Source organism: Myotis daubentonii, chromosome 8, assembly GCF_963259705.1.
Source record: "Myotis daubentonii chromosome 8, mMyoDau2.1, whole genome shotgun sequence".
NCBI lineage: Eukaryota > Metazoa > Chordata > Mammalia > Chiroptera > Vespertilionidae > Myotis > Myotis daubentonii.
In genome coordinates, this window is record NC_081847.1 from 16,207,697 (window position 1) to 16,336,892 (window position 129,196).

General features: G+C 41.6%; 2 protein-coding genes across 3 annotated transcripts; one reads left to right on the top strand and one right to left on the bottom strand.

Moving 5' to 3' along the window:
• The first annotated feature begins 5,469 nt into the window (after positions 1-5,469).
• NKX2-4 (NK2 homeobox 4) lies at positions 5,470-7,844 on the top strand. The gene is made up of 2 exons (XM_059707546.1): positions 5,470-6,033; positions 6,242-7,844. Exons 1-2 carry the CDS (start codon positions 5,610-5,612, stop codon positions 6,874-6,876), a joined length of 1,059 nt encoding a protein of 352 aa, XP_059563529.1. The 5' UTR covers positions 5,470-5,609; the 3' UTR covers positions 6,877-7,844.
• Positions 7,845-13,297: 5,453 nt separating this feature from the next.
• Positions 13,298-106,756, bottom strand: XRN2 (5'-3' exoribonuclease 2). Of its 2 annotated transcripts, XM_059705403.1 has the most exons (30): positions 106,574-106,755; positions 82,100-82,227; positions 81,906-82,017; positions 79,536-79,647; positions 76,981-77,039; positions 76,815-76,904; positions 75,398-75,470; positions 75,208-75,258; positions 74,574-74,731; positions 68,392-68,466; positions 68,172-68,305; positions 68,017-68,074; positions 67,826-67,933; positions 64,012-64,056; positions 61,004-61,132; positions 56,944-57,062; positions 54,043-54,178; positions 52,424-52,531; positions 52,242-52,331; positions 51,367-51,439; positions 47,567-47,650; positions 46,571-46,668; positions 45,858-45,937; positions 44,590-44,646; positions 35,337-35,405; positions 35,110-35,241; positions 32,660-32,787; positions 21,125-21,188; positions 16,313-16,451; positions 13,298-13,844 (listed from the first exon to the last, which is right to left on the bottom strand). In XM_059705403.1, the coding sequence occupies exons 1-30, from the start codon at positions 106,646-106,648 to the stop codon at positions 13,779-13,781; spliced, it is 2,850 nt and encodes a 949-aa protein (XP_059561386.1). In that variant the 5' UTR covers positions 106,649-106,755; the 3' UTR covers positions 13,298-13,778. The 2 variants fall into 2 exon arrangements, with proteins under 2 accessions (XP_059561386.1, XP_059561387.1); XM_059705404.1 differs by lacking the exon at positions 67,826-67,933 and having other exon boundaries at positions 106,574-106,756.
• Between the last annotated feature and the right edge of the window lie 22,440 nt (positions 106,757-129,196).

Sequence of the window (129,196 nt, forward strand, 5' to 3'; positions counted from 1 at the left end):
CAATAAAGGACAGAATAGGTCAAATTATTCTCTAATCTTTTCATAGTTCTTTTGTAAAATATATTTTTATTGACTTCAGAGAGAGGAAGGGAGAGGGAGAGAGAGATAGAAACATCAATGATGAGAATCATTCATCTGCTGCCTCCTGCACTCCCCTATTGGGAATGGAGCCCGAAACCTGGGCATGTGCCCTGACCAGGAATTGAACTGTGACCTCCTGATTTATAAGTCAATGCTCAACCACTGAGCAATATCAGCTGGGCCATAGTTATTTCTTTTTACAGGTAAAAGTTTATTAATAAATGCAGCAAATAATCAATGTATCCAACTATCAAAAATTGGAGTTTCTCTTTTAAGTAAGAGAGATCAATAAATATAACCCAATTTCCTGATTCAGGTGTAAATACTGATACCTCCTTGATAATTACAAATTAATTTGTAAATATAAGGTGGTACATCTTTAATGGGAACTGTAGGAGAGAAAAAGACTTTACATTAAATTAACTGAACCTCTTAGATTTGGAAAAACTGAGAGCATATCAGAAACATTTTTAAAATATGTATTTTTTTAAAAGCTATATGATTCACTCTAATCAGGTATGTGTAGAGCAAGCATGTCAAATTGCATGTGGCCTGCCAGCTGTGAGTTTGACATGCTCGGTGTAGAGATACGGTAGAACTTTTAGAATGACTAGCTCCTCATACAAAATAATACATGAAAATATGGCTTTGCTTCTAATTTGAAGAATTTTTTTCTATAAAAGAGCCATTTAATGACATTCTAAAACATATAAAAACAATCAAAGACACTGCTCAATTAAAATGTCATTATATCCTAAAAAGTGTTAAACTCTGTGTCAGCAAGATGTACAAGTAAATTTGTTCAAAACATTGCCATTATTTTCCATGTCATGTAAAAATAATTTTAAAAACAAAAATTAAATTTCTAGTTCAAACTCACAATCCTAGGGTGAGAGAGTTGTAACATACTAGGAAATTTTAATAGTTTACACGACTGGTATAGCCTAATGTTATTCTCTGTGACTGTAAAAACTAGTATTACAGCTGGACCCTAGAAAGGGTGGGAGCCTTCTAGTTCTTGTTTTTTAGGAATCATTTAATTGAACTCATTATTATAATGACTTCAACAACAATAATGTCTTTGACACCTACCATTCATTCTCACATTGCATTAATAATCATGTTAATTTAAAATAATAACTGGTCAAATAAATTAATACACTATTTTCAACCTAAAATATCTGAATCTCAGAAAAGGATGAATCAAGAGTTTTTATAGGAGTTAAATTACAATAATTGCATTTTGTGATACAAATATGAAAGGATGACTGTGTCACATAGAAATAACAGAGTCATATAAATACACATGTAAAATTATCATAAAGAGATTCAAAAGTAATTGAAGTGAATGTTCAAACAAAAAGCCTTTAGGACTGAAAAGAACTAAGAACGAGATTTTAGACACTGGTGAAATTAGCAAAAATATTAAAAATAATTAATCTGTGTTTCATCTCTATTGCAATTTCATTTCCTCTTTAGAACCTTAAAATTTGGTACAAAACACCAGTACCCTGACATATTTCTTTATTCCTTCCCAAATGCACAGATGATAATTTAAAGCTACTTCAAAAAATGAAGATTTTGTTAATTAAATTACACAACTGTTTTAAACTAATTACATGTTTCAAGTTTCTCATTTCTAAAAGGTACTTATCTTCTTTAGTATCAAGCAGAAAGTTATATTTTCAAATACAGTTTGTCTTTATAAATAAATAAATTCATTACACATTAGAAATCTGTTTGCCACCCCAGAAAAACACTTCCCATTAAGTCCTCAGGCCCTTCTCTGAGCTTCGACAGCAAATCCCAACTCTAGGGAAGGCTCCTAGTGCAGAATTATTCTGCCAAATATCTTTGGCCCTAAGGTTAACTCACCCATCAGAAATTTTCAACAGATATCACATTTTTGTCATAAAGCCAAGAAATCCTACTGAATCTTTTTGTTCATGAAAATTTGCCGTATCTGCAGAGCCCATTTAGGTTTTCAGAGGTTAAGTGTGCTGTGTGAAATTGCAAAAACCTAAACTATAAAAAGGTACCAAACAATATAGAACATGTACACCTTGTGTGTAAAATGGTAGGTTTCCAGATGTACAGGACATCCCAGAAGAAACAGGTAACGGAGGTGCGGGTGCCTCTGAGGAGGGAGACTGGGAGGATGGAAGACAGGGTGGGAGGGACATCTCTTCTCACTGTATTCCCTTTGACAGCATTTGCTTTTTCTTCTGAGTGTTTTCTTTCCTTGTTTTTAAGAGGAAAGAAAACACTCCTTAGGAAGACATTTCCTATGGAATCCAATTTCGTCAGTAGTATTCGATAACCTACTGAGTATAAACTTCTATCCATAATTTCGGGAGATAATAATTTGATGAAACCCATTTGATGAAAAGCTTTGATGAAACATTAACTGGATTTAACTTGTCTATATGAATGTACACAGGCATCCTCCAAACCAGCGGTCACCAACCGGTGGTCCACAGATCACTGGTGGTCCGTGAGGTCCGAAAGGCTGGCGACCGCTGCTCCAGACTACATCTATTTTTGGAATCATCTGCACACATCCAAAAAGTCCAGCATGGAAGTATATAATTTCTGGAACAAGAAACAAATAATTGATAGGGAGAAATATTAAACATTGTGGATACCCCCTCCCCCGGAACTGCTCACCAGTGAAGGAGTACCATTTAGGGTGTAAGGTTCCCCAGCAGTCAGAAAGTGACTCTCTGCGGAGAGCCTCCAGATACGAAAGTGCTGTTTGATTTAAAGATGGGAACCTTTCAGATGTAATGTACCTGTAGCAGAGCCCATCGTGTTGAAAAACAAAGTAAGCAACAACTTGTGGTATGTTAGTACCACTTACGTGAGCCTCTATCCTGAAGTCCTATTAAAAAACAAAAGAAAACCAACAAAAAAGAACACAAAAAACTGCATGAGATAAAATGCATAGCCTGAAAACACAATAAATAACAATAGTCTGGGGGAGGGGACTGTAATTATAAACATGTTTTCAATTTGGATAACTAATCAACTTGAAGATTATGATCTCGGGTTTCATTTCTGAAACATGCTTGAACTTGAAAAATAAAATATACTGGTTTGCAAGAGATGTGTATATCCACAGATGATACAACCACCACTTTTACTCAGGTGTCTCTGAGGACAGTTTGAACTGACTGACTTTCTACTGCTTTTTATTTAAGCTAACACAAGTAAACAATACTGAATTAACCCAAAACTTAAAACTCAAACTACAGTTTTCAGGATCCCAGCAACCACTCAAATACACACCTAAATGCTTCTTTGTGTATCACTAATGGAAAAAAAAAAAAAAAAGTAGGCAATTCCAGCGCAGGCGAGAATGAAGAACTAGCCCCAAGTGTTTCAAGATCAGGAAAGACCTGTAAAAATAGCATCATGTTAAAGTTGAAGCCATACTCATCTTGCTAAGTCAATAATGGATGACTGCAAACAATTCATGTAATCTTGTGTTTTGTCCTTTTAGTATTTTAAAGTACTTCTCTTCACACTTGCCTTGTGGATACATTCTTCCCAGAGGTGACCATACTAGTCCCACCCCCAAACCCAAGAGCAGATTCTTTGAAGTACAAAGGAAGAATGAAACAATGATTAAAACAACAAAAACAAAATCTTGGAGGGCATTTCACCCAAAGGGCTGAAATGGCACAGGAAAAGGATTAGCTAACACTGTCCTGCCTTCAAGACTTGTACTGTTAGGTTATACTGAAGTGATTGGCGTACATATATCCTTTTCTTTTTTTTAAACAATAAAATCTTGCTTTAAAAAGCACTTTCCTTGTTCCTTTTCTTTCTCCTGCCCCAGTCTCCAGAAAAACTTAAAAATTGCAATGTCATTTTCCTTTTGTCATTATTTTTAACTGTAAGATTATCTTAAAACTTTAGTTGATGTGCAGTGCACACTTCTTTTGTCTTATCGTGTTCTGCATTTGATGGAGAGTTTACAATGTCTAAATTCTTTGCTATGCAGGTACATTTGCAAATGAAATGATGATAACGTGTTTGTTTTTAAAGAGAAACTACCATATTCACTTGATTTGTGCATCCATTTTATATTTTTTCCTCGAACAGGTTATATTTTCCCGACAATAAAAAAAAGACACATTATGAACAGTTAGAAATATTTGTACTTTGGGGTTTTTCCCCCCTCTTCTTTTTGATCATGGGAGTGATAGGAAAATAATCCCTAAGAATGAGAGAGGGAGAGAGGGAGGTTGGAAGAGAGAGGGGGGGGGAGAGGAGAGAGAGAGAGAGAGAGAGAGAGAGAGAGAGAGAGAGAGAGAGCGCGCAAGAGAGAAAGAGAGAGCAAGAGAGAGCGAGAGAGAAAGAGAGAGAGAAGAAGGGAGAGGGAGAGGAGAGAGAGAGAGAGGGAAAGAGAGAGAGAGAAGAGAGGAAGAGAAGAGAGGGGAGGGAGAGAGAGGGGGGTAGAGAGGGAGGGAGGGAGGGAGGGAGGGAGGGAGGGAGGGAGAGAGAGAGAGAGAGAGAGAGAGAGAGAGAGAGAGAGAGAGAGAAGGGAACTGCAGAAAGCTGTAAAGAACTTTACAGGTGCAAACTGAACTTGTAACATTTTAACAAATAAAAGTTACCCACTTTGCCTTAACCAACCTCAACCTCCATCCCCACCGAGTAAAAACAGGATACTTACAAGTTAGCATCTGAGTGTTTGAGAGTGTCTGTCTCTCTGTGTTTTCTCTCTTCTTTGGATTCGGATACTTGGAGCTAATTTAGAAGGGCCCGTTTGGTTGCCCACAGAATGATGCTGAAGGGTCAGGGGATGCATAAATTAGGAGCCCTACAATGGCAAAGGACGGTCATTGTACCTCTTCTCTTCGTGCGCTCTTATGCTGGAACCCAAGAGCTTCCCCCCCTCCCTTTTTTTAACACTTAAAGACGAGTAGATGATGTTGCGAGTGAGGGCGGCTTGGGGGGGGGGGGGTGCTGGAAAGGACGACGCGAGCCCTGCACGCCCCCACCCCAATTTAGCACCAAATCTCCCGTCCCCAAGTATACCGGACTCGGACTCGGCTACGAAGTCACTTTAGGGAATCAAGAGTCTGCACGGGCGAAGCTCGACGTCCTTCGCCTTCAGCCTGGACGCCGGCCTCGGGGTGTCTAATTCTGGTGCTGGGGGGCTGGGGTGACTGCCAGGGCAGAGGCGGGAGCACGCACAAAGCAAAGGGGGGGTGCTCTCGTCAAGAGACATCCAACTGCCCCCTTTCCCCTTTTTGCCTCGGTGATGGGGAAGGGGGAGAAGGGGCGAGAGAAAAAGATGCCAATGACCATTGTTTGCTCGTTGGGGCTGTTGCTCCGCCCCCCGAGTCTGTCGTCAACCTGGCGCGGGACTAAAACAAACCCCAGACCCGCAGCTCCGGGGGCTCGCGGCGCCTCCGACTGCTCCTCGCCGGCTCCGCGGCCGAGGTGGCGGCGACAGGCGGCCGCCGCATCCCGCCCGCGCCCGCCCCGGGGCCCCCTACCCGGCGGCCCGCCGAGCCATGTCGTTGAGCCCCAAGCAGACGACGCCCTTCTCCGTGTCCGACATCCTGAGCCCCATCGAGGAGACCTACAAGAAGTTCAGCGGCGCCATGGACGGCGCGCCGCCCGGCCTGGGGGCGCCCCTGGGGGCCGCGGCCGCCGCCTACCGCGCGCCGCCGGGCCCCCCCTCGCAGGGCCTGCAGCCGCACCCCATGGCCGGGCACAACGCGGCGGCGGCGGCGGCGGCAGCAGCGGCGGCGGCCGCCACCTACCACATGCCGGCGGGCGTCTCGCAGTTCCCGCCCGGCGCCGTGGGCGGCTACTGCAACGGCGGCCTGGGCGCCATGGGCGAGCTGCCCGCCTACGCCGACGGCATGCGGGGCGGCGCGGCCGCGGGGGCCGCCGGCTGGTACGGAGCCAACGCGGACCCGCGCTACTCGTCAAGTGAGTGGGGCCCGGAGCGCGGGACCGAGGACGGGCGGACGGCGCGGGCTCTCCCCGCCGCGGCGCGGGGCGCGTGGGGGCCGGTGTCCGGGCGCGCGGGGGGCCGCGGGTCCTGGGCTCCGGGCGCGGGACGTGGCGGGAGGGGACGGGCGGGGGGCGTGCAGCCGGCCTCGCGCTCACCCGGCTTCCCCTTCGGGGCCCTCCCCAGTTTCCAGGTTCATGGGGCCGTCGGCGGGCGTGAACGTGGCCGGCATGGGGCCGCTGGCGGGCATCGCGGACGCGGCCAAGTCGCTGGCGCCCTTGCACGCGGCGGCGGCGGCGGTGGCGCCGCGCAGGAAGCGCCGCGTGCTCTTCTCGCAGGCGCAGGTCTACGAGCTGGAGCGGCGCTTCAAGCAGCAGAAGTACCTGTCGGCGCCCGAGCGCGAGCACCTGGCCGGCATGATCCACCTGACGCCCACGCAGGTCAAGATCTGGTTCCAGAACCATCGCTACAAGATGAAGCGCCAGGCCAAGGACAAGGCGGCGCAGCAGCTGCAACAGGACGGCGGCCTGGCCCCGCCGCCGCCGCTGCCGCCGTCCCCGCGCCGCGTGGCCGTGCCCGTGCTGGTCAAGGACGGCAAGCCGTGCCAGAACGGGGCCCCGGGCCCGCCGACGCCCGGCCAGGCCGGCCCGCAGCCGCCCGCCCCGACGCCCGCGCCCGAACTGGAGGAGCTGTCGCCCAGCCCGCCCGCGCTGCACGGCCCCGGGGGCGGCCTGGCGGCCCTGGACGCGGCCGCGGGGGACTACGGCGGCGGCGGCGGCGGCGTGCTCGGGGCCAACCTGCTCTATGGCCGGACGTGGTGACCGCGCGGGCGCCCTGGGCGGGGTCCTGCCCGAGGCCTGCGGGCTTTGCAGGACGTGGCGAGGATGGATGGAGGAGACGTGCCCACGCGGGCTTCTGTGTCTGCGGCTACGGAAACGCACACACGGGTCACGGAGGGGGGCCGTCTCGGAACCGCTGCTGCGGGCGGGAGACAGCAGCAGCCCCAGGACCGAATGATGTGACATGCCAGGAGGTTCTGCGGTGGCGATCTCCTCCTTCCAGAAGTTCCAAATGATGCGAAAAGCTGGCTGAGTCCACACCCACCACATTCCTAGCCAAAGCTCTCTTGAGTTTTAAGTGTTGGAGACTTTGTTGGTGTTTGTAGTTCTAAAAATCAACCCAGCTTTAACAATGAATCTTTTTGAAAGTGGAATTTATCTTGGGAGATTAATTTTTGAAGAGCACCCCCTCCCCTTAAGTGCAATTTCATTAATGTTGGAAAGTAAATTGGTGGATCATGCACATAGAAACATTATTGCAGAGGAATTATTAAATGGAATAAAAGTAATCAAAATACTGCTTATATGGATTGACAGAGCTCTTTAAATTTAATGCTGATTTTAAAATGTTTTGATCATTATTTGGCAAATGAGTGTTTGCGTATTACCCTAAAACAAGGCCCCCTTCCCACCTCCAGCCATGCGGTTCATCGTGGAGGGCTATAAACTATTTTTTATATGGAATCTGGTCTCCCCAAATCAACTGATAAAATAAATACACTCATTCTTCTGTAGACATATTACTTACTCTTTCTAAGATATTTGCTTGTCTGATTTTGAATACCTTGATTAAATGCTAGGGAAAGCAAACACAATTGCTAAAATTGACATCAATTTATATTTCAAAGCATGCCAAGAAGAAGGAAGAGAGTAAGGTAATTTATTGAATTGTAGCCAGGATGTAAAGAATAAGTAACTAAAATTTGTATAATTTTTCCATCATATTAGAACTTAACAGGGGTTGCACACCGATTTTGTTGGTGTTTTATTGTACAAATGTATTTACTCTTTAATATGCCAATTTATATTTCCTATGTTCAATGGATATTTAAATATAACAAAAGAAACAAGTGCTTTCTTGTGAAAGTCAAGTGGTCATTTCTTTTTCGCTGAGTTATATAGGTTTTGTTTTGTTTTTTATAATAGTTGACATGATGTTACAATACATTTCAATAACGTATCATTGGAATAACGTGTTGGAGTAAAAATACTAAAAGAAAGCTAAAAAACCATGAACTTATAACATTAATGAAAATTAAAAGACATAACATGGATAAAGCATGATTTATAAATGATCGAAACAGTTACCAAGGAACCCAAATCTCTTCTACATGTGAAGAACTACCGTTTGAGGTTGAAACATTTTATTTCACTTCATTTTGTTTTCGTTTTATCTGAATGTGCAAAGTGAATCCTTAGGAAGGTGTTTTAGCAGTTAAACGTGCACTTTTTCTAAACTATATTTTGTATAGTAAGTAACAATAAACTCCAGATATTTTCACAGATGAAAAAAAAAATACTAAAGCAGCAAGGGAACCAGCCTTTATCAAGGGGCCGTGAATGCATTTTTGGAAAATGAGAATTAATTTTTAAAACATCTTACATAAAAATAAATAATTTAAACAAAAAATAGTATGAAATGGTGCAATATGCTTACAAAAAAATTCTCCCAATTTGGGTTTTTGCATGTTGATGGAATTGCCTTTCAAAATGTTAACTAAGCAAGCATAACTATTTCTGATGTGCTTTGATTCCCTCATAGTACCAGAATTCAAAAAATTTACTTCATTTCCATCGTTTTATATATATATATATATAAATGTATAGAAACAGCCCCAAATGCAACAGAAACAGTAGCTTATGGACTAAGGCAGTGGTTCTCAACCTTCTGGCCCTTTAAATACAGTTCCTCATGTTGTGACCCAACCATAAAATTGTTTTCGTTGCTACTTCATAACTGTAATGTTGCTACTGTTATGAATCGTAATGTAAATATCTGATATGCAGGCTGGTCTTAGGCGACCTCTGTGAAAGGGTCGTTCGACCGCCAAAGGGGTCGCGACCCACAGGTTGAGAACCGCTGCAATAAGGGCTCCAAGTAACATAACTTTAGAAAATAAATCTTCATGGACAGTTTTTTCCTTTATAATTTAGTTCTGGAACAAAGAATCCCTTAGACTAAGTGAACTCTGTATCAAAAGATCATTAAGAAGAAACAGCCTCTATACAATATTTTCTGAAAGTGTATTTGGTACAGGCATATCTTTTCCTTTCAGCGTTCTGTTAAGTAGGAAAGGACCCAAGCCACAGTAATTGCTGCAGAGGGCTTCACATTCTACACCCAAAAACTGCTGAGCTTATGTGTGTGTGCACATCCTGAAGTGAGGATAAGGCTTGATTCTTGAAACATGAAAATTAAAAAGCATGTTTACTCTAGAACTCCACATTCTGATTAATGCAAAACAAGAACTTTTTTCCTTTTGCAATTAGTGCTTTGCAGATCTTTTGTAAAAACCAGAACCGCCAGACTAGGTGAAACTCATTAACTGGAGAGGAGGATAAGTGTCTTCAGGACCAAGAGGGAAGGTCTGAGTGGAACAAAGCCCCTTGGAAGTTTAGCAGAGGCCACAGCCGAACTCAATTTCAGAAATGCTAGCTGCACATGGGACATTCTCCTAACTGTTTTGGGGGTTTTATGACAATCTAACTTATCTTTTCTAATTGAGACACAGGAATCAAAACCCAGAATCAAATTGCACGGAGGAACAACCGCAGGGATTGCAGGTACTTCTCTGTAATCTGTGTTGAGATGTAAATGCAAGTGTTATGTGTGTGAGAGTGTGTGCAGTGTTGAAGTGAACAGGAAGGGTGTTTTGTATATGGAAGGGTGGGGGTGTAACCCAGTTGTCTTCTATTTAAGGCTTTGCTTAGAACAAGTAATCAATCAGACTTTTATCAACTGATGTTGTGTTCAAACTCATTCTGCTGGCGACTGTTTACTTTCAGTTTAAAGCAAATCAGACTCAATCCTGCTCACTAAGGGCAGGCAGCTTCCAAACACTTGCTTTGTTAGCTTCGATGAATCCTGATGATTTAGAAAGACTTTTAGAATAAATTTGTGGACCACAATCACTTAAGAAACCAAAGATTGCATTTTTAGGTACGAATTTGTGCGTAAGAGAAATTTATGGTGGCAACATAAACTTCAGATCCAGTTCAAAGTGAGGATGATATTGCTCAACTGTGTAACACAATACTACCATGTGTAGATAAAAACCTGCATCTAAATTATTTCACTTCGATTTTTAAAAATACTGCCACTTGCTATGCCCAAAACCAACGAGACAGAAATCTAGGATAGATTTTATTAAGAAAATAAATAGCTTTTTACTGCTAGTGAGAACTGATGAGAAGACTCAAAAGACTATATTCTCGGGTCAGGAACTGGCTCTCCAGTATGTAGAGAGAACTGTGATTTCAAGATCACTTTGATTTCATTGTTTTTAAGTTAGGAGGCAATGAAAGCTTATGGGAGAGGTTTTGGGGGTTCGTTTGTTTTTTACTTGGAAGGTTTACCTGCCATTGAGTGAAAGGCGATTTTGTTTTAAATGCCATGCAACCTAGTTTCAGCAAGTGTTTGGGTGACTTCTCTAATACGACTTTAACCACTAATTTGCTTACCTCTAAGTTGTGCAAACTATTTTGCAGTAGTGAGTAGCTATATTTGATTTTCACACAAAAATCAAAGCGTGTTCTCTCTTGGCCTTATTTAATATGGTTTTGGGAAACAAGCAGCGCAAGCAAAGCGTTCAATTGAACCCTGAGTGGAGGGGAAATTCATCAAGAATGGGCTGCTTGTTATTCTATTAGTGTATTGACTTCTTTCCTGGTTAGAATTAGTAGAGCAGTCAATCACCAGGAACGGTCTGGCGGGACCTCCGCCCCAGGACCCTCCCTGGAGTGGGCAGGAAAGAAGCGTCCGACGAGCGCGATGGAGCCAGGCAGCCGCTCTGCCGGCTGGGAATAAGGAATCCTAGTGAATTCTCCGGAGAATGCACACAATTCGATTTTTAAGCACAGCTAAATTCGGTTATGTTCAGACTAAGAACTTAACACAGCAGCCTCGGAAGGGAGGACAATCTCCGCTCTTCCCTTTCAGGTTTCGGTGCATTCGTGCCGGCAGCTGAGATGAAACCGGTTAGATGGAGAAACTGCGGCGCTGAGTCCCGGAAGCCGAGAGGTGATGCTGCAATGTCCTGCTTGGGCCTGGTGGCGGCCGGGACACACGACCACCCCAAGGGTCGGAGATCTGAGCTTTCCGGCGCCCACCAGGCTCCCCGCCGGGCTCCCGGGGCTGCGGCGGGACGTCGGACCGGCGGGTCCGCGGAGGGAGGAATCGGAGCCAGGGCTTGGGGCACGCGCCCCACGTGCGCCGAGTCCGAGGGCTTCCCAGCCCGGCCGGGAGGGTGACCGGGCCCGCAAACCAGGACCTTATTTCTGAAGAGCCGCACCTCTGTTCCCACCGCACCAGGCTCACAGCTCCCGGCGCCACCGCCATCCCGCTGCGAAGTCGCCGTGCCCTGGTGGCGGTGCCCCGACCTCCAAAACATCCAACCGACAACGCGCACTTGGGACCTCCAGCCACACCCCCAGCGTGCTGCCACCCAACCCCCACCTTGTCCCGCGTCATCGAACTAAAGTTAACCTACCGGTCATTACACCCAATTTGCCTTTGTAACGCTAAATGGCAATTTAATAGTCATTTGTAGATGGCTTTGTACTTTAATGTGCATTACCTCATTTAATCTTGACGTAAAGGGAGGACCACTGCTCAGTAAGGGCCCTTAGCGCCACAATAAAGTCAGGCCCTTTCCAGGTTCTAAGGTCTTTAAGAATCTTTAAAGACTCTCAAAAACTTTGCCCTACTTAAAGGTAATATAATGGAGTACAGTTAATTATTTAAAATTGGTCTGTTAACTTTATTTACATCTGAATGTGGAGGGGAATTTTATGGCTTTAAACATTGCATTTAAGGTTCTCAAAAGCTTTCGCTTGTTGATGTAACGGGACATTTTCTGAAACACTCAAAGATGGGGACAAGCTGGGGAGAGATGGACGTGGAATAAGGAGAGAGGATGCCAGGGTGAAGGAATGGGGGAGGCTGAAAGTGATGGTTCAGCTATTGGCAGATGTCCTTCAGGACACTCCACCTATTAGGGGGAATCCAGCCTCAACTTTTCCATCAGGCTTTTTGCTTAGGCGTCTTCAAAAGGACACTATACATATTAATTTTAAAATTTAATTTGTTTTGAATAGTTACATATAATTGTGGAAAAGCCAAGTCCAAACGGAATTATTTTACAGACACACACGATAGCTTGAAACAATGCTAAACTAAACCAAAACTGAAGGTTGGAGAAAATACAGGTTCTGTAGAAGTGTGTGAGCTTTGGGTACCTATGAAGATATACACAATAAGACATTTATATAAGCTCCTTTGGAATACGCAATGCTTGATTTAAGTGGCTATATGTTTTTAATATCTGGAAGAGATATTTAATGGAAGGCATTACTATCATTTTAATGTATTGTGAAGGGAATACATAATGGTTGTGTTAATTCCCAGTTGAGAAACTTTGTCTCAACAGTAAAGGATCCTGCTCTATTCACCCATCACCAGCAATGAACCCAATAGCTTCAAAATACCTTCTTCTTTAAGATTAAGGTGAGATTTTTAACACATAGAATAAGATTAACAACTGTGCTTTAGTTGAACATTAAAGCAAAAATATCCTAAGTCAGCAGGTCAAAGAGAAATCTTATTTTACAACCTTAGGCTAGAATGGAAAGAAGGAAACACAGCAGCAAGAATCTTTAAATGTATTTGAATTTGTTGTGGCGATCAAATTAAAACGCATATGGAAGTGTTGTATGTAAACTCCAAGCATTAATTTAAGGAATTATAGTGTGCTTGGTAGCAAGGAAAAAAAATGAGTACAAATTGGAATCTATTAAGAAGTAACGCCAAAAAAATATGCTAAGGAGCATACACTATTTACCTATAAATTAAACTTCTCACTTTCCAACTTTTCTTAAAATTTTTAAAGTCCTTAAAATTGATACAGGAGTCTACATGAAATTTGTAAAATGTAAATAACTTATTCTCACAAAGATTTTATAGTTAGCAAAATCAGAAGCTGACAGACATACTAACATATGCGTTGGTTGGGTGGTCTTGCTGAACATATCATGTTAACATCTATTCTTAACTGATTTTCTTTTGACATCTAATTGGTAGAAATGAACTGTTTTCTGAAAAACTAATTTTAGAAAAACCAACATGCGTGGCCAAGATTTTCAAAGTTGAAATACTCTAAAAGAATAAGAACACAAGAAACCAGAATTTTAAAATTTTGTTTGTTTTTACTAAAGTCCAGAAATTTCCGTAAGACAAGTACATTAATGAAATGTTTCCAAAGAAATACCGAACAATATATATACTCTAATTGGCTGAGGGTTCCAGCTTAAGAGTTCATACCTAATTCTTGTGCATTAAAAATCAGCATGGATCTTAGATGATCTAGAATACACTGTGTTTTGAAATCCACAGCTGGTTTGATTTTTAACCATAATGAAAAACCAGTATTCCTATTCCATCAAAATGTTTTACAAGCAATAATAAATTCAGATCCACTGTATTATGCAACACACATCTTTGGAAAGCAACATAAAACAGTGAGATCAGATCAGTAGAAATATACAGTTAAAAGAAATACACAAAGTACTGCAGTTTTCTTAAAAACTACTACTTGAGAAAGAAATCTTTCCACAAATAGCATAAAATTGTAGAATGATGAAAGGATTTGGGAAAGCTTTACAAAAGCCTAATTCCAATTGTATCTTCCTGAGGGTGGTGGCAAAGGGTACTTCCTTCCTTCTCTGGGATATCCCTGAAAATAAGCAAAAGAAAGAGTTTATTTTCTGGATTAGCACCCCTGCAAAAAAATTAATTTTTCAGCTATATGGAAAAATATATCATAAAGAAGGTAAACATGTCTTAAAGGTCTATCACATAGAAGGTCTTCATTTATACCAAGCTAGTTGCAAAGTGGGACAACTAACCAAACAAGCCTTATCAAGCAATTTAAAAATTCCTTACAATCTACACAAATGAACTATACAGCGTTAAGTGTTTGTGTAAAACCCTTTAAGTTCTCAATCTTCCCTACCATCCCCAGCAGGCCATACTGTGGTCAGGTAGTAGATGTAAGCTTCATCTTTAGATAGATTTACACTAGGAAAGTCAATTTGCTTAACCAAGGTAAGAAGTCAGTTAAGGCCTAAATACCTATGAATTTTAGGGTGGTTTTGATTTTTTTTAAAGCTATAAATAGTAGAGCACTAAGTAACATATTAGGTTATTACATAATTACTAGGAACATTCCTAATATCTCCTAGGTATGTTTGTAAATAATATTTCTGTAGATCTTGGAAGACACACTGTAGGCTAAGGCCTTGTAGTCATCTAAATTTCACTATAATTTAATAGTGCTTCAAAAATTGTGGTTTTTTTTTTTAAATAAAAATCAGTGGGGAAGAGACTGAGAAAAAGGAGATACTAAAAGATTTATAAATTAACCAAGTGGTTTTGATCTCCTGTCAGGGGTAGGGAATGTCTGGCCCGAGGACTACATAGGGCTCGCAAAATCATTTGGCCTGGCCCTGCCAAGGCGTTAGGGGTGAGTTAAGTAAATGTTTGACCAAATATAGCAGGCTAGTTTTTAAGTTGATAATTCTGTCTGGCCTGAGAATGATGTTATAAATATCCAAATGGCCCTTGGCAGAAGAAAGGTTCCCCACCCCTGTCCTAAGTGAATAAAAATTCCACCTCCTGTAATAGCAGAGAGCTCCTTAAAAGGGAGATCTCCTCCTCGGAAGGAGGCAGGAAAGAAATGAACTGGGTTCAGAAGTTCCCAGCTTTGCTGTCAAACTGCAAGTGTTTAGGGTTTCAGTTTCTGACTGGGAAAATGAGGTGAGTGGACTAGACATTCTCTAAGAGGTCTTCTAGTTGTAAGTATGTCCCTGTTTCAATAATACTCATTATTTAGATTATCTAGTCTCAATCTATGATATGGTATTTACAGGTTTTCAAAGTAAAATTCTACAAACTGAGTCTAATAAGCTAATAAAATTCTCTCTAAAGACAATTAAGATGATTGTTTTCTTGTAAAGTGAACAGAGACACTAAGAAACAGTGTAAAAAAGACTTTTCTTAGCTATCAGAATAAGGGGACACATAGTAAGACCTTGAGTTATAAAATTAATATTCGAAGCACTGCAAAACGCCTGTAGGCAACACCAGGTAAGCAATTTGAAATCACTTTGCATCACCAAAGGTGCCAAACTCCACAAACCGCACACACTCTGAGCCACAACACTCTGATCCTGTTATCTGGCAAGAATTTCATGACAAAAAAAAGAAAAGAATTTGATGACAGAGCATGTAAATACTGGACAGGGTATCAAATGGCTAGGGGACAAATAAAATGAAGCTTACATCTACTAAAGGTATCTAGGAATTATTACACTCATTCAATGTATAGCTGTTTACATTTGGTAGAAAAATATGTGGAACATTTTTTTATGAAGGAGAGATTTTTTCCATGAGGAGAGAGAACAGATACATCAAGACATAAGACTTCTAAGATAAATATACAGTTGAAAAGATAGATTCCTGCTTTCATTTTTCTAGGAAATTATCATCTATTATGAGAGACTTAATTTGTAGTAAAACAAAAAGCAATATCCTTAAAGGATAAATAAGGTTTCTGGTAACTGACCACATTTGTGCTAACGGTCACTGATTGCTATGATTAAAAGAGCTTTTGCTCTGGAAAACTGTTCAGCATCTTCAAGGTATAATTTACTTAGTGAGGCAGATACTTGCCTAATATACATTTTTAATGAGGGACCCAAGTTCAGCTAAGCCAGCGGTTCTCAATCTGTGGATCGTGACCCCTTTCGGGGTCGAACAACCCTTTCACAGGGGTCGCCTAAGACCATCGGAAAACACATATTGAATATATAATTACATATTGTTTTTGTGATTAATCACTATGCTTTAATTATGTTCAATTGTAACAATGAAAATACATCCTGCATATCAGATATTTACATTACAATTCAGAATAGCAAAATTACAGTTATGAAGAAGCAACGAAAATAATTTTATGGTTGGGGGTCACCACAACATGAGGAACTGTATTAAAGGGTTGCGGCATTAGGAAGGTTGAGAACCACTGAGCTAAGCTAATCTATCAATATCTTATCCAGAAATGTTTTAAAGAAAATATGGAGCCCTGAGAGGCATGGCTAAGTACACAGTATGTTTTTCGTCCCACAGCCCACGCCATATCACCTGTCTCCCGCCACGATCATCGCGTCTGGGTGGATACCCGCCAGGCCCGGCTAGCATCTGGTATTGGTTTGGCTGAAAGCCTGCATTTTGGGTCTGGAGCATCCGGTTCCATGGCAGTAGAGGTTCAGCCCCAACACCTCTGTGGAAAAGCATCATGTGTGCATTACAAGTCAAGCATGTATCATTTTTGCAATCCAATTTTGCTGCACTTGTCATATGGGATATATGGTATCAAAGTGGCCTTTGTATCCCCCATATCCAGTATAGTCTAATGTTTCATAAAGTATCAGCATTTATTAAAGAGTGTTTAAAACTTAAGTGATTCAGAAAGGCCTGACTTTTAAAAAAATATTCTGTTCATTTACAATTGTGAAATTTCCTTTTTAGTCATGTAAAGATTTGGACCAAGATCTCCAAGTTGGCTACATTTAAGATGCTATCCAAAGAGTAAACATGTACAAGACAGGAGAATGAGGCTTTATTTTTAAAAATGTCCAGACTCATTCTTGGAGTCCATTCTTTCTAGTTAATTGCAGGTTGCAAATGAATTCTTACTGCTGAGTATTTTGAATCCAGGGTAGGGGACTTGGCTGTTTTTTCCCATCCATTATTCTGCTCAATATGTCAGAAGGTCTGATCGGGAGGAAACCTTTTCAAGTTCTATTGATGCAGCTCTCAATTGACCATGGTGACCTAGCAACATGAGCATTAATTGGCATGGGCTGACTGGCATTTGGTGTACAGTTTACATGGGAACACAAATTCAACAGCTTTTATAACCCAGTTTGCCGGCCCAGATTACTAGTCAAAAGAAATGTTTTAATTGTCTTCAAGTGCCTATTTTAACTTTGCAGATACAAAGCAACAGGTATGATGTATGAAATCATAATTTTAATTAATTCACAATGTAGCAAAGACATCTTTCCAAAGGCAATCACCATTTAAAACTTTCGCCTTGAGACATTTTCCTCAACTTCAATTTTATAGAAAAGCAAAATAAAAAATAAACAAAAGCAATATTCTCCAGTATATTTTAACATTAAGAAGCTTTGGGACCATTAAAGATGTTAGGAGGAATTACAATAAACTTTAAACTTGCTAAAGCACTGACAACCTGGAATAAGCTTCTAACTGTATCAGCATATGAATTTTACCTCCTGGGTCTTAGGGGAAAAGCCCAAAGTTGGGCTCATTGGATAATGCATTCTTCTCACAGCTATTCAAGCCTAAATCAATCCTCTCTACCCCCCAATCTCCTCCCTTCTCTTGGACTTGCCTTATTTTTTTTAAAACACCAAAGATGACTATTTTTGTGTGATAGCTTAAAGAACAGCTCTCTGAAGAACTCTAAAAAGGTCAATGCTATTCTTGACAGTTAGTGTTGAAACCAGGGCTCTTGCTGTAAGTGAATCCAAATAAAATAAATCTACTTTTCAGAAAGAATATGCATATATTCAGGGCCTTTAATTACTTTTTGGGTTCATTATGAACACAAATGTATTTTAGCAAGGATGCTTCATCTGTTTAGTAGTAATAGCTCCGTGTGCAGAGACAGGAATGGTCTCTTCTGGTCTCTGCAGGAGTGAGGGGGTAAGGTTTCTGCTGTGACCAAAGAGGCTCATCAAAACTGGGCCATTAATGCAAAACACACACACCAAAAATGCAACTCACACATTGTAGTAACCGAAATCAATTGTTCTTAGTTTTACAATGATAAAAATCACTCAACTGAGTTACAGGTAAATCTGTTAGTAAGAATCGCATAACATTATATAAATGTAATTTTATATTATTTTGTTTTAAAAATAGGTTAAGAACAAAGCACAGTTTAAAAACAAAGTTCTCCTTTTTGTTTGCGTTACTAATTAAAATGTTGACAAAGATAAGTTTTATAAAATAATTTAATTAAAATTAAACAGAATGAACAAGGTAAGAGGGGCACAGAGGCATGCATGTTCTTTGTTTTTGCCCTTTACTGGCAGAAAGGTTTTTATTTTCCACAAGCTTTATCATATTTCTATACTAATTATATTAATTGATAAATACAAACTGAAATTTGCCTTGGAAAATACATATTAAATATGAGATAGAAGTGTTGAGGCTAACATACTTTAACTTTTAAAAATTACTAGCTACTGACTGAGGCAACAATTTCACATCAGAGATGGCAACAATATTCTTAAGTACCTAATTACTGCTTTGCAAAGTAGCTGGCAATGTGAAGCAATGACTCCAATTTGGATGTTTTTAATTTATACAAATGGCAATCAGAGTTTTTAAAGCTTTTCCATGACTAAACTTAACACCCGTAAGTAAAAGACTAAATGGCCACTTTAAATATGGCTAGAAAAGACAAGCCTCCATTGGCAAGAACATAAATAATGGGGCGGAACTCAAGTGATGCAGAATGCTGGACATCTCTGCGTGTACCATTAGGTTGTTTTTGTGTGGGGAGGCAAGGGGTGTGTGTGTGTTCCTGTTGTATTTTTCAGTGAAATGAATATATGAATTATAAATACTATCTCAAAGTAGGAAATAATTTTAAAAAGTGGTTTAGAAAAATATGTACACTGAAAATTTTCTTTTCCATAGGGTTCACAAGCAAACATTCAAAATAGTGCAATGGAAAAGCACTGAACTAAGGATCAGTACCTTTTTAGTAAGAATTTCTACTGTTTACTACTTGTGACATCTTAGCAAAGTCAAAGTGACTATGAGTTTATACTTTCCCCTCTGTCTCCTAAGGTTGGAAGGATGAGAATGACAAGTGCTACCACAATGAGTGACAGACTGTATTTGCTAATAAGCTAATGAAGTTTTTAGGATGACTGAATCCAAACTCTCTTTATGAATAAATGATGTATTTCTTAAATGACCATGGTTTAAGACATAAAACAGAACTGTATTATGCTCATATCAAAGTTTTGTTTTAAGGCCTGGTTTTAAGTTTCTGACTAAAGCTAAACCAAAAATGCCCCATAAAACTTGTCCTTAATCTGCTGAGTTCACAAAGTTAGTAAGGATAATACCAATACTTGGCTAGGACAGAAAAAATAAAAAATATGACAGACACCAGGACAATGGTAATAACCTGAGGAAAATGTTTAATGTGTAGAAGAAAGAAAAGCTACTGGGAAAGGAAGTATGCCTCAGAAGTGGAAGGAGATCCTTTACATCCTTTGAAGCTCCTATGGCTTTACTGTAATATGCTCGGAGTAAGTATTCTGATGAGCTTTGTTCAAGTGAAAAATTTCTTAGTAAAGAACAGTACAGAAGGAAGACCTTAAGTAAGCCACTGAACTGTGTGCATTCATTCTTTTCCTCCTCTATAAAAATAACAGCATCGTTAAAGGGTTGCTAGGAGGAATAAATGAAGGCATGATTTTAAGAGCATGTTAGCACAGTGCTGACATTTTTGTAAGCAGATGATAAATGTTAGCAATTATTAATAATATGAGAAAGAGGAAAGAAACAAAGTTAGGAAACCAAGTCTTAAAATCAAACTTGACAAAAGTAATTCAGAAAGACAGTTATTTAAAAAGAGATCAGCTCTTATGTGCTACTATGTAATTTAGAAAAAATTTACCCTTTACTCATTTAATTTGTTTGGAAATGGTACAACTCTGAGGATACTGAAATAGTACATCCAATGTGCTTTGAGCAATTATATTAAAAACAAAACAAATACAGGTATTATCAGTTGTCTTAAATTTAAAATGCAGCTTGCAGTAAGTAGTTGATACTATTAGTAAACAATTGAATAACATGATTTATCTTTTTGAAGAAAATAATGAAGTATTAGAGTCTTTTAGTCTTTAGTTTTCTTAAAAGGGGTGTAGCATTTATAACCCTGTTCATAACAAAACACTTTTCATTTTAGATGTGAACAGATCAGACTGCTAAAACGCTAATGGAAAGGGAACCAAAACAGATTAGAATTAGGAAGGCAAAGAAGGAAGCCTTACTATGACAGAGCTTAATTCGTCTTAGCACTAACTGAGGCAGCACACCAGCATGAAATGATAAATTTTAAAACTGTCCTTTTAAAAATTATACTATAGCTGTTAATATAATTATCCTACAGCTGTTAATATAATTATTCATAACATGCCTAGTTGTCTTGTCATGTAGAGACCACCTGACTGAGAAGCACACAACTTATCAATGAAAAAACACATGTCAAACATCCCTTGTTATTAAACCATGTCACATTCTTCCTAGTCCATGGTACTTATTAGACTGCAGATCCCATAATCCTCTTCTGAGTCCCTTCTGCGTTTAATTCAGTTCAGTCTTAAGTAGTTAAAGAAACTGTTTTCAGTGGCAACTAATAACTACTGACCTACAGTGACACTGCCCTACAATAGGCTTGTCAGCCCTGAAAAAGTTGTACCAAAGAAGCTGATTAGGACTTCAAGAGGTTTGCAGCAAGAATCAATGGTTGGTCTGTACTGTGCTGCATTACCAGCTCAGAAATGATAAAAGTGGAACACCATTAGTTATGCCTCATTAAGCTGCACAACCCTTCTAAAAAGAAATTTGTTTAGCCTTACCAAAACCTAATACAATTTTAAGCTCTCTGAGTTGCATTTTCCAGGGCACCTCAAAAGCTTCAATAAAATAAAGTCCAAGGACCAAGAAAAGTAGGAAAGTATATAAACATGAGCCTTTTACTTCAATGTGTTAACCATCTATTTTCCTAAAGAACAGGCACAAGAGAAACTGTTTAGGGGAAGAAAGTATATTTCAAAACAGAAACCTCACATGTTGAAGCGAAAAAATATTTAAAAGTGATGTTTGCTTTACTATTACCTGTCAAATCTTTGCTGCTGGAAAAGGGGAGGAGGTCCTCGCCAGGAATCCTGGGGCCTCATATCTGAAAAATAAACAGGGAAGAGTTAAACAGTTTTTTGTGTTTTTGTTTTTTTTAAAAATAAGTAATCACTATTTAGCTACTCACATATTTTATAATTAACTCTTGCGAAAATCTGAGACAATATAAACTAAGTAAACTAGCATATTTACACAGACTGGAAATGTAAAAAGATATTAAACAGGGTCAGTAAATTCATTTTGTTATTTTTCCTTCAGTAACAAAACGCAGTTTTACTAACTTTGGTCATTAAATTCACACATTGCTCTCTCTTGCTATGTATGTGTGTATAAAGATATACATGTATGTTTTACATTTATATTTTAAATGCTATGGTAAAGGAATGGATTAGGTTTTCCCCCACAAATACAAATTTAATGTATAGTAACTTTACTAGAAATCCTGAAATTTGCCTTGTAAATGTGTAAACTGAAAAGGAACCCTGACTTACCTAGCTATCATAACATAGAGCGGAGAGCACACAATCTCTCTAGCATGGGCCAGAAATACTCGTTAATAAAGGGACCACCCACTTTTCCATTGTTTTCTGACAGTCAAACCTCTTTCCCTAACACCAATCTGAACTAGCAACATCTAGCTATAAGAAACAATTAAATGGCTACTCTCCTCAATATAAGTGGGATTAAAGGAACACTCCGTAACACTGGTCAGCAGGAGAGGTTAGTAGCTCAGTAGGTTGGTATCAACCAACCGCCACTCTGGTCTCCAGTCTTGCAGTCACCTCGGCACCCTTCAGCAGGGTCTGTGTGTGACCTAATTAAAACAGCTGGTTCCAGGAGTTGTCTAATGAGTTCACTTGTAAGGACAGTAACCTCCTCCAGACTCTTGAGACCCAAGGGCAACAAGGCTTACCGTAATGTATTCAGGCTCACAGTTTAATGGAAACACAAACTAGAAACATGCTTTTCAAAATTACTTTCTTGAAGGAAAGAAGAAATGAAATCTTATCTTTCTTTAGATTTAGAACCGCCACCCCAAATGCAATCTGGGTTTACTTAAAACAAAAACAGAAAGAAAGAAAAGTGAAATTGTGTTTTAAAAAGCCCCTGCAAAGGAGAATATGGAACGAAGTAAAGTACCTGGCTGCTCACAGTAATTCCAGTGTGAGACAACTGGCTATTTCTGCCCCGGGCTTCCTCCTACCTCAGCTCCCTGACAATGCTAGCCTGAAACAAGTGTCCTAAATGGACAAGCTACACCTGGGGGAGCAGCCGTGACAAGCAGCATCTGCAGCTCCATAACCTGCTGGCCCTAGGTCCACGGAGCCAAACCCACCATATGTCTCTCTTGGAAAGGAACGGAAAAGCCTACATCATCATTATTTCCAAGAAGAATCCTATTCTAACTGAAAGAGAGGTGGCATCTCCAGTTAATTTGAATTAAGTCCCTTTTGAATGTCTTAAAAACCAAACTAGTAGCAGTCAAACTGAGAAGCAATGCTGAGGAGGTTTCACAGTGGTCACTTTATATTCAAAACCTGAATGGGAACTCAGGAAGTTAATCACCACAGAACCCACACAAAACAGGGCAAGAAGGATCACTAGTCTAGGTCCAGAATAACTTCCAAGTCACTACTACAGACTGTACACTATGAGTAAATCATAATTAGAGAAGGTAAAACCTAGAAGACAACCATTATCTATGTGGTTTATTTCTAAGGAAAAACTCAAAACATATTTACCTTAACACATTATACACTTTTCAATGAGTTAACTATGTATGAGAAAGCAATTTATTGAAAATAAAATCAACATTTGGGCTATTTTTTCTGATAATTACTTTGTTAAACTTGAAGTCCTTTGGTCTATTCAAAATTGTACAAAAATTAGGTTAGTGAAAATTAGGAAGTATTTTTAGTGTGTTACATATATAAAATTAGCTGAAATAACAAAAGTCAAGAAGTACAGTGAATTTCATTCAGATTCCCGTCTAATGCTGTACTTCACATGTGCCAGAATCACTGTGGTTAGTGTGAAAACATGCCCCCTTTACCATTAAGACTTAATTCCTTGACTCTGGTTCCAGGGTGTTTCTTTATAAATGGTATTGCTAAAGAATACCATTCTGGTATTGTTGAGTGGTTAAATTGAGGTGATTAACATAATCTCTATGGTACTTACAGAAACTCCCATACAGGATCTCAATCACAAAAATTTAAAACTGAATGAAGATTAAAAAAAGCTTGTATATTTTTTCCTAGGAACAGTAGAAGTAGAGGGAATGTTACCACCATCAGAAAGACATAGTCATTAGATTCAAATATGCTACATGTTAGGTTAAGCACGCCAATATTTATAAGCGGAAGTGGAATATAAAGTTCATTAAGTATAAATGCTTTTTTTTTTTGAAAGGGGAAACCTTTTTTTTTTTAAAAAAAAATATTTTTATTGATTTCAGAGAGGACAGGAGAGAGATCAATGATGAGAGAGAATCCCTGATTGGCTGCCTCCTGCATACCCCACAAGGAGGATTGAGCCCACAACCTGGGCATGTGCCTTGACCGGGAATTGAACCATGAACTCCTGGTTCATAGGTCGATGCTCAACCGCTGAGCCATGCCAACCGGGTAAAAGAAGAAGCCTTTCAATAGTTTACCTATCTATCTATATAAAAGCCTTAAATGACCGTTACGACCGAACAACTGGTTGACCAGTCACTGTGACGCATACTGACCACCAGGGGACAGACGCTCAATGCAGGAACTGCCTCCTGGTGGTCAGTGAGCTCCCACAGCCAACCTCCTGCGGCCCCTCCCTCCCAGCTAGCCAATCTACTGTGGCCCTCCCCCCAATCCCCCCAGCTAACCTCCCATGGCCCCTTGCCGGCCAACCTCCTCGCGTCCCCCCTTCCCTCCCCCCCCCCCCCCCCACCAGCCAGCCCTCCAATAGGCCTCATTTGCTGGCCAGGCCAAGGGGACCCCACCCGTGCAATTCATGCACCAGGCCTCTAGTACACCTATAAGTGCCCAGAAATATGGCACAAATTCTCAGTCCATCACTTCTACCAGGTATGCCAGGTACTTCCCCCTCTATTTTGCTTTTATTATTTCTCACTTCCAGAACAATTTTGTTTTTCATATAAATAGATTCAGTACATGCAAGAAATATAGTTCTTTATTAAAACCTAAATATATTTTACAAGACTTTAAAAACTGTGTCACAGAATTATTAAAACATCTCTTGCTTCCAGTCCAAAAAATTAAAAAGAATCAAAGACAAACTTCAAGGCTACCTTTAAACAAATCTCCTCATGTGGTCCTGAGCAAAACATATACAACCCTTAAGTATTTATGAAGAAGAAACATTTCCTAGTCCGTAAGTAGTAAGTACAAGGTAAAAAAATTACTATCATTCATTTGCATAGCTCTATGAGAAAGATCCATTTGAGAGGGAGAGAAAAAAATTCTGAGATAGTGAATTGCACTTCAGAAATGTATAGGCGATAGAAGAAAAATGACAGTTAATTTTTCCTTTGGTCTTCAAAAACGTATCCCTTTTCTAGAGCTTCTAAGACCACACAAACCAAGACTTTGTCAATAACTCAAGTGGCAATTTACCTAATCAGCATGGCAATCGCAGAAAAATTCCATATTTACTGATTGCCCTAATCAAAAATCACATTTCAAATGGGGCTAATTGACAAGTTTACAGTCTGAAATTAAGAGAAGTGATATATTAGGTTCTTCGGGTTGTAGAAACAAAAATGCTCTATTCATACTTATTGAGTGCTCAGGGTTGCACTTCACTCCAAGAAATGATCAAAAACCGGACAATTACTCATCAGCCAAAAACTACACATCAAACACCAATCAAAGACCAATAGTAAAAAACACCTCCAGCAAACACTTGACAGAGTTGGCAGTACGACCAAATGGCCCTTCTTGTGTGTAATTAAAGAAAATACGACCAGCTTGCTTGGCTCAGGGGTTGAGAGTCAACCTATGAACCAGGAGGTCATGGTTCAATTCCCAGTCAGGGCACATGACCGGATGGTGGGGCTTGATCTCCAATAGGGAGCCTGTAGGAGGCAGCCAATCAATGACTCTCTAATCATTGATGTTTCTAATCTCTCTCTCCTCCCTTCCTCTCTGAAATCAATAAAAATATATATATTTAAAAGACAGCTATACTAAAAACATTTTACAAGACTGATAAAATGGTTTAAATGTTAATTTCACTAAAATTCTTTCTGACCAAATTTTAAAGTTCAAAATTATATAAAAAGAAATCAGACTTAATATTTTCATAGTACTTATTATATACCAGGTACTGCTTCAAGTGCTTAATAATGTAAACACAGTTATTGTGAATATTCTGTGAGATGGGTATTTTCTGCATCATTTAAGAAATGAGGCATGTACCTTGGATGCGGGAACATCCCCAGTAGAGAGTATGCAGGAGGCAGCTGATGGATGTTTCTCTCTCATCAATGTTTCTAACTCTCTATCCCTCTCCCTTCCTCTCTGTAAAAAAATCAATAAAATATATTAAAAAAAAAAAAAAGAAAAAGAAATGAGGAAACAGGATTACAGACAAAAACCTGCTTAAGATCACAGGCTATTAAGAGACAGAGTGAAAGCTACAGGATAAGTTCTCTTAAACACTCCCACTACACTATGCTACTCCAAGTTTCACACCCACTTGCTGGCTGAGATGCTTCTTCATGTTATTTTATTTCAGAAGGACCAAAGAAGAACCACCTCCTCAATCAGGAGGCTCAGAGGCTTAGGGGTTTTCAAGAAGACAGAATTAGGGATTTTAAAATTTTCAACGTTTTGAAAGTTTAAAATTAACATTATTACACACTAGAGGCCCAGTGCACAAAATTTGTGCACAGGTAGGGTCCCTATGAGCTGCCAGCCAGGGCCTCCCTTCCCTGGCTGCCAGCTGTGGACGTCCTTTGTTCCACGCTGTCCCTGGTGGTCAGCGCACATCATTGCGAGTGATTGAACTCCCAGTCAGTTGAACTACCGAGGGGACATTTTGCATATTAGGCTTTTATATATATAAATATCTAATGAAGACAGGAAGGGAAAATAAGTATACTTAACACATGTTTAACTACACTTTGGTAGTAAGCACCTTGACAAACAGGGATTCATAGGGAGAAAAAAAAAAGATCTTGGTTAAAATATTTGAAATCACTGCTCTTTTTAAAATGGTAACACTACCCTAGAAGATTGAGTATTCAACAAATCATAAATATAAGGGATCAGATAAAAATTAAAATAAGATAATGACAGAGAGGTATGGATGAAGAGATAGATGGACTGAAGGACAGATAGTTCTGTCTGCATAAATATGAAATCTAGAGGTCACAATAGACCATGAAAAAATATGCCAGAAAAGTCTTAAAGACAGTAAAGAAAACAAAAGTCAAATCATATGCTGAACTATGTATAAAGAGTATGGGGGGAGAAGGAGGGGAAGTCACAGAACATGGAATTTCCTTTCTTGAAAGCAGTCATTTTTCTGGGCATACCATTCAACTGTGACCATTTACTATCCAGCAATGACCATTCCAGATTAGGCCAATTATTTATCCAACACATCTCCTACAAAGGTTATCAGGGAATAATCTGTGTTATGTATTACATCCTTACCTTCTAGAAAGTTCAATCTCAAAACCCCAAGTTTTTCTAGGTTCTCTTATAAACGAGGACAATTAAAATTCATTGCTCTATCTAAATCTTTCTTGAACTACTTTTTAAAATATATTTTTATTGATTTCAGAGAGGACAGGAGAGAGATCAATGATGAGGGAGAATCCCTGATTGGCTGCCTCCTGCATGCCCCACAAGGAGGATCGAGCCCGCAACCTGGGCATGTGACTTGACCGGGAATTGAACCATGACCTCCTGGTTCATAGGTTGATGCTCAACTACTGAGCAACACTGGCCAGACATCTTTCTTGAACTTTTATATTTCTGGTTTATATGCAGATAATTCCCAATTTTCTCCCCACTCATCTTCACTCTTGAGCAAGTAATGGACACAAATTTAACTTCTAGCAGATGACTTTAACCTCTACAAAAATCAGATTCATCATATTTTTTTGTATTTCTTCATCCTCCTGGGTTTCCAAATTCTGTTAAAGGCCTCATTAGTCACTCAGCTATCCACAGTGCACACATGAGCGTCATTTGAAACTTCTCTCTCCCTCACTTATCACATTCAATTATCCAACCCTTCAGATTCCTTCTCCACTCTGAATCCACTTGGCCACAGACAACTTCTGACCTTCATTAATTATCTCTCCCTAATCAGAACCACCATCAAGTATCTTCCATAACCAATAGAACTGTGGTTCTAGAAAGGAGGTTTAACTGCACTCTTCTGCTTAAAATGATACTTTTTTTAAAAAATATATTTTATTGATTTTTTACAGAGAGGAAGGGAGAGAGATAGAGAGTTAGAAACATCCATGAGAGAGAAACATCGATCAGCCGCCTCCTGCACATCTCCCACTGGGGATATGCCCGCAGCCCAGGTACATGCCCTTGACCGGAATCGAACCTGGGACCCTTCAGTCCGCAGGCCGACGCTCTATCCACTGAGCCAAACCGGTTTCGGCTTAAAATGATACTTTAAATGCTCCTACAAATACAGAGAAAAACTTGCACACAAATTAATAAGAACATGCGATTTATGAAAGAAAAACTGATAAGTAAAAATGTGATCAAAGCAGCAATTTAAAAAAAAATCATGCTTTAAAATGAAGATATTCTTCCTTGCTTATCAAATTAGCAAGAACTATTAAAAAATGGTAACACCTGATATTGGTGGCAGTTAGGATATTAGAAATTGTCATCTATTGCTACAGGAAATATAAATGGGTATGCTCTTATCTGGAGATTAATGTGGTGATATTAACCAAAAGTTCAGAAATTCAACATAACTTTTCATCCAGCAATACTATTTGTATAGTTTACATTTAAGTAAAAAAAAACCCACAAAAAAACGTTAAAAATATTATTAGAAGCATATATGTTTAAAATTTAAGCAATATACTCCTAGATAACCCATCCTATCCAATAAAAGAGAAACATGGTAATTAGCCGTACCTCCGCTACCCTTCCCATTGGCTAATCAGGGCAATATGCAAATTAACTGCCAGCCAAGATGGTGGCCGGCAGCCAGGCAGCTGGAAGCGAACATGAGGCTTGCTTGCTTCAGTGACGGAGGACTCCAACGTTCCCCGCCTGCCGCTGCTTGCAGTTTGAAACATTGTTACAAATATAGAAGGTAAACGAAACTCCAGAAACCTGCTTTCAGCCAGCCGGGATCTCAGAGCTGGAGTTGAAACAGTGTTTCGATTATAGAACCCAAACAAACCAGATACCTGCTTTCAGCAGCTGGGGCCAAGCCTCAAAGCTAAAGCTGGCCCAGAATAATAATAATAAAAAAAGGAGCGGTTGGGAGCTTCAGTCACCCGCCAGCCTGAAAACAGCCCTCAGCCCCTCACCCAGACTGGCCAGGCACCCCAGTGGGGACCCCCACCCTGAAGGGTGTGTGACCAGCTGCAAACAGCCATCAGCCCCTCACCCAGGCTGGTCAGGCACCCAAGCAGGACCCCCAACCCTGATCCAGGACACCCTTCAGGGCAAACCAGCCGGCCCCCATCTGTGCACCAGGCCTCTATCCTATATAGTAAAAGGGTAATATGCCTCCCAGCACCGGGATCAGCGGAGCCACGAGGCCTCCCGGCACCGGGATCAGCGTGACAGGGGGCAGCACCCAAAACCCCTGATCGCCCTGTGGCTCTGTGTGTGACAGGGGGCGGGGCCACAACCTCCCTATCCGCCCTGCTCTGTTCGTGACAGGGGAAGGCACCCCAACCCCCTGATCGCCCTGCGGCTGTGTGTGTGACAGGGTGCGGCACCTCAACCCCCTGATCGGCCCTGCTCTGTGTGTGACAGGGTGCGGGGCCCCAACCACCCCCCTCACGGGCCCTGCTCTGTGTGTGAGAGGGTAGAGCCATAACCTCCCCATCGGCCCTACCCTGAATGTGACAGTGGCGGCGCTCCAAACCCCTGATCGGCCCTGCTCTGTGGGTGATAGAGGGGGGCGCCCCAACCCCCGCTCCCCCGGGCCCTGCTCTGTGTGTGACGGGGTAGAGCCATAACCTCCCCATCGGCCCTGCCCTGAGTATGACAGGGTGCAGGGCACCAACCCCGATCCACCCGGCTGTGTGTGTGACAGGGGGCAGTGCCCCAACTCCCCTATCGGCCCTACTCTGTGACAGGGGGGAGTTCCTCAACCCCCTGATCGGCCCTGCTCTGTGCGTGACAGGGTGGTGCCGCAACCTCCCCATTGACCATGCCTTGAGTGTGACAGGGAGCGGTGCCCCACCCCCCAATCGGCCCTACCCTGAGCGTGACTGAGGGTGGCATCGCAACCTCCCGATCCGCCCTGCTCTGTGCATGACAGGGGGTGGTGCCCCAACTCCCCAATCGGCCCTGCTCTGAGCCCGACCAGGGGCTGCACCTAGGGATTGGGCCTGCCCTCTGCCACCCGGGAGCAGGCCTAAGCCAGCAGGTCGTTATCTCCTGAGGGGTCCCAGACTGCGAGAGGGCACAGGCCAGGCTGAGGGACCCCTCCTCCCCCCCAAGTGCACAAATTTTTGTGCACCGGGCCTCGAGTCCTATATAATAAAAGGGTAATATGCAAATTGACCGAATGGCGGAACAACCGGTTGCTATGACACGCGCTGACCACCAGGGTGCAGATGCTCAACACAGGAGCTGCCCCCAGCCCCCAGCCGGCCAACCTCTCAGTCCTTCCCCCAGCAGCAGGCTCCAATTGCCCGATGGGGAATGGAAAATGGGGAACTAGAGCTGGGTGATGGCAGGGGACGTGGCCAGCAAGCGGGCGGGAACGGCTAACCTCTTGGTCTCACCCCCTGGCTGGAAGGCTCTGATCACCCGATGGCGAAAGAGGAACCGGGGGTGGGTGGTGGTGGACACGGGTGGCACCAGGCTAAGGGCCCCACCCCGCCAGTCGGGAATGGCCAACATCTCAGTCCCTCCCCCACAGCCGGCAGGCTCCAATACCCTGATGGCGAACGGGGAACAGGGGGTGGATGGTGGTGGGGGGCGGGGCTGGCTGCTGGCCGCCAGGGAAGATGGCCCTGATCGCAGGCCAGGCCTAGGGACTGTACCTGTGCAGAAATTTCATGTGCCAGGCCTCTAGTGTGTATATAATTCTGAAAGTGGAAATCAGGAATATTATGAACTGAATGACAAGAATATATGACACAAAATAAAAGGAATATGTATGACATGAAGCTAAAGTGAAATTCATAGCACTCAAGTGCATATATATTAGATATGAAAGACTGCAAATAAATTACATTAAGTTTCCATCTCCAAAAATCAGAAAAAGAATAGCAATTTAATTTCAAAGAAACTAGAAGTGAATAAGGAAGACAAAAGCAGAAATAAATAGAAAACCAACATACAATCGGGGGGGGGGGGGGGGAGGGGGAGGGAATGCCCACAAAGCTAAAAGTTAGTTCAATGAAAAAAAAAACACACAAAAAACGAAACCAACAATGTTAAATAGGCCCTCACACCACTATTCAAGAAGAAAAAAGGAACAGTACACATTACTAATACCAGGAATTGATTTTAAAGTCTATAGTCATTAAAAAGATATTAAGACTATAGCATGAGACAACAGAGGCAAGAAAATACAATGAGATAAAGACAGCCTCTTAAACGGTGGTGGAAATACTGGACAGACAGATGAAAAAAAACCAAAAAAAAAAAAAAAAACTAGACCATTTCCTTATACCTTATACAAAAATGAACACAAAATGGAGTAAAGACTTAAATATAAGACATGAAACCATAAAACTCCTAGAAGAAAACAAAGGCAGTAAACTTTCTGACATCAGTCTTAGCAATATTTTTTTGGATGTCTCCTCAGGCAAAGGCAACAAAAGCAAAAATAAACAAATGAGATAACATCAAACTAAAACGCTTTTACACAGTGAAGGAAACCATCAACAAAACTAAAAGGAGATCTACTGAATGAGAAATGAAATTTGCAAAAAATGATTTATCCTATAAGGGGTTAATACCCAAAATATATAAAGAACTCATCAATTTTACATCAAAAACCAAACAATAGACATTTCTTCAAAGAAGACATAGACATGGTCAACAGGCACATTAAAAGATGCTCAAATATGTGCTGGGGAATGGGAGCAGCCAGGGAGAGGTCAATGGGGGGAAAAGGAGACATATGTAATACTTTCAACAATAAAGAATTTAAATTAAAAAAATTAAAGATGCTCAAATCACAAATAGTCAGGGAAATGAAAATTAAAACTACAATGAGATATCACCTCACACCTGTCAGAATGAGATATCAAAAAGACAACAAATAGCAAGTGTTGATGAGGATGTGGAGAAAAGGGAATCATTGTGCACTGTTGGTGGGATTGCAAACTAGAATAGTCACTATGGAAAACAGTATGATGATTCTTCAAAATATTAAAAATAGAGCTACTGTATGACCCAGCAATTCCACTTCTGGGTATTTATCTGATTAAAATGAAAATAATTTGAATAGACATACGTACTCTTAAGTTCATTGTAACACTGTTTACAACAGCCAAGTTATAAAAGCAACTTAGGCCTGGCCAGTGTGGCTCAGAGGTTGATGATATCTGGTTAGGTAGCAAGCAGACAACCAGGAATGAAGAAGAAAGGGCTTCATGAAGAAAGTGGTTTTGAAAACGACACACGACTTAAGACTTTCTTGATAAGGCAGCACACAGCCAAGGAGCTCAAAAATAACATTAAATGGGAATACAATTTAAAATTAATGCAAAATTTATGAAGCCTAACATTTAACTATTTTGCCCCTATTCCACTGCAATCCAAATGCCATGTAATTATTTTCATGGTTACCATCTCTGAACCACTTCTGTCCTCAAAACAAGTTATAAGGGGTCAGGAAAAAACCAAAGTGTTCTCAGAACCACGGTATTAAAGGCATATTCCTACCAAAACAATGCCTAACTTCATATTTGGTGGTTCTGAGATACAATTTGTTCAAGAAAGGGACACGGGTTTCTTTCAATTAAGTGGTTGTTAATTACATATCTATTGCATGTGATGTAATTTGCCTCACTACTTGTATTAATAAACAGCAATGTATCCACATATCTTTTTGCATAAGCTCACTCAAAAGAAGATTTATACACGAAAATAAGAAATCCAACTCATACATTCAATTAACTATTTATATACAGTAAAAATATCTTAAGACTACATGAAGTATTCTCTTATAATCCTTCTAAATTGTATGTTTTTTGTATATTTTTAAGACCACTATTTCTGCATGGATACAATGAATCTTTTTTTTTAGCAATGAAGATTTAGCAACCAACCTTTGTGTAATATTCAATTTAGCATGTAAAATAACCAACTAGTAAAAACTTACTTGACATAAGTTTTGGAATCTGGGCTTGTCCTCTCAACAGCGGCCTGTATAAGTTTCCCTGATAATTTACAGGTGGTGGGGCAGCATTGCTGTAAATGCCAGTTCCTGAGCCTCTTGGCATAACATGGCTGTAAAAGAACCCACCCAACCAGAATAAAAAAATTATATCTAGAGATATCCATCACATCACAGCTGACACAAATTAAACAAGCGCTAGTTGCCATCTCTTTAAGATAAGATCTAATTACGATAACACAAATTTAAAAGATTATTAACCAAGTTCAAAATAGTAGCTGATATTAATGTGACAGCAGATGTTCATTTCCCCCACCAAGATTCTTAATGGATAATCATTTAAACATTTATTAATTACTGTAAGCAAAAATTAGTTTATTCTTTTTTTGCATTGTATTTCAATTGTGCTCTATCAGTGTACAGTTGTCTCTTCGTACTTGGGGGATTGGGACTAGGACCACTTGGGGACACCAAAATCCAAGGAGTCCCTTATATAAAATGGTCTAATATCTGTACATAACCTGTATTTCCATATAAGCTATACCAGGATATGCCTATGATCACTTCATTCACATGGACTCAGGTGTAGTACTTAACATGGGGCAAATTCAAAGTTTTGCTTGTGGAATTTTGGAAGCTTAACCCCCACAATATTTTTGATCCCAAGTTGGTTGAATCCATGAATATGAAACCTGTGGATACAGAGGGCCAACAGTATACACTACTCTATATCATGCTTTTTTCTTTTCCAATTTAATATATCAAACATTTCCCTATATCTTTCATAGTGTTCAGAACTGTAACATATATATCTGAACACATATATTCTGTGTATATATATATATATATATATATATATATATATATATCTACAGAATACTTTCCAATGTTCATGTCTCATATTTTACTAAACCATTCCTCTCATTTAGTACTAGCATTACAGATAACAAGGCTCTGGAGGTAATTAGGCATGTAACTTTATGCTCCTCTACAATTATTTTCTCAGGATAAATTCCAAAAATTAGAAACTTGTATCTAAGTTAAGAGCATCTTCAGAACTCAGTACTCTACTTAGAGGTACTACTATGTTGCTTTAGAAAACAGTTGAAATAATGCAAAAAGATATCTTAAGAATATTTTAGCCCAGCCAGCATGGCTCAGTGATTGAGCATCAACCTATGAACCAGGAGGTCATAGCTCAATTCCTGGTCAGGGCACATGCCTGGGTTGCAGGCCCAATCCCCCGTGTGGGACGTACAAAAAGCAGCCGATGAATGATTCCCTCTCATCATTGATGTTTCTATCTCTCGCTCCCCCTCCCTCCCTCTCTGAAATTTATAAAAATCTCTATTTAAAAAAAATAGTATTTTAAATTTGCATTTCTTCTATTATTAGGAATAAAGGCTTCTAAAACAATCAACCACAACAGCTAACATTTCCAGTGTTGAGATCTATTCTAAGCATTTGCTAAACATTAGCTTAATCCTCACTACAACTTTATAAAGTAGGTACAATTATTATTCCCATTTCACATATAGGTAAAGGCATAGACTGGTTCAGTAACTTGTAAAAAAATATTAAGTGGTAGAAAAAGCATTTGAGCCCAGACATTTAGGATCTGAAATCATGCTCTTAACCACTTACTATGCCACATTCACTGTGCCTTACTATTCATTGTATTAAGTACATGCTGATGGTAACCTAATGTCTAAATCGTATTTTCAATCTTAAGGTTTTCCAATGTATTGAAAATATCTATTTATGAATTATCATTAATTCATAAACAATAGCTCATTAATGTTTCCCCCAGCCTGTTGCTCTTTTTATCCCATCTTGTCACCTGTTATTGTTTTAAGGTCTCCCTCTCTATATGGAGTTCCCTCAGTAACTAGGAAAAAGAGAATTAAATAGCTCATAAGGGCACAGTATAAAAATCAGAAATTCACAGAAGAGGAAATACGTTACCAGTAGACATGTTAAGAGAGAATCTAACAGACAAAGAAATGAAAATTCAACAACAATGAGGCACTGCTGTTCAAATAATGGTTAAGCAAAAATCTAGGAAACTGGTGGCTTTGTGTATTCACGTCCTGCTTAACACTTTAAAGGGATTCTGTCATTAATTCAGCTAAAACTTTCTTAAAAACAAAAAGATTGTTTTATTCTCTTGAAATAACTATCAGAACAATAGCAAAATTTTAAAAGAGAAAACAGTGGAATTCTCAAACAACACATAAAGTAATACATAAACCAAAGAAAGAGCAGTGAATTTAAAAACAGAAGAAAAACAGGGAAGGATGAAAGTCATTAAAATATCTGCAAAAAAGTTGTACTGAATAGTCTCATAAAGTATCTGTGGCATAAATACTGACTTAGTGCTTTGTGGCTGGGTCAGAAAAAGCAAAATATACAAATGACAGAAGCCTAACACTCACCCCAAAGTCCTGAATGCTGCCTGATCCAGGTGGACAGGCCGCCGGTCCCGATTAAAGCCAAGCTGGGGCTTCCACTGCCGTCCATTGCTGGATTTTTCCCAGTCACCAGGTTTCAGTACCGGTGCTGGTTTTCTGACCATTTGAAAATACAAGAGTTACAGGGATAAACAATGTTCATAAAAAAACAAATCTAGATAGTTTATATTTTATAACTGCGTTGTTGTTACCTTGCTCCCGGAAGCATTACAGCTTTAAAAATGTAATCTTCGGCAAACTGTGGGTCTTTAAAATTAATACTAGAAAAGAACAATACACAATTTAGTGATTAGCCTGATTTAACCACCATATAAACTGAGATACTTCTCATGTTTAAACAGAATAACTAAAATTCATGTCTTCAAAAATTATTTTAGTCAATAGATATCTTCACCAAACTGTTGCTAATTCTTAGCCTTCATGTAACTTTCTGTGGGAAATTCTAGCTAACTGTGGGTGATCACAGATCTTTAGTAGACATGGCTTCAACTCAAAAAAACCTTCCATTTTGTTCAGTCCCTGGCAAAGACTCTCCCTCTAGCATTTTAAGGAAAATCAGGTCTTGTTGCAATAGGAAAAGATACGAACATCAATAGAAACAGCCTATATAATTAAAGGATAATATGCAAATCAACCAAACGGGGGAATGACCGGTCACTATGATGCGCACTGACCACCAGGGGCAAGACGCTCAACGCAGGAGCTGCCCCCTGGTGGTCAGTGCGATCCCACAGGGGGAGCAATGCTCAGCCAGAAGCCCTGAGCAGGGCTCACAGCTGGCAAGCACAGTGGCGATGGCGGGAGCCTCTCTCACCTCCACAGCAGTATTAGGATGTCCGACTGCCAGCTTAGGCCCGCTCCCCAGGGGGGGTGTCAGTTGGACATCCCCTGAGGGCTCCTGCACTGCCAGAGGGCGGCCAGGCTGAGGCCCTGCGCTCCTCTCCCCCACCCCCAGTGCACGAATGTCATGCACCGGGCCTCTGGTTTGTAAAATAAAAAAATACACACAAATATTTGGGGGGAGGGGGGTGGCAAGGAAAGGGGTGACACTAAGCTTTCCAGTTGAACCCTGTATTCTGTTCTACTAATGGGTGTTTTATAATGAAACAGTCACATTTGAAAATTATGCAAAGACTTTTATAAGGCTGTACAGTCCAACTTTGAGTATAATAAGCTGGGTCAAACTTCCTCTCTGAGTCCATTCAAAGGCTGGTAAGTATAATAGTTGTCCTTCTGACAAAGCAATGCCTCTCTGGGATCCTGGATGTGTGTCTGATTTATACTTAAGGATGCTTATAACAGTATTCATCAGGTGAAAAAACTGTAAAACTTAAAGTGCATGAATAATAGAAACTATGCTTCTTCCTAAAAATACTTAGTTGGTATTTTTAAACATTTTACTAATAGAATAATGACACGGGAAAATATATATTTACAAGGGACTAGACATATATTTAGCAAAGGGTCACCAGTGATATTCTCTGCATAATCAACCATCTCCTTTCTTTCTTTGTGTTTTTTAATATTTTCCAAAATTCCTCCAATGATTACAAATTACAGTTTAAAAGGTTTTAATCAATTGGTTGACATTTGGTTTACTGATTTATTGAATTAACACATTGTGGACTGATCACAAGAATTCTCGCTTCAAATTATACAGTGTTTTACAAAGTATCATACTTTAAGAAAATATTAGCTTGTAAAAACATGTAGTAAATAACTTCAAAATGCAATGGGTATTTAATTTTAAAGTGTTCCTTTAACATTTATGTAAAACGTTTTTTTGTACTCGTTCAATAGAAACTTATCTGGCCACTGGGTAAAAAGCTAGCAATAAAACTACTGGTCTGCAATAAAATATTTTTACTGATTTCAGAGAGGAAAGGAGAGGGAGAGATAAAAACATCAATGATGAGAGAGAATCACTGATTGGCTGCCTCCTGCACGCCCCCCACCTGGGGATTAAGCTTGCAACCCAGACATGTGCCCACGACTGGAATTGAACGTGGGACCCTTCAGTCTGCAGGCTGATGCTCCATCCACTGAGCCAAACAAGCTAGAGCACTGGTTGACATTTTTTTAAAAGTATATATTTCTTTATTGATTTCAGAGAGGAAGGGCGAGGGAGAGATAGAAACATCAGTGATAAGAATCATTGATTGGCTGCCTCCTGCACACCCCCTGCTGGGGATCAACCCCCCAACTCAGGCATGTGCCCTTGGCCGGAATCGAACCTGGGACCCTTCAGTCCACAGGCCGACGCTCCATCCACTGAGCCAAACCAGCTAGGGCACTGGTTGACATTTTATATAACTAATTTTTTTTCTCTTCAAATACTGGCACTTAAAATTATTAGGACCCACCTGGCCGGTGTGGGTCAGTGGTTGAGCATTGACCTGTGAACCAGGAGATCATGGTTGTATTTCCGGTCAGGACACATGCCTGGATTGTGGCTCAATCCCCAGTAGGAGGTGTGCAGGATGCAGCTGATTAATGGTTCTCTCTCATCATTCATGTTTCTATCCCTCTCTCCCTTTTTCTCTCTGAAACTAAAAAAAAAAAAATTAAAAAGTATTAAAAAATAATTAGGACCCATCTGTTATAAACTTTCCTTGCAGTACGATTTAATTATATTTTAAGTACACAAAAATAGTTTTGTTTATCATAAAAATGCCATGAGCTCAAGAACAGCTGGGCTTCATTTACTCTATCTGTTCCTCTTACAACTCACTTTTCACTAGTAACTAACTGTCTTTATCGCAAATGTTTTCTATTGGGCAAGGTGGCATAGGCAGGGCAAGTCAGAACAGGCAGTGTTAAAAGTTTAAGAGAGTGATAGAGAAAACAGTTAAGTATTTGGTCTCATTAGTGCTTTGCAAACACAAAGTAAAAAGAAAATTGGTAATAAGGCAAGATTTATAAGTAAAGTATCTCAAAGCAGTTATTTCTGTGTCAGCAGGACTTGTCAGCCCAAGCAACTTTCACAGTATCTCAAAGCAGTTATCTCTGTGTCAGCAGGACTTGTCAGCCCAAGCAACTTTTACATAGTCTCATGGTGGAAGTGGAGGTATAAACGCATTGAGCTTGCCTCTTCTTCTAATAAATAGCAAATGTCTAATTAGTTTTATAAGGAATAAAGTGAAAAAGGCAACAACCGGCTTGGAGTCAAAGCATGTGTGTGCACACATCTCCCCCACACAAGTCTTTGTGAGTGTGGGATAATAGCATGTGTGTAAGCGGGTAGAGTAAGGAGACCAAGGAAAACATCATCATCCAAAAGGTTATGGTGATAGGACGGCACAGGAAATAATGGAACAACGACATTGAAAGAGGTCCCAGGACCAAGGAGTAGTTCAGTTTAATTGGCACAGCCTTCTTAATAGGGATCTGGGAGAGAAGTAAGCCCTCAAAAATGATTTTGAGTGACTACAGCCTCAATTCTTCCAAGATACATAACTCGTATCATTCTAAAGGCACAGGACACAAACCGACTCATTACATGCAACAGAGGCTGTAAGTTCTCCGACTTAATTCTCAGATGGGACCCCAGTTGTGAAGGGCTGGATTGGAGTGCCAAAGTATGTGAACAGAGTGGGCAGTAAGACAGGATGGTTGAACTGGGATATTGTTGTGAAGGGCTTGTTCTGACTATGACGTGAAGCTACTTCAAGATGTCAGTAAGGAAGTAAACGCAATCAAAGATGCAATTCAGAAAGAACCAGCCAGCAGCAGTGTGTGAGAGCAGGGGGAAAGAACCAAAAGGAGCTTCAACATGTGCTTGAGGTGGGAATGTTGGGCAAGCAGGGCTGGAAATGAAATAAAGAGTACATTCAGGTGAGGGCTCAAGATGAAGATCTGCAGTCATGCACAAAAACAGCTGAGACTAAGAAAATGAAGGAGAGAGCCAAAGTAACAAGCTATCAGGGAGAAGAGATAATCCCAGGGCCACAGGGATAATCTCTTCAGAAGGACAATGGTTATGACAAGAGATTTAATAAGATAGCTGAAACTAATGCTTGGGAAAACAGATCCTTTTATCTGGCAAATATGTGCATATGTGCACTTTACTGTATGCCAATTATTCCTCAATAAAATTGTTTTTAAAATTCCTTTATTCATGCTCAATAAGGAGAAATATTTCCAAGCTAATAGGAAAACTATCTCCAAGATCTTCCTTAGCTCTTCTCATAATCGTACTTAACAGAATGATCTATATACTTAACATGGTACAAACCACTAGGAGACAGAAAAGGAATATCTGAAACTAAGCGTGGAGGTCCCTACTGAAGGGACAATGGACACTATTAATGATCTCAAAGAGTAAAGCATTCTTTTCCATTGGATCTTTGAGAACAGTTTGAAGACTTACTCTTTTCTAAAATGAGTTAACCTTTCACTTATTAAGAGATTTTAGTATTTTAATTTGTTTCCAAAAACATATCTAAGAATTGTTTTTAGAAATAACTAAATAACAAAAGAAGCTAGAGCACAACTCAACTGCACTTTTCCAATGTGATAATATAAGCCACAACTTGAATAAACCTCGTAAAGGCAGGAACCCATTAATCAAAAACCAGAGTAACTTTCATTTCATCCAAATTTTGGAAATTCCTGAGTTTTTCAGATTTATGTAATTCAAATTCTTATAGGTAGAGGATTAAAAATAATAAAAGTTACCTTATTTAATAAAATACAGAAATAAAAATACTGGAAATCATAAAGGGGAAACAATCCAGATCAGGCCTTGACAAATTTCCACCACCAGAAACAAAAGTGATTAATAATGGAGAATTTACCAGGGGAGGGAAAGCAGTAAAACCGAGATAAGACAGAAGCACTGTCAGGGAGGAAATGAGTTAACAGAACAGCTTAAGGACTCAGCAGGCTACTGAACTAAGAGATTTGTGCTTTGATTTATATTGTTTCATCTAATTCGCTAAACCGGAGAAGTATTTTTAACCATTTGTTCCAGGTGGGAAAATGCTGACATACCCAGTATAAGGTTCTATCCACCAGACCAGCTCTGACCCAGGAGTAGCATAATGGATCCCTTCCTTGGCAGATAACCTATTATTTTCATTACCTGTCTTCATAAACACAGCAAGGACAAATAAATATAAATTTAAAAGCTAAGTATGTTTGAAAGAAAACTGAACAGTGGTTTTACTTGTACCACAAGCAGCACTTTAAAACTATTTATAAGAAGAAAATACTGTAGTAGTGTAACCAAGTCTCAATGGAAAAGGAATAGAATGTACAACACCTTCTTCCAATTCAGTTCATTTTAAGAATTATCCTTAGAAAATTGTATTGTTTGAGAGTGTTAGCACACTTCACAAAGAAAGCAGAAAACTCAATATCAAGTTTAATTTTTCCTCTACCTTTTCCTTGTACATTCCCTAATTAATGCTAAATCAGCATACCGATGCAACCTGTTCTTTTTTTTTTCTTTTTTTTAAAAAATATATTTTATTGATTTTTTACAGAGAGGAAGGGAGAGAGAGAGTTAGAAACATCGACAAGAGAGAAACATCGATCAGCTGCCTCCTGCACATCTCCCACTGGGGAGGTGCCCGCAACCCAGGCACATGCCCTTGACCAGAATCGAACCTGGGACCCTTCAGTCCGCAAGCCGACGCTCTATCCACTGAGCCAAACCGGTTTTGGTGCAAACTGTTCTTATAGAGAAAATTTTATGATTCATACTAGAGGCCTGGTGCACAAAAATTCATGCACTCGTGGGGGTCCCTCAGCTCCTCCAACCACTGCTGGGCTCGCAGCTAACAGCCCAGCTTGTGGCTGAGTGGAGCTCCCCCTGTGGGAGTGCACTGACCACCAGGGTTTCAGTTCCTGTATTGAGCGTCTGCCCCCTGGTGGTCAGGTCGCATCATAGTGACCGGTCTTCCTACTCTAAGGGTCAATTTGCATATTACCCTTTTATTATATAGGATACTTAACATTTTAAAACACTTAAGTTTATATAGGACTTAAGACATCTTTTCTGACATTCTACCTGAAGAGGTTAAGCAGTTCAGTGTCCTATAAAGTACTACAAGCAGTGAAAGTTAAACCCTCCCAAGTGTTTCAACCATTAAGTTTGTTACTGATTGCATGTACTCTACTTCTTTCAGGCTTTGGATTTCAAACTATCTGCTTGCCAACTACAAGCCTTAAGATCATTACAGTAATCCTACATAATAAAAGGCTAATATGCAAATCGACCGAATGGTGGAACAAACGGTCATTACGATGTCCACTGACCACAGAGGAAGCACTACTCAGCCAGAAGCTGGGCTCATGGCTGGCGAGCGCAGCAGCAGTGGCAGGAGCCTCTCTCGCCTCCATGGCAGCACTAAGGATGTCCGAATGCCGGCTCAGGCCCGCTCCTAAGCTGTCAGTCTGACATCCCCCGAGGGCTCCCAGACTGCGAGAGGGTGCAGGCCAGGCTGAGGGACCCCCTCCGCCCCCCGCACCAAATGCATGAATTTTTAGTGGTTATAATAAAAAGAAACATCTTTACACACATTCACACTTTTTAAAAAAACCTCCCTGTTGATATAAAACGTTCTATACCTTGGCTGATCCATTCAAAGGTGAAAAGTTTGAGAAACACTCCTCTGAAAAAGTAACTTTGGGCTTCTTTTTTTTTAATCCTCGCCCAAGGATATGTTTTCATTGATTTTAGAGAGAGAGAGAGAAAGAGAGAGAAACATCCATCAGTAGCCTCCTGTATGCACCCCGCCTAGGGATCGAACCTGCAACCTAAGTGTGTGCCCTGACCAGGAATCGAACCAGCAACCTTTCGGTATACATAACAAAGTTCCAACCAACTGAACCATCTGGCCAGGGCAGTCTGGGCTCTTAGAAGACTTTGGTAAACACTGGTTCCAACACTATGAACAACTGAACTTTTACCTAAGTTTAGAACTGTGCTAAGATCTGACAATGCTAGTGATGAAAAGAATATACAAAGATTATATAAATTATAGATTACCTTTAAAAGAGAAGAAAAGTAATGGAGGGTAGGCTAGAAAAGGAAACAGCATTCCAAATAATGGAAAAAGGCACAGAGGTTGATGGGATACTGAAAGGACCAGCCTGGGTAAGGAGAAGGTGTCCTTAAGGAACTGTGGGGGTTCAGGCACAGAACTATAGCTTTGCCAAATGATGGCAGGCCTTGAAGAAGCAAGAGTGTAATTCTACCGGCACTACATCGTAACCAAAGTTTTCCAAAGGGCAGTAGTCTTCTAGACAAATAAGCTTTATGTCAAATGCCAAGAGATTCAGTGGGAAGGAAGTTGGAATCAAATAAACCAGCTGGGAGATTACTACAGTAATCCAGGAGAGAAGCACAAAACAGGCTCACCATGAAAAGGAAAAAATATTACAGAATAGTGGTGCAGATATAGGGAGTAATATAACATGAGAAGCTAAACTTATAAGCAGCTCCAAAGCCTGGGCAATGGGAAACAGGACGTCCAGGGACAGAAAGAACAAAGCAGCCAGGAGAACTGGTGAGGGGCAAAGGACAAAGAAGTTAGTTTGGAACATGAGTCTGAGGTAAACAAAGATGTGTGTGCATATATCTGTGTATCTACTCCAGAGGAATATAAAATTACACCAGGAAAATAACTTTTCTGTAATTTAAAATTATATGCAGGATTTATACATTTAAAGTTTACAAAGAATTACTCTAAAAATAAACTATGTCAAATTACAATGGTGGAGGAGAAAGATAGCTTAGTTCTATTCAAAATTAAGCTGCTAATAGGTTGAATGATTTATGAAATCAGAACTGGGGAAAAATCTTCTAGATTATAGTTAACCATATTCTCTATAGGTCCTTCTATGACTTTTGAGACACCTCAATAATCTCTATAGTATACTTTCTCAACACTAAAGATAAGACATAAAGTGATGGGAAGAACTCGCGTAAACGCACCTGAGTCTGAGATTTGTTTTATAAATTTAACACTCTTGTGAACACCAAATAATACCAAAGGCTCTTTCAGGATCAAAAACCACCAACCAACAACATCATCATACAAACAAAAACTCCAGGATCTGTCAATTTTGTAACGCTTCCCTTGGGCAATATCTCCATCCTAATTAGAAAGTTGAGTAGGAAGGCCCTTGAAAACATGCACAGAAATTGAGAAACACAAGCAAACACAGGACAATCCAAAGAGAGAGCTGATGGGATTAACTGGCCTGAAGCTCTGTGGCAAGCCAGAGACCCCAAGGGCTAACACAGTGTCCACACCGGATCTGTGGGGCCAGACTGCTTGTAATGGGTACAGGAACACAGTTACAATTCTAAAGTCCACCTTTAATAAAAGGGCCCAAAGACAGAGTCAGGACAAATTATGTGTATGTCTAAAGCAACTAATAATATGGAAGATTTTCCATATTCAATGGTTTTCTTTAAATAAAAGCCTTTCTAGCATGCTACCTAAATCCATTAAAGATAGGAAAATAAACATGCCTATACTTCACAATGAGAAATCTAAAATATTTCCTGAGAGAGAAATAGTAAGAATGAGTGGGAAAGGAAGATTTAAGAAGTTTTTACAAAATCCTTTAACTGCTAGGATGTGTTTGCTTTACTCTCGTCTAAAGACTGAAGAAAATGACAACATAAACCCTGCCATCAAGATTATTGATTATATATAATAACTAGAGGCCCAATGCACGAAATTCGTCCCAGGGCCTTGGCCCCAGCCCCCGCCCACCGCTGCTGTGGCCAGGGTGGGTGGGTGGGGGGCGGGGGCCTCTGCCGCCTCTGCCTCTGCCTCAGCCCCTGCTGCGGCTTTGTCTGGAAGGAAGGACGTCCAGACTAATTAGCATATTACGCTTTTATTACTACAGATTATAGAAATCATTAAGTTTGTAGATCTTTATTCTAAATAGTCATATTACACTTTACATTATTTTACTCAATAGAAAAATCCTGTCACCAAAGAAATAAGGTATAAATAAGTTTATAAATAAGCAGAAATTAAGAGTTTAAAATAAATTTTGATTGAAACCACCACAAATTCATCCTATCTCATCTTAATCAAAATAAAGTATACAATAGTTTTTAAAATTGTCTGTTATTTCAAAGCAAAGCAGTATGGGCCTCTGGTATACAGATCTTTGTTTTCTCGTATACAGCAAACTGCTCCTAGAAATTCCTACTTTCTATCCCCTCCCAATTGCTAATCCAGGGAGAATTAGAGGTTGTCAGGGGAAACTAGAAAGCAGAGAAACAAGCTTGTTAAATCAGTAACCTTAACAATGTATGTAATTTAAAGTCAAGAGGCTCTGCTCTGAAGCCTGCAACACAGGGACTTCTTCAGTCTCAAAGCATTGGTGGAATAATAGCTGCCATTTCCTTGTGAATCGGAAGTCTTCTTAAACTTATTTGCAAGTTCAAAATGCCATGAATTTTGGAAAACTTACCTGATTGCAGTGTTCTGTGTCAGATCCCGTAACATGGGAACAGGAGAACATACTACTCTAAGGAGAAACAAGAGAAAAAGCATCTATTTGTAAAGTGTAGCCTTTCAGATAAGTGGAAATAAGATGTTGCTATGTTTCTTAGGCTTTAAGAAAGAGAAATCATTAAAAAACACCAACAACTAAAATATAATAATTTATATCTTTAAAAAAGAAACCTATCTCCTTAGCTTGTAATCTCATCAACAGAAAACAATTATGGGCAAAGGGCTTATATCATAATTTGTAAAGAATATGTACAAACCAAAAGGGGGAATTGGGGAACAGAAAAATAAATAGAAAAAGAGAACAGGTATTTTATACATGAGGAAAACCAAATCTATGGCTTCATTCTCACTAATCAAAGAAATGAAACTGTAAACATAACAAGATGCCAAGAAGTATCCATCAGAGTGACAAAAATTAAGGTTGTGACAATTTCAAGGATTTTGCAAGAACACAGAGTAAAAAGATCTCTCACAAATTGCCTTTGAGATTATAAAACAATGTAATCACGTTAAAAGACCACCAAATATTATCTAGGAAAAAAATGAAGATACGTATACTCTATGACCAGCAAATTCTATTCCTTGAGCAGCAGTTCTCAAATTCTGATCCCAGGACCCCTTTACATTCTTAAAAACTGATGACCCTCAAACAGTTTTTATGTTGGTTATATCTGTCAATATTTATCTATTAAAAATTAAAACTAAGAAATTAAAAATTATTAATTTAAAGATACGAATAATACACCTATTACATTTAAGTTAAATAACATTTTTCATGAAAAACACCTATTTTACAAAGCAAATAAAAAATAAATTAGATCATTGTTTTTTAAATATCTATATTATAGCTGATTTCTCTTATATGCTTCTAATTCAATCTCTTAAGGTAACACACTACATGTAGCCTCTGGAAAATTCCAGTGCACATTCAAGAGAGAAAGAGAAACAATAGTAAATAACACCATAATGTCTCCGTATTATTGTGAAAATAGTTTTGACCTCGTGGCTCTCCTGAAAGGGTTTAAAGAACCCCTGGACTCCCTACACAAAGTGGCACAGCTATTATGTCAGAGCTGGGCTTTGACTCCAAGTCCTTTTTCGTCCAACAAGTTTTCTGTTGTTTCATTTTTCTATTTGTAGAAAATAACACATTCATGGAACAAGGTAAAAATTCTAACTAAACTTTGTCCCAGTCATACCAATTATACACAAATGAAAGCTTACTGATCTGGAAGAATGGCTTCTTCATCCAAAGAAAACTTTCCTTGAATCCCATGACATAATTCAGGTGGTACATCCACTGGCTGTGGAAAAATGCATTCCTGATTATATACCCCAAAAGAACGAAAAGCAGGAACTCAAACATGTACTTCTACACCAAAATCATAGTAGCATTATTCTTAAGACCCAAAAGATGGAAACAACTTAAGTTCTCATCAACAGATGAATAGATAAGCAGAACATCATGCATACATACAATGGATATTATTCGGCCATAAAAGGAGTAAAACTGTGACACATGCTACAACATGGATGAACCCTGAAAACGTGCTGTTAGACACAAAAGAGTTAGACACAAAAGAACAAATATAACTCCATTTATGTGAGGTACCAAGAATACGTAGGTAACATAGAGATAAAAAGTAAGAGAGGTTACCAGAGGCTGGGGAAGTGAAGAATGGGAAGGTGCTGTTTATTAATATTGTTTATGGGTGCAGAGTTTCTAATTGGAAAAATGAAAATGTTCTGAAAATGGATACTGGTGATGGTTGCACAATATTGTGTATGGTCTTAATGCCATAGAATTATACACTTAAGAATGGTTAAAATAGTAATTCTGTTTGTATTTTACCAAAATCTTAAAAATGCATTCCTGATTAATTAACCAAATAAATATACTGTCTAAAAACACTCCATGACTGAAAAAGAGACCATACCTCTGTGGAACCTATCTGGTATAGCTCTGAGATGAAGTCATGGAGTTGATGATGTTTCCCTACAAATAAGACATCACCTCCAAGACTGTTTCTTCTAGCTGGGGACAAAGTAAGAAAAGAATGAAGATTAAACAATTACATCTGCAAGAGCAATATTTATGAGAATGAAATAAGAAGCACCTATATTTAAAAAACTTAATTATAAGTTTATAAAAAATAATTTAAAAGCAATAAAACCTGCATGTGTGATCTCTAGAGAAAAAATACCAACTCTTTGGCAATAAGGTTTCAAATATCAATGACTATCAGAAAAAATTAGCACTAAGAGATATCTGAATATAGTATTATAAGATAAGGGACAAAGTTTCTTATTTACAAAGAACCCATATTTTTACTGTAAGAAATAAATATTCCCTGAGGAAACACAAATTATATCATGTAATAACAAGGGTATTCTAAGGAAGACTGATAGAGAAATTATTTCAATAGGTTTATTATACTGATACTAAATCAACTTTTCAGTAGAGCTCAGCTCTGCAATTTCCCAATACTTTTAACTGTCAGTAATATGACAAAATACCTCTTTTTGTACAAAATAACATTTTAAAGTTAGCACTCTGAGGGCAAATGCTTTTGTTTCAATCTAACCATTTAAGAAAAGTTATTGTTATTTGGGGGAGATGATAGGAAAAAAGGAGAGAAAGGAAATTAATAATACTCTTGCAACATACAAAGTTAAAGGATATTCTTAAAATGATGTTTTCTTATAAATTTAATATTTGTGACTTAAAATTTTTTATTTAATTATTATTCAATTTATGGATAATAAATTTTACAAAGCAAAGTTAACTTTTGTTAAAAAGAGGTAAAATAAATGATTTATGTCCCATTTATGGGAAACTTGACAAATGAAAAAAAGGGGTCAAATTTTATAAGAAAATGTAAAGTCTACATTACACAGACTCGGTGCTGACCAAGTGAAAGTATAATTCTTACTCTCTTCTGGAGTGAGGTCTGGGTATACCTCTTCAAGGGCAGCTCGCAGCCTGCGCTCATCCACAAATGGCAACAGAGCAACACCTGGGGAGACAAATGTACACCAGCCACCCGGGCTATTAGAATCACAGATTCACCAATAAACATTTCTAGTGGGGTGTCCCTGCTAATATCAAAACATTTAGAACTGAACTCTATTCGCCAAAATTAAGGTGTAAATACTTTCCACTTTGTGGTATAAGAAAAGATCCTTTATATTTTCCATCCTTAAAATGGCTCATATGAAAAACCACGTCTGCTAAACCTTAACTCTCTGATGATAAAATTTTTGAATTAAATGAACAAGAGGTCCCCTGGCTATCAGTCTATGTTCTAGCCTTACTTATACTAGGAAGTGCTTGGGCAAGCCAGTTAATCTCCCAAGGGTGTGAGCTTAGCCTTTCATTTTTCTAGGACAAGGTTTCTTCTTTTGTAAAAAAAAGAGATCATAACAACTAAAATACTCAGAAAGGCCCTAGCCGGTTTGGCTCAGTGGACGAAGCGGTGGCCTACAGACTGAAGGGTCCTAGGTTCGATATCGGTCAAGCACACATGCCTGGGTTGCAGGCTCGATCCCCAGTGAGGGACGTGCAGGAGGCAGTCAATCTGTGTTTCCCTCTCAAATGGATGTTTGTTTTTTTTCCTCTCTCCCTCTCCCTTGCACTCTCATTAAAAAAAGAAAAGTATTTTTGAAAACTTTTATGCATCAAAAGGACACTATCAACAGAGTGAAAAGACAACCCACAGAATGTAAGAAAATATATGCAAATCATGTAATAGATTAGTATCCAGAATATGTAAAGCATTCATATAACAAAAACCCAATTCAAAAATGGGCTAAAGACGTAAATGTTTTTCTAAAGAAGACATAGAAATAGCCAATAAGTACATGAAAACAATGCCCACTATCAATAATCATTAAGAAAATGAAAGTAAAAAACATAGTGTGATACCACTTCACACCAATTAGCATAGCAGTTATCAAAAAACCAGAACTAACAAGTGTTGGCAAGGATATGGAGAAATTGTAATCACTGTGCATTACTTTACTTTTCCTCTTGACAATTTATACTACAACTAGAGGCCCAGTGCACGAATTCGTGCACAAGTGGGGGGGGGGTCCCCTCGGCCTGACCAGTGATCAGGGCCCATCGGGGCTGGCCAGGAAGAGGGACCACGGGAGGTTGGCCGGCTGGGAGGAGAAGCTGCGGGAGGTTGGCTGGCCATGGGAGATTGGCTGTGGGAGCACACTGACCACTAGGGGGCAGCTCCTGCATTGAGTGTCTGCTCCCTGGTGGTCACTGTGGCATCATAGCTAACAGCCGGTAATCTGGTCGTAACAGTCGCTTAGGCTTTTATATATATAGACTAGAGGCCCGGTGCACAAAATTCATTCGGGTGGGGGGGGGAGGGTCGTCCCCTCAGCCCAGCCTGCACTCTCTCCAATCCGGGACCCCTCGGGGGACATCCCTCTCACTATCTAGGACCACTGGCTCCTAACTGCTCACCTAGCTGCCTGCCTGCCTGCCTGATTGCCCCTAACTGGCCCCCCTGCCAGCCTGGTTGCCTCTCACTGGCCTCCTCTGCCAGCCTGGTCGCCCCAACTGCCCCCCCCCGCTCGACGGCTTGGTTACCCCTCACACTCCCCCCTGCTGGCCTGGTCGCCCCCAACTGCCCCATCCCTCTGGCCTGGTTGCCCCTCACTGCCCCCTCTGCCGGCCTGGTCACCCCACACAGCCTGCTGTTCAGTCGTTTGGTTGTCCCTTACTAACCCCTCTGCCAGCCTGGTCGCCCCATGTAGCCTGCTGTTCAGTCGTTTGGTCGTCCCTTACTAACCCCCCCGGCCAGCTTTGTCGCCCCACTCAGCCTGTTCAGTTGTCCGTTTGGTTGTTTCGGATGTGATGACCCCTGGCTCTTTATATATATACTAGGGGCCCGGTGCACGAAATTCGTGCACTGGGTGTGCGGGGGGAGGGGGGAGTGTCCCTCAGCCCAGCCTGCCCCCTCTCACATACTGGGAGCCCTCAGGCGTTGACCCCCATCACCCTCCAATCACAGGATCTGCCCCTTGCCCAGGCCTGACGCCTCTGGCTGAGGCGTCCGGCCTGGGCAGCGGGGACCCGCAGCTACAGCGGCCCCGTGATCGTGGGCTTTGCTTTAGGCCCAGGCAAGGGACCCCTAGCTCCTGGGACTGCCAGCTTCGACTGTGCCCAGCTCCCATCGCTGGCTCCACCCCTACTTCCTGCTATCACTGGCCAGGGCGGAAAAGGCACCTGATTCTCCAATCATGGCTGGGGGGCAGGGCAAAGGCGGCCCCAGGGCCGCCTTTGCCCTGCCCCCCAGCTCTTAGCTCCCCACTGGGTTTCCGATCACTGTCAGTGGCAGGGGGCTTCTTCCTGCTTTCCCTTTCGCCTCCCTGCATTGTGCCTACATATACAAATTAACCGCCATCTTGTTGGCAGTTAACTGCCAATCTTAGTTGGCAGTTAACTGCCAATCTTAGTTGGCAGTTAATTTGCATATAGCCCTGATTAGCCAATGAAAAGGGTATCGTCGTACGCCAATTACCATTTTTCTCTTTTATTAGTATAGATAGATGTTCAGTCGTTTGGTCGTCCCTTACTAACACCCCCGGCCAGCTTTGCCGCCCCACTCAGCCTGTTCGGTCGTCCGTGTGGTTGTTTTGGATGTGACGGCCCCTGGCTCGTTATATATATAGATGATATAATCATCAAGTCACCTGCATGCTTATATATTTACTTATATTTAATAAACCCACATAAGGACTTATTTAAGACAAATATATTTACATATATTTTTACTTTACCCCCTCATATTCTCCTATCCTTCCTCTCCCTCCACAAAGCATCTTCAAAAACCATCTAATGCTGGGGGTCCCTCAGCACAACCTACACCCTCTCGCAGTCCGGGACCCCTTGGGGGATGTCTACATACCGGCTTAGGCCTGCTCCCCGGGGGACCGGGATAAGCTGGCAGTCAGACATCCCCCTGGCAGCCCTCGGGGGATGTCCAACTGACCGCTTAAGCCGCAGTTGGACATCCTTAGTGCTGCAGAGGAGGCAGGAGAGGCTCCTGCCACCACCACTGCGCTCGCAGCCGTCAGCTTGGCTTGTGGCTGAGCAGAGCTCCTCCTGTGGGAGCACACTGACCACCAGAGGGCAGCTCCTAGGTTGAGCGTCTGCCCCCTGGTGGTCAGTGCATGTCATAGTGACTGGTTGATCCAGGGTCAATTTGCATATTACCCTCTTATTATATAGGAGTCTTATAAATTATGTGAACAAAGGAATGAGAAATTAATATATAAGAAATAAATTTTAAGTAATGATTAATGCCAAGTATTTAACCAAATTGTTAATACATTTTTCAAATGTTTCAATGGCGTTCAAGTCAGTCTCCACAGATACTCTCTCTCAACAACCTAACAAGGTGTCAATGAGCTACTACTAACTGGAAGGAGCAAGTCCCAAGTCCAATAAATTAATCACAAAGGAGATGAAAGATAAGATGATTAATTGGGTATTTCAACCCAATTTACTGTTTATCAGAATGTTGCTATTAAAACTACCATTAATCATTGCTAATCCCAGGTTAAATGAAAAGACACTAAATTTTCACATATAATTCTTACAATATTTATCTTTCTTTTACAGTAATTCTTCCATTCTATAAATCATGTTTCTCACAGTTTTACCAAAAAGTTAAGATTATTTTAACAAAAAGAAATAATATCTAAATTTTACCTTGCCATGCATATTTCTTTCCATTCAAATCAATAGCAAAATCTTCAGGGTAAAAGTCAATTATACTGGAATCCTATATCAAGAAGAAAAGTAAAGATTCAAAACAAAAGTTACATGCTGCTGTTATATAGGAATTTGTTATAATTTTCATTCAAGTTATCAAGCCTGATGAGAAAATGAGGTTTCATTCCTTTCAAAAACCGTTAAGATATCAGGTGATTAATTCTAGGTCTAGTAAAACAAAATTAACAATATTTTTTTAAATGATGAAAAAAAAGCATTATTATAGAACTGTAAAGCTGACAACTGTGGACCCAAGACAGTGAGCGAAGAGTTTATTGACTGCAATAACTCCTCCTTCCCAGCTTGGTCTCATTCTTTTTAGCTAGCACACAAAACAAGCTCAGAGGTGATTTCAGGTAGGTCAGTCTTCTGAGCTCTTGTAGCCACCATAAAGGGCTGGAATAAGTCAAAACAGACTCAGAACAAAACAACTTGTCCTAAGTTCTACAGTGTGGTGAAGGCCTGGGTGCCTGGGGGGCAGTGGTGGAGGGTTCAATGGGGAAAAAAGGGGGACATCTGTAACACTTTCAACAATAAATATAAATTTAAAATAATGATGATAATAATAATAAAGTAATTTAAAAAATAATTTCTCCGAAACACAAGTCAATTTTATTTACTGAGTGGGGTACTGATGCCAAGGAAACAAGAGGTGGAAAAAGTAATGAAAAATATATAGTAGAACTCACATACTTTTACTTTGTTTCTATACTTTACTGTTTCAACTAAGATGCAAAACCAACTGTGACTAATATTAGTAAAACCTATGACAAAAACCCAGTTACCAACACACTCAAAATGCTAAGACTCACTGGATCACTCATGAGCTTTCGCCATGATGGAGGTAGAAAGTTACCACTTGCAGCTGGAAAAACTCCCATAAGTTGTTCCAGTGGTTTAAACTGCAAGAAAGAAAAAAGTTTCAGATAAGCTACACAATTTTTATCTAAGCCAAAATTCTATGAATTTAATGGCTCTAAATAATTAAGCTTACCGGTTTAGTGCCCTTCTCAAAATCAGAAGGCAAGTCCGCAATACCTTCAAAGTCTGAAGCAAATGGTGCATAATGGAACGGGTAATACCACTTCCAGGAAGCACAGCCCTCAAATCATTAATAACAAAACAAAAACAAAAATCTATGTTAATGATAGTCACAAATACAAACAAAAATTAGAATATTAACACACAACTTCTAGTATATATTCCATATATTAATTTTTCCCCACAAGTCCTAAAAGTTATTTTGATTAAATCTGAACTTTCTGCAAAGCATCTATAAATATTTAAAAGCCTATGCTAGTTGTCCCTCTGACCATTCGACCATTTGCTATGACATGCATAGACCACCAGGGAGCAGACACTCCAACTGGTAGGTTAGCTTGCTGTTGGGGTTCGGCCTATCGGGATTGGGCGAGACTGGCCAGACACGCCCTGGTCCCGTGGTCCCCCTCTGGCCTCTAAAATATTTCTTCTAATTAATTTCCTCTTAATGTGCATGAATACGTGCACCGGGCCTCTAGTCTTTAATAATGAATTAACACCAAAATTTGTATTTAGATACAATATGGTTATGATTTTTAGCCTTAGATGTGTTTCAAGGCATTTCTCTACAACTCTAGAGCTGCCATTATCAAATATAATGAAGAGCAGCTGCAGCTTACACTTACTTGAGCCTATTTGGGTGGGTAAGGAACATCACTGAAACAGAGGTTGAGAGTAAAACAGCCAAAAGTTTCATTTTACAATTCCCTATATTTTCATGTGACTTTCTCTTTACCATAAAAATACTTAAGTATACCCACTGAAAAGAAAACAAAAGCAAGTAATGAGGAGTCTTCCTGGTGTTTGACTCTGTGCCTAATAAATTAAAATCTTAACACTTTAAGAGCCCAGCCTGTTTTGTCTTTGAGATGGAAAGTATAGTGTCAGTCACCGGTGACTGACAGGGCATTTCACGTGTTAAAGGTAGGAGTAAAATATGAAATTAGAATATTTTATGATCAATACTATATTACTGTTTAGTGCATTAAATTACTTCCTACTTACCAACAAACTTCATCTACTCCCAGGTCACACCAAACTTAACTTGCTTCATTCTCAGAGTATCAAGCCATATATTATCTAACAGTATTATATCCCCTATGTTTACATAATCTCTCACCAGTCTGACATCTCAATTATTGAAGGTTTTCAGTCAGATGGAGATTACTCGAATTAGAATGCACTTCATGTAACATTACTACATTACATGGAGGCAATTATATCATGCAAATCCCTTTCAAATTCTTACTAGCATTTTCCAGTTTTCCTTTGTTCAATCATTTAGTGATTAGTAGTTATTCAGTTATTTTTTTAAAAAAAAACACACCAAACTTTAATCCCATGAAAGCCAAAGTATACTCTATCACACAATTTAATGCTAAAATCCTTTAATGAAACCCAAATTAGCTTTGTTTATATACTAACATTTAAGGAACTTTACAAACAAGTATTATTTAAGGTAATGAACTTCTAAATAGGAAACTTAAAAAAGGAAGAATGGGCTTAATTTCAGAATATATCTCAATAATATACACTATTATAATATTTTAGAGAAAAATATTCTTTTTGTACCTGGTAATAATATCGAAGAACCCAGCAGAGCCCTTCAACATAAGATTGTACAACTTTACGACGAAATTTCTCATCAGCCGCGTCAACATCAAATTTGTTCTTGTAGTACCGCTGCTTCCAACCAGCTTCCCATAGCCTACAAACCAGTCAAAGCCAGTTTACATCGACTAAATATACTTTCAGTAATTATCTACCAATTTATTGGCCAAATCAATGTATATTTAATATCCAGGTGAAACGTAAATGAGTTTAACAGTAATGCAGCACAACTTCACTTAGTTATTTCTAAAAAGTCCACTTTCCCAGGATTTATTATCAACTTAAAGATAGCTAAACATCAAAAACCAAACACAAACTAGTAATACCATTATAAAACTACATTTAAAAAAAGAACAACCATTTATTAAACTACTTTAATAACACCTGTTTGCTCAAATTTTCATACTGTTTTACATGTAGTTTTAGATTGTGGAACAATTCTAAAACTACATTTTAAATTCAAATACTGAAATTTTATATTGATCAAGTTCTGCAGTTTAAAATATATTTAAACTGTACCCAAACAGTCAAATTACTTTTTAGGAAATGACTAGCACTATTCATTTTTTAAAAGGCAAAAAGTGGTTTATAAAAACCATTTCTGGGAACCAAGCAGAAATTATATGTATACCTACTCTATCCTTGGGCCACCTTACCCCTTTCAGATAAAAGGTGCTGTTGGCTTAAGGTATGTATGTACGTTCTACTACCGAGAAGGAAGTCAATCGATTCACTAAATTATTGCTAATCACCAAAAAAAGTAATGTAAAAGCCCCTATTTTAACCCAAAGCATATGTTATTTTAAGTACTCATTTCTCATACTCTGAGAGATTTAAACTTTTTATTGAAGGAACACAAAAAAAGCCAAAAAAGCCCTAGCTGGTTTGGCTCAGTGGATAGAGCATCGACCTGTGGACTGAAGCGCTGGGTTCAATTCCAGTCAAGGGCACATGCCAATCAATGATTCTCTCTCATCATTGATGTTTCCATCTCTCTTTCCCCCTCTCTCTCTTCCTCTCTAAAATCAATAAAAACGTATTTTAAAAAAGCCCCCCCCCAAAAAAAAACTTTAAAAACACACACACACACACACACACACACACACACACACACACACACAAAACTACACCAGCACAGATCAAGAACATCAAAATGATTCTCCATTTAAGAGCTATTTGCTACCATGTACCAGATCTTACAAATTGCAGTTGTGTTTCAGAATACACCATATCAATTTTAAGTTCTCACACTCAAAGTATTCATAGAATATCAGTAGGAGAAATATCTACTATCCATAATGTGGATTACCATTATTTACAGGAAATATCAATGAAATAAATGCTAAAAACTCCAAACATTTCTTTTTGTTGTTATTAATCCTTACCGGAGGATATGTTTCCATTGATTTTTAGAGAGAGTGGGAGAGGGAGAGACAGAGAAACATTGATGTGAGAGAGACACATTGATTGGTTGCCTCCTGCATGCTCGGGAATCAAACGGTGGACCGCTCAGTGCGAGGGTCAATGCTCTATCCATTGAGCCAAACTGGCTAGGGCCAAACATTTCTTGATAGAAGCATTTCTACCTTGATTATCCTCAGCAACAGGATTAAACAATAAAGTTCTAAGTAAATCAAGTTAACTATTAAGCTGGTATTAAACATGATGGCTACACAGTAAAACAAAAAGCACTCTAAGAAGAAAGTCCAGAGTTATAGAATCAGAGAATAAAAACTCAGATCAGGTAAACGTTCCAGTACAAGTCACCCCAGATCTCAGAATCTAATATCAAAGAATATTAGACAAATGCAGTATCATACATGACACTTGTGAAGTTTCTTTTTTTAAAAATATACTTTATTGATTTTTTACAGAGAGGAAGGGAGAGAGATAGAGAGTCAGAAACATCGATGAGAGAGAAACATCGATCAGCTGCCTCCTGCACATCTCCTACTGGGGATATGCCCGCAACCCAGGTACATGCTCTTGACCGGAATCGAACCTGGGACCTTTCAGTTCGCAGGCCGATGCTCTATCCACTGAGCCAAACCGGTTTCGGCAAGTTTCTTATCATAAATACAAACATACCAATCATGTCCCATAAAAGCAGTATGAGCTGTGGACCACTATTGTTTGTTTAACTTTGAAATTTATCATTTTGCTAAATTCATAATGAGTTTCAATTATTGAGATTGTTGGTCTTTTATACTTGGAGCCTAGGCTGCAAACCTGGATTTAATTACACAGAGGCTGTTAAACTTACTATATAATGACCAAAAACTTCTGGATAAATTAAATAATCAAAGTTTCCTATTATAAATTTTAAACAGCTAAAGGGAAACTTCTCTGCCATGAAATATAATTGTGCACATGCAAGTTTGTGGTTTTAAAAAACATACATTTATTTCTTAACCAAATGTCGTTTGTGTATTTCATTTTGAGGAATACCTTTTCAAATGAGAAGATTAAAACAAACTATATTAAGGTATCCAAGTGTAACTGAACTTAGTAGGTTAAGCAGCTTGAAAATTTAATCTCAAACTGGTAACATTCAGATCACATAGTCAGAGCTAAACACCTCATGTCTAGCCGACCAAGTGCTTGGTCTCAGAGGGAAAAGTGGTTTGGAGGACGAAAACCTGCACGCATACTAATCTAGATACTTAGTTTTAACAGCAATAGTAGCTTATATATCTCTCCTGGAATTTACTGACTAGTTTAAACCTTCACATTAATTACTGTGGATAAAAAGATCACCGGCAAGCATCTGCAGGCACTGCTGCTCTAAGCTAAATAGCATTAATTATACCACATCTATTTCAGCAATTTGCTAACAAAATGCAACCAAAATAATATCTTCACCTGACATTATCCTCTGGCTCAGGTTCACTGTCACTGTCATCTGCTTTTCGCTTCATTCCTCCTAACGGAGATGGGGAACCATCAGAAGTGAAACTTGTATTAGGAGATACTGAAGGACTCTGCAGACAATTAGAGCATTACAGAGACAGGATTTAATTATTCACTTCACATAAGAAGTCACATCAAACTGTTACCACCATGTTTCATGATACCACTTTTCCTTTAAGTTGTCAAATAGATATGGTAAATATATTTAGAAAATACAAACACCAATCTTGGCCTACTTCACCTCCCCCCAAACAAGTAATATAGTACCAAGCTTCTTACGCTTACACCAAAAAACAAAAAAACCCTGAACATTCTTAGGATAAAAACTGCTTCAAAATAAAAATTTAATTTTATACACTTTTAAAATTCTAAGACGAATATTTTTTTCTTTGGTGGTCCCCTCATGCTATAAAGTTATGATCACATTCCACTGATTACATAACAAAGTTGTAAATGGAAAAAACATATATGTACATAAATTCATAACAAATAAATAACACATTAAAAAGTCAATACTAAAAAAAAAAAAGTCAATACTGGTGAGAATAAAGTTAAATAAAATGTTCTAACTAGTACAACCACTCTGAAAAGCAACCGTCTATAATAATAAAAGTGTAATATGCAAATCAACCGAAACAGGCTAACGACAGATGACCATCTGGACAACCTTCCGGTTGGAGTCGGGGCTGCGATGGTGGCCGAGGCTGTGAAGGCCTATTCTTGCATGAATGTCGTGCATTGGGCCTCTAGTTTAATAATAAGACTCTGTGAGGTAACTGTTAAATTATTTTATATATACTGTTTTAAAATTCAATGCACAAATAAAAATCTACTAGTCATCTTAGAAAAATGTAGATTTTATTTCAGAGTTAGATACCACTTTAAAGTATTATCAGTTTTATCTTCTTCTATACCTAACTCAATGAACACAGTAGCACCCTAAAGTTCTTAATATTTAATTTAAAAATTATAATCTTCTGCAACTTTACGTTGTGTGTTAAATGACCAAAAACATAAGTGGCAGAAAAGATTTCCATGGTAAAGGTATTCTTCTGTTATTCACAGTATACTAGATATTTCAAGTAAATTAAATTATTTTTAAAATGAGAACTGAGTCTCTCTCTTTTTTAATTTATTGATTTTAAAGTAGAGGAAGAAAGGTAGGGGGAGAGAGAGGAGAAAGGAAGAGGGGGGGTGAGGGAGAAAGAGAGGGAGGGAGAGAGGGAAAGAGAAAAGGAGAGAGAGATCAATTTGTTGTTCAATTTATTTATGCATTCATTGGTTGATTCTTGTATGTGCCCTGACCAGGAATTGAACCTGCAACCTTGGTGTATGGAGACAACGCTCCAATCAACTGAGCTACCCTGCCAGGACTAAGGAGGCTCTGTTAATACTATAAATAAAACCTTAGTATAAAGGCAGTTCATAAAATAGGCCAAGAAAAGTTACCACAAAGTACAATTATATTTCATAGAATATATAACACTTCCCTTTTTAAAATGTGTAATATCAATTTTATCATGATACTATATGGCCAATACTATAAAAAAAAATACACCAATAACAATAAATTCAGGAAGGAACTGTTGTACATGGAAAATGAGATGGGTATTTTTAGTCAGACAGATCTGAGTTTGAAATACCAAATCCAATCTTTACTGAATGTATGGCCCTGAGCAATTTATTTAACCTCTGTCAGCCTCTGCTTCAAATGGAGATGATAATGTTCTATCTCTTTACAGGTTATTGCAAGGATTAAATAAAACAATACATGTGAAAGACCAATAACATACTGCCTGCTGGCACCAAGTAGTTACCATTAATTAAGTTATCATTATTTTTTAAACCCAACACTAATCCATTTGGATCAAATTATGAGAATGATGTTCCTGTCAACTGTCTAAGTACAGAGTTGTTGTAAAAAGCAAACTTACCCAAATTGACAAACAACATTTAAACTCTATCTTTAGATAAAAATAATATACCTTCAAAAAAAAAAAGGTGCTTGTTCTTCTTTAATACTAAATCTCTGCTGCTCTCCTTTCTGCTCTAGCTCTACTAGTAAAAGTATTCTTTCCTACCCCTATAGCCAGTTTGGCTCAGTGGATAGAGCGTCAGCCTGCAGACTGAAGGGTCTCAGGTTCGATTCCAGTCAAGGGCACATGCCTGGGCTGTGGGCTCCATCCCCAGTAGGGGGCGTGCAGGAGGCAGCTGATCAATGATTCTCTCTCATCATTGATGTTTCTATCTCTCTCTCCATCTCCCTTCCTCTCTGAAATCAATAAAAATATATATATTTTAAAAAGTATTCTTTCCTAAACATACCAGATTCATACCACCTCAAATTTCTTTTGAAAAAGCTATTTTTGCAATCAAACTTACTAAACTGAAACTGGTCACAGATATAATGAAACCACACTTCTGAATGCAACATTTAAAAACATATTTACATAATATAAATAAAGCCATGAATAAAACCATATTTATGAGGAAACAAACCTATCTAATAGAACATTAACAAGGCAGACCATCAGTAGACACCAGTCAACTGAGACTAACATGCCCAAACATTTAGAAAAAATAAAACATAATCTTAAAGGCTCCCTTTAAATAAACTTCATGATTTTAAAGAAATTCCATAATTTCACTTCATAATTTTCTTAAACTTGGAACATTCAAGATGAAAATCCCTCCATGCAAAGACTCCAATAGAAACAATTGTGTCAAGAGGAATTAAGACAGGATCAAATAATCACCAATCTCTCCACTCCTATTTCCATGTCAGATATTAATCACTAATGGATCAAGTCCTGTAGAGTCTGAATATAGTTTTGGAATCCTTCTCGAAGCATCACAGCTGGCAAAGGTTAAATCTACTTGGCTGCCTGAGATTCAGAGAAAAATATTCTATCAGCCATATGTGATTGAGAATACTTGTCACTCTCAGTTCCTCTGAGGGTACTGTAGTCCCTTATAATCTTAAATAATGAACATCAGTTTTTTCTGTTTGACTCACGTGTCTCATTGCAATCCCTTTCACTGACCCTCCATATCCCATTCTGTTAATGGTGTAAGGAATAGGACAAGAAAAACAAAAATCAAACAACAAAATACACAACAGAAACCTAGCCTGCTTCTCTCAAGAGGTGCAAAATCTCAGTTCTCAAATTTCAAATGTAAGGTCCTTAAAACTTTGAGGTGTGAATTTATGGCAAGACAAATCCAATCAGTTTCCTGATATGGCAAACATTCTCCTCATAGGATTGCCCTGTAATAAGGGATTTGAGCATCAATACAATAACTATCAGAATAATGAAATCTAAACTTCCAAACTTAGGCTGTTTCCTTGGATATATCAAAGCAATGATTTACATACAATACCAAACCTTACATACTATCTTGCCTTCTCTATAACACACACTTTCTCTCATGCCTACTAGTCCAAAATAAGCAATAACTTTATCTGCCATCTGTGAATGTTGGTTGGTAGTCTGTTTCCTCACTCCTATTGCTGCCATGCCCATGTGCTCTGAGCCCATGGTCTGTTGCTACTATTACAGAGAGCTGAGTTGGAGAGTAAGAGTTTAGGCAGTAAAGAATATCTATAGTATTCGAAAAATTGAGGAATACTATTCTCCAAAATGACCCTGACGGATCCCTGGAAGGAAAGGGGAAATAGGCAGCAAAACCCACCCATCTCTCTTGCTCCAGCTATGAGACGTTTGCATGTCCAAGTGATGCTTCCAGCACCATCACCACCTAGTACCTTGGTCCCATTTAAATCACTGCAACCACTTAGCTATCTATACTTTATCCATTTTCTTTCTTTCATATTATTTAGATATTTTCATATTGATAAAAATAAACTTAACATAATTAAAAATATCTTAAGGTAAAAGAAATAGAAAAAACTATAAAACAACTCTAGGGTAAGTGATAAAATTTACACACAACTGCAAGGGACATGTGATAGTCACCACTCTTCAATGCCACATAAAAGTAGGTCACTTACAGAGTTATTCTGCATCCTCATTTCATAGGCTGCTTGTCTCGGATTATTGGCTACTTGAGAACCTGAATTTCTTGAACCCAAGGCATGAGGAGTCAATATTCCACCAGGAGTGAAAGCTGGTTGATCTCTCTAACATAAATGGAAATAAATGTAGAAATTAAAATTAAACGACAACACAGATGACAGGAAGAAAAGAGGGCAACAAAATAGAGTCCCCACTGTAAGCACTTAAAAAGTGAAAATGGATTTCCATTCACATTACATAGTTGTTGACACTTTGATCTGAGTGAAACTTACCCTATAAATAACAGTCGGCAATATTTAACAACTCTGAAAGTACAAATAACTCACTGTTCTGATATATACAGAGAATCTATCCCAGCTAATTAGGCTAATCTATTATGTTTACTTACAATTTCAGAACACATTCAAGACAAAATTCTAGGCAAATTAAGTATAACTAATAAGATAAAAAAACAAGTCAAGAGTTTGATTTATACTTAGAAATACAACTTTTATGTACTCTTCACTTTCCTAGAATTAATTCACTTTGCAATTAATTAGAGCTATGACTAAAGCTGTAAAAGTTAACAATCATGGCTGACTGATACAAGAGAGATTTTTTAAATAGACACTGACTGAAAGAAAATAATTATATAGAGGGTAGAAAATAAATATGCCCCTCCCATTCTAAGTGATTTGAACCTACTTGCAATATTAAACAACTCTACTTGTTTTCTTTTCTAAATTCCTAAAATTGCTCAATTCCAACAAAATCCTATCTAATAAAAGAGAAACATGGTAATTGGTGTACGCCCGCTACCCTTCCCATTGGCTAATCAGGGCAATATGCAAATTAACTGCCAGCCAAGATGGCGGCCGGCAGCCAGGCAGCTTGAAACTAACATGAGGCTTGCTTGCTTCAGTGACGGAGGACTCCAACGTTCCCCACCTGCCGCTGCAGGCCTCTGAGCTGCAACTCTAAGCAACTATGTAACAAATATAGAAGCTAAACAAAACCCCAGAAACCTGCTTTAGTCCGCCGGGCTTCAGCCAGCAGGATCACAATATTGTAAGCAAAGGCCAGAAACCTACTTTCAGCAGCGGAGGCCTAAGAGCTGGAGCCAAGCCTCAAAGCTAAAGCTGGCGCAGAATTAAAAAAAAGAAAAAGAAAAAAAGGAGCGGTTGGGAACTTCAGTCACCCCCAGCCTGAAAATAGCCCTCAGCCCCTCACCCAGACTGGCCAGGCACCCCAGTGGGGACCCCCACCCTGAAGGGGGTGTGACCAGCTGCAAACAGCCATCAGCCCCTCACTCAGGCTGGTCAGGCACCCCAGTGGGGACCCCCACCCTGATCCAGGACACCCTTCAGGGCAAACCAGCCGGCCCCCACCCGTGCACCAGGCCTCTATCCTATATAGTAAAAGGGTAATATGCCTCCCAGCACCGGGATCAGCGTGACAGGGGGCAGCGCCCAAACTCCCTGATCGCCCTGTGGCTCTGTGTGTGACAGGGGGCGGGGCCACAACCTCCCTATCCACCCTGCTCTGTTCGTGACAGGGGAAGGCGCCCCAACCCCCTGATCAGCCCTGCTCTGTGCCTGATAGGGGGGAGCTCCCCAACCCCCTGATCACCCTGCGGCTCTGTGTGTGACAGGGTGCGGCGCCCCAACCCCCCCCCCACACACACACAGGCCCTGCTCTGTGTGTGACGGGGTAGAGCCATAACCTCCCCATCGGCCCTGCCCTGAGTGTGAGAGTGGCGGCGCCCCAACCCCCGGATTGGCCCTGCTCTGTGTGTGACAGGGTACAGAGCCCCAACCCCCCTGATGGGCCCTGCTCTGTGAGTGACAGGGGACAGTGCCCCAACCCCCTGATTGGCCCTGCTCTGTGCGTGACAGGTGGCGCCGCAACCTCCCCATCAACCCTGCCTTGAGTGTGACAGGGGACGGTGCCCCAACCCCCCAACTGGCCCTACCCTGAGTGTGACTGAGGGTGGCATCAAAACCTCCCGATCGCCCTGCTCTGTGCATGGCAGGGCAGCGCCCCAACTCCCCAATCATCCCTGCTCTGAGCCAGACCAGGGGCTGCACCTAGGGATTGGGCCTGCCCTCTGCCACCCAGGAGCAGGCCTAAGCCAGCAGGTCGTTATCTCCTGAGGGGTCCCAGACTGCGAGAGGGCACAGGCCGGGCTGAGGGACCCCCCTCCCCCCCAAGTGCACAAATTTTTGTGCACCGGACCTCTAGTGTAATAATAAAAGGCAGTCCCTAAACTCCACGAGTTTAAAATCTAGTAAGGAAGATAAGAAAAACAAGAACTAAAGAAGTTAAGCATGCAATTAAGAAAACAAATATCACTGCAAGAAGCCCCAGAGTGAAAAGAACTGCTCCACCTAGTCTATGAGCAGAAGAAATAGAGACTTTGTAGAAAAGGTAAGATGTGAGGGAGTCATGAAGTAAAAAAATCCATTTGAAGGTACCAAATGAAGGCAATGATCTGAGTCTGGAGGTACATGGTGTATTAAGAAGGCAGAAGGGAAAAAGCTGGGCAGGTAGAATTAGACCAGATCATAGTGCACTCTGCATGCCAGACGAAGATTAAACTGTATTCTGAGGAAACTAAGGAGTTACTGGTGATTTCTGAGTACAGAAACAACAAAGTTTTGAGTGTCATGTTCTGGGAATACTAACCTGACAATGATGTAGACAAAATTTAACTTTCAAGAGGATACAAAAGGTTAACTGTTTTTATTACAAAAGCAATACCTGATTAGGATAAATGCCAACCACCCCCTCCTGCCCATCAATTGTATCCCTTCAGATGCTTGAAAAAGGACTTCTTTACTTTCAACCCCAGCATTCTTTCTCCATGTAAGAAGGCAGCTGGGGGAGCACTATGCCCCTACCCAACCCTTACTGGATAAGAAATAAAAAGCTATTGTAACAAACATTTTCCTTCCAAACTGTAAGTCATGCTATTGCCAATCTTATTATATTAATTAAAACTCACCTTCATTCTCTTTCTTTTTTCTTTCTGACGTCTTCTAAAACTGTCCTAAAAGTATAAAATCCACATATTCTGTCAAATAATTACACAAAAATGTAAGAGTTAAACATTACCAGGAATGATTTGAGAGACAATTAAAGTTTTTAAAGGAAGACCCCAGAAACCTAGGTACATAATTCAACTAGGTAATAGACTATATGTTTAAAGTGCTGCTTATCAGAACTTTAGATGGGTAGAGAGCATTCTATATTTAGGTACAATTTAATTTTCCTCTTAATTTTTTTCAGATGGTTTTTATATCATTCCAGGAAAGAATGAAAGACTCATGACAAAAACTACTGACTCTACCCTGGAGCGAACAGGCTACCAATGTGGAGAAGATACAAATAGAAAAACAAAGAATTCTTAAGCTGTAGTTGAAGTCAGTTAATAATCAAGATGTCAGTTTAAAAATATTGAGAAGACAATTTAATAGCGAGCCTCTGTTACCTAAAATGGGCTTGACAATTTCTAACTCTGTAACATATATGACACAGTGGGTAAAGAGAGAAGTGGGCTCTATGCAAACACCACCCACACCCCCGGACTCTCAAAAGTCAATTTAATTAAAGGAAGGACATTCAGATGTTCACACTGCTTTTTCTGGGCCAATTTTAACTCATAGGAAAGGGTCCAGACTGCATCATCAAGTTTTCAAAATGCAGCCGTGATTTCAACTGCATAGGGTTTGGGGTTGATGTTGCTTCCTCATCAGTTGCTCAGACCATTTTTCAATTGCTCAGACAAAAATAGGACTCAATCTTGATAGCTTTTTCCTCACACCTAGCATTTAACCCATTAGCCAATCCCATTGGTTCTATCTTCAAAATATGCAGAATCCAACTAGCTCTTGTAACCTCCACGACAACTATACTAGCTCCCTTGGACCTGACTTCCTGCTTCTATCTTTGCCTCCATACAATGAGTCTCAATATTACAGCTAGTGGCCCTTTGATAATCTTGTCACTTTTATACTCAAACCCCTCCAGAGTGAAAGCTAAAGTCCTTATAATGACCTGTAGGGTCCTGCCAGATCTGGCCTGCCATCACCTTTCTGATCTCTTCTCTGCTCCTGCCACAATGGCTCCTTGCAGTTTTGTGAACATCTGGGTATGCTTCTGCCGAGCCTTTCCACTGGCTATTCCCTCCATCTGAAATGCTCTTCCTGCAAATGTCTGCATAGTTTACTCCCTCCCATCCTTCAGGTCTTTATTCAAAGTCATCTGTGGGCATGGCACCCTCTAACCACCTTTTCTAGAATTGCAAACTACCTATCACCACCTTCCTAGCTATTTCCTCACCTGCTTTAATTTTCTTCATGGCACTTATCCCTAACACATTACACAATTTACTTAAGCTTTTGTGCTTATCATTCATCTCCCCCAGAAGAATGTCAGCACTGCAGGGTTAGAAATTTTTGTGTTTTTTTGTTTTGTTTGTTGTATCAGTTAACACTCGAATACTATCAGGCACATGGTAACACTTAATAAATATTTGCTGAATAATCAGACAATATTTGTAAGGTTAAAAGGTTAAAGGGCAAACCTCAAAGCTCATAAAACAAAAAGCATCACATTTACCTAATTGCTCAATTTAAATAAGAAATATTGATGCATGCTTCTTCTACTATCTGTTCTGCTAGTCAGTTAAATACCTATTTCTAAGAGTGGTAGTCACACCTATGCACAATAGGTCCATCTGGGTGCTATCAACTCCTTTGGAAATCTGTCAAAAGTGGACACACTTTCCAAAAAAATACATAGCACCATATACTTTTAAATGGAATTTCTGAGAGTTCATAAATTCCCCCCCCCCCATGCCCAACCATACTGATGGATATCATATGATGTCAATGACACCAAAAAGACCCAAGGTTTTAAAATGTCCTTTTTGTCAGGCTGCTGAAAACCATTATTAACTAAATCTGAAGCACTCTGGTATCTATCAAATCCCATATAACCTGCCCTAATGCTAAATATCACCAATATTTAACAGTGTAAAGTCTGCTAAAGCCACATAAAAAGACTGTTGTAACATGAAGCTTTTACACCAAGCAGTACACACCACATATAGTTTTTTCTTAAAACATAAATGGCAGTAGGTCAAGTGGAGCCACTATAATTGTTGAAGACTTATTTAACAATGGCTGTCCTGGTAGACATTTGGTATCCCAGACAAAGTTAGTTCTGTTATTTGAATTTTACATATGAAAATTTCTTGCCATCACAGAAGATTACCAAATACCAAAAGCTTTGGATTGCTTACAATCCACTCACTCTTTTACTTAAAATGGTACTCCAAATTCTAAAATAAGAGATCACTAGCTACAGTATACAAAATTGAAGAAAATATGAAATCTTGTCAGATACAACGACATGTTGTAATGTTAGGAGATCATGAAGCAATATAGCAATATTATGTTGCTATTTGCTTAAAATAGCCATATAACTTTTTATAAAATCAGTTTCCAAAAATATTTCCTTCACTCTTATTTGCTACTATTATCTGCTCATTTTACCCACTGCTTGCCTCCCTTGCCACTCCCCCACAACCCACTCAGCCTCCAAGCTGCTGCCCCTCTCCCACACTCACTCCCCAGGGCCTCTGAACCCCTGGCTGCAGACTAGGGGCCTGTGCATATCTGTCTCCTCTCTTCAGGTATTTCCTCCTATCTCTCTAGAACTGGCTCCTCTTTCTCCTTATATGCCCACATGTCTCGAGGTTTCTGTTGGAGGCACTTTCACTCCATACAAGCTCCCAGGGATTTCAAGTTCACACTCATGACTTGAAGTACCTCCTAGTCGCTAATGGTTCTCAAATCTCCTTTAAAAAAAACTTCTACTCTGAGCTTTACACATATCAATCAAATTGCTTTCTGGGCTTTTCTCCTTTCAGGTGTCCTGAATGCTTGAGGTATCACTCAAACTCAGTATTTCCAAAATGAAATTTGACTTCTACCTTGTCACCACCCTAACCTGCTCTACCCTCAGTACTTACTATGTCAGTAAATGGCACCAGCAAACTCAACTGTCCAGGTCAAAACCCCAAACTTCTCACCTAAGCCCTCCACACTATCAGATGTAATCAATTACTAAGAGCTTTGTTTCCCACTTTTAAAAAAATCTTTATTGTTGAAAATATTACATATGTGCCCTCATTTCCCCCACTGACCTCTTCTAGCCTGCCTCCACACACTTGGCCCCAGGCCTTCATCACCCTATGGTCTGTGTCAATGGGTTATGCATACAAGTTCTTTGGTTGATCTCTCCCCACCCACCTACCCACCCTCCCCACCTTATTTCTCTCTCTTTTAAGTTTAAATTTCTTACTCAAAGCTGCAACCCTCTGCCTTGGCTGATGCAATCCAAATCACACCCCCTACATTCTACTACCAGAGTACAAAGTTCCTAGCTCTTAACCTGTCTTCCAGAGCATAAATATTTCCTATAAACATGGCAGCTCAATCCCAGCATTCTTGTAGCCTTAGAACCCTCATTTAATATCCTACTGATTAGACAGGTGTTTAGATTTATAGCTTAAGAATATGAAGAGAAAAAAAATTACAATGCAACTCACAGTGTACAATATATATAATTCCACAAAGCAAGCATCAAAACCTTTATAAAATAATGAAAGCACTACCACTCATGATTACAGTGATATTCTATACACTATAATAATATAACAACGCACTCAAAGAGGTTAAAGTACAATCACAGGATCATCACAGCCTATTAGAGACAGGAGCAATTTAGCTACTGCAATAGAAACACTTTACCTCATCATCCTTTCTCTTTTTAAAAATGCTATCCTCAACTTCACCAACTGCTAACATGATCATCTGTACTCTTTGCAGATTGACATAACCACTTTCTGTTAGGTAACCCTGTAAGTAATAAAATACATGTAAAATGACCTTCTTATAAAAGCAAATACTTCTGTTTTAAAATTATTCAAGAGTAAACTTACCCCAGTTTTGTGTACCACATTTTTGTATATGTTGACCAAACGATCAATTGCACCTTCCCTGCCACCAGGAAACAAATATTATACATTAGGACTAGTATGCACTGTAAAGGCAAGGAGGCTAAAGCAAGTCTTAAAACCCACAAAAACACACATACCTAATTTCTAACGATGGCAGATGAGGAAGAAAGTCATTTCCCACAAAGAAGCACATGAAGACCCAGTCATCAATGCTCCTCTCAACATCAAATGTGAATGGAAGGCTGGCCATGGTGAGCTCTCTTTCCAAATACTACAACCAAAAAGGAACATTGGCATTAAAGCTATTAAAGGCACACTTCTCTTAGAGTACCAATTCCAATGATTATGACTACATACCTCACGAAGAACATTAAGACGAAGGAAGATAAACTCTCCCTCTGCGCAAGGAAGACTATCTGCAAGTTCATCGTGCTACAAGAAAGGGATCAAGGATTAAACATGTCCACTCTAAACTCTGTAAATTTTCAATCAAATAAATATGGCTTTTGTAAAAGCAGATGCATTTTAATACTCTATTTTTTAAAATAAAAAAAGAATTCACCATAACATCCTAAATAATAAAAGCGTAAAATGCAAATCGACCGAATGGTGAAATGACCGGTCACTATGATGTGCACTGACCACCAGGGGGCAGACGCTCAATGCAGGAGCTGCCCCCAGTGGTCAGTGCACTCCCACAAGGGAAGCACCGCTCAGCCAGAAGCCGGGCTCATGGCTGGCGAGCCCAATGGCAGTGGCGGGAGCCTCTCCCGCCTCCGCTGCAGGCAGGCGATAAGAAGAGGTCCCGGACTGTGAGAGCCCCGGATTGCAAGAGAGATGTCTGCCTGCTAGCTAAGCCAGCAGGCAGACATCCCCTGGGGTTCCCAGACTACGAGAGGGCACTGGCCGGGCTGAGGGACCCTCCCCGCCACCCCTGTGCATGAATCTTGTGCACCGGGCCTCTAGTTTTGAAAATAAAAATTACCCATGATCCCAGTCACACTTACACAAGGAGTAGCAAATGATTTTTTTGAAGGGGGACAGTAAATACTTTAGCTTATAGGGGTCATATATGGTCTCTTTCCCATATTGTTTTATGTTATATTTTTTTGTTGTTTACAACCCGTTAAATGTATAAAAATCACTCTTAGCTCATAGGCCAAATCTGCAATCCATTTAGGGCTGTAGTTTGCCAACTCCTTACCCACACACAACCAATATTAGCATTTTGATGTAAAGTCCTCTAGATCTTTCTCTGTAAACATATAGTATATTTCTTACCTACCTTTCTTCACTCAGCATGTCTTTTTTTTTTTTTTTTTAGTATATTTTTATTGATTTCAGAGAGGAAGGAAGAGGGGGAGAGAGAGAGAGACATCAATGATGAGAGAGACTCATTGATTGGCTGCCGCCTGCACGCCCCACACTGGGGACTGAGCCTGCAACCCAGGCATGTGCCCTTGACCGGAATCAAACCTGGAACCCTTCAGTCTGCAGGCCGATGCTCTATCCACTGAGCCAAACTGGGTAGGGCTCAGCATGTCTTTTTAAAAGGTTCCATATATTAAAACAAAAACCCCTTTAGAAGGGACTGGATATAATCAAGTAACCCAAAACATGTAGAAACTAGGAGTAACTTTAATATCTAAAACAAAAAGTTTAATATATTTGACTTGTAGTTCCTTTTAAGAAGCATAACCACTGAAAAAATAACTCTTACAAATAAACCATGTGTAATATGCATTACCTATAAGATCTAAGTCTCATGTAGATATGTTAGAAAAAGTGGAAATAATATAAGAGTATGTACATGCTCTTAAATGTTTATTTACTTAAAAACTTAAAATCTGATCATATAATTAGGTGGAGAAAAAGCATTTGACAAAACCCAGCATTCATTTATGATAAAAATTCTCAGCAAAGTGAGAATAGTGGGAACATATTTCAACATAATAAAGGCCACATATGATATACCCAAAGCCAACATCACACTCAACAGGAAAAAACTAAAGCCATTTCCCATACGATCAAGTTGTCCACTTCCACCACTTTTATTCAACATGAGAGGCCATATGCACGAAATTTGTGCAAGGCTGCCTCAGCCCTCACAGCCCTGGCTTCCTCTGGAAGGTTGTCTGGAAGGACGTCCAGACAGTCGTTCTGTTGTTCAGCCATTTGGCCAATTTGCATATTACACTTTTATTATTATAGATAGGTATTGGAAGTGCTGGCCACAGCAACCAAAACAACAAAAAAGTCATCCAAACTGAAACAAGAAAACTGTCATTACTTATGACATGACATAGAGAGAACACTAAAAATTCCACCAAAAAATTCCTCTTAAATAAATTCAATAAAATAGGATACAAAATTAATATTCAGAAATAATTGCATTTCTATCTATATATCTATATTAGAGGCCCGGTGCATGAATTCATGCATGGGTGGGGTCCTTTGGCCTGGCCAGCAATTGGGGCTGATTGCGGGGATCAGCCAGCCAGGGGAGGGACTGCAGGAGGTTGGCCAGCCTGGGGGAGGGACCACAGGAGGTTGGCCTGCCAGCTGGCGGGGTGTGGGGGGAGAAACCACAGGAGGTTGGCCGGCCGCGGGAGGTTGGCTGTGGGAGTGCACTGACCACTAGGGGGCAGCTCCTGTGTTGAGCGTCTGCCCCCTGGTGGTCAGTGAGCTCCCAAAGCGGGAATTCCACTCAGCTGACCAACGGGTGCCAGACGCTGGGCTCATGGCAGGCAAGCGCAGCTGTGGTGGCACGAGCCTCTCCCATGGACACTCCTCCTGCGCGCCCCTCCCTCCTCTGGCATCAGGACCAGCATCGGGATTGATTGGGCGCAAGCCCGCAGGCCGCTTCTCCATCATGGGCGCACCAGTATCGTCCTAGGACAGGCACGCGGAGACCACAGCAGAGCGGCAGTGAGCCTATCAAGCAGTGGCGGCAGCAGGTACAGCGGGGCCAGGATGAGGGGGTGTAGGACTGCCGGTTTCGGCTGATCCCCGCAGGCCAGACTGAGGGACCCCACCGGTGCATGAATCTGTGCACTGGGCCTCTAGTATGCCAACAATGAACTATCAGAAACAGAATTTGAGAAAACAATCCCATCCACAATTGCATCAAAAGAAAATTAAATACCAAAGAATATATTTAACCAAGGAGGTAAAAGACCTGTACTAAGAAAATTACAAGACACTAATGAAAGGGATTGAAGAAAATAAAAATAAATGGAAACATATGCTGTATTCATGAATAGGTAGAATTAACATTGTTAAAATGTCCATACTACAAAAAGCATCTACAGATTTAACACAATCCGTATAGAAATACCAACAGCATTTTTCACAGAACTAGAATAATCCTAAAATTTAACATGGAACCACAAAAAAGAAAAAAAAAAAAAACCCTAGAAACACACAAATAGCCACAACAATCGTGGGAAAGAAGAACAATGTTGGAGATAACATGCTACCTGATATCAAATTACACTAGAAGGCTACAGCAATCAAAACAACACTGTGCTGGCATAAAAAGACACGTAGATCAATGGAACAGAATAGAGTCCAGAAAAAGCTAAAGGAATAACCACCAAACCAGTATTACATGAGATGTTAAAGGATCTTCTTTATGAAGAAAAAAAAGATAAATAATATGAACAATAAAATGGCAGTAAGTACATAGCGATCAACAATTGAACCTAAAAAAACAAATAAACAAGCAGAACAGAAACAGACTCACAGATTCAGACAATGTTTTGACATTGCCAGACTGAGGGCGGGGGTGGGGGGAGGAGAAGGATGGGTAAAAAAGGTGGAGGGATTAAGAAGTTCAAATTGGTTGTTACAGAATAGTCATGAGGCTGTAAAATACGGCATAGGGAATATAGTCAATAATGTTCTAATAACTATGCATGGTCTCAGATGGGTATGAGATTTATCAGGATTAACACTTAGTAAGTTATATGATGTCTAAATCATTGGGTGTACCTCTGAAACTAATACAATAGTGTATGTCACCTGTAATTAAAAAATGAAAAAGTATTTAAAAAATAAAATAAAATAAAATAAAATAAATGGGCAAAGGACATGAATAGACACTTCTCAAAAGAGGACATAGAGATAACCAACAGACATATGAAATGATGTTAAATGTCACCAGAGTAATACAAATTAAAACCACAATGAGATTATCATCTCACACCTATCAGGATAGCTATCATCAATAAATCAACTAAGAACAAAAAACAAATATTGGCCAGGACGTGGAGAAAGGGAAACTTTCATGCAAAGTTTGCCGAATTGCAGATTGGTGCACCCACCATGGAAAGTACTCACAGTAAGGTGGCTCCTCAAAAAAATGAAAATAGCACTACTGCCTGGCCAATGTGGCTCAGTGATTGAGCACTGACCCATGAACCCAGAGGTCCCTAGTTTGATTCCTGGTCAGGGCACATGCCCGGGTTGCAGGCTCAATCCCCAGGGGAGGGGGGGGGGGGGGCGTAATGCAGGAAGTAGCTGATCGATGTTTCTATTTCCCTATCCTTCTCTCTTCCTCTCTCTCTAAAATCAATAAAACACACACACACATATATATATATTTTTAAATATATTTTTATTGACTTCTTTTTTTCTACAGAGAGGGAGAGGGATACAGAGTTATAAACATCGATAAGAAACATGGATCAGCCGCCTCCTGCACGCCCCCTACTGGGGATTGAGCCTGCAACCAAGGTACATGCCCTCAACCAGAATCAAACCTGGGACCTTTCAGTTCACAGCCCAAAGTTCTATCCACTGAACCAAACCAATCAGGGCTATATATATATTTTTTAAAGTAGAACTACCTTATGGCCCAGCAATTCCACTTCTGGGTATTTAGCTGAAGAAATCCAAAACACTAATTCAAAAAATACATGCACCAGTGTTCACTGCAGTATTATTTATAACTAGAGGCCCAGTGAACGAATTCATGCACCACTGGGGTCCCTTAGCCTGGCCTGCGGGATCAGGCTGAAACTAGCTCTCTGACATCCCCCAAGGGGTCCTGGATTGCAACAGGGCGCAGGCCAGGCCAAGGGACCCCACAGGTGCATGATTGGGGCCAGGGAGGAACTGCGGAAGGGCTTTAGGGTGTGTCCAGCCCATCTCACTCAGTCCCCATCGGCTGGACCCCAGCAGCAAGCTAACCTACCAGTCGGAGATCTGTTCCCTGGTGGTCAGTGCACGTCATAGCAAGCAGTTGAGCGGCCTTAGCATACTACGCTTTGATTGGTTTAACAGCTAAACGGCCAACCAGACACTTAGCATATTAGGCTTTTACTATATAGGATAGCCAAAATGTGGAAGCAACCAAGTGCCATTAATAGATAATTCAATAAAGTGCTACACATATGCAATACTTGGCCATAAAAAAAGAATAAAATCTTACCATTTTCAACAACATGGATGGACCTAGAGCAGTGGTTCTCAACCTTCTGGCCCTTTAAATACAGTTCCTCATGTTGTGACCCAACCATAAAATTATTTTCATTGCTACTTCATAACTGTAATGTTGCTACTGTTATGAATCGTAATGTAAATATCTGATATGCAGGATGGTCTTAGGTGACCCCTGTGAAAGGGTCGTTCGACCGCCAAAGGGGTCGCGACCCACAGGTTGAGAACCGCTGACCTAGAGGGTATTATGCTAGTGAAATGAATTAGACAGAGAAAGACAAATACCATATGATTTCACTTATATGTGGGATCTAAAGAACAAAATAAACAAACATAGATACAGAGGACAAACTGAGGGTTACCAGATGAAAGGGGGTTAGGGGGCTGAGTGAAAAGATCTAGAGATTAAGAAATACAAACTGGTAGTTAGAAAATAGGGGATGGAAAGTACAGAATAGGGTATACAGTCAATTATACCGTAATAACTATGTATGGTGCCAAGTGGGTAGTAGAATTATCTGGAGGATCAATTCATGAGTTATATAACTGCCTAACCACTATGCTGTACACCTGAAACTAAGATAAATATTGAATGTCAACTGTAATTAAAAAGTATAAAAAAAGATGTAAAAATATTTTTTAAATTCATTTTTATTGCTGAAAGTATTACAGATGCCGCCTTTTTCTCCCCCAATGACCCACACTGCCCCCCACCCCTCTGCCCAGGCCTTCCCCACACTATTGTCTACACCCATATGCTTATATGCATATAATTCTTTGGTTAATCTATCTCCCCCCAAACCAGCACACCTGCCTTCCCTGAGTATCATCAGTCTGTTCCACGCTTCTATGTCTCAAGAACTACTTAAATAAAGATCTTTAAAAGATACATCTCTGTGAGGGGTAACAGGTAGGAGGTAAAAAACTAATCAATCATAATCTCTATCCATCTTAAAAATGAGGCAACCTAAGTATATTTATTCTCATTGAATTGTACACTTAAATTGGTTAACATTTTATATTTTATTACAATAAAAATATGTATATTTTATTGAATAAAATTTAAAAATGAGGCAACTATCACTTCAAATTCTTACCTTTCCCTTCTTTTCTCTTGGCAAACCTTCACAGTCCTTGACCTCGTGTCCAAACTGATTACAAAGACCACAGGGTTTGGGTTTGTTTGGTTTGAATTCTTCTCTAATAATGGTAAAGTTGGGTTCGTGTGTAGCAAGGCCGAGCATGATGAGATCAGCTATCAATAACAACAACAAACTGAACAGTGAGCACTTTGAGAAGATCCTTACCATAATGAAAGGCACAGGACATCATCAAAAAAGTAAGACACCAGCACAAAGCAAAGCCCAAAGGGGCACACAAATAAATGGCAAAGCCAAAAAGCCTAACACTTCCTGGCAGTCCTCAGCCAACAAGATGTCCTCCAGATATACGTGGGCCTAGAATTCAGAATGCCACTCACAGTCAACACTTGGAAATTTTTCATTTTAAAGTTATGTGCAGCAATATTAAAGGTTTTGATGTAAAATATAAACATAGGTAAATTAATTACAGATTAAACAACTCAAAACTAATTCCACTCCCTCTCAAACATAAAATAAGCAAGGCATTTTAGAATTTCTAGGCACCAATGAGTAATCAACTATTATACACCAACCCATCAAGTTGCTTTGGTTTAATCCAAGAGAATCAAATCCCAAAAAGGAAACTTACCATCTGCTCCACATAGGCAATGATGAGTGTTTGGGTCATGGTTAGGCTGGGCTAAAGAGGGGAAAACATATATTTATATAAATACATTTTGTACCAGAGAAATGTCGTATTTTACAAAATGCTTTTCATATAATGGCTTATCTTTCTTTCTAATAAAACATGTAACAAAATATTTATAAATCAGTTTTACCTCTTTGTCTTCTAATGTAATCCATGATTTTATGTTCTCCTTCACCAGGAGCACTAGCATCTGATAAAATAACCTATAAAAAAAGTTAACACTTTCAGGTCATCCCTAATTTTCTAGAACAAAAATTAATCGAACTGAGTATCTTAAAAATAAATGGAAATAACTCATAAGATAGCATATTAATTGGAAATTTTTCTTAATAAAATGTGTGTGTGTGTAAACCATCCAAACTATTTCATTGATCAACTTATTACATGAAATAGCAAAAATGAAAATTTTGGGTCAAACTCAGTCATTAGTAAATCTGATCAGTTCTTAAGTTTTTACTACTCTCACCACTATCCAAAGACATAGCTCTGAACCATGTAAGTCCAGGGAGTAATCAATAAAAGATATCTATTAATACAATTTGCCATATCTAATTAATAGGGGGTAGGGGACTTGTAAATCTGAAATTTCATAAAAACTCATTTATATTTTACTTAAATACGTAAAAGAACAGAGACATCATTATTATTATTACTTCTTATTTTTTTATTTCTTGGTTAATCCTCACTTGAGGATATTTTTCCATTGATCTTTTAAAGAGAGTGGAAGAGAGAAGGAAAGAGAAAGAAACATCGATGTGAGAGAAACGCATCATTTGGTTGCCTCTTGCACCCACCTCAACCAGGACCCGGGCAGGGGAAGCCTGCAACCAAGGTACATGCCACTGACTGGAATCGAACCCGGGACCCTTTGGTCTGCAGGCCAACACTCTATATACTGAGCCAAACTGGCTAGTGCGACCACAGACATTATTTAAAGGCAGAGCCCACAACTTTAATCCTTGATGTAATTGTATTCTTTATTTTTAATTGATTTTTAAAAATAGGAAGGGAAAGAGGGAGGAAGAGGGAAAGAGCAAGAGAGAGAAAGAGAAACATTGATGTGAGAGAAACATGGATTGGTTGCTTCCCACATGCACCTAGATTGGGGATCAAACCTGCAACCTGGGCATGTGCCCTGAGCAGGAATCAAATTGGCAACTTTTCGGTGCATGGGATAGGTCTCAACTAACTGAGCCACAATGGCGAGGCCATAATTTGATTTTAATTCAAGAAATTTTCATTTAAAAATTACTTTCATGTATACACACACACACACACACACACACACACACATTTTTAAAATCATAAATCCCATTTTATGGCTTCATAGTGATAGGAAGAGGACAAAACTGACATTGAGAGAAAATTCAACTTTTTAAAACTGGGCCATGAAAGGCATCCCATTTCCAATAACCCTGAAAACACCTTTCCTCGGACAGTCAACTAGCATTTGTTGGGGGTGGGAGGACAAATAACATCAATCATACCAAAGTACAGCCTCAAATGATCACCCTAATCTTTCTAAAGAACCAAAATATGAAACTTACTGTCAAATTTTTCCACCCAGGGTCATTATTTAAACGATCAGCTATGTAATAGCGAAGACATTTAGCAAGATTGTCCATGAATTCAGTTCCCTAAAATGATAGAAGAAAATAAATTAACTGATCACTTAAGAGTCAGCAATAGCTAGCAAAGTATGCGATTACTTACTGGTGTAATACAGTTGCTATCAAATCTTTCTTTTATTTCCTCTGGAGGAAGAAAGCCACCTAAAGAAAAAGAGGCAATATTTTGTTCTCCCCATAAAAAGTGAGGTAAATTACTCAATATTAAGCCAGAACAACAATAGCAAAAAGTTCAAGAACAAAAGAAAGAGAAGTATTGTCACCTGAGGAACAATGTTTTCCCTTTGGGGAGGAAAATAAGATTCCTCCCCGAAATTTAAATTAAGCTTAAAATGACTGTCAAACAATATATAGTAAACAAAAGATACTATGTTGTTATATAAAAATATTAAAATGCTGATGTTCTTTCTAATGACCTCTGTAACAGCTCTCTCTCTCACATACTCTGACACATGGGGTTTGGAGTTTTAATTCTGATATATTCTTTAAATAAAGGTGCCTTAGTAAAACAAATTAAAATGCTGATTCTATCACAGCTTTATATAAGAAATAAAATTGTCAACTAGACATTAAAAAAAATCCCATTTTTCCTCTATATCACTGATTAGCTTCTTCATAATATCTTCAAGAAAGGAGACATGTCTAAAATCAAAGACAATCTGTTACAAATACAAACAAGTTTTAGAGTATTAATTAAAAGCTGCAGCCAAATAAATATATACCTGTATATTTCCTGCAAATCAAAATAACGTAAAAATTTATCATAGCTACAGGCCTGAGCTGACTACACTACGATATTTATTTTTTTAACTGCCAAGTACACTCTCTCCAGCCAATAAATTATGGCTTTCCTGGTTTAGCATACTGCCTTATGTAACAAAATAACAAACAAATGATCCTGCTACAACACTTCCCATCTCATACACAGGTGTCTTGGGAGAGAACCAGTCCCAGTGGACATCACATCAGCACTCCTGATCTTCTTCCTCTCTGAGACTTAGTCAACTCCTACCTATATTCCCATCAGGAATGTCAAGTCTTTGGGGGACTACAAAGATGACTGTCCTCCATTCTACTCACCCCTCAAATGGGAAAATCCTGGGTACCTCATTGCCTCAGCATCTGGTAATCAATCTATACTGAAAGTGTTTCTCCCAGGCTTCCTCATATAGACCCTCTGAGTTCTTAAGGGAAGCAGTAAGCAGGCCACCAAGACTAATGAGGAAAATATTTCCAGAAATGTAGCTTTCTAACAATCCCCAGAGGAAAAAGAAACACTCTTAATTTATTTCTATTTTATAGATGTATAAAAGTTAGCTGAAGCCTGGCCAATGTGGCTCAGTTGGTTGAATGTCGTTCCATGCACCGGAGGTCGCCAGTCCGATTCCTAGTCTGCCGGGGTCCAACCCCAGCGGGTCCAGGGGTCCCCAAAGGTGTGGACGGAGTCGGCGAAGAAGGAATGACATGGAGGCAGCATTCAGTTGATCAGCAGCCTAGCCAGGATCTCTAGCCCGGATCTCCAGAGAGGTTCTGCTCAGGATCTCCAGTCAGGTTCAGTCACCAGGTTCTAGTTAGGCTCTCCTGCCAATCTCCACAGTCAGGTTCAGTCCAGGATCCCCTGCCATGCTCTCTCGCCAGGCTTTGCCTCCAAGCTCCGAGGCCAGTCCCTGTCCAGGATCCTCCGGCATGCTCTCTCCAGTGAAGTTCTTCTCTCTCTAGAGAACGTTCTGTGTAGGTTCTGTGCCTAGGCTCTGTCTCTCTTGGTCCTGTCTTCCAAGCCCTGTGTTCTCAGTTCTGTCTCTTGCTGTCTTCTGAATTCTGTCTCATGAGTTCTGTGTTCTGAGTTCTGTCTCTCTCTGTCTTGTTACATCTGTATTTATACCAGTTGATTCAATCCTATCAATCTCTATTACAAAGGTTAGGGCGTTTCTTATCTCCATTCCAGGGAGAAAAGATTATGTAGTTTAAGCATGATTGTTCATAGTTAAAGGGATTAATTACCCGCCTGGCACTTAGTTGAGGGGTTTTATTCCCTCCCTAACTTCAGGGGAAAATCCCTACCTGGGGATTCAACCTTTCTAGGAGAGGTGACCTTGGTTAAAACACAGTGCCAAGAAGGTGAGCAAACATATTAAGAACAGTATTCCATATATGCCAGGTCCCTTGAAACAGCAAGGATGGACCGGCTCCCGGCACTAGTCAGGGCACATGCCCAGTTTGTGGGCTCAATTCCCAGTAGGAAGAGTGCAGGACGCAGCTGATTGATATTTCTCTCATCAGGGTTTCTCGGTTTCCCTCCCCCCACCCCCCTCTCTCTCACTCTGAAATCAATAACAACATGTATTTTTTTATAAAAAGTTAGCTGAAGAGCTGCATGTGCCCTGAAAGGCAATGAAATCAGAATTCCCTCCTTTTATTTCCAAGTTTCCCTTTAACTATAGTGTGGAAATGAACAAGCTTATTAATGGCAGTAAAGGGTTCCATGTACTACTTTTCTTCAAGAGTAAACATAAATCTTCCTTGCATATCCTGGGATCCTAATTAAATTAAAGCTCTGCCTACTCATAAGAAAACGCTGTCACCCCATCCCCTTCTCCATACATCTTATAAAGATCCAACTTCAAGGAGCATATTCTTTACCTTTTGCCAGTATTTCTTCCCTGACTCGCTGCTTCTCTACTGCTGCTTCCATTCCTTCTTTGGATGCTCTGAACCTCCTAGAACGCTGTTGATTCATTTTAGCACGTGGTGCCTGAAAAAATGTATTTCATATTCAAATAATACCATTCAAAATATTCACAACTAAATCTACATTATTTTGAATCAGTTGTTCTTGTAAAAGTAGTACACTAAGATGGAAAAGATAATATGTCTAACAATCCTATCTAATAAAGAGGGAAGATGCTAATTGACTCTCACGCTGTTGCAAAGGTGGCAGCACCCACAGCCAATAAGGAGGGAATATGCTAATTGACTGCCATGCCCTCAAAGATGGTGGCACCCACAGCCACAAGATGAAGTCCCCCAGTCCCCGCCGCCCCCCAGACTCCCAGGGCCGGCCGGAGGCTCAGGTAACCAGGGCCGACCGAGGCTTGTGCTGCTGGCAGTGGCAGCAGCAGAGGTGTGATGGGGGTGTCGCCTTGCCCTGATCGCCAGGTCACCTCTCACCCCTGAGGACTCCTGGACTGTGAGAGGAGGCAGGCTGGGCTGAGGGACTCCCCGCCCCCCCCCCCAGTGCATGAATTTTCATGCACCAGGCCTCTAGGCCTTCCATAACAGACAATAGACCTGAGAACTTAAAAGTTGGACCAAAAACCGAAAAGCTGAGCTCAAATGGATAAACATCCTATGAAGCCATAGCACTTAACCCTCAGCAGGACCCACAACCTAACATCGGTTTCACTGGGTTATGGTTTCTCCACAAGGAAAGCTCATTTTACTCAAAGACCCAGCCAGCAAACAAAGTAGTTTCTACAGAAGCAGAATCAGGGAGACCTTCCCTATGTCCAAACCTAAAAAGGATGGTCTCCAAATGGGATTCACAATGCCCCATAAGAGCAATAGGAAAAAAAAGAAAAAGAAAAAAGAAAGAAAACTACTTATTGGGTCTGTAAGACGCCATGGCACTTCTACTTTATATTTCCCAGAATGAGGTTCACAACGACTATCTGCAATAAGGTACAACAGTTAAAAAGGGAACAAGGTTTTAATCAAATGCAATTTAAATCACCAAATAAGCTTGAATGAAGTGAGCTGGAATGTAAGGTTTTAAATTACTGAACTGAGTTCTGGGGTTGGGACTCTGAAGTATCCTGTCCCTATCTAAAATAAGCTTTTTTATATTCTCTTTAAATAATTCCCGTTTCTGTAAAATGAGATCACCTAATTTCTTTCAAGTACCAAGTTCTATGATCTACATTTACCAAAAAAATCCTGCAGATATATGCATGCACATACACATACAAATAGCCACATGTTTTATACTTGATGTAGCAGTAAGGGCACACTAAAGTTAAAAATTTTCTTCAAGAAATTTAGCTGAATATGAATTGAAATATGCTCCAAATAAGACATATTCTTGTTCCTTTTATTCTTTACTCCACTTTAACTGTAACTTAACAAGATATCAGGCAGCTAAGATTTTTCAATGAGTAAATAGAACTTCACAGAACTTTCTGGATTTTCAAAATCATTGCATTATAGCCACTAGGATTACTAAATATAAAAGAAAAAAATCTATTTGCTCCTGGCTAAACAAATTTAGGGTAATGATTTACCTTAATTTTCCTTGAACCCTGCTATATAGTTTGCTAGTCATTTATAACCTAAGCTACTTGGTATTGTTATTAAGTTATTCCTCTCTTAAGTCATTTCAATAGCTACTTGCTGCCTATAGGATAAAATCCAAACTTCTGAATGTGGCAGGCAAGGTGAACTCAAGTCATTTGCTCTACTTCCCTTTCCAATCTAAAACACCTGCAGTCACCCATCAGTGTCAGTATGGTCAATAGCACGGAAGTGTGTTTACCTAGCACATCTGAGAAATCTGAAAGGTCCTCCTTCCCCATATCTGTCCAATCCATTCACCTCTACTGCCCACCAATATCCAATTATACTTTGCCCCTCAAGAAATGGGACAGAAGTCACCTCCTCTCTATCTCCTAACTTCCTGAGTAGCACTGACTCTCTCTTCCCTCAATACCCTGCATATGTTACTTAGTGCCTATAAAGCTCATTAATTAGTAACTAACCTCACTCATTTACTTATGTGTCTGTCCCGTTAGTGGAAAGCCCTTCAAAAGCAAAGGCAGTCATCAATATCCCCAGCAACTCACAGTACCTGGCACAAAACAGGCACAAAAAATGTGTGAATGAATGACTGAAGGATGAGACTTTTTCAAATTGACCAGAGTCAACATTTTTCATTATTTAGCTGACTTTCATTGTAGACATTGGGAACACAACAAAAGCAAAAATGAAGGAATCTAAGTTAATTTTTTTAGTACTCACCACTCCATCTATTGCCATGTAGAGAAGTCGTCGTGGTCTTACAATATTGAAAAGTCTGTCAATGTACTCAAAAATTGCAACCATCATTTCATCTTCGTTTTTTGGTGCTGGTCTATAATAACAAGCAAACAATGTAATATAATACAGTACTCCTCTGTAACTTGTGATATCAGTGACAAAAATGAGTTACATACTTGTCTTCAGGATGAGTACAGGGATGGATGATTCCATTCATGTCCAAATACAGATTATCAAACTCCACATCATTTGGATTAGGTTTACTGGCATCAACAGGAACCTTTACACCATTGCATTCTTTGGGCTATGAGGAAGTGATAATAGTAGTTTGTTTAAGTCTAAATCAATACATCCTAGGCTCAGTATGAACCTGTTTCACTTCTGAATTATATTATAAAATAAGTTCTTTTACTCCCTAGAACAGTGATGGTGAACCTTTTGAGCTCGGCGTGTCAGCATTTTGAAAAACCCTAACTTAACTCTGGTGCTGTGTCACATATAGAAATTTTTTGATATTTGCAACCATAGTAAAACAAAGAGATTTATATTTTTGATTATTTATTTTATATATTTAAATGCCATTTAACAAAGAAAAATCAACCAAAAAAATGAGTTCTCGTGTCACCTCTGACACACGTGTCATAGGTTCGCCATCACTGCCCTAGAACAAACTGAAGCAGATATTTCATCTATAGGAAATGATAGCTTCCAACACAACCAATTAATCTTAATTATGTGGGGGATATCTGTCAAATTCTCAACTCATTCAGTTGTCCAAGTGAGAAACCAGGGGAATCATCTTGGAAGTCTTTTCCCTCACCATCATCTCTAAATCCTGTCAATTTAATTTGAAAAATGCCTCTCTATCTCCTGTCATTCCTACTACCATTACCAACATCACCTAAAAGATCAGAACAGCCCTAGCTGGTTTGGCTCAGTGGACAGAGTGTCGACCTGCGGAATGAAGGGTCCCAGGTTCGATTCTGACCAAAGGCACATGCCTGGGTTGCAGGCTCGATCCCCAGTAGGGGGCGTGCAGGAGGCAGCTGATCAATGATTCTCATCACTGATGTTCCTAACTCTCTATCCCTCCCCCCTCCTCTCTAAAATCAATAAAAACATGTTAAAAAACAAAGAAAAATAAAATAATACTTTAACATTAAAGCCACTGAAATCCAATGAGTTATCTCTGTTACAGAATTTGCCAAGGAAAATGCCTTGGGTAGTAATAATTGGCTTTAAAATCTCAAAAAAAAAAAAAAAAAGATCAGAACAGTTTTTGTATGCACTGCTCCACCACTAGACTTTCCTATCGCCAGCCCACTCTTCTCTACCGTCAGTTTTCTTTCTAAAATCCAAATGTAGCTGTCTTAATCTTGCCTAATTATTCCAATGATTCCCGTAGCAGGAGCACACCAATGAGCCTGGACCCTTATTACTATCCTATCTTACCACAACATCAATTTGGCCCACCTTCTCTCTCTTCTAAGTTCTTGGAAAATGCTCTTTCATCTCTCAATGCCTTTGCACACTGCTTCTCCTTCTTCTTCTCTGCCAACACCCACTTCCTAAAATCTTATTAATTTTCCAGGGTCTAGACCAGTGGTTCTCAACCTTCTGGCCCTTTAAATACAGTTCCTCATGTTGTGACCCAACCATAAAATTATTTTCATTGCTACTTCATAACTGTAATGTTGCTACTGTTATGAATCGTAATGTAAACATCTGATATGCAGGATGGTCTTAGGCAACCCCTGTGAAAGGGTCGTTGGACTGCCAAAGGGGTCGCGACCCACAGGTTGAGAACCGCTGGTCTAGACTGAGATCAAATGTCACTCACCTTGTAACACTTTGTATACTTCTTCCCCAAAACTAACTGCTCCTCCTTCTGCAGTTCCTCATTATTGTTAATTCCCTTATAGCACTCCCATGGTTTTATAGTTAATCTGACATTCTAATCCAATCACACCGTGAGTTCTTCAAAAGGTAAGGACTGTGCCTTATTTACTACTAGAGGCACTGATATATTTTTGTAATGAACATTTCCTTTGCCCTTACCTTCCAGAGATTCAGCAAATGGTAAGAATATGAGATCAGACTTTTACTGTTCAGACTTTTACTGTTACTAATAGAAATCATTTAAAACAATAAGTTTTCCCTTACATATAAAGCATCATTTGTAATAGCAAAAAGAAAAAATGTGAACAATTTTAAAGCTCAACATATACATACTACATCCCGGATAGACCTCAGAAACACCCTGCTAAGTAAACGCTAGGCAAAAACTCCCATAAAAGATCCCATTTATGTAGTCCAGAAAACAAATCCAGAAACAGAAATAGACTGACTTCAATCTGAGGGCAAGTGAAGGGTGAGGGTGATAAGAAGTGACTGCAAATGGGTATATTTCTTTTGGAAGTGAAAAAAATGTTCTAAAATTAAATAATGGCAATTGTGTTCAACTCTCTATATACTAAAAAAACCCCCACTGAGTTTGATACTTTAAATAGGTGAACTTTATGATATATACATTATCTACACTAATAAAAGAGAAAAATGGTAATAGGCGTACAACACTACCCTTTTCATTGGCTAATCAGGGGTATATGCAAATTAACTGCCAACTAAGATTGACAGTTAACTGCCAACAAGATGGTGGCTAATTTGCATATGTAGGCACAATGCAGGGAGGCGAAAGGGAAAGCAGGAAGAAGCCCCCTGCCACTGACAGTGATCGGAAACCCAGGGGGGAGCTAAGAGCTGGGGGGCAGGACAAAGGCGGCCCTGGGGCCGCCTTTGCCATGCCCCCCAGCCATGATCAGAGAATGAGGCGCCTTTGCTGCCCTGGCCAGTGATAGCAGGAAGTAGGGGTGGAGCCAGCGATGGGAGCTGGGCATGGTTGAAGCTGGCAGTCCCAGGAGCTAGGGGTCCCTTGCCTGGGCCTAAAGCGAAGCCCACGATCGCGGGGCCGCTGCAGCTGCGGGTCCCCGCTGCCCGGGCCGGACGCCTAGGCCAGAGGGGTTAGGCCTGGGCAGGGGCGGAGCCTGCAACCGCGGGGAGCTGGGGGTCCCCTGCCCAGGCCTGACACCTCTGCCGGAGGCCTCAGGCCTGGTCAAGGGGCCGATCCGGTGATTGGTGATCGGAGGGTGATGAGGGTCAACTCCTCTGGCCGAGGCATCAGGCCTGGGCGGGGGGCTGAGCCGGGGATTGGGGGGATATGATGGTCCCCTTGCCCAGGCCTGAAGCCTGGGTCAGAGGCGTCAGGCTTGGGCGGGGGGTGGAGCAAGCGATCAGAGGGAGATGGGGGTCCCCTGCCCAGGCATGATTCCTGGGCCAGAGGCCTCAGGCCTGGGCGGGGGTCAGAGCCAGTGATCAGGGGGAGATGGGGGTCCCCTGTCCAAGCCAATCAGGCGATCGGAGGGTGATGGGGGTCTACGCCTCTGGCCGAGGCATCAGGCCTGGGCAAGGGGCAGAGCCAGCAATCAGAGGGGTCTGGGGGTCCCCTGCCCAGGCCTGATGCCTGAGCCAGAGGCATCAGGCCTGGGCTGGGGGCAGAACCAGTGATGGGGGGAAATGAGGGTCCCCTGCCCAGGCCTGACACCTTTGTCAGAGGCGTCGGGCCTGGGCAAGGGGCCGATCCTGCGATTGGAGGGTGATGGGGGTCAACGCCTGAGGGCTCCCAGTATGTGAGAGGGGGCAGGCTGGGGTGAGGGACACTCCCCCACACACACACCCAGTGCACGAATTTCGTGCACCGGGCCCCTAGTATCTCAATAAAGCTGCTGAAAAAATAAAGTCAATTTAATTAGCAAAAAAAGCCCATGTATTAATAAACTTTAGTTGATAATCACAACTATACTGCTGAGCCAAAAAAACAAGTTCCAGAAAAAAACAGATAGTATACCAAGTATAGAAAGTATAAAATAGACAAAACAGTATCAGCTATTGTTCAGGGATGACTACATAAGCGATGTAAGCACAGAGAAAAGCAAGGAATGAACACCAATGTCAGAACAATGGTTATCTTTGAGAAGGATACAAACAAAACTGGACTTCAATTTGTATTTATAATTGGAATTAAGGATATGAAAAAAGGATTTAAGGGCAGTCCAGGGAAGATGCTACCAGACAGTATTCTACACATACATGCTATGAATCACAAAAAAGGGGGCTTGATCTGAAGCAGTGAATGCAAGTATATGGTTGTCTAACCACTATGTGATACAGGGGAAACTAATACAAAATAAAACTGAATATGAATTATAATTAAAAAATAAAACTTAGGAGAAACCAAGATGGCGGCATAGGTAAACACCGGAAATTGCTGCCTCTCACAACAACTTCAAAAATACAACTAAAAGACAAAACGGACATCATCCAGAACCACAGGAAGGCTGGCTGAGTGGGAATTCTACAACTAGAAGGAAAGAGAAAAGCACACTGAGACTCAGAGGAGGTGCGGAAGTAAAGTACAGAGGTACGGAGGCGCACGTGGAAAGGGCTGTCAACTGAGGATATGGTTGTCTTTTTCAATCGGGAGGGAGTCTCAAGCTCCAGACTGCTCTGAACTCCAGTTCCGGGTGAGTCTCTGGGGAACCAGACTCATACTGGGAGAAACTGGGCTGTCTGGCATTGGTTGGAACTTGAGGGCGGCTTCCTCTCAGAGGTGCTTGCAGCGATTACCGGGACACTGAGATGTGGGGCCTCTTAGGGTAGGACTGAGGAGCCATAGCTGCTTGCTCCGCCCTGTTGATCCCCTGAGACTCCGAACCACCCATGCTCTGCGCAGAGGCTTTTGCATATGAAAGGCCTGGCCCTTTGCAATCTGAAAATTACCTAAGAAACTGCAGCTGGGTCAGAGAGACCCAGAACATCCAAAAGAAGGCCCAAGGCCCAACAGCAGCTTGCACTGCTTCACAGCTGGGCCTCATCTGGGCACCTCCAAACCCCAAACAAAGAAGAGGAATCTGCAGATCTCTCCATAGCTCCTACTGGGTAGCCTCAGACAGAGGCTAAATTAGCACCTCCTTAAAGATCCAAGAGCCAGTGTACCCAGTGGTCAGAGTGGGACCATCCAGATTACAACTCCTCAGATCCATAAGGGACACACTCAGGGGGCAGACTCAGTTAGCATCAAGCCCAACTGAAGCAAGTCTTCCCCAGAGGGGTGTCTCCAGCACAGAAGTTCTCCCACTGCAGACACAGCTGATTCTCACAGCCAATTGGCCTGGAGGTCAATTCCTCCCAGTGATACCTACAACAATCAAGGCTTAACTACAACAAGACTGTGTACAAAGCCCACAAGGGGGTGCACTGAGATTGTCCGCCTCAAGTAATTGGGGAGGCTGAGCCACTGGGCCCTATAGGACACCTAGCACAGAAAGCTACTCTATCAACACAGGGAAGCATAAAAAATGTAGAGACAAAGGAACAGGTCACAAATGACAGAAACGGAGGAAAGCAAACTACTGGATATCGAGTTCAAAATCACACTTTTAAGGTTTTTCAAGAATTTTCTAGAAACCGCCGATAAATTTAGTGAGACCCTCAAGAAATCTAGTGACACCCTCGAGGTTATGAAAAAGGACCAACTAGAAATTAAGCATACACTGACTGAAATAAAGAATATTATATAGAGATCCAACAGCAGACTACAGGATCGCAAGAATCAAGTCAAAGATTTGAAATACGAAGAAGTAAAAAACACCCAACCGGAAAAGCAAAATGAAAAGAGAATCCGAAAATACGAAGATAGTGTAAGGAGCCTCTGGGACAGCTTCAAGCGTACCAACATCCAAATTATAGGGGTGCCAGAAGAAGAGAGAGAGCAAGATACTGAAAACCTATTTGAAGAAATCATGACAGAAAACTTCCCCTACCTGGTTAAAGAAATAGACTTACAAGTCCAGGAAGCGCAGAGAACCCCAAACAAAAGGAATCCCAAGAGGACCACACCAAGACACATCATAATTATAATGCCAAGAGCAAAAGACAAAGAGAGAATCTTAAAAGCAGCAAGAGAAAAACAGTCAGTTACCTACAAGGGAGTACCCATACAATTGTCAGCTGACTTCTCAAAAGAAACTATGCAGGCCAGAAGGCAAGAAATATTCAAAGTGATGAATAGCAGGAACCTACAACCAAGATTACTTTATCCAGCAAAGCTATCATTCAGAATTGAAGGTCAGATAAAGAGCTTCACAGATAAGAAAAAGCTAAAAGAGTTCATCACCACCAAACCAGTATTATATGAAATGCTGAAAGGTGTCCTTTAAGAAGAGGAAGAAGAAGAAAAAGGTAAAGATACAAATACACATGTATCAACAAGTGAATCTAAAAATCAAGTGAATAAATAATCTGATGGAACAGAATAAACTGGTGAATAGAACAGAATCAGGGGCACAGAAAGGGAGTAGACTGACTATTCTCAGAGGGGAAAGGGGTGCGGGGGATACGGGAAGAGACTGGACAAAAACCGTACACCTATGGATGAGGAGGGGGGGGGGCGGGTAAGGGCAGAGGGTGTGGTGGGAACCAGTGGAGGGGAGCTACGGGGGGAAAAAAGAGGAACAACTATAATAATCTGAAAAAGATCAATAAAATATATTTTTTTAAAAAAAGAAATCAATATTTCAAACATTTTGCTGGTTTTCCTCTTATGGCTTCTTCTTTTTTGGCATCTTAAGGAGTTGTTCTTCCTGTTTTCTCCACTGTCTGATCATACACTCAGTGGGAGGAGGTTCAAATTGTCTCTCTGCAGCTCTAGTTCCATGCTCTTTTGCATAGCTGATTACATTCAGTTTGAATTTTGCAGAGTAAGACAATCGCTTACCGGTATTTACCTTTCTATTTTTTGACATCTTTATGGGCTCAGAACACTCTGGTCCCTGTTGCATCTGAGCACTCTCCACCTCCACCTCCAATTGCGGCATCAGCTGACGTTAGTAACAATAAGGCTCGTGATTGGAGGAAGCCTGCCCTAGGTGATACAGCTGGTCTCACCCTCAGGAGCTCTGCCTGCCACATCCTGCATCTTGAACTTTGCAGAGGAGACTCAGCAGAGGCCAAGCCTACAAGTTTGAACATTTTCAGGGAGTGTCAGTTACTAGACTCAGGGTAGGAGAGCTGATAGAAACTCCCAGTATCCAGCTGATCCCAATGGACTGCGTATGAGGATCTCCACCCAGCCAAGGGCAGGGAAATATTCTGAGACATTCTCAGAGGAGTAGTTCTGGGACAGGGAAACACACATACCACTTTCCTTGAAATCTGAACACCTCCCACTCACTGGAGATCCAGGGGTCTATACTTCCAATTCCACCTAGAGCCCTTTCAGAAAAAGATGTTGAGTGATTAGGATTGACAGGTGGCTGGCAGATGTAGGCAGACAGAGGGGGAGCCTGGGGAACCTGGAGAACTTTGGTGACCCATCCCTGGGCCCTACGGGGCTAACAAATCGACCTTTGAGTACAGTTTGACCCCTCCTTCACACAGCCAAGACCCACAGACTGTGGATCGCTTGAAGCTTCAAACATGTCACTGAGAGACAAAGGAGGACAGTTCCTGACAGTGGTTAGCATTTAAGTACCTCCCGGAAAATCCAGAATTGGCAGAACAGTCAGCTGCAGTCAACAGAAGAGCAGGCACTAAACTCTGCTGACAAATGCCACTTCACTTTTTAAAAAAAACTTTTTTCTTTATCTTCCTTATCTTCCTGCTTTATTGATTTACTGGAGGCCCAGTGCAGGAATTCATGCACGGGTGGGGGGGGGGGGGTCCCTTGGCCTGGCCAGCAATCGGGGCCTATCTAGACCGTTCAGGGCCACCTTGCCTAGTCCCGAACAGGGCCCACTGGGGCCAGTCGACCAGGGGTAGGTACCATGGGAGGTTGGCAGGCCACAGGAGGTTGGCTGTGGGAGCACACTGACCACTAGAGGGCAGCTCCTGTGTTGAGCGTCTGCCCCCTGGTGGTCAGTGCACGTCATAACAACCGGTTGTTCCACCGTTCTGTTGATTTGCATATTAGGGTTTTATTATATAGGACTAGGGGCCCGGTGCATGAAATTCGTGCACTGGGTGTGTGTGGGGGGGAGTGTCCCTCAGCCCAGCCTGCCCCCTCTCACATACTGGGAGCCCTCAGGCGTAGACCCCCATCACCCTCCGATCGCCTGATCGGCCCCTTGCCCAGGCCTGACGCCTCTGACAGAGGTGTCAGGCTTGGTCAGGGGACCCCCATCTCCCCCCGATCACTGGCTCTGGCCCCCGCCCAGGCCTGAAGCCTCTGGCCCAGGAATCATGCCTGGGCAGGGGACCCCCATCTCCCTCTGATCGCTTGCTCCACCCCCCGCCCAAGCCTGACGCCTCTGACCCAGGCTTCAGGCCTGGGCAAGGGGACCATCATATCCCCCCAATCCCCGGCTCAGCCCCCCGCCCAGGCCTGATGCCTCGGCCAGAGGAGTTGACCCTCATCACCCTCCGATCACCAATCACCGGATCGGCCCCTTGACCAGGCCTGAGGCCTCCGGCAGAGGTGTCAGGCCTGGGCAGGGGACCCCCAGCTCCCCGCGGTTGCAGGCTCCGCCCCTGCCCAGGCCTAACGCCTCTGGCCTAGGCGTCCGGCCCGGGCAGCGGGGACCCGCAGCTGCAGTGGCCCCGCGATCGTGGGCTCCGCTTTAGGCCCAGGCAAGGGACCCCTAGCTCCCGGGACTGCCAGCTTCGATCGTGTCCAGCTCCCATCGCTGGCTCCACCCCTACTTCCTGCTATCACTGGCTAGGGCGGCAAAGGCGCCTGATTCTCCGATCATGGCTGGGGGGCAGGGCAAAGGCGGCCCCAGGGCCGCCTTTGTCCTGCCCCCCAGCTCTTAGCTCCCCCCTGGGTTTCCGATCACTGTCAGTGGCAGGGGGCTTCTTCCTGCTTTCCCTTTCGCCTCCCTGCATTGTGCCTACATATGCAAATTAGCCGCCATCTTGTTGGCAGTTAACTGCCAATCTTAGTTGGCAGTTAACTGTCAATCATAGTTGGCAGTTAACTGCCAATCATAGTTGGCAGTTAATTTGCATATAGCCCTGATTAGCCAATGAAAAGGGTATCGTCGTACGCCAATTACCATTTTTCTCTTTTATTTATTAGGGTTTTATTATATAGGATAGTACTGGGAATCCTAGCACAGCAATCAGACAAGAAGAAATAAAAGGAATTCTAATTGGAAAGAAGGAAGTAAAACTGTCATTATTCGCAGATGACATGATATTGTACATAGAAAACCCTAAAAACTTCACCAAAAAACTACTAGATTTAATACATGAATTGGGCAATGTAGCAAGATACAAAATTAACACCCAGAAATCAATGCCATTTTTGTACACCAATAATGAACTCTCAGAAAAAGAAACTAAAGAATCCCATTTACCACTATAACAAAAAAATTAAGATACTTAGGGAATAAACTTAATAAAGGAGGTAAAAGACCTGTACTCAGAAACTACAGAACATTGGGGGGGAAAAAAAAAGACAAAAGATATAAACAAGTGGAAGAATGTACCGTATCCATGGATTGGTAGAATCAACATCACTGAAATGTCCATATTGCCCAAAGCCATCCACAGGTTAAATGCAATCCATATTAAAATACAATCAGCATATTTTACAGACCTAGACCAAATACACAAAAAATTTATATGGAACCAAAAAAGACCCCAAATAGCCGCAGCAATCTTTAGACAGAAGGAGGAATCACAATACTGGATATCAAGCAATACTACAAAGCTATTGTAATTAAAACAGCCTGGTACTGACACAAAAACAAGCATACAGATCAATGGGACAGAACAGAGAACCCAGAAATCAACCCACAAAATTGTGCTAAATTAATATTTGACAAAGGAGCCAAAGCATAGAAGATAATAAAGACTGTCTCTTGGGAGAAACTAAGATGGCGGCATAGATAAACACCGGGAAATTGTTGCCTCACACAACAATTGAAGAATGCCACAAGGGTCAGAGCAAACATCGTCCAGAACAACAGGAAGGCTGGCTGACTGTAATTTCTACAACTAGAAGAAAAGAGGGGCACGCTGAGAGCCAGAGGAGCTGCAGAGGTGAAGTGCAGAGGTACGGCGGCTCGCGCGCGCGCGCGGAAAGAGGGTGGCGCCTGAGGACGCGGCTGTCTTTTTGAATCACAAGCTCCCGACTGCTCTGAACTCCGGTTCCAGCGGGTCTCTGGGGACCCAGGGCTCATACGGGGAGAGGCTGATCTGTCAGGCGGCAGCGGGCGAACTTGAGGGCGGCTTTCCCTCAGAGGTGCTTGCAGCCGTTACCAGGACACTGAGACGCGCGACTCCGGGCGCGGAGAATCACCATAGCTGCTTTCACCGCCCTTTGACTCCCTGAGACCCCGCCCCACCCAGGCTGCGGCAGAGGCTTTTGCATGTGAATGTACCTAACTGCAGCTGAGCCAGGCAGACCCGGAACTTCCAAGAGAAGGCCCAAGGCCCCGCAGCGGCTTGCATTGCTTCACAGCTGAGCCTCTTCGTGGCTCCTGCTGTGTGGCCTCAGGCAGGGGCTGAATTAGCACCTCCTTAGATCCAGGAGCCACTCTACCCAGTGGTCAGAGGGGGACCATTCTCCCACTTCAGACACAGCTGATTCCCACAGCCAATTGGCCTGGAGGTCAATTCCTCCCAGTGATCCTACAACAACCAAGGCACCAAGAGTGCACCAAGAGTGTCTACCCCAGGTAACTGGGGAGGCTGAGCCACTGGGCCCTACAGGACACCTGGCGCGCAGGGCCACTCTATCAACACAGGGAAGCAGCCAAAATGCGGAGACAAAGAAAAAGGTCACAAATGGCAGAAACGGAGGAAAGCAAACGACTGGATATAGAGTTCAAGGCCACGTTTATAAGGTTTTTCAAGAATTTTATGGAAACCGCCGATAAATTTAATGAATCCCTCAAGGAGTATAGTGAGACCATGGAGGACATGAAAAAGGACCAACTAGAAATTAAGCATACACTGACTGAAATAAAGAATAATTTACAGAGATCCAACAGCAGACAAGAGGATCCCAAGAATCAAGTCAAAGATTTGAAATACAAAGAAACAAAAAAATACCCAACCGAAAAAGAAAAAAGAAAAGAGATTCAAAAAATATGAAGATAGTGTAAGGAACCTCTGGGACAACTTCAAGCGTACCAACATCCAAATTATAGGGGTACCAGAAGGAGAGAGAGGGCAAGATATTGAAAACCTTTTTGAAGAAATAATGACAGAAAACTTCCCCTACCTGGTGAAAGAAATGGACTTACAAGTCCAGGAAGCGCAGAGAACCCCAAACAAAAGGAATCCAAAGAGGACCACACCAAGACACATCATAATTAAAGTGCCAAGAGCAAAAGATAAAGAGAGAATCTTAAAAGCAGCAAGAGAAAGACAGTCAGTTACCTACAAGGGAGTACCCATTCGACTGTCAGCTGATTTCTCAACAGAAACCATGCAGGCCAGAAGAGAGTGGCAAGAAATATTCAAAGAGATGAATAGCAAGAACCTGCAACCAAGATTACTTTATCCAGCAAAGCTATCATTCAGAATGTAAGGTCAGATAAAGAGCTTCACGGATAAGAAAAAGCTAAAGGAGTTCATCACCACCAAACCAGCATTATATGAAATGCTGAAAGGTATTCTTTAAGAAGAGGAAGAAGAAAAAGGAACTCTTACCATTTGCCACAGCATGGATGGAACTGGAGAGCGGATAAATACCACAGGATCTCACTCATTTGTGGAATATAATGAACAACATAAACTGATGAACAAGGACTGATCCAGAGACGGAGAGGCATTGATTGGACTGTCGGGCCTTGGAGGGAAGGTAGGGGAGGGTGGGGGCAAGGTTGAAAGATCAACCAAAGGACTTATATGCAAGCATATAGGCCTAACCAATGGACACGGACAACGGGGGGGTGAGGGGAGGAGCGGGGGGGGGGGGGGTAGAGGGTACACATATGTAATATCTTAATCAATAAAAAATATTTAAAAAAAAAGACTGTCTCTTGAATAAATGGTGTTGGGATAATTAGAAGTACATGCAAAAAAAAAAAATGAAACTAGACCACCAACTTACACTGTACACAAAAATAAACTCAAAATGGATAAAAGACTTTAATGTAGGTTCTGAAACCATAAAAGAAGAAAATGTAGGCAGCAAAATATCAGACATCTCACGTAGCAGAATTTTCATGGATACAACACTTAGGGCAAGAGAAACAAAGGAAAGAAATAAACAAATGAGACTACATCAAAATAAAAAGCTTCTGCTAAATAGCAAAAGAAACCAGCATCAAAATGAAAAAGGAACCCAGTGTATAGGAGCACATATTTGCCAATCATGCATCTAATAAGGACTAATTTCCAAAATATATAAAGTACTCCTATAACTCAACAAAAGGAAGATAACCCAATTAAAAAACAGGCAAAGGATCTAAATAGACACTTCTCCAAAGCAGACGTAGTGCTGGCCAAGAGACATGAAAAAATGCTCAAAATCACTAATCAGAGAGATGCAAATGAAAATGACAATGAGGTACCACCTCACACCTGCCAGAATGGCTACCATCAATAAATCAACAAACAACAAGTTGCTGGTAAGGTTGTGGAGAAAAGGCAACCCTAAAACACTGCTGGTGGCAATGCAGACTGGTACAACCACTATGGAAAACAATATGGAGTTTCCTCAAAAAATTAAACATGAAACTGCCATTTAACCCAGTGATCCCCACTTCTAGAAATATATCCTACAAAGCCTGAAACGCCAGTCAGAAAGAAAATACTGGTATGTGCATAGCAGTGAAATTTACAATAGCTAAAATCTGGAAACAGCCCAAGTACCCAACAGTAGATGAATGGATAAAAAGTCTGTGGAACATTTACACAATTGAATACTATGCAGCTGTAAAAAAAGAAGGATCTCTTACCCTTTGACACAACATAGAGGGATCTGGAGAGTATCATGCTAATCGAAATAAGCCAGTCAGAGAAAGACAAATATCACATGATCTCACTTATATGTGGAATCTAAGGAACAAAAGAAACTGACAAACAAAACAGATCCAGAAACATGGAAGCATAGAACAGATTGAGGATTCTCAGGGGGTCGGGGGTGTTGGTGGGGGACTGGAAGAGATTAACCAAAGAACTTATATGCATATATGCATAAATCATGAACACAAACAATAGTAGGGTGAAGGCCTTGGGAGGTAGTGGGCAGGGATCAATGGGGGGGAAAAGGGGGACATCTATAATACTTTCAACAATAAAGATCAATTAGAATTAAAAAAAGAGGGAGCACTTATGTGGAGCAACTGGCCCTCAAATATATCTGGTGGGACCGTAAAATGTTCCAGCCACTTTGGAAAATAGTTTGGCAATCCTATCTAATAAAAGAGAAAAATGGTAATTGGCGTACGACAATACCCTTTTCATTGGCTAATCAGGGCTATATGCAAATTAACTGCCAACGAAGATTGGCAGTTAACTGCCAACTAAGATTGGCAGTTAACTGCCAACAAGATGGCGGTTAATTTGCATATGTAGGCACAATGCAGGGAGGCGAAAGGGAAAGCAGGAAGAAGCCCCCTGCCACTGACAGTGATCGGAAACCCAGGGGGGAGCTAAGAGCTAGGGGGCAGGGCAAAGGCGGCCCTGGGGCCGCCTTTGCCCTGCCCCCCAGCCATGATCGGAGAATCAGGTGCCTTTGCTGCCCTGGCCAGTGATAGCAGGAAGTAGGGGTGGAGCCAGCGATGGGAGCTGGACACGGTTGAAGCTGGCAGTCCCGGGAGCTAGGGGTCCCTTGCCTGGGCCTAAAGCGAAGCCCACGATCGCGGGGCCACTGCAGCTGCGGGTCCCCGCTGCCCGGGCCGGACGCCTAGGCCAGAGGCGTCAGGCCTGGGCAGGGGCGGAGCCTGCAACCGCGGGGAGCTGGGGGTCCCCTGCCCAGGCCTGACACCTCTGCCGGAGGCCTCAGGCCTGGTCAAGGGGCCGATCCAGTGATTGGTGATCAGAGGGTGATGAGGGTCAACTCCTCTGGCCGAGGCATCAGGCCTGGGCGGGGGGGTGGAGCCGGGGATTGGGGGGATATGATGGTCCCTTTGCCCAGGCCTGAAGCCTGGGTCAGAGGCGTCAGGCTTGGGCGGGGGGTGGAGCAAGCGATCAGAGGGAGATGGGGGTCCCCTGTCCAAGCCTGACACCTCTGGCGGAGGCGTCAGGCCTGGGCAAGGGGCCGATCAGGCGATCGGAGGGTGATGGGGGTCTACGCCTCTGGCCGAGGCATCAGGCCTGGGCTGGGGGCAGAACCAGTGATGGGGGGAAATGAGGGTCCCCTGCCCAGGCCTGATGCCTCTGTCAGAGGCGTCAGGCCTGGGCAAGGGGCCGATCCTGCGATTGGAGGGTGATGGGGGTCAATGCCTGAGGGCTCCCAGTATGTGAGAGGGGGCAGGTTGGGCTGAGGGACACACACACACACACACACACACACACACACACACACACACACCCAGTGCACGAATTTCGTGCACCAGGCCCCTAGTTCCTCAAATAATTAAACATAGAGTTACCATGTTATTCAGCAATTCCACTCCTAGGTATACCCAATTAAATGAAAACATGTCCACACACAAACTTGTACATAAAGGTAACAGCACTATTCATAATAGTCAAAAGGTAAAACAACCCAATACATACCCCATGAACACACAAATGGATGAACAAATCGTGGTATATCCATACAATGAAACATTATTTGGTCATTTAAAAAAATGAAATACTGATACAGGATACAACATAGATGTAACCTTGAAAACCTAATGTTTTCAAGTGAAAGAAGCCAGCCCCCCAAAACCATTCATATGGTTCCATTCATATGAAAATCAGAGAGAGAAAGTAGACTAGTTGTTACTTAGGGATAGAGGAAGTGGGGGCAGGGGATCGAGGAATGATAGCTTAAAAGGTACAGGTTTCTTTTTGAGATGATGAAAATGTTAAAAAATTGACTGTGGTGATGATTGTATACATTAGTGAATACATGGAAAAACAATGAATTACAGACTTTAAATGGATGAATTGTATAATATGTGAACCATATCTCAATAAAACTGCCTTAAAAATACAGTAGCCAGCTTAAAAAAAAAAGTCATATTGAAGAAAATAAAATGCAGGGTCCGGAACCAAACCACCCCCAATTCATTAGTATCCTCCCAGCCTTGAAAGCAGTGCCTGTCATTTAAAAAGGTTTCAGTGAAATAGGAGAGAGAAAAAAAAACATGGTAGGAAATCTGGATGTCACTACATGAAAACAGTGCAAAATTCTACACTATGCAATATTACCAAGAGTTAGATACAATAATATACCCACTTTTACCAGGCACTGTTGGAAGCCTTTCACTTGTACTGACTTAATCTACATAACGACCTATGTGGTACGTAGTACATATATAGTTGATTTTCATTATTCACAAATTCCAAATCTACAAATTCACCTACTCATTAAAATTTTCTGTAATCCAAGTCAATTATTTGTGGCTCTCCCAAGGTCATTTGTAAACATGAGCAGAGCTGTAAAAAAAACTGACTCCAAGAACACACACACACTACTAAGGTAACACTCTGCCTTAATTCAGCTTTCATACACAAATGACCAGAACATAGAGACAATAGGAAGTAGTGCAGTGTAATGCAGTAAGTTCCTGCTCTTCAGAGTTGAGGACAGCTTAAGTCATTTTCCCAAGATCAGAAAGCTAATGAATGGACTGTATGAGCTACGGATACAAAGGGAAAAAACTGATGGTTGAATGAGTACTTTTTAAGTACTGAAAAAAAGTCTGCAAAACCCCCCAAATATTTAAAAATTAGCACTTAAATAACTGATGTGCCAAAGAAGTCAAAGGGAGTATTAGAATGTATTTGTTACTGAATGAAAATACATGTCAATATTTGTGGCATGTTGCTGAAACAGTACCTATGAATCAGTTTATGGCAGTCCACACCTGTATCAGACAAGCAATGTACCAAAGCAATGACTTCCACTTTCAGCTTAAGAAACAAAGAGGAAAGATGCAAGCATAGAAATAAGTAATAAAAAATAACAGCAGAAATCAATGAAATAAAAACAGAAAAATAGAGAAAATCCATGAAACCAAAGCTACTTCTTTGAGATCACTCCAGACTAATAATGGAAAACAATATACATAACAAACAAGAGAGAAATGAAAAAATTAGTGTCAGGAGTAAGATAAGTGACATCCCTACATTTTTTACCCACATTAAAAGGATAAGAAGAAATACTATGACCTACTTTATATGTCAACAAATTTAACTACTTAGATGAAATGGACAAAATCTGTGTAGATATAAACTATAAAAGCTCATTCAAAAAGATACAGATAATCTGAATAGCTCTATGTCTACTAAAGGAATTGAATTTGTAGCTAAAACCTTCCCCCAAAACATAAGATCCAAATGGCCTCACTAGTGAATTCTACTAATATTTAAGGAAGAAATACTATCAATTCTACACAAATTCTTTCAGAAAACTTGAAGAGGGTATACACCTCGAAACTAAATCTGAGGCCAACAGTACTCGGACACCAAAACTAGACAAAGAAGTATCCTTTTTGAACATCAATGTAAAAATTCTCAAAGAAATTTTACCAAATTGAATCTAACACAATATAAAAAATAACACACAATGACCAAGTGGGATTTACCCAAGGAATGCAAGGTGAGTTTAACATTTTAAAATCTATGTAATTCATCATATTAAAAAAACTAAAAGCAGACCATCTGATGAACTAAAACTATAAAATATCTAAGAAAACATACAGAAATCTTGGTGATCTTGGCTTTGGTAAATATTTCTTAATACAACACAAAAAGCAGGACTATAAAAGAAAAAATAAATCAGACTTTATCAAAACTGAAAACTTCTGTTCTTTTTTGCATGACTAAGAAGTAAAAAGGCAAAACACAAATTGAGAGAAAATATTTGCAAAAGATATATAAATGTAAGAAACTCTACAACTCAATAAAACAACCCAACTTAAAAACAGGCAAAAGATCTGAATAGACACCTCACTCAAGAAGATACATGGAAGGCAAACAAGCACTGAAAAAATGCTTACCATAAGTTGTCACTATGGAAATGCTATTTAAAATCATACACTGGAATGGCTAAAACCAAAAAGACTAAGCACTAAGTGCTGGCAAAGAAGTGGAACAATTACACCTCTTAAACACTGCTTGTGGCAATGTAAATGGTACAACCACTTTGGAAAATAGCCTGGCAAGTTTTTTTAAATAATCACACACCTACCATGCAATTTAATTATTTAACTCTTAGGTATTTTCAACCTTTTTCATTTCATGGCACACATAAATTAATTACTAAATTTCTATGGCATACCAAGAAATATATTTTTTGCCAATCTGACAAAAAATAGGTATACTTTTGATTCATTCACACCAGACGGCTAATATTGTGTTGGCTGTTGTCATTTTCTTACTTGACAATTTAAGGCGGCGGTTCTCAACCTGTGGGTTGCAACCCCTTTGGCGGTCAAACGGCCCTTTCACAGGGGTCACCTAAGACCATCCTGCATATCAGATATTTACATTATGATTCATAACAGTAGCAACATTACAGTTATGAAGTAGCAACGAAAATAATTTTATGGTTGGGTCACAACATGAGGAACTGTATTGAAAGGGCCAGAAGGTTGAGAACCACTGATTTAAGGGAAAAGAGGTCAGTGCCCCTGACTAACTAGTCAGGAATTGCATGTTTTAAAAATTCTTATGGCACACCAGTATGCTGTGGCACACCAGCTGAAAATCACTGCCCTAAAGAAATGAAAGCATATGTACACACAAAAACTTGTACTCCAATAGTAAATAGCCCCAAACTGGAAAACAATCCAAATGTTCATCAATCTCGTGAATGAACATACAAAATGTGATATAGGTACAACATAGCATACTATTCAAAAATAGAAAGAAAAAACTATTGATACATGTAACAACATGGGTGAATTTCAATATAATTATTCCGAATCAAAGTGAATTGGGTTAAAAAAAGAGTAAATTTATGATTTCATTTATATAAAACTAGAGGCCCAGTGAGCAAAATTTGTGCGGGGGGTGGGGGGGTCCCTCAGCCCGGCCTGCACCCTCTCCAATCTGGAACCCCTTAGAAGATGTCTGACTGCCGGTTTAGGAGATGTCTCGCAATCCAGGACCACTGGCTCCCAACTGCTTGCCTGCCTGCCTGATCGCCCCTGACCACCTCTGCCTGCCAGTTTGATGCCCCTAACTGCTCCCCAGCTGGCCTGATCACCCCTAACTACCCTCCCCTGCCGGCCTGATTGCCCCTAACTGCCCTCTCCTGCTGGCCTGATTGCCCCAAACTGCCTCTGCCTCGGCCCCTGCCACCGTGGCTTTGTCCGGAAGGACGTCCAGAAAACGTCTGGTCTAATTAGAATATTACTCTTTTATTAGTATAGATTGTAGAAAATGAAAACTTATTTCTATAGAGTCAGAAATAAATCAGTGGTTGACTAAAGATAGGCAGCAGGGATGGGTGGTAGGGAGGTGCCAGAAGCGGTTCATCCTTGCTGCTTGACACAGTCGCTGCAGGGAAGAAACATCTGCACAGCATATGTTTCAAGGGACCTGGTGTATATGGCATACTGTTCTTAATATGTTTGCTCCCCTTCTTAGCGCTATGTGTTCTAACCAGGGTCACCTCTCTGAGAAAAGATGTTTCCCCAGGTGGGGATTTTTCCCTGGAGTTAGGAATTAACAGGACTAACGAAGGGAATAAATCAATAAAAACCCCTTAACTAAGTGCCAGGCGGGTAGTTAATCACCTTAACTATGAACAATCATGCTTAGGTTACATAATCTTTACTTAGGATAATCTCCTTCAGTTACTCCCTTGTAACTTAACAGAACAGTAGAGTAGTGGCCCTGGAATGGAGATAACACCTTTGGAATAGAATGGATAGGATTAAAATCAACAGAATTAGATGGAGATGGGATTTTTGGCAAAGGTCAGATAAGAAACTATGGAAATGAAACAAGGAACTGTAGGTTACCCAAAATATACCATGATGTGATTATAGAAGAATGCTTATAGGATCAAATGGTATAAATACAGATGTAATAGGAGAATAAAGAGAGAGCCTGGCTAGAGAACCTAGTCTCCGGGTCATTCTTTCTTCGCAGACTCCATCCACACCTTTGGGAACCCCTGGGCCTGCTGGGGCTGGACCCCAATAGGGAGGAATAACAGAGGCAGAAGGAAAGTTTTAGAAGTGATTGATGTTCATTCTCTTGATTATGGTAATGATTTTATGAATAACACATATCAAATATATTAAGTTGTATACTTTAAATATGTGCAGTTTGTGGTAGGTCAATTACCCTATCCTATCTAATAAAAGAGAAACATGGTAATTAGCCGTACCTCCGCTACCCTTCCCATTGGCTAATCAGGGTGATATTCAAATTAACTGCCAGCCAAGATGGCGGCTGGCAGCCAGGCAGCTGGAAGCGAACATGAGGCTTGCTTGCTTCAGTGACGGAGGACTCCAACGTTCCCCGCCTGCCGCTGCCGGCCTCTGAGCTTGCAGTTTGAAACACTGTTACAAATATAGAAGGTAAACAAAACTCCAGAAACCTGCTTTCAGCCAGCCGGTATCTCAGAGCTGGGGTTGAAACAGTGTTTCGATTATAGAACCCAAACAAACCAGATACCTGCTTTCAGCAGCCGAGGCCTCAGAGCTGGAGCCAAGACTCAAAGCCAAAGCTGGCCCAGAATAAAAAAAAAAGAAAAAAAGGAGCGGTTGGGAGCTTCAGTCACCTGCCAGCCTGAAAACAGCCCTCAGCCCCTCACCCAGACTGGCCAGGCACCCCAGTGGGGACCCCCACCCTGAAGGGGGTGTGACCAGCTGCAAACAGCCATCAGCCCCTCATCCAGGCTGGCCAGGCACCCAAGCGGGACCCCCACCCTAATCCAGGACACCCTTCAGGGCAAACCAGCCGGCCCCCACCCGTGCACCAGGCCTCTATCCTATATAGTAAAAGGGTAATATGCCTCCCAGCACCGGGATCAGCGTGACAGGGGCAGCGCCCAAACCCCCTGATCGCCCTGCGGCTCTGTGTGTGACAGGGGGCGGGGCCACAACCTCCCTATCCACCCTGCTCTGTTCGTGACAGGGGAAGGCGCCCCAACCCCCTGATCAGCCCTGCTCTGTGCCTGATAGGGGAGAGCTCCCCAACCCCGATCACCCTGTGGCTCTGTGTGTGGCAGGGTGCGGCACCCAAACCCCCCTCGGGCCCTGCTCTGTGTGTGACAGGGTGCGGCGCCCCAACCGCACCCCCCCCCTTGGGCCCTGCTCTGTGTGTGACGGGGTAGAGCCATAACCTCCCCATCGGCCCTGCCCTGAGTGTGACAGTGGCGGCGCCCCAAACCCCTGATCGGCCCTGCTCTGTGGATGATAGAGGGCGGCGCCCCAACCGGCCCCACAGGCCCTGCTCTGTGTGTAACGGGTTAGAGCCATAACCTCCCCATCAGCCCTGCCCTGAGTGTGACAGGGTGCGGCGCCCCAACCCCCTGATCGCCCTGCTGTGTGTGTGACAGGGGGCGGTGCCCCAACTCCCCTATCAGCCCTACTCTGTGAGTGACAGAGGGGAGCTCCTCAACCCCCTGATCAGCCCTGCTCTGTGCGTGACAGGGGGGAGCTCCCCAACCCCCTGATCGACCCTGCTCTGTGCGTGACAAGGTACGGAGCCCCAACCCCCCTGATGAGCCCTGCTCTGAGTGACAGGGGGCAGTGCCCCAACCCCCTGATTGGCCCTGCTCTGTGCGTGACAGGGGGTGGCGCCGCAACCTCCCCATCAACCCTGCCTTGAGTGTGACAGGGGACGGTGCCCAACCGCCCAATCGGCCCTACCCTGAGTGTGACTGAGGTGGCATCGCAACCTCCTGATCCGCCCTGCTCTGTGCATGACTGGGGACGGCGCCCCAACTCCCCAATCGTCCCTGCTCTGAGCCCGACCAGGGGCTGCACCTAGGGATTGGGCCTGCCCTCTGCCACCCGGGAGCAGGCCTAAGCCAGCAGGTCGTTATCTCCTGAGGGGTCCCAGACTGCGAGAGGGCACAGGCCGGGCTGAGGGACCCCCTCTCCCCCCCGAGTGCACAAATTTTTGTGCACTGGGCCTCTAGTATAATAATAAAACCCTAATATGCAAATTGACCAAACAGCAGAAAAACCAGCCGGTATGACACACACTGACCACCAGGGAGCAGATGCTCAACACAGGAGCTGCCCCCTGGTGGTCAGTGCACTCAGCCAGAAGCTGGGCTCATGACTGGCGAGCGCAGTGGCAGGAGCCTATCCCACCTCTGCGGCAGCGCTAAGGATGTTCAACTGCTGGCTTAGTGGGAACGGGCCTAAGACATCAGCTGGACATCCCCCGAGGGCTCCCAGCCTGCGCGAGGGTGCAGGCCGGGCTGAGGGACCCTCTCCCCGAGTGCACGAATTTCATGCACCAGGCCTCTAGTATACATAATAAAGAGTATTCCAACCCAGCCTGTGTGGTTCAGTGGTTGAGCACCCATCTATGAACCAGAAGGTCGAGGTTCGATTCCCAGCAGGAGCACATGCCCAGTTGTGGACACGATCCCCAGGGGTGGGGCATGTAGAAGGCAGCCGATCAATGATTCTCTTTCATCATTGATGTTTCTATCTATCTCTATCTCCCTTCCTCTCTGAAATCAATTTTTTTAAAAAAGAGTATTTCCTAGAACTGAAGAACACAAGTCGCTAAATTCAAGAGAGTCAACCAAGAACTAGCAGTAATAAAAAAATCTACATTTAAACACAAAATCATGAAAACTTACAATACCAAGAATAAAGATCTTTTAAAATTCAGAAAGGAAAAATAGATCAACTACAAAAGAATGAAACCAGAACATAGAAATTAAAAGCATGTTCTTCCTGGTTTTGACAATGGCTCAGACATGTATTAGACAAGTGAGCTTGAGCATATTATGTAACCCCTCCGTGTTTCAGTTTCTCATTATTATTATTACATAGTAGTAGTCATGTAGTCAAATTAATAAATTAACTTGTAAAGTGCCTAGAACAGTGCCTGGTAAGTGGTAAACATTACATAAGTAGTGTTAAATAAATAAACCAAATTAACATAAACTTCTCATTAACAATACTGGGTGACAACAGTTCAAAGAAAAATGCTTTCAAAGTTTTGAGGGAAACTAATTTTCACTCAAACTCTATGCCGAGCTAATGATCATTTGTGTGTACAAGGGTAGAATGGATTCAGAAAAGTCACATCCCACACAGATTTTCTTGAAGATTCAACTGAGAATAAAAAACAAAGACGAATTTAAGCCTGGAAAAATGATGATCAGAAAACAGTAACTCCAACTGAGGAAAGGAAGAAGCAACTTTCCAGGAAGTCTAAATAACCAAGTATGACAGAAATAAAGACCTCAAGAAGAAGTCTCTAAGAAGAAAGAGGATTTGAGAGACTATCTGATAAAATACAGTTTTGAGGGGGATACATGTCAAGAAGAAAAGAGAACGGCAATACCAAGAAAAAGACAAAAGTAGCTCAAGGAAAGAAACAGAATCACAGTACATAAGCTGAATTTGCACAATGACAGTAATCAACAATACTATTTTTCATTTTTCGTCGTTTAAAACAAGCCTATGGAGCCAAAGCTCTGGCAATTTAATATTGGATGCCAACAGGGCAACAGTACAGCTAGCAAGCTTTGGATGACTAGTATGGGTGACAGGGCTAGAAAAAGTAATACCTAACCTCAAAAAGTGAAAAAAATCAAGGGTTATTTTATATAGGAGGTAGAATAAAAAAATAAAAGCATATTACTTAAAAGTTATAAAGTTTACCAGTAATATGAATAAAAATGTCTTTTATGCCCAGCCGGTTTGGCTCAGCGGATAGAGCGTCGGCCTGCGGACTCAAGGGTCCCAAGTTCGATTCCGGTCAAGGGCATGTACCTTTGTTGCAGGCACATCCCCAGTGGGGAGTGTGCAGAAGGCAGCTAGCTGATAGATGTTTCTCTCTCATCGATGTTTCTAACTCTCTATCCCTCTCCCTTCCTCTCTGTAAAAAATCAATAAAATATATATATTTTTTTAAATGTCTTTTATTATTAGGAGGGTTGGGGGTGGAGGAAGGGGGGCTGCATAAGTGACCAAACCTCTTTGATCATAGCTAGAATTCAAGATAGATTCAAAACCAATACATCAGGTATAAGCATGACACAGTATTTAGAAATAAAACCAAAACACTTAGAAGTAGTTATCACTGCAGAGTAAAAATGCGATAACTTAAAGTTAATGAAGTTCGTTAAGTTTTAAAACAAAGGAAGCAGGCACTGAGTTGAACAGTTTCTTTTTGAGAAAAACTCAAGGAATACTGAGAATGCCATCAAAACAAGGCTTCCGGTTCCTCCTTGGTTAGGAGCTGAACAAAAATCAAGACCTCACCAACCTAAGGGGGGAGGAGGGGGAAATCAGGTCACAGTGACAGATGGCCACGTCCCTCAAAAAACGAAGGGGTAGGGGACATGATATGCCCCCCCCCAACCCATCCTTCCCAATCCACAAATGCTAATTAAGAGTACAAAATCGAACTCAGACGAAACCACGATAACAAGAAATACAAAACTCAAGAATAGACAAAAGTCTACACACGCACACATTAACTAGCAATAAAAGTGTAATGTTCAAGTGTTCTCAGGAATTATGGCAATGTCCACGAGCATGCTGTCCAGCAGGCGGGGCACCTAGAGGAAGGGACCCTCCTACCTTGCCCTAGACCAGCGGTTCTCAACCTGTGGGTCGCGACCCCTTTGGCGGTGGAACGACCCTTTCAAGGGGTCGCCTAAGACCATCCTGCATATCAGATATTTTACATTACGATTCATAACAGTAGCAACATTACTGTTATGAAGTAGCATAAACGAAAATAATGTTATGGTTGGGTCACAACATGAGGAACTGTATTTAAAGGGCCAGAAGGTTGAGAACCACTGCCCTAGACGCTCTCAGGTGCTGCTTTTACGGTAGGATCGACAAATGGTCGCTCACACTACAACACGTTTCAGGCTCCGCCAAGAAACAACAAAAAGCTCGCCGCCGGCGACTACTTTACACGGTAGTTAAAAGCTGGGATCAGCCAGCACATCCCTAACTAACTTCAGCGGACCGGCCCGACGTGGCCCAGCAGCCTCGGAGCCACTTCCGAAACCCAAACAGCGCGGGGCCGGGAGGAAACAAAGCCGTGGGCGGGGCCTTCCAGTCCCGGAAAAAGCGGGCAGGGGACGAGCCGCTCGCCGGCGGGTGCAGGCCACGCTCGGCCCCTCGACCAGTCCGGGCCGCTCGCCGGGAACCCCCACGGCGAGTGCCGGTGCCCCACCGCGTGTGGGGCCGCCACTGCCCGCGGGGCAGACGAGGCGGCGCGGACCCCGGGGGCAGGGTCTGGCCCGACGGCCGCGGCCTAGGCGCGCCAGGGCTCTCGGTTTTCCGCGGCGGTGGCCGGGCCCCCCTCACCTTCTCTTCTACGCAGTTGACGATGATGGACGGGTATTTGCGGCTGAGCCAGCGGAAGAACGCCGGGACTCCCATAACGGCGCCTGGCTGGAGGCGGCGGCGCAGCCCGTGGACGAACGTAACCCTTGAGACAGACAGGAGCGGCGGCCGCGGGCACGTGCACTTCCGCCCACGTGTTCACCGGCGACAGGAAGTGATGTCACGGGGCGCCGCGGGGGAAGCCGGGAAGACGGTTCGAGCGGGTGGGGAGGCTCCTGACCTGCCCGGGAGCTGTCGAGGCGGCTCGCTGCTTGTCCGAAGCGGGGTTCGGAGGCGGAGCGGGTGGTGAGGACCGCGCCGGCCTCGCTTGGCGCGCTCGCTCTTGGCGGCGCCATCCCCGGCGCCCGAGGTCGAGCACGCCATCGCCGCGGCTGCCCCAGCATCTCTCCTCCGCAGCCCTAGGGCTCCCCTGGGTGGTCAGCTGCGCGCTGCGAAGGCCTCTGGGAAGCGCTTCCTTGCAGGTTTGGGTACCATCTCAGCTCAGAGTCAAAGCATCGTTAAGTGTACTTCCTGGTTTTGTACGTACCTAACCTCAAAAAGTGATAAATCAAGGGGAACTTTATAAAGGAGGTGGAATACAAAACTAAAAGCATGTTACTTTAAGTTATAAAGTTTACTAAAAGAGTGTTTTTTAAGTATTTTGCACTAACGATGGGTAGTGTATGTAACTCACTTTAGGTATTAGATGGAATCTAGCGGGCATTTAGCATCTAATTCAACCTTCCGGCTGCATTTTTGAGTATAAAATAATTGCTGATGTCAATCGCCAGCATTTATTTGAGCGCTTACAACGTACAAGCATAGGCGAAGGGATTATCTCATGTAATGGTTACTTGAGCCCTCTGAGGGGGGCAGTTATCGTCTTCATGTAACATGAGAAAATCAAGATGTACCGGGGTTAAGTCACTGGCTTATTCACGCGGCTGTGGTTTGGTCCACGTCAAGATCATTTGATCCTGTCCTTGCACTAACAGTATATTTTTATCCTTTGTTTTCTGATGGCTTCCAGTACGTTTTTTTCAGGCTGTAAAGAGGGAGGTCTGGAAGAGGACGTATTTCTATCCATTTGCTGGAAGTCTGTCTCCCTGGAATCCCCTCTTGGCCTGATGACAAATCACATTCAATCCTACAGGCTCACCTCAGGAGGCCCCTATGGAAGTATTTCTCCGTGCTACCTGGCATGCAGTAGTCATCGCCCCCTCCTCTGTGCTCTAATGCCACTCTGTTCAAACTGCTGGTATGGAAATTAGAGAAATGGTTAGCCCATGTTTTACTAAAGGACAGCGAAAACTGTTACAGAGTATTATGTCTACGGTGAACTCCCTCATTTCTCCTGGAAACAGCCCCTGCTCATCAAGTATTTGGTCTCCCTGGGAGGTGCTGTGTTTTTATAGGAGCAGACACACCATAGACACTGGGTACAGGGATGGACAGCTGGGCACATTGGGCCATGAAGTCTCTGCCCCGCCTTTTGAATTTCAAAACTGTAATGAAGTTAAGGAAGCCCCTCCCAAGTAGTTGAAAGCTGAAAGATAAGAATGGATTTGGCCCTAGCTGGTGTGGCTCAGTGGATAAAGCGTCGGCCTGCGGACCTAACGGTCCCAGGTGCGATTCCGGTCAAGGGCATATGCCTGTTTTCAGGCTCGATCCCCAGTAGGGGGCGTGCAGGAGGCAGCCAATCAATGATTCTCTGTCATCATTGATGTTTCTCTCACTCTCCCTCTCTGAATCAATAAAAATATATTAAAAAAAAAAAAAAAAGAATGGAATTGTTGCCAGGCTGTAATTAGGGAAGCAGATTTAAATCCCTGGTTCAGTGGTTTCTGAGTACAGCTAAATCCCTCTTCCTACAAACCTGTCCAATTAACTCCATGAGCCAATAAATTCTCCTTTTGCCCTTAGCTATTTTGAGCTAAATTTCTATCCCTTGCAAAGGAAAAAGTAAAAACAAACAAAAAAACAGTAACAAAGTCTGAGGAGATGGGTGCTAAAATTGTTTTGCATAAAAAAGGTTAAACAAATTGGAATTTGGGGCACTCAGAAAAGGGGAGGGTGAAAGGTAGAAAGAAAAGGGAAATTGAAAGGTGGCAGGATTGATAAAGGCTAAATGTTGTGACACTTTCCCCAAACCAATGTTTCCAGAAGAGGCCAGGGGAGTTTTATAAGCATTGGAAATAAACAGGAATATTGAATGAACCAGGCTTTCAACTTCTGCAGGCTGGGTACCAGGAAGTTTTGATACATTTTTGCCTGGACCTCAAGGGGGCAAAGTAAGGCCCCAGCTGATATCTGGACTTTATTAATATGAAGAATAATATTAAATAATATAGACTGTAGAAACCAGCATGTTTGTAAACATTTATTTTAAAGCCCTGTTAATTGTAAGTATAGTGAACTTTAAAAAAATATTTGTCTACTATTTGCTCTCTGGATTACTAAATGCATCCTTGCTGTCAGTATCCTTATAAAATTCATTGTGAAGAACCTGATGTGTTTTAAATCATTGTGATGGTTAATTTTATGTGTCAACCTTACTGGGCTACAGAGTGCTCATATACTTGTTCAAATTTTTTCTGGGTGTTTGTACAGGGATGCTTTTATTTGGAATTAAAACGTTTTAATGAGTAAAGCAGGTTGTCCTCCATAGTGTATGTATGTGGGGTAGGAGGGTGGGAGGGTTGCTCACTCAGGCAGTTGAAGGCATGAATAGAACAAAGACAGACCTCTGAACAAGAAGGAATTCTGCCAGCAGATTGCCTTTGGATTCAAACTGCAACTCTTCCCTGAGTCTTCAGCCTGCCAGCCTACCCCATCAGATTTTGCATTAGCCAGCCTCCACAACTGCATGAGCTAATTCCTTAAAGTAAATCAGCCCCTCCCCCCACCTATCTATCTGTGTATTTGTATGTGTAATGTATATGTAAATACACACACATATAACCCATTGGTTCTGTTTCTCTGGAGGCCCCGGACTAATACTGGGCAAGATGTTTAACCTCTATAAACCTTAGTCTCTTCATCTTTAAAATGAGGATTACACCATTCACAGGATTTCTGTGAAGATTCAGTGATGCAACACTCAGAGCACAACTCAAAACATACTAAGCACCCAACAAATGTTAGCCGTTGAATGGTTATCTGTTGGGTTTCACACTGTTTGACTTGAGGAAACCCCATGATTTTAGTAGCATGTTCTACCTAAAAGGTTTTGGAACCTCATTTTTCCAGGCCCCACCTAGTGTTCACTTTCTAACATCAAGGCTGTCTCCATTCTCTGTTTCCTGCTCATTTCCACCTTACTGAGTTTATACAGCCAATTCAATTTCTACTCGTCCTTTCTTCCCCTCGTCTCCAAAAATCTCCCCCGGCACACAAGGCCAAACTTGGTTCCTACCCACTCATCTTCCACAGTACTCCCTGACTTACAATATAAGATATTACATCTTACATTATTTCCTATATTATTTGTGAACGTTCTCTTTCCTCTCATATACAGGCATGCCTTGTTTTATTGCTCTTCACTTTATAGCACTTCATAGATTTTGCATTTTTCAAATTGAAGGCAAGACCTTCCACCAGCAAAAAGGTGACAACTCGCTTTATTGTGGTGGTCTGGAACCAAACCCACAGTAGTATCTGCAAAGTATGCCTGTATCAATAAACCAGGCTTTGCTGCAGTAACAAGTAATGCCTGAAATCTCATTAGCCTACCATATGTGGAGTTGGGCTACTCTCCAGTGCTCTGCTCCATGTGGTGATTCAGGGATCCAGCTGCTTTCATCCTGTGGTTCTGCCAGCTCAACACCTGACCACCACAGTTGCTTCTGAAAAGGAAGACAGGAGAGGAGGGCTGTCTTAAGGTCTGAGCTTGGTGGTAGCTTACATTATTTCTACTCACATCCATTTGACCCAAACCCCAGTCACATGATCCCAACCCAACTGCAGAGGATATTAGGAAATATAGTCTTCCTGACTGCCCAGGATTAGCAAAAGGAAACAGGATTGGTGAACACATAGCATTATATCTGCCGCACTTCTTACATTGCAAATCAAAGTATTAAATACTAGAGGCCTGGTGCGTGAAATTTGTGCACGGGGTGAGGGGGTGTCCCTCAGCCCGGCCTGCACCCTCTCCAATCCAGGACCCCTCAGGGCATGTCTGACTGCCTTTCTAAATCCAGGACCACTGGCTCCTAACTGCTCGCCTGCCTGCCTGATTGCCCCTAACCACTTCTGTCTCGCCCCACATCCGGGACCCAGGATTCCCTCCTCCTGCTAGTTGCAGGCACCCGAGACCTGGGCTTCCCTCCCTCTGGCCAGCTGCAGGCACCTAGGACCCAGGCCGGCTTTGCCTGGGCCAGCCACAGGTGCAGGGGACTGTGGGTGGGCCGCAGCCACAGGCACCCGGGACCATGGGACAGGCAGCTTGTCCCTCTACTGGGCCGCAGGCATAGGCACAGTTGCTGGCGCCTAGGACCGCAGGGCGGGTGGCTTGTCCCTCTCCTGGACCGCAGCCAGGCTGGTCCCCATTACTCTCTCGCGAGCTCATTTGTGCCTGGCTGGTCCCCATACCTCTCTCCCCAGTGTTGAGTGTCTGAACCGTTAAGGTGTGACAGCAATTATGCATATTAGCTCATTATTATATAGGATATACATGGTCCACAGTCATTGAAACATTATGATGGGCACTATAAGCAAAATAAGTTATTGGCCTCAAAGAGCCTACCATCCATAGCAAGGACAAGATACAACCACAAAATATGAAATAATAAAATAAGTTACAATTTGACCAATAAAGTCTTACTACAGTGTATGATAAAATCCCAAATGAACTGCACAAATGATCATTGCTACAGACATTTAGAAAAGATAGAAATCTAGTCATCTAATGGGGTCTTCAGAGATAATAGGGAGGAAACAGAACAACACTGAGTCTCAAAATGTCAAATTTGATTGGAAATGAGAGTGGAAGGAACACTCCCTCTAGGGATGTTTGTTTATCATGTGGGAATCCATATTCTCAAATATTTTTATTGAATTGAATTCTTAAAGCGGTAGTTCTCAAAATATAGTCCAGAGACCCTTTCAGAGGGTCCATGAGGTCAAAACTTCTTTCATAATAATACCTGTATTAAGATGTGACTCACCCTCTTTACTCCCATTCCCCAAATGTGTTGTGGAAATTTTCAGAGGCTATGTGACATAGATAACTCAACAGATTGAATGTCAGAAGCAGGTGTGGCAATCCAGTTGTCTTTGATTAAGCCAGATATTGAATTTTAAAAATGTGGAACAATGCCAAACTTCTTATTGTTTTTAAGTTTGGGAAAATATTGTTATTTTCATAAAAGCATGTTAACATGGGTTTCTTGCTATTTTCAAGTGAACTAACCAATGAGTATTTTTAAATTTTTTCATATTTGACTTCTAACCTGATAATATGTTGATAATATCCACCTAGACAAAAGCTCCTTGAGGTACTCAATAATTTGTAAGAGTACAGCCCAGCTGGCATGGCTCAGTGGTGGAGCCTCGACCTATGAACCGGAAGGTTCCATCACAGTTCGATTCCCAGTTAGGGCACATGCCTGAGTTGTGGGCTCGATCCCCAGTGTGGGGTGTGGAGGAGGCAGCTGATCAATGATTCTCTCTCATCATTGATGTTTCTATCTCTTTTTCCCTCTCTCTTCCTCTCTGAAATCAATAAAGATATATATTTTTTAAAAAGAGTATAAAGGAGTCCTAAGACCAAAAAATTTGAAACCTCTGTCTTAGACCGTAAAAACAGAAATGAAGTCTATAAGTTCCTGCTCTTATAACCCATCCAAAGCTGCGTTTTTAAATTTCTAGGATTTTGTCTCAATTGCTCCTTGCTACCTACAACAATCTGCAATCATTATAAGCAAGTGTAATTCACAGGTACAAATGAACATGACATTGGAGAGCAAATATATAAAACGCTTGTTTATATTCCATTTTATACTCAAGGAGCTTAAGAATGCAGCTCAGGCCCTGGCCTGTTTTGCTGAGTGGTTAGAGTGTTGGCCTGCAGACTGAAGGGTTGCGGGTTCAAACCCCGGTCAAGGGCAAGTACCTGATTTGCAGGGTTGTTCCTGGCCCAATTGGGGTGCATTCGGAGGCAACCAATCAGTGTGTCTCATATTGATGTTTCTCTCCTTCCCCCCTCCTCTCATCCTTCCGCTCTCTCTAAAAAATTAATGGAAATATCCTCAGGTGAGGATTAACAAAAAAGAAAAAAAAAGGAATGCAGCTCAGAAATGTAGGTAGAAGAAGGTAATACTGTACAGAAATGTAGGTATCTGAAAGATGCATTTTAAGGCCTCAATATGTACATAGAGCTGAATGTATTCAGAAAGATTTAACTCCAAACTTTCTCAGTCTATGTTACACCTCAAGTTAACAGAAGACATAATGTAATGTACCCCAGAGTGTGAAAGAAAGGAGACCTGTGGTCAAATAACTTAGGGAGCTCTGGGTTAAATTGAGCTAAACAGGCAGCATTTCTGTGGCCACACTAGGACCTCTTTGTGTGCCTCATTTCTATATTTGTCTAACCATAAAAACCTTTTTTTTTTTTTTTAGGGGGAGGGCAAGATATTTCATGTATCCTTCAGATACTTTGGGAAACAATGCTGTCTGTATATAAGTGTGGATAGGCCAAGCTTTGGCTATATGTACTTAGGTTTCAAAGAAAAGAATTTGCCCAAAACCACGAATCTAAATCCATGCTTGTTATTATATGAATTTAGATGGCAAATCCCAGGCTCTAAAATATAACCCCAAACAGTCAAAGCCACTAGAACATGATTTGCTTGTAAAGCAGGTACAGGAAGTCCTAGATCCAGTGCTAATGAAAGGCTCCTACAACAATTCATTCCCTAATATGACATATGAGAAAATCCTGGCAGATTCCTGTTTCAGGCCACAAGCTGTATTGTCTCCTAAAGCAAAAGACAGGAAGTTGACAGAGGAACATGTTTCAAAGAGTTGAAAAGGTAGTAATTCCCTTTCGGGACATAAACCGAGGATGGAAAAGACCTCATTTAAAGAATAATAAAGAGTAAAGAAGTGTTAAAGGACCTCAACCCTACAAGCTGATAAGCAGACCCAGACATTTATTTATAGTGATGTGAGTGACATTGATCTGCTTTTCATTAGAACATCTAATCCACTTGTCAAGGTGTATCTTACACGGAGAACCTGATTTCTGGTCAGAGTTGGCAGGCTTCAAATACAAATGTGACTGCCCTGGCTGAAATTCCTGATTGAAAAAATATCATTGAGCCCTAGCCAGTTTGGCTCAGTGGATAGAGCATCTGCCTGCGGACTGAAGGGTCCCAGGTTCAATTCCAGTCAAGGGCATATACCTCGGTTGCAGGCTTCATCCCCAACCCTGGTCAGAGCACATGTGGGAGGCAACCAATCAATGTGCCTCTCTCACATCAGTGTTTCTCTCTGTGTCTGTCTCTCCCCCTCCATTCCACTGTCTAAAAATTAATGGAAAAAGAAAAAAAATATCGTTGAGTTGTGAAATCTTTGGGTAAATATACCAACTCAACTTCAATTTGCCTCAGAAAGGCAACATTGTCTAGAGAGGGTCTTGGCTTTGTGATAGAAATTATGGTCTGTCAATTAAAGTAGAAGTGGAGATAAATTACCCTAATTAGTCTCTAAATGCAATCATAATAGAGTTGTAGATGTCTCTTCCTTACCCCGAATTGTTAACACAGTTCAAGTTTTAGGAATTGAAAATCAGGATAAATCAGGAACATCTACAAAAACTACATGGTGGCAATAGTTAAGGAACTATGGGAGGTCAGGGTACAGTTCTCGCTAAGGGAGCTTGTATAAATGAGATAAGGCATAACCACACGTAAAATAGAGATAAATGAATAGAATAGCAGTTCAAGAAAAAAAAAAGTCCATGGTTATTGCCAAATATATTGAACAGCACTTACACTGCGAATTCAGAGGAGGGGAAGAAGAAAAGGTTGCGGTAGGGAGTCAAGCAAGAATTTATGGAGGAAGTGAGATTGGAAACAAGTCTTTCTTGTGGTTGTTAATCCTTGCCTGAGGATATTATTTCCATTGATTTTTTAGAGAGAGTGGAAGGAAGGGAGGGAAGAGGAGAGAGACATTGATGTGAAAGAGACACATCGATTGGTTGCCTCACGCACGTGCCCCGACCAGGGCTGGGGATAGAACCTGCAACCCAGGTATGTGCCCTTGACCATGAATTGAACCCAAGACCCTTCGGTGCACAGGCCGACACCTCAACTACTGAGCAACACTGGCCAGGGCTGGAAACAGGTCTTGATGAAAGAGTAACATAAATAAGATCTTCACCCAAAATGATATGTCATCAAGGCCTCTATATGTAAAGGCCATAGTGAACCCCTCTCCTCCCAGCCCCCCTCCCACCCACGTGTGTGCATGTGCGTGCACACCCACTCTCCTATTCCTTGTCCACATGCTTCTTTGGTCACTTAATTCACACTGCCTTCCACTGTTCTTCAGTGGAGGGCTGTTAGACCACAGGGCTGCCCCTCGACTTCGTACTAGATGACAAGCACTTTAGAAACATCTCTCCTGTTTCCTCTTTGTCTTGTGCCCAGAACAGTTCTTTTATTTTTCTACAAGTCAACTGTATTAGGGTATAGTTTACATACATTAAGTGCATCTATTTTAGGTGTACAGTTCAATGAATTTTGACATATGTATACATTTGGATAACCATCACTAAACCAAGATATAGAACAATTACAAATGTATACACTTCGGTAACCACCATAAATACAGAACAATTCCTCTGCCTCAGAAAGTTCCCTATGCTCCTGCAGTAGCAACTCCCTCCTCACCCCTGGCCACAGGCAGCCATTGATCAGCTTGATGCCCCTATAGATTAGATTCATTTTTGTAAAGTTTCCTATAAATAAAATAATACTGTTTATGGTCTTTTGTCTGGCTGTTTTACTAAGTGCTGTGTTTTTTAAATCCACCCATGTTGTGTGAATCAGACATTATTTTTTTTTTATCAGTGTGGTATTGCTGTAGATGTACCACAATTTATTTACATATTGACCTGTTGTTGCATATTGGGTTGTTTTCAGTTTTTTGGGAACAAAGTTTCTATGAACATTCATGTGAAGTTTTTTGTGGAAATACACTTTCATTTCTTTGGAGCAAATTGTAGAATTAAGTTTTCATGGTAAGTACACGTTTAACTTGTAAAAAACTGCCAAGCCTGTTTCCAAAGTAGTTGGACCATTTTACCTAAATATATACTTGATATAGGAATGGCCTCCATGGGCATTGTTGTCATTGTCAACAAACTTGGAAGGCCCTCTGATTTCTGTGGAATGGAATTCACACTCCTTAGTCAAACAGCCTTGGCCTCCACCATTGGCCCTTATTTCAATGTTTAGACTTGGCCTTTCACTGCTCTTGTATATGTTCATTTCACTCATTCACACACCTTCCAACTATTCGCTTCCAATTAGTTGAGCCACCTATAAGCGACGGTGCTTCCAGGACTGCAAAGGAATTTATACTAGTTTAGCTCCTCTTCTTGCCTCATTGTGTGTGTGAACTATGGCACACGTTCACCAAATAGTCAGGGTTAGGCACCAACTTAAATGTGCAATTCGCCAAATTCTTCACACAAATTTCAAGACATTATTAATCTTGAAATTTTACTTGTTTTTTAAAATAAAATATATATTTTTTTATTGATTTCAGAGAGGAAGGGAGAGGGAGAGAGGGAGATAGAAACATCAATAATGAGAGAGAATCATTGATTGGCTGCCTCCTGCACACCCCACATTGGGGATCCAACCTGAAACCCAGACATGTGCCCTGACTAGGAATCAAACTGTGACCGTTTGGTTCATAGGTCGATGCTCAACCACTGAGCCATGCCAGCTGGGCTTATTTGTCTTTAAACATGCCAAACATGTTTCTAGGATTTCAGAAATCCTATTTTTGAAGGGAGGGGAGTACAGAGGGCATTTTCTTTTCATAGATTCCATCCACAAACATCTAGTGAGCATCTACTATGAACAGAGGTTTGTGAGAGACAAATATGGGCTTGGGTCACGGCAGCAGTCTAAAGGAGGGGAAGTAGCAGATGGTTCTTAGAGACTCTGAAGTGACTAAGTGAGCTGATGCGATTTTAACTGAAGCACAAACTGGAAAATTGGAAGAACAGTTCATGACAATTACAAAGAAGAAAAGAAATGCAGCCCACCTTGCCTCATTATTCATTCATTGCTTAAGCAAATAAACTTAAATCATCCATTCAGTGATGCTGAATTTTAATGAAGTCTGTCACTATTAGAAGTATCGTCATGGGCAAGACTTGGCCCCATAATGTCTCCTGGGCTCAGCTTGTGGTTTCTTCAAGATAATGCTTAAAAAAGATGAAAACAAGGATGGAGGGGAAAGGAACTGTGCGTTGAAAAAAATCACCAGTGTCCCATTTTGCTTGTAAGACAATGATATCAATTTGAAGGAGGATATGTTAATTTAGGGTAGAAAGTTTGCAAGCACTATTTCTCATTTCTTCTATTTTTTAAAACCTGCTTTGGCCTGTTCTGTGTATCCCCATATTCTTTTCTGAAATGAATCTTCCACCTGGACTAGCACGGTTCTTTGTCCTAACACATGTTATTTAAATAGAATCATTCAAGAAACTTGAATAAGAACTAAAACATAGAATTGAACACTTGTGTTATGCAAAAGATGAGTCATTATTTGGCTCAAGGCTGCACAATGTGGGAGCTGCTCTTACTCCAGAATTTAGTACAGCACAATAGCAGAAAGCCTTAAATTAATTAGTGCTCTCAGAACTGCAACAAAGGGAAGGATCCAACAGCTTTTCTGTGAGTGAATGGCGGTAACATGTTTCTGTATTTCTATCATGGATTGCTTGCTGAAGGAGAACCAGCTGAAAAATATCTATCTCTTGTAGAGAGCACTTTAGCCGATGATTAGGGGAAAAAAGAGGATTCTTATGACACCAAAGACCAGGAACATTTTTCATGCAGCTGATCTGACTACCCAAGGTAAATCAAATGACCTAAAACTGCAAAGAAAATGCCTTCCCCTTCTGTCTAGTACACAGAGATCCCACAATGTGTGAGCCTCACTTTTATTGTCTAAGTCATAGTCAGTCACTTTCTAAAATCTCATTTGTGTTTGCCCAGCCAGCACTGGCAGGCTATGAATGCCCCTTTCCTAAAAGATCCTGCACTGGAGACAGGGGCAGCCCGTCTCCAGAGGAGTAAGACACCAAGACGCCTAAAGCTTGAACTTGACCTATTGATACAAGTTAAAGGGCCTGGCCCCTAAACCTCCTGCTATGTGGTCTGGAAGGAGGAGCCTCTACCACTCTCACCTGTTAAAGGAGTTGCTAAACCAAGCTACCTTAGGATTCTTCTGGCTTTAACAGCCCAGGGTTAGATGCCCCCTCCCTTGTCTGGAGGCCTGGGACATTTGTGATCTGCATTTAATACATTGATATACGTGGCCTTATTGCAACTTGTGTTCAGCTGTGTGGGTCTTCCCTTCCAGGAGTCACTGAATGCGTTCAGTAACATTTGACAAATCTTGACTGAGCAACTGCTGTGCCAGACTCAGTTGTAGGTGCTAGATGTTCAGCATAAAATGCCTGTTCTCCTAGATTTACAATCTTGCTTGTGGTAGGAAGTGGGGTGGGAGAGAGAGAGGCACCAAATAAGCGAAAAACAATGAATAATATTGTGTTGAGTGGTAACTGCTATGAAAAAAAAACAAAAACCCCACACAGGGTAAAGGGATGGAGAGTTACAGTGGGGTGGGGCCTCTATTTTAGAGTCAAAGAAGGCCATTTTTTTCACTTTTTAAAATTGGGGTAGCACTAGCTGGCTTGGCTCAGTGGATAGAGCATCGGCCTGCGGACCAAAGGGTCCTGGGTTCAAATCTAGTCAAGGGCACGTACCTTGGTTGCAGGCTCCTCCCTGGCCCCCTGGTTGGGGCACATGTAGGAGGCAACCAATTGATGTGTTTCTCTCACATCGAGTTTCTCTCTGTCTTTCCCACTCTCTCTAAAAATCAATGGAAAAACATCCTCGGGTGAGGATTAAAAAATAAAAATAAATAAATAAAGTGGGGGTATAATTGACATATATGATTCTCACACCTATTGCAACATGTGGGTTTTTCCCCCACACCACCAAGCAATTCTCTACACCAGCAGGGTGTCCTACAATTCAACACAATTGTGACACTATCTACCTGGAGATAGTGTCAGTGCTCACAGATTAAGGGCTCAGTCCTACACGACTCTTCTCCCCATGACCCCCCCAGTTCAGAGGCCAGTTGCAAGTTCAGGTCGTCACCAGTGCTTCTGACCCACAGGCGATAGACTGGAGGCTTCCATGACCTGCTCCTTGGGGTCAATTAACTTGCTGGGGAGGTTCACAGAACTCAGAGAAAAATTTTACTTACTAGGTTACCACTTTTTTACAAAAGGACACAATTCAGAAACAGCCAGATGGAAGAGATGCTTAGGGCAAGGTATGCATCCATGTTCTTTGAGCGGCCACTCTCCTCAAATCTCCGCATGTTCGCTAACCCAGAAGCTCTCTGCGCTCTGTAGTTTTGGGTTTTTCAGGCTTCACCTAGTAGGCATGATCAGTCATTAACTCCATTTCCAGCCCCTTCTCTCCTCCCCAGAAATTAAGGGTGGGACTGAAAGTTCCATCCCTCTAATCCAGTGGTTCTCAACCTTGGCTGCACATTAGAATCACCTGGGAATCTTTTTAAAATCCTGATTTCTGGGCCTCATCCTCCGGAAATTCTGTTTCTTTGTTATGGGGCGGGGCCACAACATTTGTAACAAAGAAACAGAATTTCCGGAAGATGAGGCCCAGAAATCAGGATTTTAAAAAGATTCCCAGGTGATTCTAATGTGCAGCCAAGGTTGAGAACCACTGATCTAATCAAATTGCTTCCCCATCCTCATTAACATAACAAAAGACACCTGTTGCTCTCCTCCGGCAATTCCAAGAGTTTGAAGAGCTCTGAGCCAGAAACTGGGATGGCCTCCAAATACGTATTTCTTATTATAAATTAGAATATCACAGCATACCATACGATGAACAGTTCTTTTTCTTTAACCTTTATTGTTGAAACGTATTACAGATGTCCCGTTTTCCCCATTGACTCCTTCTCCTGCACCTGCCCCTCCCTCCCTGCCCCAAACCTTCACCACACCATTGTCTGTGCCCATGGATTATGCTTATATGCATACAGGTTCTTTGGTTAATCTCTTCCCACAACAGTCTGTTCCATGCTTCTATGTCTCTGGCCCTATTTTGCTCAAAATGAACAGTTCCTAAATGTCTGGTTGGGCTCTGACAGCTGTACAGACCTGTAGGAGTGCAAACATGTCTGAAAATGTTGTCACACTCTTACGATCCCCTTCCTTTGAATGAGGACTGGCCTTTGTGACTTGATTCCAAGGCACAGAATATGGCAGAGGGACATGGTGTGATTTCTGAGGCGAGGTTAGAAAAGGCAAGACAGCTTCCATCTCTCTTTCTCCCCCTCCACAATGTAGTGAGGAAGCCCAGGACACACACAGAGGCCAGGGGTAGGTGGCTGGCCTACCCCACCAGGTGAGGTCCCACTCAACAGCAACGTGAGCCACTGTGAGTGAATGAGCCTTTGGATAATTTTAGCCCCTAGCCTTCAAGGCTTCTAGCTGAGGTCCCAGGCATCACAGAAAATATTGTCTCTACTGTGCCTTATCCAAATTCCTGTTCCACAGAAACTCTGAGATAATAAATAGTTGTTTTGATCAACTGAGTTTGGAAGCAACTTGTTAGGCTGCAATAGATAACAGAAACAACACCCATGTAATGAAGCATGGTAGCAACCATGCTTGGGTAATGTTTAATATTTTAACCCTGCTGATTTGGCTTCTGTAATTATTTGCTTGCTAAAATAATAGAAACGTTATTTTGATTTTCTGAACTTATATAAGTTATCCCATTTGATTGGATACTCCATTGACTGTGATTTGAATACCCCATTGATTGTGATCTTACTGGTCTTTCCAAACACATTTCTCTGCACCTGGAGACCAGGACTGCACAATTACTTTAAATGGCCTCAGTGGCTCCAGATAATGTCTTTCCATTGACTCAGTGGTCCCAAGACCTGAAACTATAATTAATCTTTGTAAATAACTAACTTGCTCAATCTAAGCTTCTGTAAGAAAATGCTTTTTTCCAAACCAGGTTCCTCATTCCAAACCTCGAGATGTAATCAATGCCTTTGTGATATTTGCCTATATAAGTCTGATGTTTCGGCCAAGGGGACCACTATGAGATTTGGAGAGCATTGCCCCCTTGTAGTTCTGACTTTGAAATAAATGTGGCTCCTTAATTCGACTTCTTGAGGCGTCCTTGTGTAATTCACGGGGTACACTACAACATAGTCACCATCCAAAATAAAATACAGAGTATTTTCATCACCTCTGAAGGTTCCCTTGTGCTCCAATTAATTCCTCCCTCTACCCAGAGGCACCTTTTTCTAACTTTTACTGTCATAGCTTGATTTTGCCTATTCTATAAAGGTCAGGCCCTTAGTTTGAAATGAGTTTTGATTAGACACCTAGAGGAAATAAGGGAATGAATGATCCATGCAAAGATCCATAACATCTAGGCAGAGGGAGCAACCAATGCAAAGGCTTCCAAAGAGGAATATGACCGGTGAGTCTGAGGAACAACAAAGAGGCTAATGTGGTCTGCACGGAGTGACCAGGAGAGAGGAGCTGGGAGTCGAAGCAAGATCAGGTTAGGTAGAGTCTTGATGACTAGGGTGAGGAATTTAGGTTTTATTTTGAATGAAAGGAGAAGCTATCAGGAGCTTTTAGCGTGGGAGTGGCATAGTATGACTTATGTTTAAAAGGAATCTGGAAGTTATTTAGAGAATTTGGGGGTGGCAAAGGTGGAAGCGGGGTCAACTGAGTGGTGGGTTAAAGACGACCACAGATTCTTTTTCATTTGTTCCATGGTGAGGCGGGGTTTGTTTCCCATTACTTGAATCTGGGCAGGTCCTGTCACTGCTTTGACTAAAAGAATGCACAGAAGTAATTCAGTGTAACTTCAAGGCTGTCCTTGAAGAAATCTGCAGTTTCTCGTTCAGTGCAGCTCCTTCTTAGAAACGCTGTGAGAAAGCTGAGCAGTTATGCGGTGACGTAAGACCCATGTGAAGGGAAACCAGTGCCCGAGGCCTCGTCTCCAGCTGAGCTCCCAACCGGTCAGCCATCACCAGCTGCCAGCCCTGAGAAGTAGATGTCTTAGTCTTTCTAGCCATGCGAGCACTCCAGCTGGCTTCACATAAAGCTGTAGAACCACCTGGTCAACCCACAGAATCATGAGAAACAATGAATGAGCTGTTATTGCTTTAAGCCACTCATTTTGGGATTGTTCAATCTTTGGAAATAAATAAATGAAACAACCTGTTAGGAGACCATTAGTGTGAGTGGCAGGTATTGGTGGCTTGGCTCAGAGTAGTAGGAGTGTGACAGGCGCCTCTCACAGACCTCAGAGAGGGGCTATCAGACAGCCCCCTGAGTCAGAGGGAGAGGATGTCCCCACCCCAGTTCTTGTCATATAAATGAATTTAAATGAGTGGCTCCAGCTGATTGTGTTGTGATAAAGCCAATTTATTAAAAACTTAAAGCATGCACATTTATTAAAGAAGCAAGGCAAGCAAATCTATACATCTGGCTTAGGAAGTGCCGATGGGCTCTCAGCTAATCTGAAGAACCAGGAGAGTGGGAGGGATTCTGCCTTTTATATCCTCCTGTCTATAGTTTTTGTTTGTTTGTTTGTTTGTTTGTTTGTTTCATGGACACAGACAATTGGGTGGTGAAGGCCTGGGGCAGGGTGGAAACTGGGCGGAGGGGGACAATGAGGGAAACAAGGGGGACATATGTAATACTCTCAACAATAAAGATAAAAATAAAATAAAGTTCCTGTGTTAGATATCTTGTTACAGATTAACTGGGAAGGTTTTCCTTTCCTTTGTTATGGCTTGCCCTGAATTTATGAGAAGCACCTGGCAATTAAATCCCTAGACTGCTGGCTTCTCTGTTTAAACAATGGGATGAGATAAAACCTTCCCTCTGCCTCCTTCCTCCTCTCTGCTCTCTTTCAGTTGGTTTTGGGGTGATTTAGCTATGTATTCTCTAATTGCATTAAGATGCCTCCTCCTCCCCCCTCTTTTTGGCATTCTTTTGTGAGAAGGAGAGATTTTAACCCTTTGTTCTCAAGATAAGGTCCTGCTACAAGTGGCCTGCAAAGCTTTTTGGCTTTAATTTTCCTGTCTCAGTTTCCCTATGTCCTCCTACCCGAAATTTTCCTAGCTTTTCATTGCCTACAACAGGAGTAGAGCAATGAGAAGAGAGATGACAGGATTTGTTATTGTGGAATAAGAGAGAAAAGAAACAGAAATGACACCAAGGATTTAGGGTTTAACTCTTGGAAGAATCGGGTTGTCATTGACTGAGATGAGAAGAATGACAGAAGAGCAGGTTTGGGAGAGAAATCAAGGATTCTGATCTGGACATGTTTAGTGTGATATACGATTAGGCTTCCAAGCAAAGTAGGCAGGTGGACCTGTGAGTCTGAAATCCAGGGGAAGACTTACTTGGGCTGGAGTGAACAACGTAGGAATGGTATTTAAAGTCATGAATGCGGATGCAATTACTTTGAGCTAGCAAGAGAAGAGATTCTTGCCTTGGCCGGTTTGGCTCAGTGGATATAGCATCAGCCTGGGGACTAAAGGGTCTCGGGTTTGATTCTGGCCTGGGTTGTGGACTAGTTCCCCAGTTGGGGGCAGGAAGCAGCCAATTGGTGAGCCTCTCTCATCATTGATGTTTCTATGTCTCTCTCCCTTCCTCTCTGAAATCAATAAAAACATACTTTTTCAAAAAAGAGAAGAGATTCTTACTTCAACATTTAGGGGTAAAAAAGATAAGGAGAAACCTCAAAGGAGAATGAAAAGGAGCTGCCAATGAAATAGGAGGGAAATTAAGAGACTGTGTCCAGGAGGCCAAGAGAACATGTTTTACAAAGGGAGTGAAGCTCTAGCTGGTTTGGCTCAGTGGATAGAGCATCAGCCTGTGGACTGAAGTTGTCCCAGATTCAATTCTGGTCAAGGGCACATGCCTGGGTAGCAGGCTCGATCCCCTGTAGGGGTTGTGCAGGAGGCAGCTGATCGGTCATTCTCACTCATCATTGATGTTTCTATCTCTCTCTCCCTCTCCCTTCCTCTCTGAAATCAATAAAAAAAAAAAAAAAGGGAGTGAACAACTGTGTCCAGTGTGGCTGATGCACTCCTTGAATGCAACTATGAAGCCTACTGATAATACTAGTCATTTGATATTTGTTGAAACTTGCTCTGTGTCTAAGTATCTAATTCATGTTTACTGATGTTGCCTGCATCAAAGGGGTGTAGTATTCTGTTCAAATCTTTTATATCTCCCCTTATTTTTTGATTTGTTTTATCTATTCATTACTGAAAATAGCATGCTAAAATTACACACTAGTGCAGTGATGGAGAACCTATGACACGTGTGTCAGAGGTGACACGGGAACTCATTTTTTGGTTGATTTTTCTTTGTTAAATGGCATGTAAGTATATAAAATAACTATCAAAAATATAAATCTTTGTTTTACTATGGTTGTAAATATAAAAAAATTTCTATATGTGACACGGCACCAGAGTTAAGTTAGGGTTTTTCAAAATGCTGACACGCCGAGCTCAAAAGGTTCACCATCACTGCACTAGTGGGTGAATTTTTGTATTTCTTTTTATAGTTTTGTCAATATTTTTTCCTTTATATGTTTTGAAGCTATGTTGTTAGGGGTGTTCAGATTTGGAAATGTTACAATATTATATCTGTACTAGAGGCCTGGTGCACAAAATTCATGCAGGGGGTAGAGGGGAGGCCCCTCATCCTGGCCTGCACCCTCTTACAATCCGGGACTCCTCAGAGGATGTCCCTGCAGGATCAGGCCTAAACCAGCAGTGGGACATCCCTCTTGCAATCCGGGACCGCTGGCTCCTAACCACTCACCTGCCTGCCCGCCTGATCGCCCCTAACCACTCTGCCTGCCTGCCTGATCACCTCTAACTGCTCGCCTGCCTGCCTAATGGCCCCTAACCACCTCTGCTTCAGCCCTGCCACCATGGCTTCATCCAGAAGGTCATCTGGAAGGACGTCTGGAAGGTCGTTTGGCTGTCCAGTCTAATTAGCATATTATGCTTTGATTATTATAGATGAAGTGCCTTTATTTTGAGAAATGCTTTTTTTGTCATAAAAATCTAATTTGTATAACAATGATGTAGATATACTAACTTTATTTTTAATTTTTATTTATTTATTGTTATTTAAAGTATTACATATAGTATTACATATGTCTCCTTTTCCCCCTACTGACCTCCCTCCAGCCAATTCACTCCCTGGCACATACCCTCACACCCCTAGTGTCTGTGTCCATTGGTTATGCTTATATCTAACTTTCTTTTGATAACTGCTAGATATATATCCCATCCTTTTTCTTTCACTCATTCTGTGTTCTGATGTTTTTTATGTGTTTCTTTCAAATGATAAATAACCCTTTATTTCTTTAAAAAAATAAAATACATCCAGCCTGTGCCAGCCCTCTCAGTCTGGGTGCCAGACAGGAGAGTTAAGAAGCCATCCCAAGATATCCAGCTCCGTTAAGCATACAAGTGACTCCACCTTCAGTATTGAGGTTATCACATGCAAGACCCCAAGCAAGAACCACCAAGCTAAGTAGAGTAAACCCACCGAACTGTGAGAAATAATAAAAAATCGTCTTTTCAAGCAATTAAGAATTGAAGTGGGTTTTTACACATCAATAGGTAATAAGGAGAGAAAATGTTTTAGTATCAGAACAAATAGAAGAGTGGACATTTTTTTTAAAAAAAGCTAATGATTTGACTATATATAAGGTATTACATTTTTGTATGTTAAACTAAAAAAATTATAAATTATATAGGAGGATACAGGCGGACACTGCTTCAGGTGTCCTGAGAAACAAGGGCTCTAGCCTCATAAAATGAGACATTACACACTCTTTGGGGCATTGCTAGGCTCACAAGTGGCTGGTGAGGTCTCCAGGGGGTCTCTCTTCTTCCTTATCCTTTAAACAAACTACAAACCAGAGTTGAGCTTAGTGGGTCTGGGATTGAGGGACTAGGCAGCCAAAGGCTGGAGCAGGAATACCACGGCCAGAGAAACAGAGCTGGAAGTATTAGGTCAGAAATAGAATACTGGGGACTAACTATAATTATAAGACATATTAAACATGCTCTGTTAACCATGATTGTTTTGTTCTGATTAGAGAAAGCACATTCTAACCTGGCTGGGAGTTGTACACCCTGGGACATGGGAGCTACCATTGGAATGCAGTCCATGCTCCTTTCCTGAGACCTGCCTGTCATTATGTTAAGATTTACAACCTTGTGGCTGAAACAATCTAATCCTGGGGGCACCCACCCTTTGCAATCTCCAACCCTATTGCCTGTAATCTGATCTGGAGGTACCTGGAGGTACCAGCCCTCTGTGGACCCTCTCGCCGCTGCTCAGCCTGCATTGCTTGTAACCTGTAACCATTATAACATGCCTACTCTTCCATGACTGTAATTCTTACTTTCCCATGTAATCTTTGCCCCTCTACCCCATACAAGCAGCTGGCTTATGGGGAGAGAGAGAGCAGGTTTTTGTGGATGACCTGCTGCTCTCCCATACTGCTGGCAGTATTGGAATAAATGCTCATATATGACTCAACCCTGTCTCTGCTGAATTGACTCAAGTAATGACAGGCAGCCCTGCCCCCTTGGTTGTCCAGTTACAGAAGCAGCAGAGAGTGCTGAGCCGTGCTGTCCCCAAAGCCCCCTTTTCTCTGACTTCTTCGTTAGTGAGCTAAGGCAGCCCAGCCTAGGCTCATTTCCCCACCTGGTCCCTCTCCTGTTGCTTCTTCTGTCCTAGGCCCTCCCTTGTTTCACTGTCCCCAGCTTTAATAAGCATCCTCTAAAAATCACCTGGACTTGTGTTGTGAAATCTTTCCTGCACAAAGTCAGGAACACACTACTGGCCTGTCCTAGGAAGATCCCCTCAGGGTCAGGTCCCACTCAAGTAACACTGTCATATTCTGGACTCATATGGGCCAATGTCACTTCCCAATTTCTTAGAAGAGGGGCTAAGAGTGACTTCAAACTTGGGCTTCTTCAGGAAATTGTAAAGCTAGGAGCTGTGAGGAATGCTTTTCTGATCAGGCAGCACAGGCAGCACGGAGATCCAAATGCTCTGTATTTAAAGATGAGCTCAGGCCAAATTTCTTCCTGCTCATTCCAGAGCAGGGCGTGAGAGTTCTAATGGACGGAGAGGCTCTTCAAGGATCTCCAGTTTGCTTAGCAGGGACCATACTGACCTTCTGTTTTGAATCAATGGTTCTTCCCCTGAGAGCACACAGAAGATCAAGACTGCAATCTGTCCTTCCTCCTTCTTTTCTCTGTGTAAATCCTGTCCCAGTTCCCCCAGAGCAGTTTCTTTGGGGAACATTTACCTGTGACTTCCAAGGTCCTAGTGATGGTCCGTGGGGCTCCTGCAGGATTCTGTTTCTGAAGGTTTCCAGGGGTAAAGGGTGGAGGGGAGGAACCATCTAAACCAAGGGCCATGGCCCCTTCCTTCCAGGCAGAGGACTCAGAGGAAAAGGACTCCACCTTAGAGGATTAAGATCATGAATAACCTTTGGAAGTTCCTGTAAACATTTTGCATTTATGAAATTAAAATAACGACTGTCCACATGATGTAAAGGCAATATAAGCTCACCAAGCACCTTCAAGAACCTTCCATGAAGCATCAATAAGGAACTTGTGAACTTGTTTGGCTTCAGGACCAGATAATGTGCAAACCAGGAATTATGACTGTGTGTATGCCTGTGTGTATTGTTTTTCTTCATGCAAAAAATAAAAATGTTGTTAATGGTCTGACTAGGTTCCATAACTAAGTACTCACCAGTGGATGTGAGAAATTCCCATGCCACTTCTTCAAAGGAAATCCCTTTCCTAGGACTTCTGCTCTTTCCCTCCTTTAGTACCTACTACACAGGTTGGCCATGCAGACCAGGATGATGCCCTGGGGATGGAGGAGGAGCAAAATGGGAAGGACCTGGATTTTTTAATGTGCAAGAGCAAAGGCACCTGCCAAACTTGGGGTTGCTGATGAGAAAGAAATAAACTTTCATATATTAAAAGCCACTGTATTTGGGGGCCAATTTGTCACAGTAGCCAAAACATTACCTAAACAATTTATAGGGATACACACCAAATTAATCTCCGTATATTTGGCCTGGCATAATATCTAGGGCATACCAAGTACTCTAGAATAAATGCTCTTGTTAAATGAGTGATTGAGTAATGGTTACTGCTTATAGTATGCAAAAATGCCTATGAGAAAGGTTTGAGCATTGAAACCGATGCAGGCCTACCTGGAAAGGAAGAAAGAACTAGTCCTTGCCAAGAATTCTGACCAGGATGCAGGACCGATAGCATTCTAATGGCACTGGGACATAGGATATAGTTTGATTTCAGTTAATTCATACAGTTGCCATAGGTATGCTTGCAAGTGCTGGGAAGACCTGGCCAAGGGGGCCTTATGAATGCCATCGGTAAACTACCATGGTGATTAAACTGTAGGGTGCTGCACAGTGCCCCCTGGTTCTTTTCTCTAGCACATTTTCTTGGTCAAGGAGCATCCAGCATTAAATTTGGGAATGTGGAGATGGCAATTGTATTGCCCATCAGTATCATCTGTCATCATCTTTGAGCTGCCAGTGTGACAGCTGGGGAAGAGCAGGATCAAGTTGACTGGCAGAATGTTCACACCTAATGAGTTTGTGCACAATAACAGTATAACAAATAAGACTCTAGAGGAATCCGGTTGTTGCTGGCATTGCAAAGAGAAATATGGCCTTCCCAGAAGCTCACAGAGCCATCTGTCATCAAATACTAGTCTTTGTGTCAGTGGCTGGACTGGCCCGAGGACATGGAAAACATCAGTGGGGGAGGTATAAAATGTTAAGGGAGCTACCTCAAGGAGCCAGAGATTTCCGGATGATTTGAGGTAAACATATAAAACCACTACCCAAGGCAGTTAGACTTGAAATCTTGGCTGCTGAATACTAGTAGGTCTTTCAATGGGATGCGTTCTGGTTCTCTCACTTGGTGTAAGTTCTTGTGTAACATAATCCTTATCTGCTTGCATCTGGGCCTAGAATTAGTGCCATCCTCTTTGATGTATTTTTGCCAGTTTGATACATCAAAATCTGATTGTCACCAGAGCACTCTGCTGCTGCCACAACTGCTAGTGACAGGAATACCGAAAGTGGATGAAAGCTTGAGAATTGGATGAAAGCTGTTAGTATGTGTAGTTGTTCGGTCCCCTCATTTTTTTTGTTACGGAAAAGGATAAGTGAA

Excerpts from the sequence above, each read along its gene's own strand:
- XRN2 (XM_059705403.1), bottom strand. The coding sequence starts at position 106,648 with ATGGGAGTCCCGGCGTTCTTCCGCTGGCTCAGCCGCAAATACCCGTCC. Across the intron at positions 68,306-68,391 it reads GTCTTAATGTTCTTCGTGAG|TATTTGGAAAGAGAGCTCAC; the intron begins GTATGTAGTCAT and ends TTTTGGTTGTAG. Across the intron at positions 51,440-52,241 it reads GAAAGCTCATGAGTGATCCA|GATTCCAGTATAATTGACTT; the intron begins GTGAGTCTTAGC and ends TTCTTGATATAG.
- NKX2-4 (XM_059707546.1), top strand. The coding sequence starts at position 5,610 with ATGTCGTTGAGCCCCAAGCAGACGACGCCCTTCTCCGTGTCCGACATC. Across the intron at positions 6,034-6,241 it reads GGACCCGCGCTACTCGTCAA|TTTCCAGGTTCATGGGGCCG; the intron begins GTGAGTGGGGCC and ends GGCCCTCCCCAG.